This window comes from Halichoerus grypus, chromosome X (assembly GCF_964656455.1).
Source record: "Halichoerus grypus chromosome X, mHalGry1.hap1.1, whole genome shotgun sequence".
In the NCBI taxonomy this organism is placed as follows: Eukaryota; Metazoa; Chordata; class Mammalia; order Carnivora; family Phocidae; genus Halichoerus; species Halichoerus grypus.
Window position 1 is genome coordinate 11,263,614 of NC_135727.1, and position 144,179 is coordinate 11,407,792.

The 144,179-nt window shown below is 38.0% G+C and overlaps 1 protein-coding gene across 1 annotated transcript; it reads left to right on the forward strand.

Annotated features, from left to right (window-relative positions):
* The first annotated feature begins 35,259 nt into the window (after nt 1-35,259).
* Nucleotides 35,260-115,800, forward strand: LOC118552291 (melanoma-associated antigen 10-like). Its single transcript, XM_036118617.2, is given in 2 exon segments — nt 35,260-35,457; nt 114,655-115,800. Coding segments are annotated over 2 exon segments (1,344 nt in total).
* The last annotated feature ends 28,379 nt before the right edge of the window (nt 115,801-144,179 follow it).

The window sequence follows — 144,179 nt, forward strand, 5'->3', positions numbered from 1 at the left end:
CCTGTGTGTTCACAATGGATCTCAGGTCAGATCTATTAATTTGCGGTTTTTCTATTTGAAAGTTAAAATGAGGAAAGAAAAATGCAAGACCTAAACTGATCAGAATCTTTCTCTATTCAGGAGAGGTGCCAGGTCCTAGTCTTTATTAAATTACTTGTCATTTGATGAATTAAATATAATTATAATGAACTCACTTGGGATTTGATTATAATCTGTGGAGTTTTTCTTTCCAATTATATAGCTTCATATTAACTCTTAAATGTAAATGTGTAACCTTTCTCTAAAAGACTAGAAAGTCACATTCCTCCGAGCATTTTACAGAATTGTTATTTGAAAGGATCTTGAAGACTGCACAAAGACTCTCATTAAATCTGACAACAGCACTCAGAAGCAGGTAAGTGGCCCCAATTATTATTCTTTTTGCATAGTTTGGCAGTTCCAAATCCAGACCCATCCTAAAAGACTCAAGGGACCGCCAGGCGGTCTCTTGGCTTTTATCTTTTCCTCATGCTCCTATTGGTCAAGTGAAAGCCCGTATTCACTTTCCACTCACTAGAAGCTTGTTCTTAGCCATTAAATGAAAAAAGTGGCCAATGAAGGCTGTGGGAAGAGCCTGGCTCTGTCATCTTATGAAATGATTTGTTAATCTTGGGTCTCATGTAATATGAAAACAAAAACAGCTGAATAAGCTTCTGAATGGCTGAATGGATACATGAAGAAAGAGTTTATATCAATCCTTCAATGTTACAAGGTATTTAGGGGAGACTTGGTTTATGTGTTTCTTCATTCATTAATTTATTCATTCATTTTAATTTTGGCTTATCACATCAAATGTTTGTATAGTATATCTATCATACAATCTGTGAAAACATTCTGTAATGTTATTTTCAGCAAGCTTATAAATTGCATTTTATTTTCTTGAAACTTCTTTTTAGAATCTAGGTCCATTAGAGGTCAAACTTTCTTCACTGTCTGAATTTGAACTGAAGATTCACTCTGTGCATTTAGTCATGCCACAACAATATGTCAAGCCTTGTGCTAGGCAGTATGAAGAATACAAAGGGTGTAAGTCCTCAGTAGCTGTCTCAGAAAGCTCAATGTACTGTGGGAAACAGACCAGTTTTTAAACACATAATCATATAGTAGGATAAAAAAAATCTCAGTAAAGTATGTACAAATTGCCATGGGAACTCAAAGGATAGAGTATTCCTATGTAAGTAGGCTAAGCAAGGCCACCTCTCTGGAGGTATAATTCATATTGTTTTCTATGTGTTGTGGAGCACGACAGAGTGGCAATATTTAAAGGAAATACCTAGAAAGGCTTTCATGAGAAGGTAGCACATAAGTGGATCCTCAAAAGAACAGTAGCAATTTGTCACCCAGAGAATTAGACAATTAGAATTTGTCACCTGGCAAAGAATATAGTGTGTTCAAAGACTGGGATGTGTGAAAGAACACGGCCCATGTGTTGAATGGCAACTCAGGTGTTTGGAAATATCCCCAGAGATGAAAATGATGATGTTCTAGGAAGAAGGAATAGCACAGTGGCAACATGATGAGAGAGAATGCGGCATAACAGAAAGTGGCAAAAAGTTTGTGTGGCTATAAAATTATATGTGTGAGGTGTGACATAGCAGTCTTTCCATCCTCAAAGCTTTAATGAGCGGAGGAAGGGCCTTGTGTGCTACATTAAGAACTTGGCTTTAAAATGCATCTGTTGGCAAAGGGGGAACCATTCAAGGAATTTTTAGGAAGGAAAATGATTTGGTCAAATTTGTATATGAAATCATCCTATCTGTCATGTGGAGAATGAATAGATGGGCAAAAAAGAGAAATGACTGGAGGACCATGTGGAGATCAGGGGCATAAATGAGTATTAGAGTCAAACTGACCTACACCAAAATCTCAGCCTCTCCCCATGTGTGACCTCCTGCAAACTATTAATTTTGAAACCTCAGTTTCCTCGTGTATAAAATGGAGGTTATATCAATAATTATTTTGCATGGCTAATGTGATAATTAAGTGAAATAACATTATCACCAAGAATGAAGGAAAATGGACAGACTGAATGGATAGTTATCAATTAGGAGGATGTGTGTGTGTGTGTGTGTGTGTGAGTGTGTATAATGAATTTAATAACGTTTGATAGCAACAGTGAGAAATGTCTATGCAAAGTAATCTAATCATGGGGCATTAAGGAGAAAATATATTACTCTAATGTAAGTACAGATATTGTCCCTGAAAATATTCTGGAAATTGACAGTTATATCAACTTTTGGTCTATTTAAGTGAATTCTTACTAGATAATGTTTTAATAACATTTTAGCTACTGCTCTTCTAATAATATTAAGATAGATATCCATAAAACATTACTATCCAAAAGAGAAATTATTGCAACAATGAACGATGCATCTTGGTTAAACCATGGCCCAGGGGTTGATGAAGTGACCCTCAAGCTAAATAAGGGAGTAATGCCTTTTCACACTTTTCACACACTCAACCACTTAATATTCATTTGTCTACGCTTTACTACTCCTGGGGCTCAGCACAGTATGTATTAGGTGCCCAATCAATATCTGTTAAATAGAAGAAAGTATATGCCTCCTTCTTTAGGTAAATCTTTCATATATACTCTAAAATTGTACTCCTAATACTATAAATACTACTACTTCCTGGGTTAGTCACATGGACCAGCCAATCTTTGATTTTTGCCTCTGACAAAGATAGTAAGACATATTGTAGAAAGGCCCATGGCTTCCGTTAACTTGTTTAGACACATTGAAACTCTTCATATTTTTAGATAATGTTCCCTCCTGGGTCAAACTTTGTAAAGCTGTGCTTCCTGCTGTGTAAAAGAGAACTTCAGTATGAGTTTATTTCACTGATGCTAACACTACTTGCTTTAATGTTCTGGCCACTGTCAGTTCCACAGCTTAATCAACACACATTGTTTTTTTCAAACAACCAGTGCCATTAATGTAGCTATGGAAAAAAATCCACTTAAAGATGCAAAACTCGACTCTTCAGTGAGTAACCCCCATGTTCACTGACACCAAAGGGGATCTTGGATTTTGCAAAGTACTGAGTAACAGCTTGAATCAAATCAAAATAGAGGTCATAAAGAAATCCCTTTCAACCCTCATTACTCTAGGACGGGCTAATGAAAATAGCTGCTATTAATATTTGCTCTCATTTAAAAGAGATGAAACTGAACATAAAAGAGACCTGTGTCTACAATATGGGAAGTGCTTACATAATTGGAAATACCCAGCTGTTTGGTATCATTAGACAAAACTTCTATATACTAGAAGTCCATGATTCTTATGTACATAGATGTTTGGCACAGTGCGGACATAGAAAATACACATCTGTTTTTCATGGAAAAGCAAAACTGTAAAATGTTAGAATAGTGATGGACCTTCTATCAGTTGACCTGGAGCATATTTGAACATCATTGTCACTTGCAGAAGCACTTGAGTGACTCTAAATAGTAGCAGCTCATTAGCCCTAGCAGCCAGGTTGATTAACATTCTCTAGCTGCAATGTTTAATGAAAGTTAGCCCAGGTGTGAGAAAATAAAACACAGTCAAGCTCTGGACACTCTGCCCAGACATTATAAAATAATTATACTATCTAAATAGGTAAGAAATGATTTATTTTCTGTATATAAAAGTGACAAAGGCGGTGATTACCAATAGAAATTCTATGTGAAAAGCAGATTATGATGTCAGCTTTCAAAATATCTCAACTGTTGAATCTCAGATCTGTACCTCTGAAACAAATAATGCAATATATGTTAAGAAAAAAAAAGAAGATAGCAGGAGGGGAAGAATGAAGGGGGGGGAATCGGAGGGGGAGACGAACCATGAGAGACAATGGACTCTGAAAAACAAACTGAGGGTTCTAGAGGGGAGGGGGGTGGGAGGATGGGTTAGCCTGGTGATGGGTATTAAAGAGGGCATGTTCTGCATGGAGCACTGGGTGTTATGCACAAACAATGAATCATGGATCACTACATCTAAAACTAATGATGTAATGTGTGGTGATTAACATAACAATAAAAAATTAAAAAAACCCTAAAAACAAAAAACAAAATATCTCAGAAATTATCTGAAGAGATGTCAATACTGGCAGAAACCAACACATATCTCTTTTATGACCCTTCGTAAGAGTCTTTTGGAGTGGTTTTGAAAGAATGTTATTTGGACTTTTTGTTTCCTTTGATAAAGGAAACCTTCATAGTTAAGGATAAAGACTTGGAAATGGGTACAAATTAAAATGTGTCTTTTGAATTTCTGTGTCTGAAGGAGTTCATGGTAAAGTCACACTTTAACCTTCAAAAATATTTTAAAATCATAATTCAAGAGTCAAAATTTTATCTGTTGCATAATATATAAGTACTTAGAATAAATGATGCTCCTGCACCAGGAAAGGACCATGAAGATCATTTCAAAGGAAAGTACCGGGTGTTAAAAATCCCCCACCTTTACTGCCTGGCACTTTCTAGATACTCATTGTAAAGATGCATTACTATGTCACTAGACAATGATTCTGATGATCTGGTAGAATTCTTCATACAACAGATCATCTATACTTTGAATGATGAGTGCATGAAGAAGCTTAAAATTCATGTCAGAGGCTGGATGCCTCAGTGCCATTAGGAATTTGTGGAAGTCATTTGCCTAGGCTCTGAAGCCTGACTCATGCCATCAGCAGAGCTTGTATCTCGTACAAAGGCTCTTATACTAAATGTTGGTAGTGCAGTGACCACTCTGTGAAAAACCTAAGCCATATTGTTCTTTCTCATCCAATGAATCTGATCAAAGAGGATGATACAATAGAAACAAAAAAAATTTTTTTTTTGTTCCGTTGCAAGATTTTTCATCTTTTTCTTAGGGTCATTACTCAGTATGAACCGTGCCCAAGGAAAAGAAGCCAATTCCCACAAACCTCCAAATATTCTTCCTTACTTTTGAATTCTTTTTCTCCCTTTTGGTATGTCTCTTTGATGTTCCAGAGCCTAAATAGCTGCTGGGGGTGGAAATGGGGGGGTGCTAATTTTGACTCACAGAAATATAAAATATCACAAATGGAAATTCTATTAATGATTACACATGTTTATGTTTGCTTGGGAGTGGGGGCTGGGGTGGAATGCTTCCTGCATTGGAAAATACCCTACTTAAGAACTGAAAATTTTAAAACACCATTATCCCATTCAGCGTGTTAAGTGATACAGAACTTAATAAACCTAGAAGCATTCCACTCCATCTGAAGAGAGTACTGCCTAGTGCAAAGTATTACTTATGTTGAGAAGCTATTTTTTCTATATAAAAATGAGCATAACACACTTGTTAAGTTCTGAGCAGTAAAAAGTAGAAGAGGATACTTACTGCTTTGTTTTTTTTTACAAGATTTTTTATTTATTCATTTGAGAGAGACAGAGCAAGTGAGAGCACAAGCAGACGGGAGGGTCAGAGGGAGAGGGAGAAGCAGACTCCCCGCTGAGCAGGGTGCCCGATGTGGGGCTCGATCCCAGGACCCTGGGATCATGACCTGAGCTGAAGGCAGACGTTTAACCAACTGAGCCATGCAGGTGCCCCACTTACTGTCTTGTTTTTAAAAAAAGTTGTCTATAAATAAATCTGAAGAGTCTAACATCATGTTGTTGAATCAACATGTATAATTCCTCCACTACTCCCTTTGCCTATCCAATATTCTAGCTAAACTGATTTAGTCTCTATCCTCTTTGCACAATCCACCATGTTCGCCGCATCCCGCCCCCCAGTATGCCTTCTCCTCATTCTTCACATAATCCAACAAATGTTTATTAAATACTTATTATGCGCAAGGCACTTTTCAAGGTGTTGGGGATTCAGTACAAAACAAAAACTGTTGCCCTCATCCAACTCATTCTAGTTGGGGAGAGACAGATAAAAATAGTCCTGGCACAAGCCTTTTCCTCAGTTCCTCAGCGTGAAAATTGATAACAGGCTTGGAGATTATAAAGGAAACTATAACATAGAACCCTTAAAACAGGAAATTTTCTAACTGCCTGCACACTCCTTAGAGCCCCTGGACATGTCCCTGAGTCCTTGTCTGCTACAGGGTTGCAGATACCTCTTTATTGCCTCTCAACAGTAGTAAAAATAACTTAATACCATTATACAATACATAAGCCATGGCTGAACTACATATAGTTCAAGGTGCTTTCTATAGAGTAACTAATCTAATCTCCACTGTGACCTTATGTGGTAAGTAGAAAAGTCATTATTTCCATTTTCAGATGCGGAAGGCGCAGACACATTTAGTATCCACAAGATCACTCGACAAGGAAGTGGCAGAACCCATAATCTTAATTGCATATGATATGCTGCATCCAGCGGTGTGCTGGTAAATATTCAAAACCTGGCTTTCATGGGCAGGGTAGGGAGGTGACTGATTTATAGCATTTGTCAATTTCCATGGTGTTTTCAATCTGCCAACCGATGTTAACTGGCTCAAAAAATTCCTGAAAATGGAGCAATTGACTATCACAGGTAGGAGCAGACCCCATTACAATCATGTCTGCCCGCAGAAGTAAGCTTCTTGAGGGATATATCTTCCCTAGCCAAAATCTCATCCTTCGGTCTTCCAAGGCCCAGCATGAAGTTTTTCAAAGGAAACTTAACCTACACGGGTATAATTTTGTCCACATTGATGACCACTCTTTACACATTCCAGTATAATTACACTACAAAATAGCATTTTGTGTTATGTTTTCAAATCCAATACTGATCGATGTATTTCTCAAAAAATAACAAAAAGAAATAGTATCTGCCTTCTAGGAAAGAAGAGTCTCTTCAATAAATGGTGCTGGGAAAACTGGACAGCCACATGCAAAAGAATGAAACTGGACCCCTATCTTATACCATACTCAAAAATCAACTTGAAATTAATTATAGCATAAAACCCCTCAAAGAAAACATAGGGGGTAAGCTCCTTGAAATTGGTCTTCAAAATGACTGTTTGGATTTGCCACCAAAAGCAAAGGCAACAAAAGCAAAAATAAACAAATGGGACTACATCAAACTAAAAAGCCTCTCCCAGGGAATGGGAGAAAATATTTGAAGTTCATACCTTTGATAAGGGGTTAATATCCAATATATATATTTTAAAAAGTCATATAATTCAATAGTAAAAAACCAATCCAATTAAAAAATGGGCAAAGGAACTGCATAGATATTTATTCCAAAGAAGACATACAAATGGCCAACAGGTACATGACAAGGTGCTTAACATCACTGATCATAAGGGAAATGAAAATTAAAACCACAATGAGATACCACCTCACACTTGTACGAATGACTATCATCAAAAAAGACAAGAGGTAACAAGGGTTGGCAAGGCTGTGGAGAAAAGGGACCACTCAGGCACTCTTGATGGGAATGTAAATGGGTTCAACCACTATGGAAAACAGCATGGAGTTTCCTCAAAAAATTAAAAATAAAACTATCATTTGATCCAGCAATCCCACTGCTGGTTATACATCCACAGGAAATGAAAACAAGATCTGTAAGAGCTATCTGCACTCTCATGTTCACTACAGCATTATTCACAATAACCAAGATATGGAAACAAGTGTCTGTCAACAGATGAATGGATAAAGAAGATGTGGTAGGCATATACAACAGAATATTATTTGGCCATGAGAAGGAAGAAAATCCTGCTGTTTATGAAAACATGGATGGACCTCGAGGGCATTATGCTAAGTGAAGTAAGTCAGACAGCAAAAGACAAATACCGTATGATCTCACTTGTATGTGGAATCTAAAAAAGCTGAACTCATAGAAACAGAGATTAGAATGGTAGTTACCAGGAGCTTTGGGGAGGGGGAGTAAGGAGGGATTGGTCAAAGAGTACAAACTTCCAGTTATAAGATGAATAAGTTCTAGGCATCTAATGTACAGCATGGTGATTATAATTAATAACATTATATTATAACCTTGAAAGCTGTGAAGAGAGTTAAATGTTCATACCACAAAAAGAAATGGTAATTATGTGATGTGATGGAGGTGTTAGCTAATGCTATGGTGGTAATCATCTTGCTATATATAACTATATCAAATCAACATGTTGTACACCTTATACACAAGTTTTATGGCAATTATATCTTAGTAAGCTTGGAAAAAATGTTATCTGCCTTTTAATGAAAATGTAACCCTCTTTCATAATGATAAAGTAAAACTCTCTTGATATTTAAAATGATAGCCCCAACTTCCTCCACCCTCTCCTGCTATAAAGTTTCCAGGATACCTTATCAATCTCAGTCTGGACACACGGTTACCAATTCCAGTGGGCTGTTGGGAAGTCTATGAAAAATCCAAAAGCAGGATGATAGACCTTTACATCAGATGATACAAGGATTGTATGTTCATTGGGCTCCATTACCTAATACAATATCGGGAACAGTCTAGGTACTCAGCAAGTGTTAGCTATGAGGAAACCAAACAGGTTGATTCATTCCATCATTCCAATCATCCCACAAAAATGTAGATTAAAATGCATTCCTAAGAAACAGGAAATAGCATCTCTTGTCATGAAGCTGGAAATCAATTATAACATGTAATTAAATGGGCCACAGTTCGTAAAGAAACATATATATTCATAGAATATATGTGTGTTTATACACATGTGTATGAGTGTATCTTGAAGGGAAATTCTGATAGGTGTCCAACATTGATTAAATTATTAGTTTAGCAGAGGGAAGCCACTTGATGAAGCTAATTGGTTGCTATACTATTGTCATTAAAATTAATTGACAGGACTTTTAAACGGATGTTCTCAGCATCCTGTTTTGGCAGCTGTACGCACTGATTCTGCCTCCTGGATATAGCTGTGGCCACATTTGATCTTCACAAACCATAAGGCTTTCACAGTATCAGATGCTTGCTGCCTAGACTCATTCTGTCATAGCAGGACAGTTCATATTTCACACTATCATGCTAGCTGTACTTCAAGGACAACCCATCTGAGCAAAGGGTACTGCAAATCTTCATAGGATATGACACATGGGAAGTGGTCCAGTATGTGGGAGTGACCACTGCAGATTTAAGATACTCTTCTTAGCCATTTCTTCATGATTTACATAACTTTTCACTAGTCCCCTAATTCCTGGCCCTTTAGATGGCATTTAATGATGTAATTGTATAGCCAAATCTTGTACTTGTGTGACAAGAACCTACGTATATACATTCTTCAGGATTTTTTTAGACTAATGGTATGCTGTTCTCCTACTAAAAGTGCTTCACATTACAGGGGAAATGAACCATTCAGATATATGTTGCCAAAAAAAAAGTAATTTTCCATTTTCCAGAGATACCAGTCACTTGCTATAGCTACCCCCTTGTCAATAATTTCAATAGTTTTCATTAAAAATTGAATTTGAAGAAAAGAAAAAAACAGATTATGAATCAGATTAGAGAGTGAAGATGTGAATTCTTATTTTATCTCCTTTTATTTCTTCTCTAGAGCTTATGCAGTAGCTTCCTATTCAGTTGTCCAAACTCCAATCTTGACACCCCAACTGATAAAACACACCACCAGATTTACCTTTATAAGTGTAATTATGCTCATATTAGTTCTCCTCAAAAGTCAGTGGTTCCCAACTAACTACAGAAGGCCACTAAGACATCTTAATTTGGAAGTCAAGGCCACAACCAGCATAGTCAATGGCCACAAACAGCATAGTCACAACCTATACTTCTTACCCTACACTATACACTGGCCAGTCATCCAACTTATGCTAAAAGACAAAATCCCAGTGAATATGTTGAATGTGCTGTTGTCTTTACCTGCCTTGCTCAGGTGTGTTTCCCTACCTGGAGGGAAGCACAGCACAGTGAAGGAAGTAAATTAGTTAAAGTGCCTGAGTCTTAATTTTGAAAGCTCTAAAATGGAGATATCAATTCAGTCCTTGTAGGGTTATTGTAAAATCAGCTACAATACATATAAATCATCGCATATAGTCAATCTTCAATTAAGTTAGAATTTATACTTCCACGTTCAGAGTGTCAGCTCTGAGGGCACATGAACCTGGGTTAACACAGTGACTATGTCACTTCTCACCTGCGTACCGGTGGGAGAGTCAATTAACTTCTCTGAGTCTCATTTTTTTTCTCATCTGTAAAACAGAAATGTAGCAGTACTTCTCATAGGAGTGCTGCAGGAAATAACTCCTCTGAAGCATTCTACACTGTATAAAAGCTGTCATACACTGAATCCTCACTAGCCTCTTCTTCCAATTCTTATTCAAATGTTCTTCTCCAGGATGCCATTCCTTGTCTAACCATCCAAAAGTAGCTTCTTTCTGCTTTGCAATCTTGGAAAACCTTTCTTATCCCTTTACACAACAGATAGTCTGTAGACTGGCGCCATGAAGTCCAACATAGCTGTTTTCCCCACAGTATGCTACACATCTACACATCTACCAGAATGGCCAAAATTTATTGAAAGGAAGGAAGGAAGGAAGAAGAAAAAGAAAGAAAGAAAGAAAGAAAGAAAGAAAGAAAGAAAGAAAGAAAGAAAGAAAGAAAGAAAGAAAGAAAGGAAGAAAGAAAGAAGAGAAAGAAAGGAAGAAAGAAAGAATAGAAAGAAAGGAAGAAAGAAAGAATAGAAAGAAAAAAGGAAGAAAGAAAGAAAAGGAAAGAAAAAAAGAAAAAACTGACAATAAAGAGCACTGGTAAAAATGTAGAGCAACAGTAATTCTCATGTATTTCCAGTGGGAATACACACTTTGAAAATCATTTTGACCTTGTCCACTATAGTGGAACATAGGGATACTACATGATCTAGCAAACTGACACTCAGCAGACATGTGAACAGATGTTCATCAGAAGATATGTAAGATAATACTTATAACAACATCATTCATAACAATCCCCAGCTGAAAATACCCCAATGTCCAACAATAATAGTACCAGCCAGTAAATTGTGGTACGCTCTTAGAATAGAGGACTGTATAGGAATTAGAAGGATGAATTTCACTAATATAATATTAAGCAAGAAAATTCAGACACAAAATATATACTGTATTACTCCATCTATGTAAAGTTCAAAAGCGGAAAAAAATCTATAGTTTTCATGCATACTTTCATGGGGAAAACATTTTAAAAATCGATTTGCAATAAAATGCAGAATATTGCTTTACTTTGGTGGGGGAAGGGGAGCTGTGGGTGTGAAAGAGTACATGGGTCCTTCTGTGTTGCCAGCAATATCATATTTCTTAAACTGAGCAGTGGTCAAATGAGTGCTTTCTTTATAACAATTTATGAAGCTGTACATGTATGCGTTTATAGACTTTTATATTTCAAAACTAAAATTCACAGAATGAAGACAGACACAAATTTTCAGATTGATAAACCCTAGCATGTATTTAGCTAGAGCCAAATGAATAATAGTAATTTTATTTTATAAGATTTTATTTATTTATTTGAGAGAGAGAGAGCAAGCGTGAGTGCGTGCATGCACACGAGTGAGGAGAGGGGGGAAGGGAGAGGGAGAAAGAGAATCCTAAGCAGACTTCCAACTGAGTGTGAGCGTGATGCCGGGTCATCTCATGACCCTAAGATCATTTCCTGAACCAAAATCAAAAGACAAACAATCAACTGAACCACCCAGGCGCCCCTGAATAATAGTAATTTTAAAAACAAGACCAACATCTAAAAACATTCTGCACACTTTCAAAATGCTAAAGATAAAAACGTATCCAAAGTTAAAGAAAAAAAAATATCTGTAGGTTACTTACAAACAATGAACATCAAAATGACCTCAGACTTCTCAGTTATGGCACCAAATGCTTGAAGGTAATGGAATAATGTCTTCGAAATTCAGAAGGTAAATTATTAGGAACTTTGGCTTCTAAAATGAGGGCAAAGATTTCAACTGAGTGAGCAAAAATAAATGCATTTTTGATGCATTTATCATTTACATATTCTGTATGTATATGAGCATTTGTGTGTGCTACTTTAGGAGTTAATCCAAAATAATGTAAAAGACATACAAGAAAACAGTTTTGAGAAATGGCCACCTAAGTGTGATCTGGAGCTCAGTGACATAAAGATCCTTCTTTATGGATTCTGTCAACACTTGATTCTGCAGTAAATACATTACATAATCATAATAATGTTAATGCTGTTTTATAATTTTAACTTTTAAAGAATAACCTAGAAACAAAGGACAGTCATTACAGTCACTGAATAAATTGTAGATAATACCAACCTCAATAGAAATAGAATAATTAATGTAACAATGTTGAGAGGAAGAGAGAAGGTTGGAAGCAGCAACACAGTAAAACCTTCCTCTTTTTGACATTAGAAAGTCAACACTTTTTTTTTTTTTTACCAATTTGGCATTATGTAATCAACATGTTCCTAAACCAAGAAATAACAGTATAAGAAAATTATTTAAAGTTATAATGATAACCACGCAAAAAACGAAAAGACAGAAAGTGGCAAAAATGCTTGACGTTTGTTGAATGGGACTAAGAAAAAAAGGGGGAAAATTATTCATTTTAATTTTAGACCCTTCTCTGTAGTTTCACTTTTTTTATATACACATGTATTTAATTTTAAGAAGTTTGGGTCTTAGAAAATGAATGGCACTCTCATCAGTAAATAAATTGTACTAAATTCAAGGAGTTGGCAAGGCACAATCCATAGGCCAAATCATCTGTTGACCCATTGTATGTGGCTGCTTTTATACTACAATACCAGAATATGTTTCTGGTTTCTTGGACTGCAAAGCCTAAAATATTTACTACCTGACCCTTTTCAGAAAAAATTTGGCAATCTTAGGTAGAGCCTTACAGTGAAATGTCACTGGCAGAATAAGGTAGATCAATATGGACACTGGCATAGAAACATGTCCAAGATGTAACGTTGACTTAAAATTTCAGAGGATTATTACTAGCATGATCATAATTAATATAAGAAGTGTGCTTATCTGTAATTGCATTCATATATTAACTAAAAGAGCCCGGGAAAACACACACCAAACTTTTGGTATTGGAGCATGGACTCAAGAGAATTCTTTTACTTTTTTCCCCCTAAATTTCTGCATTGTCTAATTTTCTTTAATGAGCATATACTACTTTAGTAATTTTTAAAAGCAAATATGATTATATCATCTCTGAGCTTAATGCCCTTCAGCGGTTTCTCATTGCACTTAGGGTAAAATTCAATCTTTATTATGACCTACAGGGCCTCCTTTGACTGGGCTGAGGCCTGCCTTTCCTGCTTCAGCTGTTACTCGAACACTTTCTCCCTGCTCACAGCCGCAAAATCTTATTTCATTTCAAGTGTGTCAAGTTCTCTCTTGCCTCAGAGCCTTGGCACATACTGGTAACTTCCTCTATCAACTCTTCACCAGGTTGATTCCTACTCATTCTTTAGATCATGACTTCAATCTCACTTCTTCAGGAAAACTTCCCTGACCCATCATTTAGAAACCCATTTTACTCTGTCCTCATAATTCAAAGTTTCTTTTAGTGCATTTATCACTGTTTTTTTATTATTATCTAATTTATGTGATTATTTGTTTAATATCTGTCTCCTTCTCTCTTAACGATAGAGAACAAACTGAGGGTTGATGGAGGGAGGTGGGTGGGGGAGGAGCTAGATGGGGGATGGGCATTAAGGAGGGCACTTGTGATGATGAGCACTGGGTGTTGTATGTAAGTGATGAATCACGGAATTCTATTCCTGAAACCAATATTGCACTCTATGTTCACTAACTAGAATTTAAATAAAAATTTTAAAAAAGAAAGAAAATATCTGACTCCCTCTTTGAATCTTGCCCACTAGCAGACTAATACAATCCTTTGGATCTGATTTTTATTTTTGAGGTTTTTTTTTGTAAGCAGTTTTAACCATTTGTAATGATTGATATTTCATGACTTCAATTCATTCTAAGAGGTCTTCCAAAGAATAAAAGGAAACCTTACTTTTTTAAAGAAATAAAACTCATTCTACCTTGCAGTTTACCTTGTAGATCATTGGACACTTTAATGAATCTAAGACAGTATCAGTGGATCTTAGTTAACTTATTTTTTTTATTTTTTTTTAGTTAACTTATTTTTTAATGAGTTTTATATTTCATCATCCCAGCAATTATTTCATCATTACTCATGATTTTCATCAATAATTCCAAACCATGTTTAAAAAAAGACAAATAATATGAAAATAGAATAATGATGGAAGTGCCAAGAAAATGACACCATAGTGAAATAAATTGTCAATCTTGAGTTTTCTTTAAAGATTTATTTATTTTAGAGAGAGAGCATGAGTGGGAGGGGCAGAGGTAGAGAGAGAAGGAATCTCAAGCAGATTCTGCACTGACCGCAGAGCCCCACACAGGGCTCGGCGGGGGTGGAGGGGTGGGGGCAGGGGTCTCAGTCTCACGACTGACCCCGACATCATGACCTGAGCCAAAACCAAAAGTCCAGTGCTTAACTGACTGTGCCACCCAGGCATCCCAACATTTAGTTTTCTTAATGTATTGTCCAAAGTACTGAATTGTCTTTTGGTAAAGTATACCAGAAGATCAGATGCAATATCTTTATAGTCTGTTTTTACCATTCATTGATCACAACCAGGAATTCAGATTTTTTTCCATCTACAAAGGCAAAGAGAAGAAAACTGACAGAGGACAGCATCTCACAGTTATACAAATTGGAAGATGAATGCAAAGGAACAGAAAGCAGCACTCTAGACTCTAATGATGATGGTGAAATTGATCACACAGGAAGAGAAGTTTCAGATTTCAAAAACCTTCATACAGCATTATCCAAGTTGAATTTTCTCAGATTCAAGAATTCATAAGTAAACAATATATTTCTAAAGACAAAAAGGAAATATGATATTATCTTCCAGTCCTTCAAAAAGGAAGAACTTCATCACTCACTATTTTTATACAAGTACCTGCCCATAACATTTTGCTAAAAAGATATAGGACAGTATTCTTTTAGGTTTTGACATGTTTGTGGGCCAAAATTTACTTGGTACAAAGAGATTTACTATATTTTAATTACTTTTAAAGTTTCTAATGAACTTGGTTTTCACTACCCCTTGGTTCTTACTCCTATAAATTATCCGTAAAACACCTTTACAATAAACAAACATCAAATAAAAAGGGTCCATTGGACACAGTAAATGTCAAGGACCAGTTTCCCTAATTTACTGCAGGCCAAATTAAGCCTTGTAAGGACATAGACCCTGTTTGGTTTTGTTTATTGCTGAATCCCCAGCACTTAATAGCCAACATCTATTACTATTCTAAATTCTCTGCATGCATTAAATTACTTAATCCTCAAAACAGCCTGATCAATATGTCCTATAATTGCTCCATTTTACAGAAATAGAAACTGAGGTATGACAAGGGTAAGTAACTTGCCCAAGCTTACAACAGTATGTGGGAAGGCAGAATTCCCACCAAGGTTATCAGACTGCGGGGCTTAGTCTTACCCAACATAATGCCTCTTTCACATAGTACCTGGAAGGTAGCATGTGTCCAACAAATATTTGTTGAATGAAAATGAGCGTTGCACACTTGCCAGAGCAATATGCAATAGCTCTGAGATGAGATGAGCACTACTGAAGAATAAACAGTTAAAACTGATTTAGTTGAAACATTAATGGATGGGGTTGAGCTTTGGATAGTTCCAGTAATATCAAAGTTCTGGAATAACATTTGCACTTAAGTCTGTACTATCATTGGACATTTTCTGGCCACTTGGATTTCACAGTTTGCTCCATTTAAATAGTGCTTCTGACAATTCATTTGATTTTGTTTTATTATTTATCCATTGAATGAATATTTATATAGTGCCTACTCTATGTCTAATAAACATTGTGTTAAATGTTGAGGATACTGCAGTGAGAAAGAAAAGAATCTTTAGAGGCGCTGTTAGTCTGGAAGATTTTCTATGAAAAGTATAGATATAAATTTTGTAATATTGTATCCAATCTTTCATATTAAATATTAGTTGAATATCATTTTTCTGCCTAAATAGGGTAACTTGCACATCTTAATTGCCACGACCTATTTTTTTAAAAAATTTTTATTTATTTGTTTGACAGAGAGAGTCACAGCGAGAGAGGGAACACAGCAGAGAGAGTGGGAGAGGGAGAAGCAGGCTTCCCGCTGAGCAGGGAGCCCGATGCGGGGCTCTATCCCAGGACCCCGGGACCACGACCTTAGCTGAAGGCAGACGCTCAACGACTGAGCCACCCAGGTGCCCCTGCCATGACCTATTTTTGATGAATGAGGAAGGCTTCTTGTCCTCTGCAAACAAGGTTTTCCTATTCTAAAATCTGAGAGCAGCACTGATCAATACATAGCCATTAGCTGCATGTGGCTATTAAAATTTATATTCAAATTACTTCAAATTAAATAGCATTAAAAACTCAGTCCCTTAGTCACACTAGCCACACTTCAAGTGCTTAGTAGCCATTTGTGCCTAGTGGCTAATGTATTGGGCAGTGCAGATACAGAAAATTTCCATCATTGAAAATGTTCTGTTGGATAGTGCTGATTTAGAGAATATTAATTTGTGCAATTCGCCCCCCAGTATCACAAATGGTTTGGAAATAGTCGTCCTGTTTTTCAGGTTATAAAAAACGAAGTGTTGCTTCTATTTTTATTTTATTCTTTTTTAAAGATTTTATTTATTTATTTGACAGAGAGAGACACAGCGAGAGAGGGAACACAAGCAGGGGGAGTGGGTGAGGGAGAAGCAGGCTTCCCGTGGAGCAGGGAGCCTGATGTGGGGCTCAATCCCGGGACCCTGGGATCATGACCTGAGCCGAAGGCAGACGCTTAACGACTGAGCCACCCAGGCGCCCCGTTGCTTCTATTTTTAAAGGCAAAGAAACTATCTAAAAAGTCCACTATGAGCCTCTGTATAAAGAATTCCTGTAACATATAACATATGATTTAAAAAAATAGAATTTCAAATTTGAGAACCAGTGTTAGGAAACCACTTAATTCACAGACCACCCATACAGTGAAAGTAGTTGTTGACGGAAGATCTAAGAGTCCACTAACCTCAGGAACTCCTTTATCACAGATAATAATTCACAATAATGTAAAGTTTATCAGGTTATTCAATTATATAGCTTCCTAGTATTACAACTTCTTTCTGCTTAGATCTGTTTGAAATGTTGCTAATATTTTCACACACCCATATACAGCACATACAAATAAATGACAGTACTGAGAGAGATTCTGAATTCTTTCCTCGCAAAAACACTACCACAGCTAAATCCAAACAGAACGTCCGTGACAATGTGTTTATAATGCTTCTGGGTTTTCCTCTTTAAACTTTGTTACAATTCGGTTGCATTTTCTACTTAAGTTAACTGTGTGATCATAGGCCTGACCATACATTTTATTCAAATCAGTTTTGATTTTCTAGGGCTCAATTTTTATAACCTTGAATAAATACGTCCCCGTTGTCTCTTCAACACTGATGAAACTCAAGACACCCGTTGACATTCTTTGTGGCTGCCTCGTCCAAATTGACTGTTGTTCTTTCACTGTGCTCTTTTTTTATCACATATTATCAGATATGCCAAGAAAACATTAATTTCATTCAAAAGGCCTACAAAATTTCCGTTTTTATTATTCCAATAATTGAATTTTGAATTTGTACACATCTCCAGGAATCAACTTCTGAGCTCCCCAGGGATTTTATTTTATTTTTTACTCATTTTAACTTTCACTTTGATTTCTAGAAATGCGAAATACTTCCTCTTATACATGGAGGAAGTAAGCGATCTTGAGAATAAACACCGATTCCAATAAGGAAGCATAATAAATCTGAATATCAAGAAAACATCTTCAAAGCGCCATACATATCAAGACATTGCTACCATTTTGCTGTGAAGATATTCAGTGGCTGCTCTCTGGAAAAAGATCACCCCCCTGGGGCACCTGGGTGGCTCAGTCGTTAAGCGTCCGCCTTCGGCTCAGGTCATGATCCCAGGGTCCTGGGATCGAGCCCCGCATCGGGCTCCCTGCTCCGCGGGAAGCCTGCTTCTCCCTCTCCCACTCTCCCTGCTTGTGTTCCCTCTCTCGCTGTCTCTCTCTCTGTCAAATAAATAAATAAAATCTTTAAAAAAAAAAAAAAGAAAAAGATCACCCCAGTTCAAACACAGGAACAGGCATATAATAGCTGCCTATCTAGGACAATTACTTAACCTTTCCTAAACCTCAGTTTCTTCATCTGAAAATGGAGGCAGCCATAGTAACCTCTCATATTGAAATAATCTAGAATATTAGTGTCAAATAAGGAGCACTGTTGGCCTGAGGGAAGATTCAGGTTTGAATCATCATAGTCTGCCTTGATACCTGTGGGTGTCCAAGCATACTTTCCCACCAGATGTGGGAGTTCCCTGTTTCTCCTGATGGCTCTGGTTGCCTAGGAAACTTTGATATTTCTCCTGTCCCAGCACCTGAGAGTTTCCTTAGATAATATCCTGTCTCCAGAAAGCCATGCTTTAAATCTGGAGCTTGGGGTCAAGCATAAGAATCAGCTAGGATGATCAACTCATCTTCCTTTACCTGGAATTTTCCCAATTGTGTCACTGATCATCCTAGGCAAACCAAGATAGTTGGTCACCCTAGAATCAGACTTTCTCCTTTTCCTCTTCCCCCAATCCCCTCAACTGAAGGGATCGGAATTACAGAGGACAGATCTCTGCTTCTCTCTAGCACTAGCACTTACAATCAAAACCATTTCCAATTCGAGCCTTAATTTTGTTTTTTACTGGACACCATTCTGGAAGCAAATGCCACTACCACTCAGAATAAATGAATGAGAATACAGGGCCAGATCTACCCAGTTCTTCCACATTTTGTTAATTAATTACTCAGATAATTACTGCATGATCTATACCTTTTGCTTATGATTGTTGACTCCAAATTTCTAGTGGTCTGTTGTGAAGAACAGTGATTGCCCAGGTTGGGGATTGGGTGTGTGTGCACATGTGTGTGCATGTTTGTTCTAATTCGCCTGTCACTCTGTTCTCATCTACTTTCTTTTAATCTTTCCATGCAGATCTTTATTTTTGTCATGACTAACCTAATAATAACATGCTTACTTTTAAAAATTAAAATATACAGATTACGAGGAAGAGAACAAAAATCTAGAATCCCACCATACAAGATAACAAGATGTTAACATTTGCAGAACCAGCATCTATCTCATGCATCTCTTCAGTCATACTCACAAGCATAAACACACACACACACACACACACACGCACAGACAACACCCCCATATTAACATAACTGGAATTATATACATGCTGCCTTGTCATGGACACATTTTCATTTGATCTTTTTTTACCTCTTCCTTTTTCCTTTACCCCTCACCCAGTACACTCCCCACCACACACAGAAGCCTGCAAACAATGATCACTAATTGATGTACTTCCCTCTGCATTTTCTCCCTACTTCTGTAGACATCTTGATTTCAATTCAAATGGCTTGATTCTGACACCACTTGGAGCCATTTGCTTCTGTCTTCCAAGATACAAGAACCCTTTCTTGTTTATAGATCTGACGTAGGCTTGCCTCTGTGAATGTATATGTACACTTCCAGTAATTTCTATGGAGCATTGAGTGAGGAGGTTAAGTGTCCCCAGTTGTTTACATTTAGACTTCCAGCCCATACTACTCCTTCTAGAATTGGTTTTGTAAGATTCATATTCCAAATTATTTATAAAGAATATGAATATAAGCATTTGTCACTGGATAGAAAACAAATTGTTAAGAGTAATGATCAAATATTTAAAACACGAGAAGTGATACAAACATGAAAGTGAAAAGTAGGCCTGTGAAAACAAAAATCAATTTAAAAACAGCAGGCAACTTCAAGTACCATTCTGGGATATTGTCAATTCTGAAAATACTGTATACTAAATTACCATGTTAATCTCAAGTTTGCCACTGCACTCTTACCCCACTGGCCTTTTCATATTTTTTAAAACCTTTTTAAAAAAGATTTTATTTACTTATTTGAGAGAGAGCGAGCACAAGCAGGGTGAAGGGCAGAGGGAGAAGCAGACTCCCCGCTGAGCTGGGAGCCCGACATGGGGCTCAATCCCAGCACCCTGGGATCATGACCAGAGCCGAAGGCAGACACTTAACTGACTGAGCCACCCAGGCGCCCTGGCTTTTTCATATTTTAAGAGAGAAACTGTAAAGCCTTGGATTTGAAATGAAATCGATCTCTCTGTCTCTCTCAGTCTTTCTCTCTCTCTGTCTCTCTCAGCACACACACCACCACAAACACATACAAAGTCATGAATATTTCCTTTATCTAACACATATTTTCCCTTGTCCTAATTTATTTGGAAAACAAGAAAACTCCATACATTTTTCCCTGAGGACAAAACATTCTCTTACCATTCATATGGCTAATTTTTCACTATTCAGATTTTGGTGTACATCAGAAAAAAAAAAAAGATTGCAAACATGAAAAATGTAACTATAAGTAAAAACATGAAATATAAAACAAGAAATTGGCCCCAAATGGAAAAATACATAATTGCTCATGAATAAATAAATAAATGACCCTAAAGGTTGGTTGGCATCTGACAAGTTCAATTTATCAAAACATATCAATGTTTACATAAAGTAATGGTACATGTCTCAAGTATATTACAATAAATATCTCTGTTAAAAATTTTGTTAATTGAGATATTCTTAAAGAACCTTGAACTTTATGGGCATATTTGCAACATTAAATCAATTTTCAAGTCTTAGGCTTAAATTTTCAAATGGTTCAAAATCCTAGAAACTACTGTCAGGCTCATCCACCTCAATTACTGGTTCCATCAAGGCATTACATTATTCAATAACTTCCAATGCCCACTGAACTCAGGTCAAATTCTTCTGCTTGACTTTCAAGGCCATCAATCTCAGTACCTTGCTGAATCTTTATTACACAATGTGCTTTTCAAGTTTGACTCAAAATACAGCCTCTTATTTTGGCAACCCAATTTTTTTCTTATCTCCCAAACATAGAAGACTGCTTTCTTTCTTGAGTCTTGACACACATGTCATAGTGTAAACAACAACTTTCTTAGGTTTTGCTTATGCAATCAATTCCCCCAAATTTGAGCAATGACAGCAGCTACACCAGTAAATCGTGCTGTGACCTTGGAAACCTCTCCCATCTTCCAATTTCTTCTTTGCAAAATAGGGATAATCACACCTAAGTGTCAGAACTGTGTAAGGATTAATTGAAGCAATATTTATAAAATACCTAGCAAAATGTCCTATAAATATTAAGTGGTAAATAAATGTTCACTTAAATATAAACTCCAAAGATAACTACTTTGAAGGGTCAACTTACACTTATCTACCTAAGTTCCAGTGTATTTGTGGTAATATTAGTTATAATTTGGACATGGATAAAATAGATGATGAAGGGATGGTTGTTATACTTTTGTTTTCATCCACAGAATTTCATAGAATTTACAGATGAAACTTTAATGGATAAAATAATTCCTATATCTAATAATACATTTGTATAGCACCTTACCACTTCCAATTATCTTTCCCATACATTCTCTTATTTGAATCTAGGTGGAAAATAAGGATGTATTATTGTTACCATTTTATAGATGTAAACACTGAGGCTTAAAGAAATTAAGTGAGTGACTAACCTAGATAAAGAAGATATGATTCAAACCAGGTCACAAATCAATTGCTTTAAGAACTCTTCTCTAAGGGGCACCTGGCTGGCTCAATTTTGATCTGAAACTCTTGATCTCTGGGTTGTGATTTCAAGCCCCGTGTTGGGTGTAGAGATTACTTAAAAAAAAAAAAAAAAAAAAGAATCCCTCTCTAAGAATTACATTCAAAGGATATGTCACAGAGGTTTCTGTGTTTAAGGTATGCGTGCTGGGGGGGGGGGCAGTGATGTGATCATTTTTGTTGCAAATACTGTGCACTGGTTATGTAAATGAGCGTTTATGCAGCTTAATTGGAGTTCAATTATTAGAGCAATTATTATGTCATTTTGTGCAATGTCTAACATCTGATGGTTTTATTTTATCTTGAAAGATAGTTTGGAGATTTGACGTGTCATCACCTGTTACCTTGGGATGATGTGCTATGAATAGCAATGGATAAAATACCTCTAAGTAAACCTGTGTTTTTCTCTGGTCTATTATTTCATGAAATCATGGTGCACAGTTTGATTATCATTCATTCTACTTTGCTGCTCATTAAAAGTGGATTAAGTCACACTATGTCATCACTGTCAGGAAGGGTCTAAGTCATTGATAAAGAATAATGGTGCCTGGATTTTTGTGTATTGCCTCTTTGTCTGCTTGTCTCTACTCTATGTAATTTGCCTTTTACCCTTAAATCTATCAAGTTTTGCTTCTCAAGAAGATTATCTGGAAAAATTCCACAGGAAAAGGAAAGGAGTGAAGAAATACTATCGTAAACAAAAATTGATAGAAAAAATAATGGGATAAAATCTGAAAGGATTTGTGTAAATGTTGAGACGGCAACACTTTGCTTATTGCAGCATAAATGAGCAATATAAAATGTAGATATCATGAAAATCTTGAAAATGTGTCATTTTAATTTTCCTCAATGTGTATAAGCTCAAGATGAAACTTATTTAACATCTTTCCTAATTAATGCTTATTAAAGCACATGAACAATCTTTCCACCAGTAGAAATTTGCAACTTTTTATTAAATAAGAAAAAAAAAAAGCTCTTTGTTCATATTCTGAGCCAAGATATTTACCAAGCCCCACGAGGAAGAATGTAAACTGGGAATGATGTGGTTAAAATGTAGCCCAGCACGGTGGCCAGAGGAAGGCAGGTATCACTGTGCTTCTCATCTTGGATTTTTTTACTGTTCTAAAATTGGCAGTCTGACCCTTCATTGTTTTTAAATGTTTTTCATCTTGCTCTTGCAGCCAACTCACAATCCCTTAAAAAGCAACTGATTTTGCTTAGCAATTAAAATCTAACCTCCTATGTTTCTAACCCTTCCTCTTGTTGTCTGTATCTGGCCATTCACTGGCAAGTTGACCTTGATTATTCATTGCTCCTTTGTCTTGATAGAGTTCATCCAATGTTCCATACCCTGGTCTATATCCAAGCTCTGATTAACCTTATTATAGGCTCTGCTGAAAAAGTGCCCTAATATTTTCATCTGACAAAAAAAAAAAAAAATAATAATCAGGAAAACGTGATCATCTGTATAAGAGACCTATACTCAAAATGGATCTTGAAAGTTCTAGCATGAATGCCATGAAAAGATAGAAGGTTTTCTGATACATTTTCAAACTAAATGCTGTTTAGTTTGCTGCAGAACTAACTCTTCATTTCTTCAGTTATTCATATCATCTAGGCAAGGTTCTAATATAATATCCATGTTGTGTTTAGATTCTAATTCGATCAACTTTTATTAGGCATTTCAAAGTAAGCCAGTGTTCAAGATAGTTTTTCTATACATTATCTTTTAAAAAAGACCCATAAGCCTGCAGGATGGACAAGGCTAGTTTTATATTACAATGGATACGAAAACAGAGATTCAGAGGTTAGTTAAGTTGCTCAAGGTCATATAAGCTAGTAAGTAGCAGAACCATGATGAAAGCTCTCTTCCAGGTCCGGAAGCCAAGGCTAGTTCTACTTTACCACAACAGCCTATATAGGTATGCGTCGAGAAGTAAATAACAATAAAATGCATCCTTTCTGCATATGTAATTGTCCCATTTGTAGTGTGACAAAGTTATAAAGTTAACCACATTCAGCCTCAAAAATCTGGATGATTTCTTTTTTAACAGGAACAAATTTCTGTAGCCTATAGGAAAGCAAAGACTAAAATAGCATAATGGGAATATAATAATATATTAGATTTTGGCCCTAGGTTGGAAGTAATGAGAATTGTTATCTCTACAGGGGAAGTACAGAGCTCTCTTTTAAGCATAATATATCTACCTGAAAATCACTCTCAGGTGCTATACTTTTATCCTAGTCAGCTCAGCTTTAGATCCATGAGGAAATACAGTTGAAATTATGCCAGAATGAAATGAAGTTAGAGACATAACTGGAATAAAAAAGAGGCATGACACCGAGAACTCCTCACACCCATGCATTTGCTTCTGTTCCTATTGAGGTGATATTTATTGAGATCCTACTATATGTTATACGCTGTGCTAGACATTTAAAGTAGGTATCTGAATCTAATTTTCATAATTTTGAAAGATAGCTATTTACATCACTATCATCATCCTCTTTGTCATCATCATCATCATCATCATCCCTGTGATTGTTAGTTTTGTGTGTCAATTTAGCTGGGTAGTAGCACCTAGTTATTCAAATACTAATCGAGGTGTTGCTATGAAAGTATTTTTTAGATGCGGTTATCATATACAATCATTTGACTTTAAGGAGAGTACCTTGATAATGTGGATGGGCCTCACCCAATCAGTTGAAAGGCCTTAAGAGCAAAAACTGAGGACTTCTGAGGGAGAAATTCTGCCTTAAGATTGCAGCATCGGTTCCTGCCCAAGAGTTTCCAGACTGAGGGCCTGCTTTATGGATTTTAGACTTATCAACCCCACAACTGCATAAGCCAATTCCTTGAAATAAATCTCTTAGGATGTGTGTGTGTGTGTGTGTGTGTGTGTGTGTGTGTGTGTGTGTCTATCTATGTTACTACTTTTGTTTCTCTGGAGAACCCTGACTGACGCAATCTCCATCTTAAAAATGAGAAAACTAAGCTTCAGATAACCCACTAATGTGGAAGCCCAGAAAGGAACCGACATCTTCTGACTCTTAAGTTCTGTCCATTTTCTGCATGTCTTTCTTAATTTTTTCCTTACTCTTTCTACTTTCTCCAGCTTTAAAGTTGCTTGGTAACTCTAGAATGGTGAGCACACACATACGTGTGAGAGCTATTGAGGGAAGGTGAAGGTCTTATTCACCTCATCACGGAACCTGATTTGTTGACACATGGTGCATATCCAAGCAAATGACTCCCAGATACAGTTTGCTTACAGGGAAGCCCTTGCCTAAAGAGGACACTCAATGAGTGGTTATAAGACAGTCCAACAGATAGGGAGCTCATGTAGGGATTCCCAAAGTACTACCAACGTTTATTAATGCTTGCTTGTGATAGGTATTGTGCTAAGAACTAACAGCAGCATGATTTAGAAAGAGGGCATGGTTAGACGCTACGTTCTGGGAGCAAACTAGCTCCATCTCTAGGGGGTGGCTTTAAAGACAGGAGATAGGGAATTAGGTCACACCACTAGCTAAATTTCATTGAGGAAATCACTCCATCTTGATGATATTCCATTTATTTATCTGTGATTTGGGGGTTATCACACCACCTACCTCATGAGACTGTTGTAAAGATAAAATAGATATAAAAGGGTCTGTTTGCTAAGGCATCATACAGACTAGAATCATAATTATCAAGTTGAGCATATCTTCCCTCCTGTTGCATTCACAGCACTGGACTATAAGTTGTAGGTAATGCAAAGAAAACGTGATAGTTATCTTCTGACCCTGGAAAGCATTCTCTTTTCATGAATGAGGGATAAATGTGTGAAATGCTGAGAACTACAAGCCAGATGTATATTTGTGTCTATGTTTTCTGCTATCGAGAATGATACAGAAAAGAGGGAAATACAACGTAGGAAAACGGTGAGAATTGCTGGAGCTGATATATTTGAGATGACAGGGGATGGGATCCCTCAAACAAGTGGACAGGCTGACCTCAGGAACACAATTTATCCATCGAAATCACATGTAATGGGTACTAGTAATAGGATGTGGATGAATAGGTGTGGTGGAGGAAATACGTAGAGGAAAACTAATGCAAGTTAGTTTGAACTTGAGTCATGTAACCTCTCCGTGGTGCTTGATTTTCTGCGTCAACTTGGCTAGGCTGGTAAAACACACTCTCTGAGTGAGTCTCTGAGAGTGTTTCTCAAAGAGATGAGCATTTGAGTAAGTAGACTGAGGAAAGATTACTCTCATGTAATCTCTAACTCTCATGGGCATCATCCAATCCACGGAAGGCCTGAATAGAACAGAATGGAGGAAAGGACAACTCACTCTCTTTGTTTGGGCCATGGTAGCCATTTTTCCAGCCCTCAGATATTAGTGTTCCTGGTTTTGGGGCTTTTGACTCCTACCTGGACTTAGACCATCAGTCCTCTGATTCTCAGGCCTTTGGAATCAAACTGAGTCCCAGCACTGGCTTTTCTGAGTCCCCAGCTTACTGAGACCAGAGAGTCTCTCTCTATACACATATATACATGTATATTCCATTTCTCTACGGAACCCTAATACACTCTCTGTGCCAAATTTTCCTCCTCTATAAAACGGAGGGAATAGTGGTATGTGCCGATTAAAATTTGTGTTATGACTGAATAAATAAACTACTGCATGTAAAATATTTAGTATGCTGCCTGGCATGTAGTAAGCACTCTCTAAATGTTAGTTATTGATTTTTAATAGCATAGTTCTTGGAATCAGATAGCCTGGGATCAGATACTGTTGGGTGCATTACCTGACCTCTCGGCCTTATTTTATTCATCTGTCAGATAGGAATCATAACAACTCTTTCCTGATGAGAACAATGAGAAAACGCATCTAATACCTGTGTCGGCATTACTGAAAGTCTCCCTTTACGACTAGAACAACAAAATGCATGCTCTAGCAATGATGGTCTAGAGAGAGGAAAGGAAAGACATGGAGTAGGGGGCACACAATTTTCCTCTTACAAGACGAGGTTCCTCTTACCTGTTTTTTTATTGTAATTTTTAGAATCCCCCTAGATAATATAGTGAAACACAAGACTCAACCAAATGCAGTATCGTAACCTGAGTGTTAGCTGAATGTGTGGAGATGGTGAAGTTAAAGCTCATGTACAATATCTCAGGATACTGAAATCATATAAACATAATCCGTTTGTAAGAGGATGGGGGAAAGTGACTAGGTTAAGAAATTCTGGCTGAGGAAGGAACTCCATGGCTCATCCACTCACAGCATGTTGTGAGTGATAAATATCATGTAAACCCCTCCCCCCCAAATATTGTAAACTATCAATGCTGGCGATTTCAATCAGATCCAGGCATTCAGTTGGGTAGCTATTCTGTGCTGGGTCCTATTTTAGGTTCTAGAATACAGACTACCACGTAAGGGAGATTGAAAAAAAATCAAATTGTAAATCAGAATAAGAAGTGTGATAATAAAGGCATGAACAAAGCAAGGGGAGAGAGAAGACAGGCAGCAAGCTCAAGTATATTCATTTTTCTACAGTTCTATTTCTGAGAACAATATTGTTTCTTGAGTGAACTCTTGATCCTACAATTGGAGATCTTTGGGAGTTGTTACTTTTTGTTCTTTGTCTGTCTAGTGCTTGGCACAGAATAGATTCTCAGGGTCTATTTCATGGAAGGAGGAAGGGACAGAGGGAAGGAGGGAAGAAGGGAGGAAAAGTTGATTGTGGATAAAAGGTGTGGGACCGTTGAGAGATAAATCAAAGAGACTGCATATTTTCGCAGTTTATTCTCCGTAAGAGGCCACATATGGGCTATTTTTGGAACTGCTTTGCGAATCATGGGCTGTGTTTTTACAAAATGGCTTCGTTTTGCTGAACAACTGTGGCTTCTGTACATATGCAAATAGCAACAAATATGAACAGGAACTTTTTATTGTAATAACAATTCAAAGTGACACACCAGCATCTGGATGGAAGTTTCTCCAGCTGCACAGCTCACTCTTTATTATAAGCAAAATAATCATCTCAGCCATAGAACTGGGCCTGAGGAGTGGCTGGAGATTATGTGGTGAAACACCATCAGCTCATGATCATCCTTCTGAATCTGGGAGCAGGGGCGAGAAAATTCTTATGTGGGGGCAGTAGGCTTCAAAAGGAAGATACTCAAACGGGATGGACTATAAGTTATATGAAGGTAAAACTGTTTGTTTCACTACGATATCACAACACAGTACAGCAAATTGATAAATAACAAGTTGAATGACCGATACGGTTAAAACTTGCTGTGTTAGCGGCATGCCACCATGTTGACAATAACTATTTCCACTACGATATAGAAGCTAATTCTCTTTGCAAGGTAACATTGCACCGTGGCTCAGGTCCCTGCCTTCAGAGGTGTACTGCTAGTGTCTGAACTACCGAGAATTTTATCTTGGCTCTGGCATTTACTAGTAGAGTGACCTTGAGCAGTGTACTTATCTCTCTATTCCCTCAGTTTTTTTCATCTCTTCAGTTTAAATATATGAACTTGTTCTCTTCTGTAAGTCCAAAATAGTCAACTGTTTGCAATTTCATGTGATTCAGCTTAATACAAAATAGGGATAATTATAATATTTTCCTCATAAAGTTGTGAAGATTAAAGGAGCTGATATATATATATATATATAAAGTATTGAGAAACATGCCCAGCACCTAGAAAAAATAGATCTGCATTTCATATTTTTGCTATCATCATCATTATTGTTTTGACAAAAACTGAGTAACACCCGACTCATCCCCTCAGCCTGGGCCCCCAACTTAGCCATTCCTGGCCACAAGCAGTCTCCTCAGTTTACCCCCAGTGTTAACATTCCTTCTAAATATCATTTTCTGAATATGGCATGAGGTGAAAAGGTTGGAAACCTCTACTTGGGAGCATAAGCCTTGGAGTCTGAAAGATCTGGTTGTGAATCAGCTGTCTGCCCAGCGCAGGATACATAATTTGTGGGACCCACTGCAAAGTGAAAGTGAAGGGAATCCAGGAAAAAAGTATCATTAAAGGTGCTCAAATGTAAAGCTTTTTCCTTCTCTCTGTAATCTGTTCTTGATTTGTCAAGGTATTTTTTATGTGCTGTCCAATATCATTCTAAATAAAGAAAAATTAAAAATTTGAATTATTAGCATGAATTTTACTGTTTATCTTTATATTGCATGATGCCCATTTTAAGTAAAAATATAAGAACATTTAACTTGTGTGTGGAGTCATCAAAAACACACAATTCATATTTCGTAGCCTATATACGCATATGTATTGTTCTTGCCAGAACAGTGGGAACAGTTCACAAAGCTAACTTAACATTATTTTTTTTTAAGTAGGCTCCACGTGGGGCTTGAACTCACGATCCTGAGATCAAGACCTGAGCTGAGATCTAGAGTCAGATACTTAGGGGTGCCTGGGTGGCTCAGTCGTTAAGCGTCTGCCATTAAGTGTCTGCCTTCAGCTCAGGTCATGATCCCGGGGTCCTGGGATCAAGCCCCACATCGGGCTCCCTGCTCGGTGGGAAGCCTGCTTGTCCCTCTCCCACTCCCCCTGCTTGTGTTCCTTTTCTCGCTTTGTCTCTCTCTGTCAAATAAATAAATAAAATCTTCAAAAAAAAAAAAAAGAAGAAACGATCTTTAAAAAAAAAGAGTCAGGTGCTTAACTGACTGACCCCCCTCCAACAACTTTTATTTAAATTCTTAATACACACATGTCATACCAACACTGGCTTACTGATGGGCAAAGAATGACTGAAAGGAAAAGGACCTATGGATTGCCTTAACTTTCCCTTTCCTTCCATGTCATCATTTTCAGTGTAAATTGTTGGCTGGTACTGGGAACTAGGGGTAAGGAAGAATATGATAGGGTTGATTAGTTGTTATTTCTTAGACTGCTATTGCCTTCTTCCTGTATTGAGAACAAGGAAAGGAAAGTGCGGCCTCTCGGGGATTTCAGTACATGGCTTACTCAATGACATAACATGCTTATCTTGTACTCACTTTGAGTTTTATTCAATTCCCATGCATCATGGGTCAACCAGAATTCTGAACTCGAGGGGCATCACAAACACTATATGCAAGCAAGGAGGCAAGGACTAGCCATGGATAAACATATTGTGAAATACCGTGTGTATTTCCTCTGGTCACATACATGCTCTGTCACCCTTTCAGCCTCCATTTATGAAACACAAATTCACAGATAAAATTATTAAGGATTTCAAGATGGCGACAGCAGAGCATTAAACCAAGCATGGGTCCTGAGAACTAGGTCAGCTGTTATGGAAGATGCATGGTGGACACTGGAAATGCTAAATGTAAAGGTGAAAACAAGGAAGAGCAGCAGATCCACATAGTGTATATCTCCTCTGCTCACATTCATGCTCCATTGCCCAGTTAAGATCTACTTGTAAAACACGAGTTCAAAGATAAAGTTACAAATTTCAGGATGTTGGGACGCCTGGGCGGCTCAGTTGGTTAAGCATCTGCCTCCGGCTCAGGTCATGATCCCAGGGTCCTGGGATCGAGTCCTGCATCAGGCTCCTTGCTCAGCGGGGAGACTGCTTCTCCCTCTGCCTGCCACTTCCCCTGCTTATGCTCTCTCTCTCTAAGAAATAAATAAATAAATAAAATAAAAAAGTAAAAAAAAAAAAAACAACGAATTTCAGGATATTGACAGTTGGGCATTAAATCTAGTGTCAGACCTTTCTGAGTGCTGGGCTCTTTGTGAATGCACTGATCCCATGGCCAGGAAGCCAGCTCGAGCTTGGCCCTGAGATAACCATAGGATCTTGGGAAGACAACTTTGCTAGGCTGTGCCTTGGTTTCCAATTCTAAATACAGGGGTAACTTCTACCACCTCATAGTCTTCTTGTGAAGATTAAAAAAGATAGCATACTTGACACAGTGTCTGCTACATAATAACAATGTGGAGATAATAATTATGTTTACCGAATGCTTATTATGTTTTCTTTATTCTGAATGTTACTGGAAAGCTTTTATGAGGAGGTCAAACCCAAACTACATTGGGAACAATGTTACCAACTTTGAAGGAAATACCAGGTTCGATGTTGGCATTCTCTTTGCCTTTTTACCCCATCTTCAACGCCAAATGGTAAAAATTATGTGAAAACCAGACAGAAAGTGGAGGACAAATGAATAGGTGGAACACAGGGAATTTTTAGGGCTGTGAAACTATTCTGTTTGACACGGTAATGGTAGCTACGTGACATTTCCCACAACCTGTAGACTGAGCCCCAAATGAACTCTGGATTTTAGTTAACAGTAGTGTATCAATATTGGTTCATTAAGTTTGACAAATGTACCATACCAATGCAAGATGTTAATATTAGGGGGCACTGTGGGCAGGGGAAGACAGGGTCTATGGGAACTCTGTACTTCCTGCTCAATATTTCTGTAAACCTAAGATGGCTCTAAAAATAAAATCTATTAACAAAACCCCAGAAATACAACAAATAAATTCTGACTGTAAATTATTCCTGGGGAGGCAGCAAGGTGCCCCGCCCCAATGCTGAAAATAAGCTTGCCCTCCGAGAATTATGTAAAGGCCAGAATGGGTCTTGACTGACGTCATGAACAATCTGGTCTGAACGCTGGGCTACATCTAGTCCTGAAGTGGTATTTTGAACAATGATCTCTACAAGCGTTTTTAGAAATAAAGGATTAGAATCTAGGATTATTCTCCCTGTTTTTGTTCATTTAGTTTTGTTTTTATTCCATGCTCTAATTAATGCAGCATGAATATAATTATTCTCTAAGATGGTAAACCCTGAGGGGGCATAGATTATGTCTACTCTTGGCTTTTAAAATTTTACATACAACATGGTCGTAATGATAGCTTTCGTGTGTATAGCTTCCTAGAGTTTAGGCTGCACGTTCATGTACATTTATCTGCTCGGTCACTAGTTCTACACTCAGAAACTAAAGCCCCAAGTCGCTTTTTTTTTTAATACAAAAATGCCATGTAATAAGTAAGACAGTATGCCAGAAACTGCTAGTTACCTAGCCAACATCCTTTTTCCACTTCTTTCTTAGGAACAGAATCCCAATTTTATTCAGGGCACCAAATAACATATTTGCAGTTTCTTTCTCTTATAGCTACAGTGACCATGTGATGAATAGTTTTCAAATGAGATAGAAGCAAAAGTTGTTGGGGACACAATTAGGAAGAATCCTTAAAAGGGGAACTGTTGGCCAAGACCCATACTTTTGCCTTCGTCCCATTCCTGTTTGGGACACAGATGTGATGGCTGGTGCTCCAGCAGCTATGAAATATATTTTTGAAACATTAAAAAAAATCTTTGAGTTTATTCTTGGAGATGTAGTGAGGTTACACTTAATGGTAATCAGTTTATTTTTCTCATTCTCTTATGAAAAATGTATTCCTTAGTGTGAGCTTGTCCATTTATTTTGTAATTCTTTAGCTAGAGAAGAAATTATCAATGTGATTCTGATTAGAATGCCTCAGTAAATATTTCAGGGAAAACAAGTGGTATTCATTATTTTTCAAACATTTTTTTTAAAAAATAGGCTCCATGCCCAGTGTGGACCACACTTGGGTGAGTATCTCATGACCCTGAGATCAAGATCTGAGCTGAGATCAAGAGTTGGAGTCTTAACCGATTGAACCACCAAGGTGCCCCTATTTTTCAAATATTTTTGCTGTAACAGATTTCTGAAGACAAATGCATTTGTTCTCTAAGCATTTCTAGTCACAACCATTGCTTACTCTCTTGAGTTCAAATTATTCCATGTGGTGGTAATTTACTCTTTTAAAGGGTTATCCACAACACATGCACACACAGTGGGTACAAGAATTCATACTCTACTCTTGGAAGTCTATGACTAATCACCCCTGCTCAAAAGCTCTCCTGCCCAGAAAGGATGTAGGTAATAGGGAAAGAACTGTGCTCCCTCACTGAGGCACATGGAAATGTATAGTCCTCCTGGACACCAAAAGCAGGCCACGGTGACACGGGACTGCTGACTCACATTCATCTATCCAACCATCTCTCTCTGCTAATGCTATGTTATGATCCCATGTACTCCATGTTGGACACGGCATAGAACGAAATCTGGATTTCCCAGGGACTTAAGCGTCCGCCAGCAAGCTAACTTTGGTATTCTCAAGTTCTATCATTCCCATCTGGGTATTTCTACAGTGATGCCCAATCCACCCCACTTGGAACTTCCATATTGTGAAGAGGACATAAGAACACATGCTTTCAACAGCTTTACACTACCTGATCATTTCTTCTATTTCCTTTACTCTACCAAAACCAGAAGGAAAGGGATGTCTTGAGTTTTCACTAAGCTCGGCTTACAGTGTCGACCTTGATGTTCAAATCAGCCAGCTTTGGCACTTGTTCTGGGAGTTAGAGGTAGTGAGAAATCAAAATCAGAAATTACTAAAGATGCAAAAAAAAAAAAAAAAAACCCAGAAATTACTAAAGATGCAAATATAGCTTCATATACCAATCTTATCTTCCTTAAATTAATGTATTTAAAAATCAACCAAGATCTCATATATACATATCATCTCCTAGAGCCTGTTAAAGTTTTAAAATCTTCAGATAATTACAATCACAGGAATAATATTTTGTCAAGCCATTTTAAGGGAGGGGCACAGGGCAGAAGGAACCAAGTCAGACGGGTGGCAGAAGATAGCCAGTGCACGATGGTATAGAAAAGAGACAAGGCAAGAGAGTTGGAGTTCAAGCCAGCTACAGAAGCAGAAAAGAATTGGAATAAAAATAAGAAAAGCAAGTAATGCATGTAGTTTTCAGAATATATAAGATATCACATTTGGGTTCAAATGTCCTGCTATTAACAGTACTGAATGAAAACGTTCAGAGATATAGTCTGTAATTCCTGAACTGTGTAATTAAAAATGTTTAAGGACATGTGCTTCCAATGGGGAAAAGATGTTATACCATGGTTCAAATGCATGGCGTGCATTTCAGAAATCAGAATGGATTTAATTTGACAGTACCTAATTACTCATTTAATTTGCTGATATGGCATTTGCTTTGAGAGAAAATTAACATTATTACTTCAATTTTACAGAATTGCTAATATGTTGGTATAACATGAATGGTATATTGGTTGGTTGGCCTGCTTCCAAAATTAAGTTTAACTTTTCAAATAAATGATATCTCAGACCACAAAATATTTCTGCGCTCCAGCGTTATTCAACTGAATATTAGCATGGGCAGTCTTTCTTAAAAACAGATGTTCCTAGTTCTTAATAGCACATTAATATATCTTCCTCATTTTCTCATAAAAAAAGGCATTCTTATTATGTACAATTTCAGACACTATATAGTTACACCATTACAGTTGTAAATGACACAGCTGCCGGATTCATCAGGTGCTTTTAGCGTTGAATAAATTTGAACTATCTACCGTAATACTTCACTTAACTCGGAGTCAGCACTCCAGCAATCTCAACTACTGAGAAAACAACAAAAAAAAACAAACAAAAAAAGCCTCTTCGAAAATCAAGATGTCATCACAATACTTTGGTAATGAGAGCAATTTGATAAGCATAGGTTAATGTTCTCAGTGGCAGTGTATCGAGTGCTGGGAGATAGAACAGCATGTGAGAGTAGAATGAAAGACAAATGTAAACAAAAAATAGACAAGTGCTTCACTATATATAATTTGGGAAAATATTCCTCTACATACATTTTTGTAGAAATCTCTGTTTCCTAAGAATGAAATTGATTTTTTAAAATATTTTATTTATTTATTTTAGAGAGAGAGAGCAAGTATGGGGGCAGGGGGAGAGGGAGAGGTAGGGAGAGAATCGCAAGCAGACCCCCACTCCGCCAGTGTGGAGACCTGCTAGGCACTGGATGCCACGACCCCGGGACCACCTGAGCCGAAACCAAGGTTCCAATGCTTAACTGACTGAGCCACCCAGGTGCCCAAAGAATGAAATTGTTTTAAAAAACACATGAATGGGGCGCCTGGGTGGCTCAGTCCATTAAGCTTTTGATGCTTGATTTCAGCTCTGATCTCGGGTAGTCAGATCGAGCCCCAGGAGGAGCTCAGCACTTGTTGGGGAGTCTACTTGGGATTCTCTCTCCCTCTCCCTCTGCTCCTCCCCCCACTTGCATAGGCGTGTGCGCGCTCTCTCTTAAATAAATAAAATCTTTAAAAAAAATGCATGAATGATTTTAAAGAATTTGATACATGTTGTAGGACTGTACCAATCCACTGCAACTTGGTGCTCCTCAGCAGTGAGAGCTGTGGGGGAGGTCTGCAGTTGCTGCAAGGGCTGTTGAGGTCCTCAGCAGTGACTCTGGGTCCAGTGTCAAATGCACCTGGGTAGGCAAGGGCCATGGCAAGTGGCAGTGTGGCTGGGGCTGGCTGTCCCCGACGTGTATGTGGCATCGGGGAATAGGGCTGTCAACATGGGTCCAGGCCGGGCCCCCATGTGCATGCACTCAGCCGTGCTAGTGGTCTTCCCATGCGTGCTCTGCAGCAGGGGCAGTGGCGGGGTCTGGGGCCAGCAGCAGGCTGGCACATGCGTGGAGGTTGCAGTGAGTGCCAGTCTGGCAGTGACCATGTTGGATCCTGGGACTGTGGCGCCCACAGCAGCGCTGGCTGGGGTGAGTCCAGTGCATGGGGGAGTGACAGGGCTGGCGGCTCAGGCTGCTGGGGTCCGTGGAGGAGCAAACTGCGGGGCCACTGGGGATCACGTTGGCTCCTGCTGCAGGGCTGGTGCTGACTGCCCCACCCTTCTTAGTTCGTAGCTATCTGCAGATGTGTCAGCTCTGCCCATCTCCCTAGCGATCTGTGTAGGGTGAAACCCAAGTGGGTCCTTCCAGCAGTGCCCTGAAAGGCGGGGGAAGCTGGTCACTCACCCTGATCTCCTTTTTCCTGGTGAGAAGAGCTTGCAGGCTGAGGAGATCCCTCTGGGCACTGAGCTGTGCTGGCCTGAGGCATGGGATGACGCAGACTAAAGAAAACTCTTCTTCCTACCCTTTATGGGTGGTTACTCTTTGGGTTTTTTGCTCCACTGTGTTGCTGCAGCTTCTTAACTGGACTCCAGAGCTCTCCCAGAGCTGTTTTGGTTCATGGAGAGCTGTCCAATTGGTATATTTTCCAGCAGGATGAAGGCTGGAATCCCCTACTCTGCCATCTTCCTGACATCACTCCTGTACCCCTATTTTCTTGTATATTCTTCCTTCTCCACTTAAGGAACACCTACTTAGGACCCTTGCATTGAATCTCATTTCTTCGTCCTCCATACCTATGATACATCTCTTTTTATTTCCATTTCTTTGTACTTTTTCCATAACATTTGGGAGAGGTTCCTCACGCTTTATTTTGCTGTCACAGATTTTATTCCCTAGCTTGATCCTTCTCTTCTTGAGCTTCTGAAGGACATTCAGATGTCACTGGAAAGAACTAAGCTTTTCCAGTACCTAAGACTTCTACTAAGCTCATCTTTTAGAAGGTTTTGACATTTGTTAGAGTGGAAGACGACAGGCTCCAAGCAAATAGATCTAATAATTTCTGTGACACTATTATAGTTGCCCTAAAAATATATCCACTGGTGATTAAGTGAATGTTTCTATTAATACTGAATGAAAATACTGTTTGCTTATGAAGGGGAGTGTTTTATAGTTAAGATAACTTTATATATATGTCTATTTTATAATGGCCAAACGTTCCTTTCAAATGCTCAAAAAAAGAATTTGCCTTTGGATATTGCATAAAAACCAGTATCTCTCAAAATGTGGCCTCTACAGCATGTACCAGATTACCATTTGTGCTTATTAAAAATGCATATTCCTGGGTCCTACCCTATGTCTACATACTCTGATTTTCTGGGAGTGACACCCAGGTATCCATCTGCATTTTATTTTTTTATTTTTATTTATTTTTAGTTTCAAGTTTTTATTTAAATTCTAGTTAGTTAACATATAGTGGAATCTATCTGCATTTTAAATAAGCTTTTAAGTTGCTTTCAATGCACAATCAAGGACGATAACCCCTCTAGACCCTCTAACTCTTTGTCTAGGTCTGTGCTCCTATAGCCTCTTTCTCCGCACAGCTTGAGCCATTTGACGCTCTGTCCATGCTTGGTCCTATCTCTGACTCTGGGACGAATCTTGTTCTTACTTTTGGGGAATTTAAAGAGTATTCATTCCATATTCAGGTGACAAAGTATCAAGACACCTTGTTCTGACCTTGAGTAATTACCTAAGCAACTCATGATAGAGGCTTCATTCCCTAGCTCAGTGGAAGCCTTGCTTGCTGCTGCAGCAGAGCATAAAATCTCAGTGGTGTATTTGTTTAAAATCAACCAGCTTGGGGCACCTGGGTGGCTCAGTCGTTAAGCGTCTGCCTTCAGCTCGGTCATGATCCCAGGGTCCTGGGATCGAGCCCCGCATCGGGCTCCCTGCTCCGCGGGAAGCCTGCTTCTCCCTCTCCCACTCCCCCTGCTTGTGTTCCCTCTCTCGCTGTGTCTCTCTTTGTCAAATAAATAAAATCTTAAAAAAAAAAAAGATTAAAATCAACCAGCTTTTGGGAGACAAAGGAAAACAAAATCAGGGGGATTTAATTATGCATTTGTTGTCAGGTACAAAGTAAAATCAGAAAAGCAAGAAGAAGAAAGAGCAAGAGATTGACCTCTCCTCTTCACAGGAGAAGACAAGAACACACATTTGAGATATTGGACTGAGCTGCTCCTGACAAGCTAGCAGGGCTCTGGGAGCCCAGAGAAATAGTGACCTCAATTATGCCACCATCAATTCTTTCTTAGTCACCAAAGCAGAATTTACCAATGAAGGAATGGAAGGAGAATACTTACTATGATTCTTGTTCTGTAGTGACATTAGCACCCAGAAAACTCTAGCCTCACAACTCAAAGTGGGGTCTACAGAGCAGCAGCATGAACATCGCTTGAGACCTTGTTAGAAATGTGAAATCTCAGGCTCTGTTCCAGACCTCCTGAATCAGAATTTCAGTTTTAGCAAGATGCCCAAGGGATTTACGTGCTTTTTAAATTTGAGGAGCACAGCTCTAGAAAACTGCCTCTCTAGAAAAGCCAGGATTTCCAATATGTATTCCATGGTCTGGCAGGTCTTTAAGGTAGAGAAGATTAAGGTATTAGAGCTTTACTACCCACCCAGAAGTCTCTCCACCTGGGCTATGAGACAGATTAGTAAGGTGGTAATGATTGTCTCACTGCAGAGTTGTACTGCAGTGTTGAAAAAGCAATTAGAATTGACTCAAGGCCAGGTTCTGTCATTTATTGGCTTTGCGATGTTCAGAGGGCCATTTAACCTCTATGAATCTGTTTCTTCACCTACAAAATAAGACTTTTACAGAATGTCAAATGAGATAACATACATGTTAGTGCATTATAAATCCTTGTATAAAATTTTGGTATTATGTGGATGGTTCCCAAAGCCGTTTTCCTGATCCGAACTCTTTTCTCAAGATCAAATCTTAAATTTACACTACAATGGTAGACTTAATGGGAGTCAATTTAGAGGGTCTGTGGAAGAAGACCAATCAAGCTGTCAAAACAAGGGAGGAACTGAGAACCAGGTTCAGATTAACACACTGGAATCAGAAAGAACTGGAGAAAGGGGACAGGAACACAGGAGTTCAGAGTTGTATTTCCATAGAAGAGTAAACAGAAGTTGTTAAATCAAAATTAAGAACAACAAAGTTAATCACACTCAAAAGAGACCTGAACTATGCCAGGTTCAACAGTGTTCAGTAGTTGATATACAATAAATGGAATGTATGGATCCACATATGAAAGAGTACCACTCCTACAGCTGATAGATTTCAACAAGGTTGAATCAGAGATGCAAATCATTAACTATGTGTTCGGGAGACCATGAATGTCTTACTACACTTGATGAAATAGCTCTTCCATAAATTTAGTTAACCATAGGCCTGGTTAACAGGTTAATCTAAGGGTAATAAGTGTTGTCTAAGCATAAAAATCATCTGCCAAGCTTTGGAAACTACAGATGCATTTATCATTTCAATGAAGAAAAATGGGCACAGGAGGGCAGGATCCACAAAAAAACAATCACTAGAGAAGAGAAGAGAGAGGCTTTCTTGACAACAGGTGCCAGACTGACCAATGTTTGAATGAAAGACATTAATATTTAAAGAGGAAATGCAAGGATGATGTTAGGTTCTGTAGACAGATAATTTCCAACAATCTGCATGCAAGCCGAAGTGAATAAGAAGCCAAAGTTGACTCAAGTAATTTCCCACTGTAACATAATGAATGTGATAGCAAGCAATTTAAAAAAGCTCTGCTTGATACTCATGGCCGCTACAGGATGTACTGAAATTGACAACTATGACAGGGATTTCAGGCAATAGGGTAAAGTATACAATTAACTAAACAAAAATAAGAAATGGTAAACTATAAAATGTGATGTTTTCCTTCACAAATCTCAATTTATTTGAAATGTGACTACATTGGTATTTAAGTTTTCTTCCAAATAGTCAAGAAATCACTCCCATGCGATAGCATGATTTCAAGTACTGGCACCAGAAACGTCCATCATTTTTTTTAACAATAAAAACTGAATTCATGCCAAGATCATGAGTTAACCTCTTGTCTTTCTAGGGACTCTCATTTCTTTTGAAACAGCAGAAGTTCCAAGGGCAAGAAGTTTCTAGAGAGGAGCAAGATTGACACACATGGTCACTGGTTAAAGAGAATTTAAAAAATTATATTTATATGCCTGCTGTCATGTACTCTCAGGAGTAGGAATCGAAATTGTTTTATAACTAGTGAAAACCATTTTTTTTTTTTTTTAGTGTAAACCATTTCTGACATATTTATGTGAATAGGCTATCAGGAAGCAGAAGGTGTTGAAAACTTGAACTCATATTCTCTACTTGAATCCTGATAACAAGTCACCTCAAGTCATCCCTGCTCTCAGACTAACCATCGGAACTCATAAAAGGTATTACCAGCCCACTTAGCTTCTTCCTAGAGCAAACTGGAGAACCTTCAGAATAAATAAATGACTCCAACTCTTGAATAATAATCTATTCACTGAATACAGAATCATTCAGACCTTGATTTCACAAAGCTAGCAAACTATATTGCATTATTTAGTTCCAGGGGTCCTCTCCTCCATGTAATTTATCCATCACAGCATGAAATGAAATGCGATATAAAGGTTATAACATGACATAAATTAGTATAAAAGATTTCAGGATAAATAATAAAACCAAGGATAAGAGGCACTAACACTATGTTCCAGAGGTCATCTAAATCTTGTATGAGCTCACTCTAGGTCAGTAAGTCTCTCCTGGTTAACTTCAGACCAAATGAGACTCTCTTTTGAATGCTCAGAACTAATTCATGACCATGGCCTCCCCATATCCCAAGAACGGGCCCCAGTTTTGAGATTTCATGACCATTGAACCCCTTTGGCCTAACGATGCAAAGACAGAATCCACAGAGGTCACCATTATCCTGGATTCAGCAAGGCATCCGACAAAGCCTATCATGAGCTCTCTGAGGGCAAGATGAAAACATATGAACTAAGAGCTAGAAGAATTCAGTAAGGCAGTACCTGTATGAACAAGTGTACTTAAGGTACACAATTTAATCACAGATATCCATCTGGAGAAAAGTCTACGGTGCCATGATGCAAGGCTCTATTGGAAAACTTATCTTATTCAATGTTTTTTTTCCTTAATTAGTTAAATGAAAATGTGGCAGACATATTTAACAGACCTGTGGATGATTTGAAAATAGAAAAATATTGACTACTAGGATACTTAAAAAAATAATAGAATGGAACAATGAACTGAATTTAATATGATGGAATCTATGAGTCTAATGCCATGGGGCCTAGGTGTATTGGATATGAGGAGGCTTGGTACTTGGAATCAAAAATCCCAACTTCATAACTGAAGAATGAAGAAGAAATTAAGTAGTAGCAACATCTATTGAAAAAACTCTCAGGAATTATGTAAACAGAGAGCTCAGCAGAACCCAATAATGTAATGTAGCAAATCTCCCTCACAAAACAAAACAAAACAAAACAACCCCCACAAAAACAAAACTAAAAAACAACCCTAATGTATTAACTGAAATACAGTGTCTGGTAAAAGATGAATCCTCTCATTATATAACATCAAACAATTCTATGAATGTAACAATAACCTATTTGAGAAAGAGAGACAGAGAGAGAGGGAGAAAGAGAGACAGAGACAGAAAGAGAAAGACTACCACAGAATGTTACAGAAGTCACACAGGAAGCCTACCCTTTTGCAAGTTTCACTCATGGGAAAACTTTGCAATGAGATTAGACAAGAGGATGTAGGGCATTATCAAGTCCAGTGTATGAGCAGGACATGGCCCAGGGCTGTCCTGCTCCAAGTAACTAAAACGTTTAACCACGGTACCCCTTGAGTAAAACTTTAGCCACTCAACCACCATGCACCTAGCTCCAGAGCCAGCTTCCCAACCCTCTGCCCTCAGTGCCTTAAAGGCTGTTGTTACTCAAGAAGCACACCTTCCTTTTGGTTTGGGTTGAATCCCTCATTGGGCAGCTGGAGCCCAGGACCCTCTGCAGAACTCCAGGCTCAGGACAGAGCCCCAGCGGCTGTGGGACTGCAGAGGAGCTGGGGCCCCTAAAGACACACTCCGCTCAGACACGGAGCACTGGATTCTCCGACATCCTCCACCCCATCTTCCAAGATATCCATTTTGGGTCGACAAGTCGGGGTTCTGCAGCAGAGATAAAAACAGCTGGTGGCAGACATTGGACTAGACAACCTTTGAGAGGCCTTTTTAAAATGGAAATTCTGTCACTTTCTGCATTGATTGTCATGACACAAAAGAATTGAGTACGAAGAATCATTGCTTTGGGGTCAGACGGATTTGTATTCGAGTCCTATTGCTACCTTTTATGAGCTCTGTGAGTGTGGACAAGTTATTTAACTTCTCTGAGCCTTACTTTCCGCAACTAAAAAACAAACAAACAAACAAACAAACAAAAACTGGGGAGGGGGTTAGGAAGCAGTAAAATAAGTTGTCAGTACTGTGTGAATCTGCCAGAAGGAGGAGGGAGAAAGTACCTCTGTACTTTGCTACAACACATAATAGAGACCGTGTCACAACTTCATGCTTAACACAAATTACACTTGAGCATGCATAGATTTTTTACTTCAAAAGAAACAAGTTCACACAAGAAATCAGATCATTAAACCCCTCTACGTGTATCTTTAACTATACCACCTGGGTTTTAGATTGGGTGTCCCACTGTGCTACTGTCTCCCCAAGATCATGTAGTTCCAAGGTGAATTTTCAGAAACAGAATTAAAAGCCAGTATTCTGTTAAATTATATTGTGCCTATCAAAAACTCTTCTGTTGCTAATCCCTCCGGTGCTCTATCCTTTGCAGTTTCTCTGTGAAAATACTGTTTTCTCTTATTGATGTGGCTTAATACCACTTGTATTTATGTGTTTGCATAAAACAATATAATCTCAGGGTGTGTGTGTGTGTGTGTGTGTGATGTGTGTACAGACACACATTTTCAGGCTGCTTAATAAATCCTTCAGAGTGAATTGAACCAGATAGCCAAGCATATTAGTACAGCATTACTGTATCTCTGAAAATAAGGTCTGAATTCCATTTCGTTTGACAGGAAGGAATTTTTTCTGTAAGTCTTTTGGCTAATCTTTCGTTTGCTCAGAGAGGTCAGAACGATGGAATGCTTCCATCTCCTCTCTATCTTATCACACTCGCCTTGTAACTCAGAGCTCACAAGTCAAACCTTGTGTTAATGCTTCCCACCCCTCTACCCTACAGCACGGTGCTTCCCAGAGCAAATTAAATCCAGGTGACATTACAATCCTTGCAAGTTCTTGAGGTAATATGTTTTAGAGTTCTTTGGCAACTTAGCAGTAACAAGGATTAAAAACTTTGGCGGCCACCTTCTTTCGATGAAGTGCTTTTAGGCATTAGACATTCCTCAAAAATGACTGTAAAATCTCATCTACAGTTGACATTTAAGCAAAATTCATTTCTTGATGGTTTTGTAATGACGTTTTATGCTTCAAAGATGAGGAGCTTGACATAAGTATTTTTTTCATCATTATCTATTCATCGAGAAAGCTGGCTTTGCCTTGGATGAGCTATCGTGCTTCATATTAGTATACACGTAGAGAAAGCATACCTGCGTAAGACATCCAGAATAGCACCATTATCACAAATTGAAGGAACATCAGCAATGCAAATTTATGGAAATATTTGAAATGATGATGAATTCATACAAAGCAATCCTAAAATGATTCAGAGGCAGGTAGGTTTCAAAGAAAATATTAGGGACTCTGCTTCCACCACAATAACCCAAGACACACACTGATGCAGATGGCTGTATTTTTTGGCATATAATTGTTTCATACTCACCAGAGGTGGTTACAGTGTTTATCACATCAGCCAAATGGGCAGAGATGATGCAAATTAGAGGCATCAGAGTAGAGGCAGTTTGAATGTGGGCCTTAGAATTAGGAATAGAGCTTTGGTCAATATTTTACTGCCATATGTAGTAACCACTAGTTTTAGCTCCCTGCCCTACAAGAGACACAGGTCTTTGTAAAGTGACTTGGGGATAGGTATTCAGGGTTCTTGGCTGATAACAAACCAATTGGTATTAACTGGGGTGCAGATACCTCCATGACTTTTTAGTTAGTGGAAAATCACAAGTATCCTTGCTGAAGTCTACCCAAGAAGCATCTACTCGTAGGACTCCACTTTCTACCCCTGAAGTTTAGGAATTTCCTGAAGGCAGAGAGAAGGTTTCATCTAGTACACTCTGATTCTGGTTACGAGATGTAGAATGAGTTACAACATCATAAAAATACAATCGGGGGGGGGCGCCTGGGTGGCTCAGTCGTTAGGCGTCTGCCTTCGGCTTGGGTCGTGATCCTGGGGTCCTGGGATGGAGCCCCACATCGGGCTCCCTGCTCCGCGGGAAGCCAGCTTCTCCCTCTCCCACTCCCCCTGCTTGTGTTCCCTCTCTCACTGTCTCTCGCTGTCAAATAAATAAAAAATCTAAAAAAAAAAAATACAATCAGGGGCCAAATTTATCCAAATTCAAAGGAGACTGTGTGCACAAAGTGGCTTAGATGCTCGCTGACAAATGAGGATGGCGAGGAGGCAAGGCTGGGTTGGTAATTCTGAGTCATTAACCTGCCTTTCTATGGCTTAGTGTTGACAATATTCAATTAAGATAATGTAAGAAATACATTATAAACGTTCATAAATTCACCGATATGGATGGTGGCTAGCGTTCTTTGTATTTTCTATATTGTTAGTGATTTTGTCTATTTCTATCAATTACTGACAGAGGTGTCAAAGTCTCCAGTTAGAATTGTGACTATCTGTTGGTGTGTGTAGTCCTATCAATTTTTGATTTATGAAGTTTGGTGTTCTGTTATTAAGTATATACATATTTAGGACTTTTTTGACTTCTTGATAAACTGCCCATTTTGTCATTATGAGCTGTTTCTTTTCATCTCTTATGATACTGTCTTGAAGTTTAATTTGTTTGATATTAATAGAAACTCTCCAGCTTTCTTACTCTTACTGTATACATAGTATGTATTTTCCTTCCCTCTTACTTGCAACCGATTTGTGTCTTTAAAGTCTCCTGTGTTTCCTATAAACAATTCCTACTTAGGTTTTGATTCTTTTCATCTAATCTGACAATCTCTGTCTAATTGATGTGCTTATTTCTCTCTAATGCAATTGTTGAAATGGTTGGGTTTAACTCTGATTATAGAGTGTGTTTCCACTTGCCTCTTATCTTTTTATGTTCTTTCATTGCTCCTTTCTTCTCATCTTTTGGTTGAATTGCATATTTTTTATTTTTTTTTAATTTTTTTTGCATATTTTTTAATATTCCATTTTATTTTCTACATTGGCTTCTTAGATATACTTCCTTTAATTATTTTTGAACGGTTGTATCAGGGTGAATGATATGTTACCCTGTCAAAAGCTAATGCATACTGTAACATCTCACTTCACACACTGCCTTCACATTTCCTACTTCTCATTTTTTGGTTTAATCACAGAGATTTCACATTTCCCCCTTTCAAACTTCCTACTTCACACAGCCAAGTGGTCATCGAGCACTCAGGCACAGACGTTAGGGACCTCCCTCCTCTCTTATTCCCTCACCTGCAGAGTGAGCAGCTCCAGCTGCCCCAAAGTCCGAGCCTTGTGTCCTCAGCCCAGTGGGGATTCTCGCGCTTTCTTACACACCACAGCTCACTGCACTGTGTTTCAAAAACTGCCCCAGTCCAGGAACTGAGATGTTGTGGAGCTCACTTAGGAGTTCTTCTCCTCCTCTGGGTCTGTTTCTCTAGATGCCAGTGCCTGAAAAGCATTTATTTCTTCCTATAATTGGACCAGTTTGTTTGGTTTGGGTTTTGGTTGGTTTTATCGTTGTTGTTGTTGCTGTTGTTGTTGTTCATGTAGGGAGAGCTAGTCTGGCTAAAGAAGAGCCAAAGAGTTTTGAAGACCTTTCCTTTTAGAAACGTGTCCTTTGTCTACCCCTTTTCTGCAAGAGACCTGACAAAAAGAAGACTCTGAAACTCAGTCGCAGGGGAAAAATAGAATTTTGTTTCTTCAGCCCATGGGATTTGCTATTTATTGAAAAAAAAGTAAAATATATTTAGGTTGCTTCACAGTTAAGAAATCTTGATGTTGCCCTCTTATGCTTGCTCCATACTCTGGCTGATGCTCAGATTTTTCTATACTTTTTCTGGCTAGGAGTTATAAAAACTGAGATCTCTTCCAGGTAATGTTTAGGATTAAGCAAAAATAACTTCTAAAATTGTCCTCAGAGAGATAATATAAAGGATATGTTTTACGTAGTTACCAAGCTCTCCTATTCATATTAGAGATATATATTCATTTCTGGGCTTAAAGACACTGTTAAAAATGAAATTGTTCTCATCTTATATCCAATCATAAAGTTCCTTAGTGCATGTCTCCACCACGCAGTTTTGCAAGTCGACCATATAATACTTAACTACCACAGAGACCAACTAGAAATTCAGATGCTGATCAGTACAGCTTAACTTCCAAAATGCACACGAGGAGTGAGAAAAGGCTTATTAACTTCATTTCTTCCTTTGTCAGATATCGAATTTCAGTGACAACAGTTGAAGCCAATCTCACAACATATAAAATTGGAAAGAACCAGAGAACCAACTTCGGATGTAGCATTAATAATAGTATTCTGTGTCATGACTGAGTTTTACAAACACTGATTTGGCCAGAAAAGATCACCTCTTCATTATGATGTTAGCAAAAGCTTTGCCTGTGCTCCACCATGCCAGGGTCAGGCCGGTGGTTCTCCACGTTGGCATTCTACTTCATTTTCATAGCACATGGCGTAGTCGTGTTCCCTATGTTGCGATATATTAAATTAGAAACATGCTGTGCATTCTGAATGGTACTTCAGAGCGTGATACAGCCAAATGATATGAAGAGAAGTGGTAGTGTAAAACTTGGTCAATTTCTCTTGACAACTGGGAAATGATTGCATCTTGGTAACAGTTTGCACATTGGTATTTCTCTGCACTGACATTATTTGATGCTCTGATTATGAGTAATAATAATAATAATAGAATTGTCACTGAGAGCTAATCTAATTACCTTGCATTTTGTTATGTTATTTGCATTCATTTATTCTTTAATCACAGCCACCATCTTGGAAAGTATGTAGCACTCAGTGCTCGTAGAGGAAATTGAGGCTCAACAAGTTCATATGACTTGACAAAATTCATGCAAATTATAAGAAGGAGATAAAACAAAACCCCCAAGCTGTCTGACTCCAAATACTGCACTTCCAACAATTTCATTATACCACATCACTTATTTTTATAGTAGTATTCAGTCATTTCCATAAGATTTTCACACATTTTGCCTTATAGTCCCCTTTAAATTTTTATATCAAATCACTGAGGCTCACAGCAGAGCCAGAAAATCAACCCAGGTTTATCAAATGACAGGCCACGTGCTTTTTCCAGGCCTCTTCCTCTTCCCCATAAACTCTTATCATAGCTCATCCTAACATATTTGCCCTAAAGCAAATCAAGTGAATTGAGCTCCCAGGGTTCAGGGTTAAGGAGGTGTACTCTTCACAATATGCTTGACATAATTTTAACTTAAATATAGAATTGTTGATACCCACAATGAAATGTAAAACCAACCCTTAAGACATTTTGCCCTCATCCATCAAGTGTTTGAGTAATTCATATATTCTTTCAGGTAGACTTTCATTCAGCATATACCTTCTGATCACCCACTCTGTCCCTAATATCCTGGTAGGTACTAGAGCAAAGTTGGTCTGGTTGCAGAGACCAAGAAGAAAGCAGGAAGTTATAGGACGCAACCTGAGATATAATGAAAGTATACACAAAGTGCATGAGGAGTATAAAGGGAGTGGTGATTAAATCTGCTGGTGGATAAGAACGTAAAGAATCAAAGAAGGTTTCACAAAAGAGGTAATATTTGAATTTGACTTAAGTTGAAGAACATACTTTACAGATAAAGAAAATAGAATTCTCAAAGACTTAAAGATGTGAAAATCCATAGTATATGAGAGGCAGGGAGACCAACTAGCAGACTATTTCAGGTATCCAAATGGGAGATAATGAAAGCTGAACTCATCAATGTGTTAGTAAAAGATCTGAGAGAGGCCAAAACAGTGAAATCAGCAGTAATCATGATAGACTGAATGAGGGAAATGAAAGAGGATTCTATGGTGATTGGCGGTTTTCTAGTTTTGGTGATTCGGCAGGTTTAGTTCTTCTAGTCAATGAAGGGATCAGCGTCAACTATGGCTTGTGACCCATTCAAGAAATGAGGATACACCTGCTATATTTTGTTTGAGGAGAGTTGGGAGTTCTGAAGTTTTACAAGTTGGGCACCTGACCATGAGGAATTGCCTCTGAATCTGATGGAGCAAAATTTGTAGCATCGAAAGATTCTAGAATTGGAATGAGTACAATGACCAATGAGCCTTTTTGTCTTCCGTGGTTGAAGAGAGGACGTGAGGGTTGTTTACACGAAAGGTATTTGCTTCATACTGGGTAGAGGGGTAAAGATGTTGCATCTAAGTGAGCATGAACGTCGAATGGCAAAAGTACGGTGCCCATCCTGGGCCTGTTTGACTTCATATCTATTCCTCACCATTCGCCTGCCCCATTCTGTATGGTGAGGTGGAGGGCCATGCCCTCTGCAGTTTGTTTCCCAGTCTCCATTGAGAGCTGACTTCCAGCTGGGTTCAGCCAGTTCGAGGCACTGACAGAAGATTGAAGGGCAAGACGAGGGGGGAAACCAGAGTATTTATTCCTCTTGCTTTGCCTCAGATAGCATCTTAAGTAGCAATTGCCCCCACTCTGTGGCTTCGGGTTCCCCCTATAACTCTAGTTTTAGCCAGGTAACCTCATCTCCTGGGCTTTGGGAATCCTGCCTCTTCCCTTTGTCCTCCAGCCTGGGGCTGTTGTGGTTTCTGATACTGCTAATCTTGGGGGACCTCACTGTCCACTTTGACTTCTCATGTCTTCTGTCACCCATGGAAACAGTTCCTTGCATTCAAGTGTTCACTTTAAATATTCACGTGTTTTCTGTTTTTCTGGGTCAGAATCATACTAATACAAATGGTCAGGAATGGCAAATGCCACAAGTGATTAGAGAGAAAACTAATTGAGAAGAAGTCAATGAGTTTTACAATTAGGTCTTGGGTGACCTTTGGGAAAGCAGTTTGAGGGAAAAGGCAGCTTGCTTTGAGATGAGAAACTGATAGGGGAGGAACTAAAAGTAGCAAATACGAACAGCTCTTCCAAGAAGGTTTGCAGTAAAGAAAGCATTGTTGTGGTAACTCACAGAAATATTGTACATTGTGTTATGTTATGTTTTGTGTTATTTAGAAAGTCAATTAAATATTTGGGACGTTACATTGCTCATTTAGGATTGCTCAGCCTCTGAGAATCACACATCCATTGGGCTCAAGACAGCCATGTATGATCATTTGCTCTAGTGAATTCCCTGCAGGCAGAACCAGACTTCAGAATATCCCCCAGGAAAATCCAGGTTCTAAAAATCCCTCAGGATTTGTGTCAAAAGTAGAATGTGCCTGTTAAGAAAGCAATACAATTTTAGGATGTATTAATAGAAATATATTTTCTACATCAAGGAAGGTCATAATAAGGACATGGTACTCTGTAGAGATGGGATAATATTTGATTGTGTGTTCCATTCAGAGTAGCCCATCTCCTAAGGAAGGTATTAGTATATTTGAGAATATCTTAAGATGCCTTACCACATGAACAAGAGTTAAGGTATCTAACTAAATGAAGGGGTTTAGGCTGAAGTGAAGATTTAAGTTGCTTAGCAGAGAGAGGATATGAAATGATGTCTTTTCGTAATGAAGGTTTGTTACATGGAAAAAGTGAAGGGAATGAGTAATGAGTACCTACTAGATGCTCAGTACTTTGCTAAGCATTTCAGTTCTCACAGAAACTCCTTTTTTAAAAACATGTATTGTCACAGGAACTCCTTGAGGTAATAGCTATCTCCCCTCTGCAGATGAGAACATTTAAAACTCGGGGTGATTGGGCGCCTGGGTGGCTCAGTCGTTAAGCGTCTGCCTTCGGCCCAGGTCATGATCCCAGGGTCCTGGGATCGAGTCCCACATCAGGTTCCCTGCTCAGCGGGAAGCCTGCTTCTCCCTCTCCCACTCCCCCTGCTTGTGTTCCTGCTCTCGCTATCTCTATCTCAGTGTCAAATAAATAAATAAAAAATCTTAAAAAAAAAATAAAATAAAACTCGGGGTGATTAAGAAATCGAATGAATGTCTCACAGCTGTGGAGACCAGATACAAACTCAGAAGAACACATATTCCTTCTATAGCATAATACAGATTAAGGAGAGGAGTCAAACGTACAGGGAATGAATTGGGTTGGTATCAACTCTTAGGACCTCTCTTTTAGAGCTAAATCCTTTCTCAATCCAACAGCTGTCAAAAAGTATCTGAGAAAACAATTGGGCCAAACCTCATTCCATCCCTGAGAGGAAGAAACTTGTAGCAGGAGAAGTAAAGATCATGGTTTGAAATTAAATTGGACTAGGACTAGAGGTGTCTTGTATCCCTGTCTTTCTTGATTGCTTTGCATCCCTCCCACTGATGGGACTGGCTGGTGTGGTATGAGCTTCCCTGTCACTGCTCATGACTCAGTCTCGTCTAGCCACCTCCCAAAGCCTATCTGTACCTCCTCTGCCAGGCCCACACTTTCCCCCTCTCTTTCCCCCTCTACTATATTACCAATGCCTGCATATCAAAGTTAACTGGTCTTATGGCATGCCACTTTAGGGTTCTGCTTCTGCTTCCTGGTTTCTGATTTTCTAACTCACTAGTTATATAAGCCAAATTATACTCCTTTTCCTTCTAAGTCAATAGGTGAATTGCAACAGTGGTTTTCCATAGAAAATATCTAAGCCTATGGTACCTTGCATACAGTGAGCTCTCAGGAAATGTATATGGAATTGACATTAATGGATCGAATGCTTGGAATCCCAGGCACACTGTCAGAGTGCAGGGTCCGATGAAGCCCGGACTGGCATCCTATCTCAATGTGTAACAAGACTCTTTGTCAGGAAATTCTTCCTAGTATTTTGCCTAAATCCCTCATGATGCAATTTACACTCCATTCTCCTTGTTCTGTCCTAAGAGAAGATTGAGACCAGCTGGTGAGCATTCTCTGTGTAATAGCTCTTGATACACTTAAAGACCATTATTAAATCCCCTCTTGGTCTTCTATTTTCCAAGCTGAACAGTCCCTGTTCCATTAACCTTTCTTTATAGCCCTTATTTTCCAATGATTTAATCATCTTGGTAACAGTCCTCTGAACCCTCTCCATGTTCCACAAAACTTGTCACCCATGGGGCTCGAAAGTGCACAAATTTTTACAAAGGATCAAGAAAATTCTAAGTGTCAAAACAAAATTCTTTCAAAATCTTGGGTCATATAGATACTTGTCATTCAGGGATTTTCCAATATTTAGCTCTTCATGAGCAACCCTGAGCAATTTGCTACTTTACTGAGTCAATAGTTTAAAATCACTGGTCCTGCAAAGCTTCTTGTCTGTAGGATCCCAGGCAGTGAATGAATCCATCTGGTCCCATAGCAGCTGCAGCTCAAATTAGGCTAGGTTGTTCTTCACTTATTTCTGTATACGCAGTGATTCTGGTACGGTGTCAAAACATTTTTGGTAGAAAATTCCCGTCAAAACTTTATGCTATAATAATATTAATAAGATTCATGATTTGAGAATATTATAACTTTGACTTAGATATCTAGTATTCATCTGATAATACAAATATATGACTGATTCATGGCTTGTTTTGTGATTTACTATTAGTTCTACACCACAATGTAATTAATCTATTCAGTCCTTTAATAAATGCATCCACAGTCTGGTCTCTTCTCACCACCTTCACTGCCACCATTTTGGCCTAAGCCATATTGTCTGTCACCTGGATTATTGCCATTGCCTCCCGCCCACCTGCCTGACTCCACCCTTGCCCTTCTGGAGTATCTCCACAGCAAAGCAGCCAGAGTGATCCCATCAAAATGTAAGTCCGATCAGAGCATGCATCTGTTCAAACCTCCCCACTGGAGCCCCATTTTTATCATGCCATATCCAACAATAAAGGCAACAATAGCCTATCGATCTGTTCTTCCATGGCCTCTTTCATCTCATAGCTGACGATCTCAATTTCTTCTTCCCTTGCTTCACTGTAGCCACACTAATCTCCTTGCAGTTATTAAAACCTGCTAGACACCTCTCGGCCTCAGAGCTTTTGCCCCTTCTCCTTCTACCTGGGATACACTTCTCCCAGTTATCCACACAGTTCACTCCCTCATCTCACTTACGTCTTTATTCACATGACACCTTTTTAGTGACCCAGGCTCTGATCACTCTTTTTAAGACTGCAAACTCCTGCCAGCAGTTCGAATCCCTCTTATTGTTTTATCCACACTACTTTTCACCTTATGACAATTTTTCATAAGCCATTTTTCATGTTTATTGCCCATTTCCCTTCCACTAGAACTGAAGCTCTGCCATTGTATCACTGGTGTCTAGAAATGTATCTAGCACTTGTTACGTTTTTTTTGAATAAATAAATGAGCCAGTGAACAAATACTTATTTGCCAGATGTTGACCAATGGCTTCACAAACACACACACACACACACACACACACACTTTTTTTTTTAAACCCAGGAGGTGATATGAGTTATAAGAGTATAAATTTAATTATAAACTATGCATTGCATGCTTACTACCTAAAGCCATGTGCTAGCTGTTTTTGCAGGTACAGGAAAGTCTGAGACCTGTCTTCTGGTAATCTAGGTCTACAAAATATCATACAGGAAACAAATCTATAATGGCAGGTGACAGTCTTGAGGATTACTTAACAGACACTCAAATTTCTGAAGTTGATGCCACAAAGGATAAGTTTATCTATCAAACATTTGGCCTTGGATATGCCTGGCAGAAACATAATAGTCAACTGGATGACCCATCCGCAGGATTCGACATGTCTTGCTGTGCTGCTTTCCCTACAAATAGGAACAATTTCTACCTCTAACAGTGTATCAGTGTACCATTTTCAATGCAACTTCACTCCTCATGGATCTTAGCTTTCTTTGTATTTGTTATAGCTCACTTGATAGGTGAAAATAATACTATGTGGTTGTTTTCAACTCCCTGTGTTTTTTTATTTGCAAGGATGGAATTTCTCTTTATTTGTTCATTATTTGTATTTTCTCCTACAGCAATTCTAAGAGACTTAAGCCATACTACCACACTGAGGAATCTCTTGCCTAATATAAACAAGGCCTGAGGGCAATTCTAACTTCCTGTGTATCCTAAGAAACCTGGTCTAAAAATCAGTCAGAGGTCAGTAGTTCAGACATGCAAACCTCCAAATTAACAAGTCCTGGCTATTTTCCTTTTTAATGATTTCACTCACATTAGTTCTTCGATCATATTTACAATTCACATTGCAAATCAAGCTTGCTTGATTTAGGGGATGCCCACGCAAAGCAACCAGTCCCTCTCCTTGAGGACACTGCAAGCAGCACTTTGGTAGCACTTCTACCCTCTGCTGCCACGGAAAGCAACACTCATATCAGGATGCTGGAGGTGAATGCTTTTGGCCTTGCAGGTCAACAATCATTGAAAATTAAGGCTGAATAGTATATCAATTCGCCTCTTCCAGAGGCTTGAACAGCGATGAAATCATGCTAGGAGGAACCAGGTTGTTGGCACTTTATGACCAACTATTTCTAAGCCCACAAGAAAATGTTTGCCATCAACCGTGTTCCTAAAATAATTCAAATAAAGAATAAAATAATTTACTCGACTAAATCATTTAGATCGTTTGTAATGTGGCACATTTTCAAGCATACTCTCTACTGAAATACTTCTGCATTTTTGAATAAATGTTTTTCATTCATCATGGTGTAATCAACAGTTCCACGATCCTCTTGTACCAACTCTTATCTATGGCTGTGTGTAGATCAAGACCTAGCTAGAGAGAAGAGATTTGCCTTTTTAGCCACCACAGCTGAGCAGTACTAGAATCTCCATCTGCTGAGGCTGAGGCCATTTTGTTAGCCAACACTTTCTAACGAAAGGCTGAAAGTGGTCAGGGACACAAGAATGGAGGGTGTGCATGTGTGCATGTGTACATATTTACCAACTCACCTTAGCTAGCTTGTCTTAGCTCTTTGAGGGCCACAACTTTACCACTTCCACCTCCTCCCATCCCACTGTCACTCAGCAAAAATAGTGAATGAACAATCACATGCCCACGACACTAAATTCCATCGCACAGACTTAGAGTTTGCCTCTTCTTTCCCCTTTGAACTAAAGTTGTACTTACTCTTGTCCCTGCTTCCACCTTTGAAAGGCATTTGGTTACGTACAACGCATTTGCCACAACCAATTCAATGCCTGACTCATTTTTCTGTCACTCTGACATAATCCTACATATTATTAGGATGTTTGGTCTCACTCTCTCATCTCTTTTCCCATGTGTGGGCTCCAGGTATTCTGCCAACCGGGGCCAAGACTTTCTTCTCTTGGTGTTACCTCCTGGCATGATTACTGCCCAGACTTGCTCACACCATACTGGGGGAGGTCATCAAAAAAATGTGACCACCAGTTGACCTGCAAGCCAGACTCCAGCACTCAGAGGATCCTCATCCCCGCCCCTGTCCTTGAAATGTGGGTCCCATTTGCCTTTCCTGCTCCCAGAGGCTGCTCCAAAGACAAGGCCTTGAGGTAGGGATGTGGTATTGCAAACACCTATATGCTATACATGCCTGAACCCAGTTAAAGCCTCTTTATAATCTTTTAAGATTTGGTGGCAGGTGCATGCATCCACTCATCTTGCTGCTACCCAAGGCAAGCCGCATATGTTAAGTTCTCTTGGCTTATTAAAACTGCCACTTGCTAACCTGGGGTGAGGTGCCTCTTTCTTTGCTCTCTCCCGGCCCTCTGCCCACAGGAGCCATTTCAGATCATGCTAGGGAAGCCCTTGAGAGGTTGGGAACCAACATGCCATGCTTCTCCCTTCCCCTCAAACAACCTCTGATAAAATAGTGCTGCCCCTCTGACTCTGTGTGCCTCCCAAGGTATAATATATAATCATAGTAACTGACTGTGTGAATACAAGATACCCCGAAAGATGCATATTTTGACAAGTGCTTTTGAGAAGATGGCAGTGTTTCTCATACTTCATCCACTCCTGTTTCCTTCAAAGGATTAAGTCTACTGATGACACTTCCAGGTCATGCAGAGCCGGAGGGGCAGCACCAGGGACAGATGTCGTGGGGAGCAGAGTGTGCTGAAAAACAAGGTGCGTACAGCGCAGCAACTCCTCTTCATTTTACCTAGGATCAAATCAAGTACCTAATGCCTCGCTAAGTGTATTTGTCTTTTAGTCTTGAAATGTGATAGTCATTCCCCTTCCAGTGCCCCAGTTTAAGCCTGTAGTTGTGAGGCTGTGTTGTACATGGCATTAATCTGCGATCTACCTGATGGTTTCTTTCTGCGGAATTCAGGATCTCTGTTCAGCCCACTTAGAAATAGGTTTGGGCAGCTCTCCAAGCTATTCGCTATTCAAAGCAGGTGCTCGGTGCTCAGCTGTGCTCACGAGGGAGGAGTAGAATGCCAGGGGAGGCTCTCCTAGACAATTGGCCTTCCAGTTCTGCTTGGGTGTGGGAGCCCTGTCAGGGACCCCATGGCTGGGGTAAGGACGGTCAACCAGCAGGAACCAAGCTCCCAAGGCAAAGCAATGCATGGGGTCGGGGGGTGGGGGCTGGGAGAATAACAGGATGTCAATGAAAACAGTCTCCATCCCAAATGGTTGTTTGGGAGGCATTTAACAACTTATACTCTCTGCAATGTACACTTTACTGGGACTTGGGAACAGAATATGAGTCAGGGCACAGAAATATTCAGGGTTCACTCCTTATGGCTAACATTTTGGTTACGGGAAGGATGCCCCATAACATGTAATTAGGGCCTGGATTCTGAATATATAACATGAAACCCTTTCTTGAAAGTTGCTCCACGCTGGGCAGGTAAGAGTTTTTTTTGGGGGGCGGGATATGTATGTGTGAAAGAGAGACAGGGACAGAACACAAAGAAAAGATTGGGCTTTTTTTTTTTCACTTTCTTTTCTGAACCCTCAGAAAGTTTTTTTGAAAGTGGGACTAAGTATCTTTATTCTATATTGAATACTTACTCATTCTAGAAAAGAAGTAGAGAAATTGGATGACATTATCAAATGCTGAGAATACTTACTCAGAATCGAGAAAACAGAGAGATCCAGAACCATGGCCAAACATGCCACCAAGTCTCCCTCCCATTAAATTTATGCTCTAGGGCAATGTGGACCAGAGCAAACTTTTAGAACTTTTGAATGGTTGGGGTCTTGAGGGATGGGGGGAGTTAGGCTCGTACAGACATATTAAATAGAAAAAACAGGATGTAAAAGCATAGAGTTAGAATTCGAGATATATTACGCTATGTCTTTGACAAGAGGCTCCAGAAGTAGGGGAATGCAAAAAAAAAAAAAAAAAATGCTAACAGAGTTGAAGGTAAAATCCTAAGGTATACATTTTTTCCTTTTCTCAAAAATCCAAATTCTCTAAGACACACTGGAGCTATAGAAATACCAAATGTAAGAGGAGAAAAAAAGGCGAGTGAGCAGGGCTGGGCAGGTAGCACGAGAAAAAAAAAAAAAAGCTGGCAGCTTTCTGGTCTCTGTGTCTCGATAAAACCTAGCACAGAAATTTAGGGACTCAAGCAGTTTGACCCCCTCCTCAAGTCCCCCTGCACTTGCTGATCCCATAGCTTAAGAGGAAGAGAGGCAGTATGTAGTGGAGGACTGAGTCCTATGTACACAGTTAAACTTCTTTCCTAACATCTAGCTTATTTGAAAATAGCCCTTCTATACCATCTGAGAAACACTGGGGGGCTTGCGTTTACAATAGGAGCTGTTAATTCAGCAAGGCACATCAGCAGTCTAACGATGAGGTTTTCTGGCGTGCTGCTATAATGTATACAGCCAATGGATGCACCTCTGTTTAGAAGAAAGGTTAAGAGCCTTGTTTTTTAAAGCGATGTTTACTCTAGGTCAATGATCCTTTTCATGAGTCTCAATATTCTTTTTTTGGTATTGCCTTTGAACTCTGGTGTGCATTAGACAAACAGCCCTCCATATTTCCCCCCCTAAACTGATGAAGAGAAATTTCTTATTTATTGCAATTTCCCTAATCCTTAAACGCTACATCCTTCTATTTGAAGGAGAAAGATTATTTCAGTTCCTGGAGTCAGGGACGTGATTGGACTCCAAGGAGGGCAATGACTCTGGACTTCATTTTCCCTTTCTCTCATCATGGCTAGGGATAATGAAGGAGGAAGGTATACCCCCTAGTGCCAGAGGCAGAACAGCTGCAGCTGATCCAATAGATTTAAAAGATCTAGCTGGTTTGGAAAACTAATGAAATGAGAGCTGCAAATTAAGTTTGAGCACTAAATCAATCTTTTGATTACTGAATTCAAGTTAAAGGTCATGAGGAAAAGCTTTATAATCTTCTCGGCATGGCTGGCTGTTTCTAGTCAGGCATGCTGACTGCAGCATAATGCCACACTTCCTTTTATTAAAATGTCAAATTCTATTCAGCTGGAAATTTTCTTAACCGCCGGAGAAGGTTTATACTGAACACACCTGACTGACTCTTGGGTTTATATCAATTAAATGAAATTTTGGCAGGTTGGATCACACTTCCTCTGAAAGAAACATGGTTCCCCTTTATATTCTCCTATGTTGTACCTGCAAGACATAAAACACAAACAAACGAACACAACCCCCCCAAAAAAACAAAAAAAAACACCCCAGCATTTGTTCTGACCAGAACTCTACTTAATGTTAAGACTTCTGATTAAAATAAGGTGATTTAGGTAAAAGCAGTGAACACTGAGTAAATGAAAGAAGCCATCACCTAATAGTAGCCTTGTCTACCAGAGAAGAGAGTTTTTGTTTTTAAGATTTATTTATTTATTTGTGGGGGGAGGGGCAGAGGGAGAGGGAGAAAGAAACTCAAGCCGACTCCGTGCTGAGCACAGAGCCCCACGTGGGGCACCATCTCACGACCCTGAGATCATGACCTGAGCCAAAATCAAAGAGTCAGATGCTAAACCGACTGAGCCACCCAGGCGGCCCTAGAGAAGAGAGTTTAAGGGATCAGAATCATTTGCAAAATGTGCAACTGATGATGATGGCCAACATTGCAGAACAAGTTGCTTTGTTTGTTTGTTTATTTTTACGAGAGAAAACAGTTCCAGAGAAGAACCAGCAATGACCTGTCTCAAATTTTAACAAATGTGAGCCTTTGTTACTTCCAGATCTGCATCTTAATCAGACACCAGTACATTAAACAAGAAGAAATATACATGGTCTTACACAGAAGCAGCAAGAACATGGACAGCCAGTTCCCATGAAGCTTATCTATCAGTTTTTCAGAGAAGAAATTAAGAACAAGTGATTAATTTGTTAGAAGTTAATCTAAACCAGACTACCCCTCTGAATCTCTAATAATTCTCTTTATGATTATGTATAGTTACTGGAATTATCCAGGGATCAGCAACTATACCACTCATACTTAGTTTCACTAAAAAAATAAACATTCTGATGTTCTTATTCATCTCTTTTTTTTTGAGTCTGTAATAGATTTACAATTGCATTCATAGTAATTTTTTATTCACTTTTATTTAATAATAGCTTCACTGAGATACAATTCAAAAATCATAAAATTCACCTTTTTAGGGCGTGCAATCCAGTGAGTGTTAGTATATTCACAAAGTTATGCAACCATCACCACTACATAATTCCAGGATACGTTCATCACCCAAAGAGAAACCCTATACTCATTAGCAGCCACACCCTATTTCCTTCTCCCACAGTCCCTGACAACCACTAATCAACTTTCTGACTCAATACATTTATCTATTCTGGATATTTAATATAAATTAAATCATATAATACATGTAATTTTTAGTTGTTTTTTGGGGGGGTCTGGTTTCTTTCAATTAGCATAAGATTTTTACTGTTAGTCCATGTTGTATTATTTATCAGTACTTCATTTTTATGAGTAAATAATACTCCATTTTATGGAGATGTACAAACATATGGTTCTCCCTTGATCAACTGATAGACATTTGGGTTGTTTCCATTGTGGTGCCAGTATGAATAATGCTTCTGTGAATATTTGTGTACATTTTTTCCTGTGCACACATGTTTTTACTTATCATGGGTATATATTTAATTATGGAATTGCTGGATTATATGAGAATTCTCCGGTTAACTTTTTTGGGAAATGTTTGCCATAGTATTTACATCATTTTACATTTGCACTAGCAATCTATGATGGTTCTAGTTTCTCCAAATCCTCACTAACACTTGTTATTGTCTCTCTCTTTTTTTAATTTTAGCCATCCTCGTGGGTCTGAAGTGGTATCTCATTGTGGTTTTGAATTGAATTTCAGTAATGGCTTATGATTTGAGCATCTTTTCATGTGTTTATTGGTCATTTTTGGTTATAAAAAGACTGCAAACCTTCAGGTTATAAAAAGACTCCATCTTGGAAAATCTTTCTCACTCTCTTTTATTACCTACCTTGAGGGAAGCCAGCTGCTATGCCATGAGGCAATCTTTTGAGGAGGCTTACATTCAAGAGACCAAGGCCTGCCAAAAACGGCATGAGTGAGGTTGGAAGTAAATTCTTCCTCTTCCAACAAGCCTTCATATAAGACTGTATCCCAGATAACAACTTGATTGCAACCTCATGACAGACTTTGAACCAGAGGCACTGAAATAAGCCACTCCTAGATTCCTAATTCGCAGGAAGTAGGATATGAAAGCTTGTTGTTCTAAGCCAATAAATTTTGAAGTAACTTGTTTCACAAATACAGATAGCACACAATGACTGTTGCAGATAAAGTCTCTTTCTGATTTTCTATGACAACAAGAGGATTATTTTTCATGAAAGCATCGAATAAAAAGCTAGGCAACAAATAATTTATAAAATCACTTTCTGTTAATTAAAAGTAAGAAAGAAAAATAAGTCCATATTTTCTATATCCATTGTCTGCCGTATTTTAATGCTCTTTTGGACACAACTTCAGTTTAATCCATGAAATAAAATCAAGAAGGTACAGAAGTCTAATTTGGGTCCCTGGTGGATGAACACTGCATACTACACAAATTGGATTTGTTCTCCTGACCAGGAGATATTTTGCTTAGGAATTGCTTGGAGTGAATTGTGTCCCGCCCACCCGCACCCCCCCCACCCCATATTCATATATTGAAGCCTTGGGAGATAATTAGGTTTAGACAAAGTCATGAAGGTGCTCTCATGATGGGATTAGCACCTCAAGAGAACAGGAAAGACATCAGAAGCAAGATGTATCCATCTGTAAGCCAGGAACCTTTGGTACTCTGAGAAATAAATGATGTTTAAGCCACCTAGTTCATGGTGTTTTGTTGCAGCAGTCTGAGTGGAACAAGACAGGAACCTTTAGTAAATGGAATGGAGTAGTCAATTTCAGCTAATTTTTGACTTGCTTCTGTTACAGCCATATATGGAGTAATCCATGGTTTCTTTCTACATAGGAGAGCCCAAGTTTTGCTATATGAAAAAGTCTAGGGAAAGATGCCTGACTCAATACCTTCCTCAGGAGATGGAGATATGAAATCCAAGAAGTGCTGAACAACAACAAAATAGGCAAATGGGACTACATCAAACTGAAAAGTTTCTGCACCACAAAGGAAGCAATTGATGAACAGAATGAAAATGCAACTCACAGAATGGGAGAAAATATTTGCAAACCATATATGTGATAAGGGACCAATATCCAAAAAATATAAGGAATTCATACAACTCAATAGCAAAAAAACAAAAACAAAAACAAAAAAAAACCCTAAACACCAAATAGCCCAATTTAAAAATGGGCGAAGGAACTGAATAGACATTTCTCCAAGCAGACAGAAAAATGGCCAACAAGGACCTGAGAAGGTGCTCAACATCACTAATCATCAGGAAAATGCAGATCAAAACCACAATAAGCTATTACCTCACACCTGCTAACATGTGTTGGTGAGGCCATGAAGAGGGAACCCTTGTACTATTGTTGGTGGTTGTGTAAAATGGTGTGGCTGCCATGTAAAACAATAAGGAGTTTCCTTAAAAATGAAAAACAGAACTACTATATGATCCAGCAATCCTACTCCTTGGTATATGTCCAAAAGAATTGAAATCAGTATCTCAAAGAGATATCTGCACTCCTATGTTCATTGCAGCATTACCTACAATGGCCAAGATATGGAAACAATGTAATTATCATCTACAGATGAATGGTTACCACATCATTCAGTCCTAAAAAAGAAGGCTGCCATGTGCAACATGGGTGAACCTGGAGGACATTATGCTGAGAATTAAGCAAGTCACAGAGGGACAACCACTGCATGATTTCACTTATATGAGATATCTAAAATAGTCAAACTCATAGAAGCAGAGAGTAGAATAGTTATTGCCAGGAGCTGGAGGGAGTGGGAAATGGAGAGTTGCCGTTCAATGTGTATAAAGTTTTAGTTATGCAAGAAGAATAAATTCTAGAGATCTGCTGGACAATGCAATGTCTATAGTTAATACTGTATTATACATTTCCAAACTGTTAAGAGGATAGATCTTATATTAAATGTTCTTACTACAATAAAAAATATATATATATTTGGGCAATTTGAATTGAGTAACTAGAAATCTATTCAATAAGCATGATTAAACACTTGAGGAAATGTAGTCATATCAATACTCCTGTCAATAAACCTAAAAAACAGATTAAATATTTAAATATAAAAATCAATAAAGCATACTGAATATTTTTCTTATATTTTTATTTCCATAGCAGGAAGAATTCAAAAAATTAGAAATCATTAGTCTGCACTGAAAAATACATGTATTATTATACTGCCTAAAATAAGATATTAAATGATTTTCTCTATTTAATTTACTGTCCAACATTACTGAACTGATGGTAAAAGCAAAATACCATTTTAAAGAAAATTTGCTGTACTCTATAGAGAATATCCATCATATGCTCATAATATCACTACTTGGCTAATCATGATTGCCTTTTCCATTTAGTTAAAAAGAAAACAGCAAAACACACAGTATAATAACCCTTCTAAAAAACAAAATGTCATTTTTAATCCCCGTATTTAATCATTCTGACTTTCACTAGAACAAGCGACTCTGGCACTCACACGTGCCAATAAGCTCCTCTGGAAGGATTCCGAGCAGAATCTTCCAGGTGCTTCTGCTTCCTTCATCAGCATGCAGCATTACCGCTAAGCTAATGGCAGGGAAAGATCCAGGGAGGGAAGGCCACGTGAAGAGGGACATCAGCAGCCCCCTGTCCCAGATCCCTCTTTCTGATCTCTACTCTTCCCTCCCATTGTTCTCTCTGGGCCCTGCTCCCCAGATTTCCACCTAAAGATCTCATGAGCTCGAAACTGCAAAGATACCTGGTAAAATCTAATACTCTACAGAAAGGCAAGAAGATGGTACTTTTGTATTTCTTTGATTCTAAGGATGTATCTTTTTTATACTTTAATGTTTCTGAATTGAGATGTGCTATAAACTTAAAGGGGATATGTACTGTGGCATGGTTTCTATTTTTGCCCCCAAATCTTTGACTAAATTAGCATTACTCCTCATGACTTACAGCATTTTGCAATCAAAGGAATAAATGTCATTCCTTATACTGCCCTTCAGGGAGGTATCACAAAGATCGGAAAAATGCTAACAAACCCTAGGATTATAGTTTCCAATATGCAGTGAAAGATTAGAGTCAGACGCCCTTTAAGAGAATGTATTGTCCCAGCTGTAGGACTAGTCTTAAACGATGAGAAGGCAAATTTATTAGAACACCTGAGCAATTTATATCTTACTACCATATTCCAGTGTGTACAGAGGGCATAAATCAGATAGGACTGGATCTCAGAGGTGCACAGATCCAATTTCATTTTATAGATCAGTTTTTCTTTTTCATAGGCAGTGAAAGAAGGGCCAATATGTGCTCTCTGTTAGAAACAGAGAGGTCTTATAATATTTTTATTGGCTGGCAAGTTCTTATCTATATCCAAGACATCCCCAAGCTCTGGTGGTTTCGTCTGCCTCATCAGTACCACCAAACCGACTTTAGTGGAAGTTGTGAAGAGATGTAATGGCACCTTGAGTTCCCAGCCTTTCTGGGGAGTAAGAGACAAATCTCTTGCAACCAGCAACTACATGACGCTAATTTGCAAGGGATACTTCACCACAGATCCTTGAGTCAACTCTGTTCCAGGTCACTGACGAATGCAGCTATTTCTATTTGCTGGATGGTGAAAAGACTTCAGATAACACAAATCTCTGGAGAAACAGTTCTGGTATCCAAACACATGCATCCATTTACTCCCCCATTCAGGACTATGGCACCAAGGCACTCTTCCTGCTGAGCCCTCTTGCATTCTAATGAGCCTTCACAACTCAGCTCTGCAAACAGCCACTGCGGTGAAACTTACTTAGAATCCCTGGGTTAGACCTACTTTTTTTGCACCTAGGACCAAACCAGATGAATCACCAGAAATCATTGCTACATGTTCAAGATCAACTCTCCTGCTACAGATGTCTGCTGTTACGGCTAGCTCATCTACCACATGGCACCTAATTGATATATATGTAATGATAAAATACATCTTGTATGTAAAATGTATGAGAGAGTATGTGAAAATGCATGCAAGGTATGAAAAGTGCTCAATGTTAGTAAATATTCTCAAGAAGCAACGGTTGTAATCATTTCCAATGAAGGACAAGTCGAACTTGCCATTGGCCCACTGTCAATTCTAGCTTCTATATCTGTGCTTTTTGACCTGGCTACACATTTCAATATTCTGAGGAACTTTCAAAAAATACTGATGTCTGGGCCCCACCCCAGGCCAAGTGAAATCTAATCTTTGGGTCATGGGACTGAAGCATCTGTATTTTTCAGAGACTTCCATGTTATTCTGATGCACCGCTTAAAGCAATAAAACAATCAAGGAACAGTTGGAATTATAAAAAAAAAGATCAAACCGTTTTGGCTGACTTATCAAACATTAATTATTCCACTATTACTTTTTTAATAGTGGAGAAATAAATGTCTAAATATATGGTTGGCACCAGGGCTGAAAGTAAATATTTTAGATCTCTTAACGAGCACAAAGTCACCAATTTGTTTATGTTCCATCTGGACGGGGGAAGGGTAGGAATGAGAGTTACTATTTTTTTTTTTTTTTACTATGAATCCAGCAGCACAGATAAACACAACAAAGATAAACAAAACGCATTTCCTGACATTGGGACTAGTGGGGAAAGAAAGACACATAAACAGATAAACTGCACTACCACTGAGATCTGGTGAATGCAATAAGCAGATTAATTAACACTGTCATGGGGGGAGGGACATGTTCGCAAAGACTTGAATAACATGCAGAGTCTTGCAGAATGCATTTTGCATGGCAGAGGAGGTGGGCGATTTTAGCCCACGAAATAGCAAGTTGAAAGGAAGGAATTAAGAGCCGGGCACAACAAGGTGACACTGCTGAGATAGCTCAGAAGCTAGCGTATAGAGGATAGAGTAGGGGAGCAGGTGAGGGTGCATTTGGAGAGGAAGTCAGACTGGGAAAAATCTTGTTTGCCAAGAGGAAAATGTACCAAATCTTGTAAGCGATTGAGTAGCAAGAAAGAGCAAACAGAGGTTTGTAAGCTGGAGGGTAAACTGATCAGATTCCATTAGGATGATCACTTCAGTGGAACTCTATCAAATGTGACAAGAGATGAAGCGTCAGCCTCCATGGGTCTCTGCTGCAAGGGGTATTTCTATGGTAGAGCAAAAACCAAAGGGTTTTCTGCCTGTGATGGGGAAAGAATGTGAATATAAATGTTAAAATCAATAACATTTCTACTTTATGCTTTTATCACAAAAGTAAAAACTAATGATTGGAAGGCAGGTCCACTTGGTTTCTCACATTTGCAGGATTGCTAACTGCTTTCAGGGTTTTACGGAGAGGCTATTTCCAGTCTCTGTGGCGCTTCCTGGCACTGGCCCATCTCTGCTACATATTCTCAGCTCCCTCTCCCAACTTTTTTTTTCCTCCATGGATTGGCAAGAAGCCTATTGAACCAGGAGGTTCTGTTCCAGGATGGTGCATTCTGAGGGGCTAACTCTGTGGTTCTGTATGAAACAGTTCCATCTGCCCCCTGGTCCATCAGGTGGTAATGGTGCTTTGTTGCTTTCCACGTCAAGGAGAAGACTTTGCAACGCTGCTCGACAACTGTGCACAACATCAACGAGTCGAATGATGGGTTTCAGAACACACACACTTTGCTGCATTTGCGGGAAGTAACTTGGATCATTAGGACAATTATGTAACTAAGTATGTCATCTAAAAAGTACACTAATTTTCTAATCGTCAAGCCAACCACTGAAGACTTAAAGAACGAAACCATTTCCAATTACCTTTATACCATGATGGCAGGAATGACGTTCTGAGAGGGAAAGCTATCTCATAGTGCCATGCCTCACGGTGACGGTATAAACAATTACACAGGATAATTAGGATCTATGCGAAGCCTTGTTTTTGTTTAAGGAACACAAATTCCTATTCTGGGCACTGTCTTTTTATATATGGAACTTTTTTGTAATATATGCTGAAGCAGTTATGAATAAAAAGTAGTGTCTCAATGCTTCACAGTCAAAGCATGACCTAGGATATATAAGCTAAGGTAGTATTTTACTCATCTGTTGTCTTCTGAGGAAAAAGACAAAAAAGACGGCAATGGATTGGTTAAGCGGAGAGAACAAGAGCCTAAACTCTACAAATCAAGGGCAAGATGTGAGACTTTTGGAAGTTTCTCCCCCTCTCTGTTTAGGTGTATCCTCCTCTATTAAAAGTGCAGGAGCTGGACTAGGTAACCTAGAAGGCAGGGTCTAACCTTACCCCCCCACACACACACCCATTTTGCAAATGAGAAAGAGTAAAACTGAATTCGGGTGGCCCCAAGCACCCCTGGATATAGTGGATGCGGTTTTGTGAGCATATGCATTTTCACGCAGAGAAAGCTTTTCTCTGACACTCAGAGAGATCCTTAACCTCAAAAAGATAAGGAACCACTGATCCAAGGCTCCTTTCGGCTGTAAATGTCTTTGGTCTAAGATCTGGAAAATCTAAAAAAAAAAAAAAATCTGCAGGCAGCTCCATGTGGAAAGTTCACTGTGAGCTGGTTGTATCATTACACATATACTTATCAAGAAATACAGCCATCAAACAGACACACACCTTTTAAATTCATCAACCATCTTCCAGTCCGCAACATGAAGAATGGCCGCCTTATAACGAATTCCTTCTGAGTAAATCCCCAAGGAGCTCTAACACAAGCCCGTTTTATACTAAAGTTGAAAAGAGAAGGAGCCTTGGAAATGCTGGCCTGAGTTCTAGCCTCCATTCTGTTACTATGTGGCTGTGTGACCTTGAGGAATGCACTTGACATCTCCTGGCCCCAGGTTCCTTTTCAGTAAAAGGAGAACTATAGGACAATGGCAGAAAGTTCCAGGTCTATTCTTGCCTCACAGTTGTATGGTGCAAAGATCCTCCAGGAACCCAGAACTAGAAATGTTAACGTAGCTGGCAACCTAGTCGCTATGCGCCTACATTTCTCTACAATCTTCATTGTACACCCAGGCGAGATTATAGCTAAAATATCAAATAAATATCACGGGTCAAAACTGAGAAATTTTGACACCTTGCGTAAGGAAGTGGAGTTAACAGATTTCTGGACTCAAATGCTAACATCTTCAAAAACAGGCAGTTTCCAGGATAATTGTTTCACTGTGGTCATCAGACACCTGAAGACAAGAGGGCATCGGATTCATTTATAAAAAATACACGAAAGACAAATTGATGTTCAAATGCTGTGTCAATGAAGTTGTCCATGAATCGAGGCACTGCATAGCAATGATTTTTTAAGATGGTCAACATACCACTAAGATATATCGGGAAGAATGCATACCAGTAGCCTCTTTTCACCTAGGGAAAAACATACCATGCTCATGAACAGGTGTTTGCACTTGCAGGTAGCCGTGTTAATTGTGCATTAGACAAGTCTGGGGCAATGCAAGCTTTGATAGGAGGTGATTAGTAATGCAAACTCTGTTGACCCTTGAGTTGATAAGGACTATTTCCCTTCCCAGACAATTTGGAGATCTGGCTATTTAAAGACAGCTTTGGCACACTAAAAATGGACTGATCTTTACATGCACTGTAACACAGATATTCTTTACCCTGTCACCTTTGATATTGCCATGCAGATGTCTGAGTTGGCATTTTAGAACAGGTGTACCTCCCCTCTGCACACACGGAGCAATGTGATCTTCTGAAAAAATGATTTTTTGACACTCTTGGTAAATATCTCCTTCCATGGGGGCATCTACAGTATTTCCTTCCCAAGTACTCAGAATGTGTTTGTGAAATCAATGAATGAAGAAATCATTTTCTATAAACTATTTTAATTACTTATTAGATCGTATACTTCTTAGGAGTGGGATAGTGTTTTATTCATATCTTCAATACCTCACAAAGTGAAATCATTTGATATCAGTATAAAGCTTATGAGTTCATTCTCAGAGACATTGTAGAGAAAGAGGAAAATCTCAATCTTTTTGCCCAAAATTCATTTGCTAAAGAGAATAAGAATCAAGATCCTGAAGCAATTAGGCCCACAACAGAGTTGGGCTAGACAGTCCCAAGAGTCTGAGCCCTAAAGTCAGTCCTCTTTCTCGGACCAGTGTGCCATAGTGTTGGGTATTGGGGGGCACAGGAAGATACGCTGGAGCCTAGAGCAACAAAGCAATCAGGAGCCTACCTCTGGAGGCCCTGATCCCACCTTCAGGGGGATTTATGCTCACTCAGCCCTATCCCACCGAACCGCAGTGAGAAGGCTGCTGGTCCACATCAGTCACATGGACACAGAGACCGGGTTTAGACTAAACTGACAGGTGGGAGGGTTACTGTTATCCAACCATGAAGAGCTAATGAAGGCAGGAATGTGGTCCCTAGCACAGCACCTTGTGATAAAACCCTTTTTATTTGCATAGTGCCTTACCCTTTATAAGGTGTCTTCATAATCTGACCCAAGTAGTGAGCAAAGTAAATGTTAAATAACGATTTCTGGAATTGAACTGAATTGTATGTTTTGATAAATAAAAATGTTGCATATTTTTTAAATCATCCCATGCCAGTTGACTCAGGGGCCTATTATTTGACTGGGAACCATGTGTGAACCACACTGGAGGCAGAGAAGAGGCAGTTTATAGATATCTTGCAAACAGCCTTCATTTCACATAAACAACCTTTACTGAGTTCCTAATGTTTGTAAGGGACTGTGATTGGGGGGATTCAGAGAGGAAAACAGCCTGCTCTTGCCCTCAGATAGCTTATGGACCAGTGAGGGAAGCAATTTGTTTTAAAAATACTATTATGTAACATAATTAGTAAACTAAAAACTAGCTCAATAGTTTCCGAAATCACTGAAGCTCATAGAGCCAGGGCCTGCAAGTTGTTTACCTCGGCATAGTACACTATCATTAATGCAAAGTTCTGTGAAGGTCGTCGGTACTATTCATTCAATTTTGTTCCATGTCCCCATAATACTTATACACATGCTGAATATAGTGGGTATTTGAAAAACCATGGTAACTACATGGCCTTTCCAGAGTTCTTTATTAACTACAATGTCATGTTAAATGGTACTTATGCTATAATGATGATAGAGCATAATGATGAAGAATGCAGGCTGTGGTGTCAAATTCCCTGATTAAACTCTTACTCTGCCACTCCCTAGTGCTAGCACCTTGGGCAGGATCCTTACCGGCCTTGGGCCTCACGTACCTCATCTGTAAAATGGGGTAGGAACAGTACTTACTTATACCACAGGGGTATTATGAAGATTAAATGAGTCAAAACATGGAAAGTAGACACAATAAAGACCCTATAAATGTCACTATTATTATTAAATGTATAACATTCTATATGTATGCTTACAAGAACCAAAAAGGGGTTTGGACCAATGTCGAATTGGGGCTTACTGGGGAGGTAGAACCATGCATGAATTTATTCTTTGTTTGATTTCAAATCAATTAATAGTGCTGTTTAAGTAATTTTTAAATAAATGTCTTAAAATAATGTTTAAATGTTTAAATAAGGTTTAAATAATTTTAAAATTGTTTTTGAAAACTTGTACAACACTTAGAACACTTTAGACTATGTATCTTACCTGTTCCATTAGAAATAACAAAGAAAACCCCATCAAACCCATACACACACACACACACACACACACCCATTCAATTCCTGTTCTAACCCCAACAGATAACTCTTCCAATGCCAATACTCAGGGTCACTCAAACTCCGGCTCTCTACTCTTTCAACTCTCAAATGCATATATAAAATTGATGCAGCGCATAGAAAGGTGACCACAGGAATATATAAATTAAGTTGCTGCCTATATAGGATGTTTTTAATAATGATGTATTTTGGAAATGTTTTGGGAGTGCTGATTAAAAAAGATTGAAAATCACCTTAAAAATATACACCTTTGCATCTTACCTTTGATATGCTAATGTGTGGGCCTCAGTTTAAAAAAAAAGTTATTTTCTCTGGATTACACAAAATACTAATTTGAATTCTGACACTGCAGGCTGGGAAATGAGGTTTCTCCCAGGGCAAGTATGTTTCCTTAGAGCCCAATTTTCTATCTACAGAGAATGACACCTGATCTGGACCACAGTCCTTTGCAAATAAGCATGTTCCTAGTACTGTGCTGAAGCTTCATTGGCTCAAACTTTCAATTTTGTAGAGTAATATTTTGTGCAATATACAATATTTTGTAAGCTTAATAGAATTTAGGAAATCTACCCCTTAAGGGAAAAAAAGAAACACCAAAAGAAAAAAGGACCCACACAATAAAAACAAAAATTAACTGTCCGACAAACTTCCAGTTATAAAATAAATAAGTTGCAGAGATAATAATGTACAGCATGGTAACTATAGTTAATAATACTGTCTTGTATATCTGAAAGTTGCTAAGAGAATAAGTCTTGAAAGTTTTCATCACAAGAAGAACAATTGTAACTATGTATGGTGATGGATGTTAACCAGACTTATTGTGGTGATCCTTTCACAATGTATACAAATCTCAAATTATGTTGTAACCTGAAACTAATATAATGTTATATGTTAATTATATCTCGATTAAAAATTGGCAAAAATTATTTTTAAAAAATTAGCTGTCTGTACATGATGCAGATACATATAAGGGTCAAAATGGGATCCATAAAATAATTAATTCTTTCTTTGGAATGATTATCACAGTTTATTTATATACAATCCATTGCTCTGTAATCTCTATTTCCAGTTTCTTCTTCTATAAGAGACTATGACTTTCTGTCCCAAGCTTAGTAACTCCTGGCATGATCCCGAACTCTGATTTTGGGACCTGAAATCCAGTTAGCTGTTACCAATCAGCAAACAAAAAATAAGAAATCTTGGTGATCTCCAGTCATTGTCACCTGATACTTGAAAAGCCCTGCACCAAGCATCTCAGGACAATTAGTTTCTTTTTCTTTTTCTTTTTCTTTAAGATTTTATTTATTTATTTGACAGAGAGAGACACAGTGAGAGAGAGAACACAAGCAGGGGGAGTGGGAGAGGGAGAAGCAGGTTTCCTGCTGAGCAGGGAGCCTGATGCGGGGCCCAATCCTAGGACCCTGGGACCATAACCTAAGCCGAAGGCAGTCGCTTAACGACTGAGCCACCCAGGTGCCCCAGGACAATTAGTTTCTATGAGAAGAGACCGTTTAGCTCCATTTGTCCCTTACTCTCGCAGCAGGAGAGCAGGCTGCTAACTTAACGCGGGTAGTCACAGATATTTCTGCTGCCAACAGTAAGAAAAGTGATTGCAGATACATTGGCTTCATTTCTGAGCTGGCAAGCACTGCTGAAGTTTAACTATTCAAGAGTGTTTGGAAGTGGACACTGCGATAAACAGCCATGAGGCTTGGGGCTAGGAAAAGAACTGTGCTGGGAAGAGCAGTGTCTGCTGCAGCAGGCAATCTTATCAAAAGAGCTTATGATGTTAATGAAAGATATCATTTGTATTTAGGAGACTCTGTATGTCACAATTTCATCTTCAGATGAAACCAAGTATAAGTACTGCCTTAGTATTCAAATTCAACTGCATCATTTGTGGTATTTTCTGAGCTTTATTTACAAAATGCTCACGTTCCCTATAGCAACATGAGATTTTACTTATGTGAACATAAAATGTAATGAGTTTCTAACATGTGTTTCAGAACATGGTCCAACACATACACGCATGTGCACATACACACACGCACGTGTGCGTGCACAGACACACACACACAGATGGAGACAGAGAGACAGAGAAAAAAGTCCAACAAACTAATTCTTTTGCTGGAAAGATAAAACTGAAATCCAACAAGGATAATTTCTCATCTCTTGGCATAAGGGAATAAATGTCCCATTTCATCTCTGAATTTTGTGTGTGGATAAGCATTAAATTTCAGTCGTGTAAGGAAATTGCTTGGGGAAGTTTTGTAATCCAGCTTTACAAGATGCCAATATATTTCCTATAGGAGATATAGGGGAAAAAAGAAAAAAAAGAAAATTCAGACGGCATTATGTATGCTATATTTGATGCCAGGACATTTTAATGTTATCTTTAAGGGAAATAACATTAATAATATTTAATAGGCAGCGGATAATGTCCTTAGAAAATATGAATGCCATCAGATTTCATTGTAACTTAAACAATCCACCATGACAGAGAGCAGAAGCTTCTTACGGTAGGAACTTGGCAAAGGGTATGGAAGAGAATTCCCAATTTTCATTATTATCAACCTTCATTTTAATTATTAGAATGATGCTTTTAAAAGAAAATACCTTCCTGGTGACTTGAATGCATTCTTGTACAGCTAATAACACATTGTGACTATCACATTTCCTCCTCTGTAAGTGCTCAATGACCACCTCCTTGTCCAAAAGAAAAATGTTACATTTGTTTCACAGTCATTCTTCTAAAATAAAAAGAAACCATCCTTACTTGGAAAGGTTTCAAAGTTGAATAGCAGTGCAAAAATTACAACCTTCTCATCTGGGCTCTGCTAGAATAAAGTCTTCTAGGCAACTGAGTTAAGTCTAATAATGTTCTAATCATAAAAGCAGGAACCACTTATTGATCCTCTGATTCCTTTTACTTAGGTAAAAGTTAAATGGGAATGGTTATAATAATGGTGGTAATTTATTTAATGTGGGGAAACGTATAGTTCTGTAGCTAAATTTGCTACATATGTGCTTCTAAATCATCTGGTTGGAAGTGTGACCAGTCTAATTTTCCATATACTTCATGTAGATTTACTGCTGTGAAAACAGTAGAAGCTTGTTCATATTTAAGTGTCCCAGATGTATAAAGGATCATTTTTCATCTCTACATTTCCACACTGAGAAGGTCAAATTGCTTAAGGCTCTTCTGAAACCCAACAATGTACAAATGTCATGCACCAAGTGCTTTTATTTTTTAACGTCTTCTCTGTAATGGAAATGAAACAAATTTAAGTCACTGAAAACCAGGGTTATTTGTCACAAACTTCTAATAAGAGGCTAGTATAGGACTCTAGAATGTGACAATATTATGTTATCATAAATGTCCTCAACATGTGATCAAATGTTACGTTGAAGTGTGTTATGAAAAGCACTCTACTTCATCGTGCCTCGAGGACTTCTTTAAAAGACTGTTTTAGAGGGTAGACATCAAATTAAACTGCTTTAGTTGGAAATTAATGGCTCAAAATTGACTGCATTGTAAATTTAGTCGCAAGTCATGGGAACATAAAATCTTCTAAAATTTAAGTTAATTTCAATACTGTGTCTCTAGACATTAATTCTACTTGAATTTGGAAGTTACCAAGATCCTAAGACTGGCCCCACATATTTCGTTCAGTCTGTCACATTTCAAGAGAGAGAGATTAAACTTGAGTAATAAGCCATATTAATATATTTTGCGTATTTCTTACTTTACTCCATCCCTAAAACCTGATTTCAACAAACAAACCAAAGACAATAATTTGAGGAGGGATTTATATAAGAATGTGTGAGAGCACAGGATTTGGAGCAAAGGATTCTGGGTTCAAAACATAATTCTGGCTCTGATATTTATAGATTGTAAAACCATGAGTGATTAACTTCTGAGTCCTTCCCAGCAGTGTTAATTGGAATAAAAATAATTACTTTGTAGGGATGCTTTTAATATCAAAATGATACAGAAGTACTATAACATCTGACACAGATAATACATTACCATTTTCATGTTACTTTCACATTTGTGACTTTCTTTTGAGCCAGGTAATAATATGCAAGTCCGGGGGAGAACTAGAATTATAACCATTTACAGAAGAAGACACTGAGGCTCAGAACGTTTAAATGATTTATAGATACATCTAATGAATGCTGCTGGAACTTGAACTGAAATTCTGGCCCTGAACCCAGTGTTTCTTTGACTATATCAGATCAATGATTTAATGCAAGGTCAATGGGATTTCAGGTATTCCTGATCCCATTACATGGCATCATCATTTTAATATGACTTTGCAATTAGTATGAACCAAATGGCATAGTTGAGTTTAATTCAGCCATACCTATATGGACATAACCACAGATCTAAAAGACTAGCTTGAGTCTTTAGTAGCACCTTTCTCCAAACTTTGGTCAAACATCTCTATCTTCCATGTCTACCAAGAGTTATCTATTTTTTGTTTTTTTACTGTAATCCTTTCCAAAACTGAAAAGTTCTTTGCAACATTTACCCTAAGTCTCATTCATTGCAACTGAATCCTATTCATTTTTGCTGAGACAAAACTGGAAAAAAAAATCTACCTCCAGTATTTTAGCTGAAGAGAAATTTGAAAAGTAAGACCAGAAGCTTACAGAGGAGGAGTCACCTGAGGGGGTGCACATTGATGAGGAAAAAGAAAATTCAGGAGAAGATGCATTCCTTCAGGTTCTTGGTCAGAAACTTAAATTTAGAAATGTTGATTTACTGTTTGAATCACATTTTGCCCAACTAATGACTTTTACATTACATTTGGACATAGGGAATCAGTAGACAAATAGCAATAGAATTCTGACCTTACTGACATAAAAAAGTAATCAATAATAAAAGCACATTCATACGGCTATTAAAGTTTTTCTAACATTTGAATGTTTAACTTTTATTTCCAGAGATTTATAAAATATTTTTCTGAGCTGCATACCAAAATCTCAAGACAGCTTCATTCAAGAATGCTTCATTGGCAAAAAAAAGAAAAAAGAAAAAAAGACACTCTACTCTTCTTTATTTTCTTTTCCTCTTCCTTATCAAATTATGATTTGTAACTAACTGGTTCCCTTCTTGAAAGACTTCCACTTTTCACAACAAATTTTGGAGATCAGTTTGCTAGCAGTGTTTTAATCAGTTTAGGATATTTGTTGAAGTTCATTCAGCAAATATTTCAAATGGGTAGCACAGATACGGTTATTCCCTAGGTCTGTCCATGGTCATAGGATCTGCAAGCGGGTATGTACATATTAGTTATGTTTTGCTGGTGTAATAAATCACTGCAGTGGTTTATAAGAGTACAAATTTATTATCTTACAATTCTGAAGGTTAGCCTGGGTCTCACTGGACTAAAAATGTTGGCAGAATATCTAGAGGCTGTCCACATTCCTTAGCTCAAGGAGCCGTTCGTCTATCATCAAAACCAGCAACACTACACTTCCCTGAGCATAATTCTGTAGTCACATCTCCCTCTGACTACAGACAGAAAAGGTTCTCTACTTTTAAGGATTCGTGTAACTAGACTAGGCCCACTGGAAAAGCCAGGATACTCTCCCCAACTCAAGTTCCTTAACTTAATCCCATATGCAAAGTCTTTTGTTCCCCAAGTTAGGCAATATATTCACATGTTCTGGGGGTTGGGATGTAGGCAAATTGGGGGACCTTTCATTATGCCTATCACAGTGAAAAAGATGAAATTAGAAGTTAGAATGTTTGATGTTAATCAGAGTGCTTGTGTCATAGGAGACATTCAATAAATAGGAGATAAATAAATGCAATCAGTGAATTAAAGAAAAGTTGTCCAAGTGGGCATGATAGGGTTAGGGTGGATGTAACACAGCGATTGGCTTCAAGGTGGGCATGATTTTTAATGATTTTATATTTAATTATCCTTCAGCTTTTTAAGATGTTCACTTGATTTTTCTTTCCTTGAGATCAAATAAGAATATTCAATGTGTGACCTAAGCATAGGCAATTAACAGAAATTTAAGCCCAAAGCAATGTGTATTTCACCTGAAAGACAAACCACTTTATTACAATGGAACCATTTCTCCTTTCCAAGGAAACAAGGTCAGAGAGGCAAACACAACAGCAGTGATTAATTTTTTAAATCTGATCAACAAAATTAAGGAGAATTTAGAAGAAAACTTTTAAAAGTTTTGGGTAAATTGCTACATTTTCTTAAGTTTTTGTTTATTTTTCTTCACCAACATGCTGATTAGAATGGTATTTTAAAAGGTTCCTGAGAATCATTCTGTGTAAGGGGTGCTAATTACATTCCTTGTTGACTTTTTTTTAACAGCCTTATTGAAAATTCATTGACATACAATAAAATGAACATACTTAAAATGTGCAATTTGATAAGTTTTGCTATAGGCACACACCTGTGAAACCATTGCCACAATCAAGATAGTGAACATATCCATCATGACTAAAATTTCCTCATGCCTCTTTCTAACTCCTCCCTCCCATCTTTCCCAAACCTCTGCTCTAGGCAACCACTGAGCTATTTTTAGACATGATATATTAGTTTGCACTTTCTCAAATTTTATATAAATGGAGTCATATAGTATTCACTCTTTATTATCTGACCTCTTTCTATCCACATAATTATTTTGAGATGCATCCATGTTGCTTCTATCAACAGAAATGGAAAACTAAGGGGGAGCTAAACAGACATTGGGTAAAGGAGGTAGAATGGGAAAGTTACCAGGTAGTATTCATGAAGTGAAAGTTGCATAAGGGAATTTGTTGAAGGGAAGTGGGATGATTCATATCTTTACTGAAAACTAAATATGACCATATTAGCTTGAAGGATATCCGAATACTAGATAATGGTGAACAGTGAGAGGTAACAGAATGAACTACTGAATGGGATGGCCACAGGGTATGGCGTGGAGGAAACACCCTCCTCTTGCTGTGTATACCACTAGAATCGAATCTGGGGAAATGAGAAGAGGTGGCCAGTCAGGGGGGAAAGGTTTTTAGGTGATGTTAAATAAAAGGCCCCTTCTCCAACCAGAGAATCTTGGCTTCCCAGCACCAGCCCCTCCCCTGATGTTGTCAGAAATAGTGCTTTCCCATGTCAGAGCCCCCTCAGGGCTATCACTGGCTAGGATAGAACCATGCTGACCAAACAAAGATGAGGAGTGCTCTCTCTCTCTCTCTCTCTCTCTCTCTCTCCAACAAAGCTAAGGTGATCAGGAAACCACCAGAGCCTATAACGATTGAGGCACAACTCCTACCTGTCCTTCCCTGGCACAGATCCTCTCCTCAGCTAGCACTCCTCATGGGACCCCACCCCTTCCCACTCAGTCCCCATCCTCTTCTCCAAACCAATGCCCTTCTGGGCTTACCCTGTTTCCCTACCAGGTACAGAAGAAGATAATGATGCTATGAAGACCCCTTCAAGGGACTTCAAGAAAAAATTATACTCAAACAATTAACACCTCTTCAAGAAAACCTAAGTGAGCAATAAGGCCAATCATATTTATCTGTTGGATGGCTGAATAAGACATGGAACTGAAGACATGGAAATAAAAATTGGCAGACCAGGTACAAGGGACACTGGAGAATTAATTCCACCATTCAAAGTATCTGTTGTGTCTACAGAGGCTGTGGAGAAATGGTCAAGTGCATAGGGAACAAATCTTGCACTAACAGGGTACATCTGTGTTGATGATTAAAATAAAAATCAATGAAATGTGAAGAGGAGAGGTGTGTGTTTGTGAGCATAAACATCTGCAAGTTCTCCAGTGGTGGGGAGGGAGAGAAGGAAGGGAAAAGGCAGGGATATAAGAAAGGGGGGTTGTGGGGCAAGAGAGGATGCAGAGTTAGGGGCAAGACTTGCAGGTTTACAGATGAGCAGACATCAGGGATAAGGGTTGGGTGAGGACTGAGAACTGAAGACGAGTTCCCTGCTTAACACTCTAACCCACAGGAAAGAAGGGAAAGGACTTGATATTTCCACATGTGTGGAGGAGTGGACCCAGACGTTGAGAGGTGTGATGTGAATAGGCTGACAGTGTCATCTACAAAAAATCAGAAAAAGAAATTGCCCCCAGGCCCCGTACCTCATAGTAGTGTTTGTTGCCCGCCATCTTATGTTGTAAGCAAATGAAGCCTTCGGAAGGTTCCCGAATCTCTCCCGCTGCTGAAGTTACTGACAGTATGCCCGAATACTGAAATGTTGGTGCTTGGAAACCACAAACCCAACACTAATTAGATCATCCTCTTACTAGCTTGTACTCACTTGATTAGATCTAAGAAACCTGGGGGTGGAGCAGCGGCCCACCAAGGCTTGGGCAGTGGGCGTGGCCTGTTCCAGGTGCAGGCCATAAACGGGAGCACTGTTTATAGAGAATTTTAATGAAAGAATAAACCTGAGTGGTAACTGATCTTATTTTTACTATCGCCCCCCTACTCCGCATTTCTTAATAATTCCAGTGATTAAATGCTCTCCCCTACCCCCAAAAAAATCTTTAATTTTTTTCATAGTTGTTTTTGTCTTGTCTGCATAAAATATCATTTAAAAAATCACTTTAAAAATATTGAGGTAACATTGACATACCATAAATTGCACAGTGTAAAATATGTTTAGTGTTGACATATGTATACACCCGTGAAGCCATCGCTACAATCAAAAAGTGAACATACTCATTACCCACAGAAGTTTTTTCCTACCCCTTTATAATCTCTCCTTCATGCCCCTTCAAGCAGCCCGATTGCCAAGCAACTACCGATCTGCTTTTGGTCATTGTACATTAGTTTACATTTTTGAAACTCTTATAATAAGTGGAATCAGATAGTGTGTACCCTTCTTTGCATGATTTTTTTTTAGTCAGTGTAATGATTTGATGATTAATTCATGTACTGTGTGTATCAAAAGTTCATTATTTTTTATGAAAATAGTATTCCATTGTATGGATAAAACCAGGTATTTATCCATACACCTTTTGATGGAAATTTGAGTTGTTTCCAGTTTTTGGCATTTGTGTATAATTCTTTGCATGGATGTATGATTTATGTCCTTTTGGAAAAATACCTGGGTGTAGGATGGCTGATTCACAATGAAGTTGTATGTTTAACTTTTTAAAAAGAAACTGCCAAATTGTTTTCCAAAATTGTTGTGAGATTTTGCACTCTCACCAGCAATGTGTGAAATTTCCGTTCCACATCCTTGACAACGTTTGGTATGATCAGTCATCAGTTTTAGGCACTTCAATAGGTGTATAGTGGTATCTCATTGTGGCTTTGATTTGCATTTCCCTAATGACTAATAATGTTGAGAATCTATTTGTGTGATTATTTCCCATCTGGATGTCTTTTGTGGGGAAGTGTCTGTTCAAATCTTTTCCCATTTTTATTAGGTTGCTTGGTTACTTATTATTTGAAAGTTATTTTTGTACAAAGATTTTTACATATAAAGATGCAAATGCTTTATCACATATGTAATTTGGAAATATTTTGTCCCAGTCTGTAGCTTATCTTTACTCTCAAGTGTCCTTCCAAGAGAAGATCTCAATTGAATGAAGTCCAATTTAGCGTTTTCTTCATTAATGAATTGTACTTTTTATTGTAGCTAAGAATGTGTTGAACAATCCCAGGTAGCAAAGATTTTCTCCTATATTTTCTTCCAGAAAATTTACAGTTTCAGGTTTTCCATTGAGGCCAATTATCCATTTTTAATTATTTCTTTATGTATGGCGTGAGCTATGTATCAAAGTTCCCGTTTGATTTCTTCTTTGATCCCTGCATTAATTAGAAATGTGTTACTATTTTATTTTATATTATTTATTTTAGAGAGGGGGGAGGGACCGAGGGAGAGAGAGTCACAAGCAGACTCCCTGCTGAGCCCAGAGCCGGATGCAGGGCTCGATCTCACCACCCTGAGATCATGACCTGAGCCAAAACCAAGAATCCGATGCTCAACCGGCTGTGCCACCCAGGCATCCCTAAGTTTGTTCTTTTGTAGGTAACATGTGTTTCCTTTTTTCTGCCAGCTTTTAAAATTTTGGTTTTACGACCAGATTTAAGCAATTTTATTGTCATTTGTGGTGGTATAGTTTTCTTCTTTTTGGTGTGCTCGGTGTTCATTAAGTTTCTTTGATCTGTGGGTTTAATGTTTTCTTCAACTTTGGAAAATTTTCAGCAGTTATTCCTTCAGATACTTTTTCTGCTGCCACTCCCCTCCCCAGTCCTTCAGGAACTTCAATTATACATAGATTAGGCTGCTTAGACATGTTCCACTGTTCACTGCTTCTCTGGTCAGTGTCTGCATCTTTCTACCTCTTGTATCATTTTGAATAGTTTCTCTTGCTATGAGTTCAAGTCCATTAATCTTTTCTTCTGCAATATCTAATCATATATTAATCCTATCCAGTGTATTTTCATCTCACACATTGTGATTTTTATCTGTGGAAGTTTGATTTGAGTATATTTTTAATCATCCATGTCTCTATTTAACTTTTGGAACATATGGAATCCAGAGATAATAAGTGTCTTATTGTCCATATCTGTGAATTCTAACATCTGTATCCATCCTAAGTTGATCTTAAGTGATAAACTTTTCCCTCATAATGGTTCATATTATCCTGCCTCTTTGCATGTCTGGTAATTTTATACTGGATGTCAGATGTTGTGAATTTTATCCTGTTGGGTGATGATATTTTTATATTCCTCTAAATATTAAGCTTTGCTCTGGGATGCAGTCAAGTTCCTTGGAAACAGCCTAATCCTTTCATGTCTTGCTTTTAAGATTTGCTAGGTGGGACTAACAGTGTTTAGTTTAGGACTGATTATTCCCCACTACCGAGGCAAAGTCCTTTTGTGTAACCAATAAAAAGTGCCATGAATTTTGAGGTTGTTCAGTTTGGCTGATTGGAATGGGCACAATTTCTGACCTCATGTTACTATCAGGTAATGATTCCTCCTATTTTTTCTCATGGTTGTGTTTAGTCCTCTGAGCCTAGGTTAGTTTCCTCACATGCATGCTCTGATTAATAATCTCCTGAATACTCGAGGGAGGTTGTCTGCAGATCTCTTGACTGCTTTCTCTGTACAGCTCTCTCCTTTCTGGTATTTCGTTCTGTGAGCACTACCTGCCTTGATTCTGCCAGACTCTCAGTTCAATCTACTCAACTTTGCGATTAAAGTCTGGCTCCACCTGAGCTTTCCCTCCCTGCACTGCAGGCTGGGAATTTTTACAAAGCAGGCAGGTGAGATAACTGTAGGGCTCACCTTGTTTATTTCTCATCTCTCAGGGATCCTTGTCTTTCATTACCCGATGTCCAATGTCTTGAAAAACATGGTTTCAAAAATGACTCTAGCTTTTTGGTTCCAAAAAATTCCAAAGTAAATCCAGTCCCTGATACTCATTCTTATTTGTAAGCAGAAATCTCAAGTCACAATAATTACATTTCTTAGTGTGGTTAATGCTAATTTTTATCTACAAATACTATAAATGATAGAGGTTATAATATATCAGGCATTCCACATACATGATCTCACTGAATCCTCATACCAAGTCCATATAGTATGCATCATTGTTATTCCCACCGTTCAGATGAAGTTAATATAATTCACTGAGGTCAAGTAGCTTGGTCAAAGGCACCCACCCAGTAAGCAGAAGAAGTTGACCTAAGACTTAATTCAGACCTGTCTGAAACCAGAGGCTCTAGTTATTAGTGCAAAAACAATCATGATCATTCTTAAGGCATTTAGAAGTACTGTTAATTTTTCTCTAGTGCAGACTTTAAAAGTGCTTATTAAGCCAATAATAATTATCATACCAGAGATATTGTAGGCACTGGGTTTAGAAATCTAAATGTCATCTTGACAAGCCCAAATACCAACAATTGTGTGTGCACCTTCCAACAACACAACCTTTGAAAACTTGTTCTTCTTTAATTGCAGAAGATACAAGATCTGTGGGAGTAACAGAATGCTTAACTTTGAGTGGTGCCAAATGCAGGTAAAACAGCTTGGGCAAAACAAGTACCATTTGAAAGCTGCACCTAGGGCTTCTCAGGAGTGTCATTTTCTTCACAAGTTACCCAGGGTCACTATACAACTCTATTCCCCCAAGTAATGTGCTTTGGATGGAGCTTACAACTGTCACTAAACACACCAATTCCAACATTCCAGCGGTGTGAATAGAATGGCAGATAGGGCCAGGGATTTGGAAGAGTAGGTTGCCCAAGGGCTCCGCAGAGACTGGAGAGTTAGCACGGGTAAAGCAAGATCTAGCAGGCAGGTCTGAAGGTTTGGGCCCAATGCCCTGATGAACCTATCCTTTGTGTCTGAACAGCCCGCTAACCATAGGAATGAAAACAAACCTCTCAGGTGCACCTAGTTTCATCATTTTGTGGCTGAAAGTAAGAAGAACGGGGAAGAGGGATTAAATCTTTCACCTTCTGGGTTATCCTCAACACTTCTGCCAGCATGATCTTTCTAAAACATGAGTCTGACCATGTAGTTTCCCTGACTAAAAACCATCACCACTCCTGTAACATGTCGCACAAGGGCTTCTACCGTCTGGCATCTGTTCCTGTTTCACCTCTTATCATAAACCCATGTCTCAGACACATGAAACTCCTGCTGTTCTCCAAATGTGCCATGCAATTCGATGCTAACACCCTCCACTTCTTTGCTCTATTCTGCTTGGAATGGCCCATCCTGACTGACCTACTTCGGAAAATTCTTCTTTATCCTTCAAGTGACAGTTTAAAAGTCTCCTAATTGGTGCAAATGTCTTTGACTTGCCCAGGTAGATGCCATAACTTTCTCCTTATTCTAATACTGCACTTAGCCCTTACCTCATGCCCATCTCATCTACTGTACTGTTGGCTCCTGGTGGCAAAGTGTACATCCCCACCATATTGGGCAGGACTAATGAGAGATAAGTAGGTAAGCTGCTAAGAAGGAAAAATGGAAGGAATATAGGAAGAATGGACACACTAGAAAAGGGTATTCTTGAAAAATTTAAAGATAAGTTGTGATAGATATTATAACAATATATGTTTAAAAACAAAGGGGTACTAAGTTAACCAACAAGGAAAAAATGCTAGAATTTATCCAGAGATTAAGAAGACACATCTGTACTATTAGGAAAGACTGCAAAAATTGTTTTAACTTACTCTTCGTTGAGTCTGATAATTTTTTTTAAAACAGGTGAAAATCAAATTTAATAGCATACTTGGGGGAATCTACACAGACATGGAAATTCCAAAGACAGTCAGGCAACATGATGCTTATATGAGCTAAGGAGATTTTGATCATTTCAATTCGTTTTTTCTTTGTTGGTTAACCACAATTTTCCCTGTATTGGCAGCATGGAGAAAATTTAACTAAGAAATAGCATATCACTCTCAAATAAGGCCCAAATATGTTTGTATTCTAATATAATATAGTCAATAAGAAACTTCTGATTTGATGTATCATTTGGTAAAGTTTTTATGAAGTTGAGATCATTGTTGTCTTAACTTCCAAGAAGACACAATAAATTGTTATTGTGAGTGCCAGTGACTGTGTATTTACTAACATTCAATACTAAGAAAAACATGGTAGTGTAAGTGCTGTGATTCTAGGACAGGTGTAAAGTCAAGAAATAAAAATGGATATGTGGAAGAGCCCTTAAAAAGCAACTGGTTACCAGCCAAACTTTTCACTTAATAGATGGGAAAACTATATCCCAGGGATGTTAACTGACATGCCCCAAATCATACAGTGAATTCGCAGGGAAATGGAAACAAGAATTCAAGCCTCCTGATTGCTAGTCAGGGTCATCTTTTACCATACACAGGATGGTATCCTGGGTATACATAAAAATACTTTTTACATCACACTGTTTCTATAGTCAAATACCTATAAGTACCTTGCAGTTAATGTAGATGAATGAATTGAGCCAGATGCAGAGAAATGAGGAGTGGTTGGCATGGGAGTCAAGTGGAGAGTAAATGCCCCATAAAAAGGGGCAGCCATCAACTGATGGTTTCCATATGGGAATATGGGCCCAGAGATCCCTGATCCTCTAATTATTCACAAAGAGCCAGAAATCCAGATACTTATGCGATCTCTCTTGATGACAACTAATCATTTTTTCTTCATTTAAATAATGAGCAAACCTACACTGTCAGTGAGCCTGTGCATAAATATAATACCAGAGGAACATGGTTGACAAGGAGTAATGGTAACATATAAAAATTTTCATCCTTTAGAAACCCCAAAAGTGCAAGTTACTAAAGTGACCACTGTATTTATGTGATATGTTACTATGTCATATATATAACATGATGATATAAATTATTTCTCTATGCAAAATAGTTCACTTTGGTTTGCCCTATGAGCTCCTCTAGTGCATTCAAACTAGGATTCTATTTTATGAAACAATTGATACGCACACAGCTTTTTAAGTAGCACATCTACCATCTAAATAGACACATATCTGCACTTTTCAATAACAATTTAAATTTGCCATTAGATTTATACAGCAAATCCTAAGTTTGTTTTCCTTCTCTTCTTATCAATACTAAAGGATCTGTATTTTAGCTTTTGTGTTTAACTATAAAACATCTGATATCCTTGACATTTATATTATCCTAATATACCTTTCTTCAGATGTTAGCTGGAAGTGCAAACTGTATAAAAATATGTGGAAATTTAATTTTAGCATAAACATAATGGAACGCTGGAGATCAGTGGTTCTCAAAGTGGGAGTTTCCATGATTCTTTTCAGGAGCCCATGAGGTCAAAACTATCTTCATAATTATGTAAAGATATTATATTCCATTTTCACCGAGTTGACATTTTTTAAACAGAATTTTTTTTAAGATTTTATTTATTTATTTGAGAGGGAGAGAGAGAGTACGCAGGAGCAGGGGGGGAAGAGTAGAGGGAGAAGCAGACTCCCCACTGAGCAGGGAGCCCAATGCGGGACTTGATCCCAGGACCCTGGGATCATGACCTGAGCTGAAGGCAGACGTTTAACCGACTGAGCCACCCAGGCTCCCGACATTTTTAATAATGATTAAAAGCAAAGGTGGGGAAAACTTCTGGATCCTTAACATAAACCAAGACAGTGTCATCAAATTGTATTTGCATTCTTTGCATTCGTCACCGCCACATTCATGGAAGAAAAAGAAAACTGCCAGTTTCACTTAAGAATGTCCTGATGAAGCACTAAAGATGATTACTTTTATTAAATTTTAACCCTTGAGTGCAACCTTTTTAACGTTCTGTATCACAACATGGGAAGTATGCATAAAGCACTTCTGCTGAATAATGAAGTATGATTGTTGGCTCAGGAAAAATACTTGTCTGACTATCTGCATTTTTGTATGGAACACCATTTTTGCTGGACAACTGGGTGACAAACTATTGTTATTTAGACATTTTTTTCAAAAGTGAAAAAATAAGCCTATCACTTCAAGCAAACAATTGATAGTATTTGCTACTAATGATAAAATTTGAGCTTTCGAGCAATAAGTAGAATTTTGGATGATTTGTAACTGCCCCTCTAAGTTTGACAGCTTCCTAATTCTTAAATACACTTCTAATATGATTGGTGGTGATATTAAGAAATGTGATTTTTTGATATTGTATAATGAAATTTATTAACATACAAGTCTGTGTAACACGGTAAACCAGATTTCCCAAATGATCAACTTATGATGTTATAAAATCATGCATGATTAAAAGACCCATTTAAATTGCAAGGTAAAGCAATAGATTTTAATACAACAGAATATAAAAAGTTTATTGATAGGGATTCAGACTTCACATTCACTAACTTATAGGAAACTACTCCTTGTTGAGTTTGTATATTTCAATATCCAAGAAGAATGTCCACAATTATATTAAAAAGCTATTAAAATACTCTTCACTTTTCCAACTCCATGTCTGCATGGTGCCAGATTATCGTCATATACTTCAATCAAAACAGTATATTGCAAATAATTGAATGCACTTGCTTCAGTGAGAATTTCACTTTTCTCAATACTTTTTGTTTTGCAAAATAGTTGTTTTTCATAAAATATGTTTTTATATTAACATGTAGTGGACTTTTTTTAAATGAACCATTAAATAAAGATTTATAAAAACCTCAGTTTTAACTTCAAATATGATAAATTTTGATAGAGATAACCCACATTACCAAAAGCTCTGTGAAGTCTCAACAATTTTTAAAAATATAAAAGGGTCCTGAGACTAAAAAATTTGAGAACCACTGCTATATATTAACTCATTCAGAAGTCATTGAAAGCCTAATACTTCAGTCAAAGCGAGGGGATAACATGGTGAGCAAGACAGACATGGTCCACACAGTCATGGAAATGATGAGTTTGGTGGGAAAATGGACAATAAACAAGTGACACATTCGACAATAAATTAATCACAAGCTTCAAAAAAAAAATGCTATTCAAGAAATAGGGTTCAGTGTTAGTACCTACAAGGTCTTCTCCTATCATGCCCTACTTTCACTCCCCCATACTCTCACATCTCATTCCACAACAATGACCTTGTGGTTTTACAGCTATGGCATTTGCCTGCCAAGACCTCCTTTCCTTTTCTACTGGTAATATCACACTAATTGCTTTTTTGAGGAGCTACCTTTCCAGAAGTGGACATATGACTCAGTCCTAACAAGAGAAGTACATCCTCTTCCTGTCCAGAGTGCTCAGGGAGGACTATATGACACAAAGTTGAACTAGGGATTTCTGGTGAAATTAGATTTGCTGAGCACTGTTCTAGGTACTGGGGAGCCAGCAGTAAACAAAACAGACAAAAATCATCTCGGCCCTTGTGGAGCTTATATTCTTGTGTAGGAGCTATTTAAATATGCCATATGCAAATGGTATCAGTTATTATATTTTAAATGTCTTTTCCAAGTCACTGGCTTGTATTTAACTTCTGATACAGAGAAGTTTTAAATGTTTATGTAGTCGTAATTGTCAGTATTGTCATTTATGATTTGTGCTCTCTAGGTTTTATTTAAGGAATTCATTCCTTAATTCTTACCCCCAAATTTTAAGGTTTTTGAATATATTCCTTGTAATGTTTTTATTTTTAAAAATTTTGACATGTAATTTAGTCCATTGGGGATTTATTTATGTGATATGATGTAGATTAAGGCTTTAATTGCATTTTTTTGGGTGCATAAACAATTGTTTCAATACTGTTTGAATAATTAATCCCATCACCACAGATTTGCAATGTCACTTCTGTAATATATCAAGTTTCTACATATAGATAAATGGGCATTTTTTCTGGGTCCTTCATTCTGTTGTCATACCAGGTAGCATTCAAAATTGTTATACGCAAACAATGAATCATGGGACACTACATCAAAAACTAATGATGTAATGTATGGTGATTAACATAACATAATAAAATTTAAAAAAATGTAAAAAAATGTAAAAAAAAACCCCAAATTGTTAAACCCAAATAAATAATAAATGATCATTCTTTTAATCTTAAAAAATATTTAGAGGTGCATAAAGGGGTATAGGTCCTTGGATGTTTGTCATTATTTTTAATAATAGAAAAATAAAACTTTTACATAATCAATACTCCAAACAATGAAAGATTGATTAAAACAGACACTATATTCAGACCATGAAATAATGTGCCCTCTTTGACCTGGCAGACATAAACTTGCTGACATGGAGATATGTTCACAACTTATTGGGGAAAAATTATTCAGTTACAACAATAAGATCACATTTTATTTATTTATTTATTTAAAGATTTTATTTATTTATTGGGGGGGAGAGCACAGAAAGAGAGTGAGAGGGAGAAGTAGATTCCCTGCTGAGCAGAGAGCCTGATGTGGGACTTGATCCCAGGACCCTGAGATCATGACCTGAGCCGAAGGCAGACGCTTCACCAACTGAGCCACCCAGGCGCCCTGATCACATTCTATTGAAAAATATCATATTATAATATACACAGAGAAAAACATCTGAAGTGATAGGCACTAAATTGATAAAAGGTGGTTATTTCAATGAAGTGGGATATTTATTTTCTTTCCCCCCATTTGTATTTTTTTCATTACTCAAAATATTTTCCTAGGCAACTGTTGCAATAATGCTGTTCATCTCAGCTTGTAGTAAAAAGAGCGTTTGCTTTGAGGCCATACTGAACCCTAGTTGAAAGTTTGTTCCCAGTATTTTCTGGTCATGTGCTCATGTACTGTCTCTGAGCCTTAGGTTTTGCATCTACAAAATTGGAATGAGTCATGAAACTGCTATGTGGAATACATTAGTGTATGTGAAGCAGATAGCACAGTGCCTGGCACATTAGAAAGTAGTGAAACATGGTAGTTATTGGTAGTAATGATCTACAGTACTCAAATAATACTGCACAATGCCCTGGGAGAACACAATGCTATGAAAGACAATGCATCTCACAGAAAAGACACAGCAACGTAGCATAGAAGTCTCATGTCGGAATTGGGTATGATAGAGAGACTGTCTTAAATCATTTTTCCAACAAATCATTCCTACAGACAGTGAAGTAGAATGACAGTTTTGTCAGAGATTTTCTTCTTGGGAGTCTGTCCCCAGAACATGTGTTGTGCAATTATACACACCTCTGTGTGTGTGTGTGTGCACGCACATGTGTGTGCTTGTATTCAATTTGGCTTGTGGTTGTATTGCTCCATAATAAAATAACAGTGCTCAATATATTTTGATTTGAAGAGAATGGTGACAATTTATGATATTGAATCACTGTGTGAAGTCAAATAACTTTGGGCTAGGTTTCAGGAAATAGGACACTTAAAAGGTCATGTTTTATAGCTAAAATTTACTCTGCTATAATTTTGAATAATAAATCATCGTGGAACTTACCAAAAGTTCAAAGCCAGATTTTTCTATGGTTACCATAGTGAACATAGTGAATAGCAAAGAACTTGAAGATTAATTGTAATCCATTTTAAAATAAAGCTATGTTATAAATTGTATAATTATTACTATACACATTTTGAATTTTTATCAATATCCAAGAAATGTAGTTCATTAATGCATATACATATGTACATAAATAAAAGATGACAACCAAATTCCCCTTGTGTGAGTATTAATATAAAGAGCCTGCAAAGTTATAAAAAAAAAAAGAACCAGAAACAGAATTTACCTGGCTGTGAATTATATTCAGGAAGCAGTGGGAAAAATGTATGACTTTCAAAGCACTGAAAGCATTTATTTAACAAGAAGTTGTGTTTCAGCTCTAAAGAAATGGAACTAGCATTGCTCTTGTCTATAGAAGACCTCAGTAGAATCTTGACCTTGCCACACATACCCTCATTCTGTGGTTTACAATTACTCTACATCCTCAACTTCTTGTTTAGACATCCTTTCTTTACTAATACCTGATATTTATCAGTTGTATTAAAGCCCTTTCAAAATAGATGCACATGTTTTCCATTCTCCAACTACTTCAAGGTCAAGAAGTGGTATCCTCATCCTACTTCTAGATCATTACTCCATTATGTTCATGTAAATTTCTTTGCTTTTTGGAGGCTTATGGCATTCAACTATACCACCTTCTAAATTCCCTCATTATTCTACCTACTAACTTATTGGCTAATCCCCTAATTCAGGGGTCAGCAAACTCTAGCTCATGGGCCAAATTTATTCTGCTTTAGTTTGGAAATAAAGTTTTATTGGAACACAGTCATGCTTAATTTAATGTAGCATCTACAACTGCCTTTGCACTACAATAGAGTTTATTTATTTTTTAAGATTTTATTTATTTATTTGACAGAGAGAGAGAGAGAGACAGCGAGAGAGGGAACACAAGCGGGGGGAGTGGGAGAGGGAGAAGCAGGCTCCCTGCTGAGCAAGGAGCCCGATGTGGGGCTCGATCCCAGGACCCTGGGATCATGACCTGAGCCAAAGGCAGACGCTTAATGACTGAGCCACCCAGGTGCCCCAACAATAGAGTTTAGGAATTGCAAAAGAGACCATATGACCTGCAAAGGCTAAAATATTTACCCGTTTCCTTATTGAAGAAGTTTGCTGACATGGAAGTACTTGGCACATTCTTACAATTCTCTCCTTCTCAAGACCTGTCATCTTCTTTCATGGCTTTAGAATGACCCAAACAGCACTTCCCAGCGCCTTGACTTCTTCATTGTCAAAATCCATCATTTCTACCTTCCTCCAGTGACTGTCTCCCGTGATCATCTCCCACATCTTCTCAACACCTGAAACTGCTTCATTTCTCTAATCTTAAACTACCACATCATACTCTCTGTCCACAACTAGTTCTTTGTTATGGAAAACACTATAAAAATGGATGTGAGGGATATCCACATAAAAGCTATACTTGTTGGCATGTGATAAGGAAGTACATGCCAATAGGGAATAAGGAGGAGAAAGCAAGGAACTCTGGGGAGGAGAATGCAAAAAACTTTGGGGAATGTTCAGGTTTTGAGAACTAGAGAAGTCATGAATGGATCCTGAGAAGGAACTGTCAGAGAGGTAGGAGGAGGGCTAGAATGCAGTATTGTGAAATCCATGGGAAGGTAGTTGACAAGGAAAAGATGGTCAATAATGTCAAATGCTACAGAGAAGTCAAAATGTATAAGGATTGAAGCAAAGTAGTGCATGTGTCACATAGCACTGGAAAAAATGTTGCCTGAATACAAGGATCTCAGCTCATGTCTTTCTTCTCAAAAGACCCTCACTGATCAATGACTTTCATTAAATAATGCAAACCTATTTTTCAGGGGCTATATATTCCTGAGAATAATAACATTACAATTTAAAATTTAGCAATAGTTCTGAAATCACACATTTAAATAAATATATTTTATGATAAAATATTAGTAACACTGAAACAAAGGCACAGATGTGAATGCCAAGCACTAAGAGTTATCTTTATATTTGGCTGCCTTGTTACCAGAACTAAATGCAAAATAGTAATGGTAAAATAAAACAGAACTGGGTGGACTGAAACATCCTTTGTGATCCCTCCCTTCCATCCCTCCCTTAACTCAAGCTCTTTCCCCAAGGATCTACAGCAATAAAATTGTTGACTCTCAGATCACTTCTCAGCATATTTATGGGGTTCCTTAGTTTTTTTAATGTGCAGGGTCCTTTGGAATAAAGAGAGGAAGTCAGAGATATAGACCAGAGCCATGGAAGAAGCAGCATTCATTCCTTTGATAGGGTATTTGTTGAGGGCCTACAATAGTCCCAGTCACTATGCTTTGGCGGGGAGGGAGACAAGCACCTCAATGCAAAGTGCAAATTAGAGAAAACAGAATATGCAAGTTTTGGGAAATGCCAGGTGAACCTAAGTTTTGGCTTCTTACACCTGCTATAAGGATAATTTGCTCCCAATGTTTACTATAAACTGAGAATTATTTATGAAAATAATAAGAAAAGAAAGTATTCATAAGGATTATGAAATATTCAGCCACTTGTGAATAGTCAAACTTCACCTCTGAATGTCCTGGTCTTTCAAAAATAGAAAGATAGAGAGAGTTGCAGGGAGTGCCTCAAAGAGGTTAGACTTATATAAACCGAAAGCAAAATATCATAAATCCATCTCAAATCTGTTCCTAACTTAATGCTACAATAGAGGGTGGACAAAGAACTACAACTCTGTTATGAGATGGATCGTAAGTAAATGGCTGTGCTTTGGCAAATAGAAAGCACCTTTGGAAGGTCTGAAAGTAAAGATCTTGCTTTCAGTAAAAGATCAGGTAAAGGAAATCTAGAAAGAGGCAAGGCCAAGATGGGGTCAGAGGAAGGTGTTGATAACTTGGAAAAATTTTTCCAACTCTTTATCTACACAACCAATACAATAAAGCTGGGCTTAAGGAAGAGCTGGCTAGAATAAGTAAATGTTTGTGTGAGGATTGTGGGTGCGTGTACAAAGCAGAGACAAGCAGTTGTCATTAGTGTCAAACTCCATACAGGTATATAATCTATCTGAATCTTCTCAAGAGCATGTCAAGGAATCAAATAAACGGCAATATACAGATTGTTCAAGGGCTCAGCCATCATTTATTGACTGACACTCGGTTTGGCAGAATGGACCAAAGGGTTGACTATTTCATTTAGCCATCATGGAGGTAAGGCTGATTTAAGTTAATTATATGTTTCTTTTTTCTCTTGTTAATTGACTTTCTTTTTTTAATGTTTTATTAAAATATAATTTATGTACCGAAAAGCTTGCATACAATAAGTGGATACCTCACTTATTTTTCACGAAATAAATCTACCCATATGACCAACAAACAGATCAGAACACAGAATATTACCAGCTCCCCAGAAGCCCTCTCACTGCCTTCCCAAGTGTTAATTAAACTGCTTTAACTGTGTTTGACTACCTGTCTTCTATTTCAGAAGTTCACCAGAACTCTGAGAAGGAAAGAAGGACATGTCGACACACCAATATTGCAGGAGCAGAATCACCTGGGGGGAACCTCTGTGTCATTCATTTCCAAATGCTGAAACAGAAACCAAATATATTTGGGGGATTTACAGTAAAGTGGGCTCAGATCCTTGTATTGCAAATGGCAAATGGTAGTCTTGAAAATATTCCTATCTAAGCGCTATGTCACAAGCACTCTATGAAGGCACAAACACGAGTTGTGTCTTTCCACAATGTCGGCTTTATTAAATCATAAAGCAGAGTTAACATAATCATAAAGCAGGTTCAGGATTCCAAACTCAATGACATTTCACTGTGCATTTAAACTTGTCTTCATATATGTCATACAAAGCAAAGCATAACACAAAGTCACACAACAAATACAGCAAGGTGTTAAGAAGTTAATGAACCAAATGCCAAGTCGGTCTGTGAGTGTGTAGTTGCGATGAGGCCTCAGTCTGGCCCAGGTCAGCTCTCAGGGTGTGTTGCTTATCATGTTCAAGCAGGGAAGGCTCTTTGTTCTATTCAGAGATCAACTGGGCAGAGCCTTTGGCTACAGGGCCTTTCTGGTATGGTCAGATGTGAAAGGGTAGCATCTGGGGAGTCTGACTTGCTACAAAAGTACTCCCTTTTAAAAGAAGTTTAAGCAGTCTTGGGCCTTTGCTAGCCTCTTCTGGTTCTGCTGGTTATCAATTCTGGATGTCGTCAGCCAGTGCTGGTTTCAGCAATATCTGGTTTTAGCTGTAATGTTTGGCTGCTTATGTCATAGCTTGGCATGAGTCACTGCTTGACATGAGTCACTCCATCTTTTCTTTTTTTAAAAGACTTTATTTATTTATTTGAGAGAGAGAGAGAGAGAGAGAGAGAGAGTGCACAGGGGGAGAAGCAGACTCCTCACTGAGCAGAGAGCCCAACGCGGGGCTCGATTCCAGGACCCTGAGATCATGCCCTGAGTCGAAGGCAGACGCTTAACCGACTGAGCCACCCAGGGGCCCCATAAGTCACTCCATCTTCTTCTCTACAGCCTACTCAAAATTTCTACAGAAACCTATGAGGGGGTTAAGGGGCAATTTCCAACCTTGACTTACTAGAAAAAAATGACTCCAAAGAGAAAGAAATATGTTTAGAGCACTTCAAACTGATGAACCTTGCTAGAAAGACATAAAATGTTGCTTACCCCTAATTACAATGCCCTCTCTTTCATAAAGGTTTTCCTCTGTCCCTGTGGGAATGTTGAGCTCTTTTCTGTCAGGACCACACATTGTGCCCTACACTTTTATCCTGATGTGCACCACATTCTGCCACTTGTAGTATTATCATTTCTCTATTTGTCTCACCTTCTGCACAAGAGGGTAAGGGATTTGAAGGCAAGCACAGTGTCTCAATTACATTTGTTTCTGGTCCCTTTGGTGCCTAGCTCAGTGGCCCTTCTCCACTACCCCACATATATGTACAAAAGTATGTATACACGGGTACATACTACAAGTAGCTTGGATCTCAGTAGTAATTATTAGCTTCGTTAAACTCATACCATTTTGGTTTGGCAAATGCATTTCATGACACCTATTCTGTTAGCATCCACATTTATTATTTGTTTCCCCTTCCCCAACCAATTTCTTAGAATTTAAAATCTTTTGTATAAATTTCAGTTGGGACACAACTTCCAGAGCCATATAAACTATGAATCTACACAAGCAATACAATAAAGCTGGGCATAAGGAAGAATCTCCTTAAAAAAAAAAATCATACTAGCTTTCGATCTGTTGTTTTAGAGTCAGAAAGTCCCATTTCAAGTTTCAGAATGAATTAAGTATAAAAGACGAGATGTTTTTAAACTGCGCACCGTTCAATATGACACAGCTAAGAGAGATCGAATATATTTCCTGTACTCAGGATGTCTTAATATTATCTCCTATTCATAATCTTTTCCAGATTTTTAAGACACTTCATCAATAGGTAAACCATTGAAGTTTTAACTAATTCTGACATTTAAGATTTAACTGTTAATAAAGAATGTTTGAAAGATATCAACAAATTTAAAATTATGAATAATTCAATAGCTATTAAAATTAAAGTAAAGGGGTTATAGCTATTTTGGTTTTCCTCCCATTTCCATTACTTTTAAATTTGGAATCTCTTTTCTCTCTCTCTGACTCATCAACATAAAAACCAGTTTACTGGGCGCCTGGGTGGCTCAGTCGTTAAGCGTCTGCCTTCGGCTCAGGTCATGATTCCAGGGTCCTGGGATCGAGTCCCACATCTGGGCTCCCTGCTCAGTGGGGAGCCTGCTTCTCCCTCTCCCACTCCCCCTGCTTGTGTTCCTGCTCTCGCTGTCTCTCTCTCTGTCAAATAAATAAATAAAATCTTTAAAAAAAAAAAACCAGTTTACTTTTGTTTCAAGTTAGACTATTGGTTATGCTTTTTTATATATGTTTTATATATTTCCACTGCACTTGTAGGGGCCGAGGGCAGGCTGAACTAGCTATGGAGAGGGATGGAGTTCTGAGGATACAAAGGGAGGAAGACCATTAGCAGAAAGAAGAGAGGCAATGTTTGGAAAACAAAGGTTGCCCTGTTATGCAGATAAGTTTCTTAGGTAAAAAGAAATCTCTGTTAATAGCTTAGGTAAAAAGAAATCTCTGTTAATAGCTAACAACATGGGCCACTTTAACATGAAGATTATTTTGAGTTAAAAACAATCCCAACCCAGCAGATGCAGGACAAACTTTACCTCCTGCTCAACTGTCTGCCAATATCAGAAAAAGAGCTATTAACAGAGATTTCTTTTTACCTAAGAAACTTATCTGCATAACAGGGCAACCTTTGTTTTCCAAACATTGCCTCTCTTCTTTCTGCTAATGGTCTTCCTCCCTTTGTATCCTCAGAACTCCATCCCTCTCCATAGCTAGTTCAGGATATCTCATAAGCCTCATGTTGCCTGACTATATTTAGAATTTCATGTCTAAAACTAAATTTGATTTTCTCCTATTAATTTATCTCATCAATTTGATTCTGAGTCCAGCTAAAAGGGTCTTGAGGGGTAGAGTAAATTTCTTCCTTCTCAACAATGTGCGTCAAACTTCAACACTTTTGAGTTTTGCAATTTTTAAAATAATGACAAGAAGGAACAGAAATTGCCAATCAGATATATATTTTAATTGTCCTTTATTTCTAAGAGCCAGATGAGGTATATTTTATCAATAGCATGTCAAAGTCATAGTCATATCTTTCATAAATCCATTCCTTAAGTTGGTCAATTAATGAAGGAGTAACTCAACAATCATTTACTGAGTTCATATCTTATGCCAAACATTGTCATTGGCAACTATGATCAAATACAACCACAGCCCTAGAGAATTTTACAATGTTGTAGGGAACACTTAAAAGGAAACAGATAATTTAAAAATGGTAGTAAGAGGTACAGAGTATAACCAGGTACAATGCAAGCATGGCTTAGAAAGGTGACAGTGAGCAAAATCTTGGGAGATTAGGAGAGTTTTCCCGAGAAAGTAACTACAACTTGTTCAAACTCTAGGAGCACGTCTGCTCCCACCCCCGACATAAACAAAAGTATCCCAAGAGCTACAAAAGGAAGTAAGAATATTTTGAATCTGTCACGGGCTTAGTCTTAGAGCTCACAGAACAAAGACCTTCAAATTGAGGAGAAAAAGTTCTTAAAGAGCTGTGAAAGGTGGTTAATCTGCTAATTACCATTTCAAAGGAGAGTGATAGAGGGGATAGCACACTCAAGATCTTTGAATGCCAGAGCTCAAATACTGCTTAGCTGGGTCTTCGTCCATTCTTCTTGTGGCTGCTCAGAGGTCCAACTTCCCTCCTCTATCTTACTTTCTATCCATTCTTTAATTTTTGTCCTTGCTGCTTTTCTTTTTATACAGGCCCTAAGAGATAATTTACATTTATTTTTAGTTATTGGTTGAATTTTCTAATTGTTAGCTATGCTGAAAAAAAATCAATTGAGTTGATGAGAACCTTCCTTGAGAGGGAACTGACCACAAGAGACTCTGGAGTAGGGATTGAAATTGAATGTTGTTAAGAAAAATAATATTCATGACACTTGTTATGTAAAGTAAGCTTTATTCAGGACTATCGCCATAAGTGTAGGGACTACTCCAATGGGGTTTTGTAGTAAGGGAGAGTGATTGGACTCAATTTCAAATAAACAAAGAAAAGTGGGAATTACAGACAAGGAGCAGGTGGGGGTGGGGAGAGATATCATACGATGGAAAATTATTAAGAGGAAACATTAGGGGAAAGGGTAGGGGGAGGTTCTGGCTAAACTGATGTAACAGGATTCTTGCTGAAGGCAGGCCAGGGTGATCAGATATCACCTGGGGGATGATGGCTAAACTAATTCAGGCAGGATTCTTGCTAAAATTGGGCTCTCAAAGACATGACCAAGGATGGGGCCTAGTTGAAAAATAGCTCAGAAGAACCTGACTGGAGTTGGGTCAAGAACAGAATCTTTGTCAGTCTATCCTCTGGTTCAAGGAAAGAAGAGACATTCTTCTTTTCTTTGAACACTATAAGTCCATTTCTCATTTGAGTGGCTTTTTGTTCATTAAGTACTAGCTGAACCATCTGTTGGGATTTGGTAGTAGAGGATATTTGCTGGATGGTGCTAGCAGTCAGTCATTTAAAGAGGAGAATCTTTATGAAAATAAAGAAAAACAAAGATTAATAGTTGGAAACCCAGTTCCTGAGTCCAGAGGGCAGCCAGTCAAGATTTCTAAATGTTGGGTTCAAAGATAGCAGTGGTAATATGATGAATTTTCTGGTTTGCAATTTGAATTGTCTTGGTGATGATGGCATCTGGTGTCCTAGTGAACTTTCTGAGTGGCTCACACAGCAGCAGGTTTGAAGATTGTTCATACATGATCTGTTGTGACTATTTCTTTGAAGTTTATATTAAGTTCAGTTCTAGCTTGCAGTGCTTCAGGAAAAGGGCAATATTAATTCTCAGTGATGACCAGACAAGACTGGGAGAAAAATTGGAAATGTCCATTTGGACAGCTATAGCCAGATACTGGAGGAAATGAGAACTGAGACTCCACAGGATATACTATAGTTTTTTACTCTAACATAAATTTCTAAAATCACCCTCATGTTGATTCTTGTTTACAAAACAAGTCTGGTCTTATTAGATTTGGTCTTATTATTTACATAAGTGAAGCAGGAATGATAATTGACCATGTAGGCCTTTTTGAGTTTGATTTGCTGGAATCTGACAATAAGGAATCTCAGATTAGACTTTTAAAAGCCTCCTGAGGCTAAGGGGGCACGTGGGTGGCTCAGTCAGTTAAGCATCTGACTCTTCATTTCAGCTCAGGTCATGATCTCTGGATAGGGAGATCCGAGCCTGGAGTTGGGCTCTGTGCTCAGCAGGAAGTCTGCTTGAGATTCTCTCTCTCTCTCCCTCCCCTTCTCTCTCTCTCTAAAATAAATAAATAAATCTTAAAAAAAAAAAAAAAAGCCTCCTGAGGCTAGGAAACCAAGCCAAGCACTTGTCATCAGACCTCACTAGTAGCACCTATAGATTTGGTTGAATTCCTTGCTTCTTCAGATACCCAAGATATCTCAGGTGTCCTGGGTCTGCCAGGAAGTGATCTTTCTTACTCACCTATAAGGCTGGGAACTTTGTAATCCAGATACCACGCTGGTTTTCCCAGAAGGGCTTGGTAGGCATTGGCTCCATGAAGTCAACCTTAGTTCCTTAAACCAGATTCTATGTACATCATTTTCAAATATGACATATAAATATAACATTACATAACCAAGTATATGCAGGTTCCAACCAGTATGAGCTATTACAAGGAGAATAGATTCTTTTTGAACTTATGCAAATAATTATATTGTCATGAAAGTTAGAATATTCAATAAGACTTTTTGAATTCTGGAGGTATTAAGCAGGAAGAAAAAAGAAATGTTTCATATCTGTTTACAAAATATAATCTGTTAAATAGATAGCTAAAGAAAAAAGAAAAAGGGTTCCTTAAATCTGGAAAATAAAACATTAAAGAACTAGCAATGTTCCAAACAAAAACTATAATCATCTTTTATCAGGTCATTCAGTCCCATGTAACTAACTCTTGTTCTGATTGATCTTGGGCTAGCAGTCTCAGGAACCCATAAGCTTCTCCACTAGAGTTCTGTAAATCCCTAAGCCAGCGGTATAAAGTTATTAAAGCAATGCCATCATGAGGCATTCTGGCCTGCAGCTGATTGCAAATGTTTTCAGAGAAAAAACAGTAAAACAACAACTGTGAATGACAAAAGACAAAATGGTCATGGTTAAAGATTTGATGAGAGTTCATTTAACAAGGGAATTCGGTTATTTCTGCGGCATGCAGCATTTAAAATGGTAATTAGAATTATGACTAACAATGTTGAACCAAGACATATCCTGAGCAGCAAGAATATTGACAAATATCTATGAACTTATACGATTTCTGCAATATTTATGTTAATAACATTTACTCATACAAATGTAACCTGGGGAAGATTACACATCCCTTTTTATTTGGCAACAGCTTTTTAGGCAATTCAACATATCAAGTAAAATGAAATTTTTTTCAAACAAAAGTTCTCACATATTTATTACTGAACCAACCAGCTAGTGCAGAAGCATAGCAACAGAAAAATAATTTTCCCAATAAAATATGTCTGATTGTTCAGGTAGTAGTGATGTTTACATAGTGATACGAATATGTGTGCCATCTCCTACGTGATTCCTATAGACCCAGCTTGGTTCTTGTTCAGTGTCTCCTCTTGGAATTGTATCTGATTTTATTACCAGTTTTCATCTGAATCCACTGGGGAATGGGAGGATTCTGCTTTAGTTTCTTCTCCAGGAATTACTTGATCCTGAAAGTCTTGTGAGAGGACATGGTGAGGAACAATGAACTGCACACACCACAATGGTGGAGAAAAGGATAGAGCTAAAATTATTTTTAACGTTTTTCTTTACAAGTTGAAAGAACAAATCCTTTGAGATTTTTCAGGACCCTCTGAGAAATCTCAAGGTCAGTTATAGAACAGAAAGATTTCATTTAAGATTTAATTTGGGGGATATAAAATTGACAAAAATGTCAAAAAACATTAGCTCATTTAAAAGTGAGAAGTCTTGGTTCATTTACATAATCAAGGATATGATGAAGATTTACATAAAGCACAAGAAATTATTCAAATAAGATACAAAAGCTTTGTTTCCTAGAGAGGTTACTTAAAAGGTAAAGAAAAACCTTTTAGAATGTCTTATTAAGAACAGACCAATGGGGTGCCTGGGTGGCTCAGTCGTTAAGCATCTGCCTTCGGCTCAGGTCACGATCCCAGGGTCCCGGGATAGCGCCCCGCATCGGGCTCCCTGCTCAGCGGGAAGCCTGCTTCTCCCTCTCCCACTCCCCCTGCTTGTGTTCCCTCTCAAGCTGTGTCTCTCTCTGTCAAATAAATAAATAAAATCTTAAAAAAAAAAAAGAACAGACCAATAATCTAAGAAAATTTTGTAGTTTTAACTAATAGATAATTGAATTCTAGATTTGTACCAGAGTACTTTTGATATTAAGACTTATTTTTTAAATCCTTATAAATAAATCCATTCAATCTTACCAGCTTGACCACACATCAAATTCCTTTTATACAAAATTTCTACAACTTCCTATATCCATTCAGATTTGTCCTATATTTTTCATCTTTCTCAATCTGAAACAACCAGACAACTTACTTTAGGCTAAAGTTGTTCTCTTTTTTTCTCTTAATAAAAACACATCCTTTATACCCTGGATGCTTTTCCTGGTCAAAAACACATCCTACTTTCCTTACATACTTTCATACGAAGTTGTTTTTCATCATCCTTATTTTTAGCAGTTTTAATTATATCTATCCATTATGAATTTAACCATTAGTAACCTTTCTTCTACAGAGAAAACTAGAAAGTAAACAATTGTGAACTGTCTCACACGCCAGCAATCTGTAGCGACCTAGCAAATTTTGTGAATATAATATCTCACAATTTTTACAGGTACAGTTGACCCTTGAATAACATGGGTTTGAACTCTGTGGTCCACTTAAATGCATATTTTTCCTGATAAATACATTACAGTACTGTAAATGTATTTTCTCTTCCTTTCGATTTTCTTAACATCTTCTTTTGATTACTTTAGTGTAAGAATACAACATATAATACACATAACATGCCAAATATGTGTTAATCGACTATCTATGTTATCAGTAAGGCTTTCAGTAATAGTAGGCTATTAGTAAGGTTTTGAGGGGGGGTCAAAAGTTATATGCAGATTTTTGACTGTGTGGGGGTTGGCACCCCTTAACCCCTATGTTGTTCAAGGGTCAACTCTATATTCTTCCTCATGGTACAAATTCTCAATGTGGCAAAGAGAACATATTTCTTAATAGACCCAAATATATTTAGCTTCCATATACCATATAAAAATAAGATGCCAGAAGTATATAAACTTAAACTTATGCTTAATGTTTCAGTACTTTGTCTTACTTAGAAAGAATCTAGATATTTAATGAATATCTGTTCCTTGTTTTAGCATAGCTCTAAGGTTTCAAGTTACCAGAAAGATTTTGGGAACAATTTTCAGGCAGACATACTATCACACTAAACAAGGCTAGCTATCATCTCAAGCTACCTCCTTATTGACTACTTTTAGAGTACATGCATGTTAGTCAAGTAGCACAAGAACAAAAACTTAAACAAAGTTAAATGCATTTTTTTGTTTGTTTTACTGCTGTTTTTGTTATGCATGAAGTAATGGGTATCGAGCAATTCATTTTTTTTCAAGCAATTGATTTTTACTGCATTTTACATGTACATTTTTTCCTTGGGTTGAATTTGCAATTTCATAATCTTAAACATACGGTAAATGTAATAAGAGCTTATTTGGCTCGTAAGCTCAAATAGGATAAAAATGTATGTTCATATGATACTTAATGTTGATGACTCAGAAGCCATAGCTTTAAAAAAATTAAACCCACAAGTCTTCATTGCCAAAGATTTACCCAAGTCATGTGAATTTGAGAAGTATTTGGGTTAATTTCTCTATTTCTGGGAGTTTCTGGAACATGTAACTTATATAAGCACTCATTTATCTCTAAACCAATTTGAATAGAACTCCTTTAAGGGATTTTATGTATTAATTCACTAATACTGTCTAGAGGTAAGAAAATATCACATATGCATAACACACAGAGAGATACATAATCACATGAACAGACACAGAGAGTATAACTTTCTACCCTAAAGTTTTAGTACACTTTTGCTTCATATTTTTAATTTAAGGGAAGATTGAAGGTGGTAAAAGGATAAACGAAGAACAGAGGTGATGATGGGAAAGGGGAGACTTTAGCGGAGCCAGATTGGAGAGATCTTCATTTTCCCAAAGAGTTCATTGAAGTTCCAAGCATTTTCCTTGGTAAAATCATACCAACGAGAAGGACAAAATTTGTGGGTTGTATAGCCAGTTCAGGAAAGGGGTTTCAGTCAACTGAAAAGTTCTCATGGGAGTAGCAGGATCAAATAGAACAGTGAGGTCTCATAAAGAGCCAGGAAAAATTTTCCAGTCCAGAAATTGGAAAGTGAAACCACATGCAAGATAAAGAACCAGGAAAAATCACCAAGTCCAGGAAGTTAAGGGGTAACCCCCACTCAAGATAGAGAGTCAGGAAGAAAAGAATTCCAACCGAGCAGACACTTTTCAAAAAAGAAGCCTGAGCCTCCGACCCAGGTTCTGCTTGTCTGGAGTTTTATTCAATAACCTTAACCATAAAATATTTTGAAAAATTGAAATTCATCCTCAAAGTACATATATTTTATCTTATTAGAAATTTTTGTGAAGGTGGTGCAAAATTTGAAGGGAATTCCAAATATGGAATTCCAAATAGAACTCTAAATCCTATCTTTGTAATACAAGATCTTTTTATAATATATATCTCTCTAGTTCACTTCCCCTGTCAAGGGTCTCTGGGGTCTTCCTATCACAATTGCAATATAAATGCAAACTCCTTCCACATTCTACAAGTGACTGTGCTTGCCTCCTGAATCCTCTCCTCCCACTCTCTCCCTATCGCTTTCTCCTCCAGTCATATAAGAGTTCTTAGAGCTCCTTGAACTTGTCAAGCTTGTTCCTGCCTCGGGGTTTTTATCCTTCTTCTCTGAGCCTAAAATGCTCTTTCCCCAGACTTCAGATGGCTCTTTTCCCCATTATTCAAGTCTCTGCTCTATGTTGCCCTCAGGCCCCACCCTCACCCTCTATTTACTTACCTTGGTTTTCTTCATAATACTTAAACTCTGAACTTATCTGGCTTGTGAATTAATTGTATCACTCTCCATTATAATGTATAGTCGAAAAGTGTTGGGAGATTTTTCACTACTGTGTCCTGAGCACTTAGAACAGAATCTGGCACATAGCACGTTCTTAGCATATATATTTTGAAAAGAAATACATGGTTAATGAATGATTATACACTTAGTGACTACTGCATTAAGTTAGAAGAATTAATTCTAGTGAGAGGATTAATTATCCATTTTGAGTGATAGTGATACTTCATGCATTCAAATACTTAAGCTTTCTCAGGGAAGCATATATGCTAGCCTGGATATTTTCTGGTAATATTACTTAATAGAGAAAAAGAAACAATAGCATTTAAGTCCATTGTCATCAGAAAATATCAAAATATATGAAGCTTTTTTTTTCTGTAAGATTAAAGAATTCACATTTACAACTGAGATGGATTATTTGATGTTTCTTAAGTAAAGGAAGGCTCAAGTTTGTCTAAGGTTGAAAAAGATTAGTTTATATCATTCTAGAGAACAACTATTTGCTCAAATTCACACAGGATTATAATTAAAGGTCACAGGAAAGCTCATGTTGTTTTACTTCTGATTGAAATGAGGGAAATGTCTTAAATTAGGTGCTCTTCTCATATAATTAACAATCTCTAAAACCTCATTCTTACAAGCAATCCATTTCATAAATTCCTTTTTTATATTTTGTATTTTTATTGTATTTACATATACAAATGTATTTTTTACATAAATGTATTATCTGAGGTCATACTCACATGTACTGTATTGTCATTTTCTTCTTTATATTGTTTAGCTTCTCCTTCCCCCCACTCAAACAGCTCCTGCTTTGCAACTCATGTTAGCAAATGTGGCTGTGTATGTATTTATATATTTATGTTACACATATATACACATGCACACACACACACATACACAACCCTGTGCATATCATATTCAAATAGCAGAAAAACAAAGACAAGGTGAAAAAAGAGCCTGAAGAAAAGAAACTTTACCTATAAGTAAATAAGGATAACATTTATAGTGAATTTTTTGTCAGTGACCATACAAGCAAAAAAAAAAAAAAAAAAAAAACCAGTAGAATGAAATATTTAAAGCGTTGAGAAGAATAAAAAACCCACCATCCTAGAATCCAGCAAAATTCTCCTTTAAAAATAAAGCAGAAATAAAAACTTTCTCAAATAAACAGAATTCCTGGAAGAAATAAGCCAGTATAGCATGGCCCCAGGATACCAGGTTAATCTACAAAAAAGTCAATTGCTTTCTTACATACCAGCAATAAACATTGGGATTTAAACTAAAACAAAACAAAACACCTTGGAAACAGCACTAAAAGTGAAATAAATCTACAGGATTAGTATGTGTGAAACTACAAAACTTCTTTATAGAAGAATTTTAAAGAAGATTTAAATAAACAAATGGAGACATATTCCATGTTCATGGATTGGATGACCCAATATTGTTAGTATGTCATTTCTTCCAAATCTATCTATAAATTCAACACAATTCTAATCAAAATCCTGGCAAGCTATTTCCTAGATATCAACAAACTGATTCTGGAGTTTACATGGAAAGGCAAACAATTAGAATAGTCAACATAATATTGAAGGAAAAGAACACAGTTAGAAGGTCACGTTATCCAATTTTAAGACTTACTACAAAGCTGCCATAGTAAAGACAACTTGGTATTGATGAAAGAAAAGACACATAGATCCACAGAACAAAATAGAGCCAAGAAATATATCACAAAAATATGACCAAATGATTTTCAACAAAGATGCAATGGAGAAAGTATAGTCTTTTCAACAAATGGTAACTGAGCAATTAGACATCCATATCCAAAAAGCTGAACTTAGAACCTTACACCATTTGCAAAAATTAACTCAAAATGAATTATAGCACCTAATGTAAAATGCAAGACTAAAAATTTCTAGAAGGAAACATTGGAGGAAATCTACATTACCTTGTGTTTGGCATTGAATTTTTAGATGCAATATGAAAAGCACAAGCCATGAGAAAAATTTTGATGTTGGACTTTATTAAATATAAAAACCACTTCTTTGTGAAAGATAATGTTAGGAGAAGGAGAAGACAAGTCACTAACTTGGAGAAAATACTGATAAAACACAGCTGATCAAGGATTTTTATCTAAAATATACACAGAACTCCTAAATTCAACAAAAAGAAAACAACATAATTAAAAATGTTGGGGTGCCTGGGTGGCTCAGTCGGTTAAGCGTCTGACTTTGGCTCAGGTCTTGATCCCAGAGCATCAGGTTCCCTGCTCAGCAGGGAGTATGCTTCTCCCTCTCCCTCTGCCCCTTACCACCCACCCCCCGCTTGTGCTCTCTCTTAAATAAATAAATAAAATTTAAGAAAAAATGTGTAGAAGATTTGAATGGACACCACAACAAAGAAGATATATAGATAAAAAATAAGTGTATGAAAAGGTGGCTCAATACCATTATCATTAGGGAATTTTAAATTAATATAATGATGAGACACCACTATATACCTATTAGAATGGCTAAAATTCAAAACACTGACAAAACCAATTGCTTGCAAGGATTCAGAGTAACTAGAACTTTCATTCCTTGCTTGTGGGAATGCAAGATGGTACAGCCATTTTGAAAGACAGTTTGTGTTTCTTACAAAGCTGAACATAGTCTTATCACACAATCAAGCCTTCATGTTCCTAGGTATTTACCCAGTTGACTTGAAAATTTATGCCCACAAAAATCCTGCACATGAATATTTATAGCAGCTCTATTCATAGTCACCAAAAACTAGATGGGACCCAGATGCCCTTCAATAGGTGAATGGTTAAACAAACTGTTGTCCATTCATGCAATGGAATACTATTCATCAATAAAAAGGAATGAGATATTAATTTAGGCAAAGACATGCATAAATCCTAAATGCCTATTACAAAGTAAAGAAGCCAGTCTGATTAGGTTAGATATGATATGATTCCATTTATATAATATTTTTGAAAAGAGAAAACTATAGAGACAGTAAAGTGACAAATGATTGCTAGGTGCTTGTGGAGGAAGGTTGAATACATCAAATATAGGGCATTTACTGGGGTGGTGAAACTATTATGTATGAAATTATAATGGTGGATACATGACACCTTACACTGTTGTCAAAAGCCATCGACCTTGAGAGCATAAAGAATGAAAAATTAATGCTTACAAATAAAAAGATAAATAGGAGGTTGGGGGATGTCAGGACAGAATGAAAATTATGAAAACAACAACCCATATGTATTGCAAATGTGTGAAACAACTTAACTCAAGGGTATGGGGTTGAAAGGTGTTGACCTAAGTATATCTGAATAGGAGTCGGGTTTGTAAGACCAAAGCCAAAGGACCTATATAAAAAGCATTGCATTCTAGTTGTTACTAAAGTTGTTTCCCATATGTATTTATGAATAATTTATTTATTACATGTGCTTATTAGCAATTCTGAAACCATTATACATGTATACTGTAATTGAAAAATTAATTAAAGGTATGGTGAATGGTGAGAGCCAGGTTTCTCACTGTTGGAATAAAATGTTACAGACAAAAAAGGTTGAGAGGCTAGAATGATTCTTATGGCCACGGATTCAAGTTGCAGAAATCAATATGAACTCATATTTAGCTTAATAGAGACACATACAATTACATATATAAATATTTATAGATATATGTATATACACAGGTTGACATACACACATATATTTTTTTGCTCTACCAGCTGAGAGGGCCTAGAAGAAATGGCTCTCTGGTAGTGATGGGCATACCTAATGACCAGATTTAGGTTTCTTTTTTTTTTTTTTAAAGATTTCTTTTTTTATTTGAGAGAGAGAGTGAACGAGAGAGACAGAGAGAGCAGGAGAAATGGAGGGGCAGAGGGACAGGGAGAAGCAGACTCCCCTTCTGATCAGGGAGCCAGGCACGGGGTTTGATCCCAGGATTCTGGGATCATGACCCAAGCTGAAGGCAGATGCTTAACTGACTGAGCCACCCAGGTACCCCCAGATTTAGGTTTCTGAGATCAAACTCCAAAAAAAAAAAAAGGAACCTGCGCTCTGTGAGGAAATGGGTGACTCGAAGACTGGGTCAAGAAATATACAAGATGAGCTTGGAGTATCTTGTAGTGGCAGAAAGTAAGGGAGTTCTCAATTCTTCATTCTATAATAATCTATTATAATCTAATATCACTTTATTTAATTCAGCTTTGGCTGAAACAATTTGAGCAATTAAATAAAGTGATATTAGATTATAACCCAACACATAAAATACATATCCATGGGTCCATCCTGAGATAAATAAATAACTGAATAAATATGTAATGGGAGAGAATAGAGACATCTGTGCAGAAGAATTCCAAATTCCATATATATATATATATATATATATATATATATATATATACACACACACACATATATCTCCTCAAGGAGGTGGAGCATAACTCCCTACTTAAGTATGGGCTGTGCATAGAGAGTTCTTTCCAAAGAATACAGCATTAAAGTGTGGAAAAAAGAGTAACTTTACAATGGAGAAACTTAACAAATGCTGTCTCAGGTCATCATTATCAACATCAATAGTGATAAGTTATGTTGACAGAGTTATTTTAAAAAGCCACTTTTGATCAAGTCCCAAAAGTTCATTTATGCTTTTGTTTCACTAGCCTTTGGAGATGTATCTTGAAAAGTTGCTGTGGCCGATGTCAAAGAGGTTCCTGCCTATGTTCTCCTCTAGGATTTTGATGGATTCCTGTCTCACATTGAAGTCTTTCACCCATTTTGAGTTTATCTTTGTGTATGGTGTTAGAGAATGGTCGAGTTTCATTCTTCTGTATATAGCTGTCCAATTTTCCCAGCACCATTTATTAAAGAGACTGTCTTTTTTCCATTGCATATTTTTTCCTGCTTTGTCGAAGATTATTTGACCATAGAGTTGAGGGTCCATATCTGGGCTCTCTATTCTGTTCCATTGGTCTATATGTCTGTTTTTGTGCCAGTACCATGCTGTCTTGGTGATCACTGCTTGTAATATAGCTTGAAATCAGGCAACGTGATGCCCCCAGCTTTGTTTTTCTTTTTCAACATTTCCTTGGCAATGCGGGGTCTTTTCTGATTCCATACAAATTTTAGGATTGTTTGTTCCAGCACTTTGAAAAATGTCATTGGAATTTTGATCGGGATGGTGTTGAAGGTATAGATTTCTCTGGGTAGCACAGACATTTTAACAATGTTTATTCTTCCGATCCATGAGCAGGGAATGTTTTTCCATCTTTTTGTGTCTTCTTCAACTTCTTTCATGAGGGTTCTGTAGTTCCTAGAGTATAGATCCAAAGGGCTGGTATCCAAGATCTATAAAGAACTTCTCAAACTCAACACCCAAAAAACAAATAAGTCAAAAAATGGGCAGAAGACATGAACAGACACTTCTCCAAAGAAGGCATACAAATGGCTAACAGACACATGAAAAAATGTTCATCATCATTAGCCATCAGGGAAATCCAAATCAAAACCACACTGAGATACCACCTTACACCAGTTAGAATGGCAAAAATTGACAAGGCAAGAAACAACAAATGTTGGAGAGGTTGTGGAGAAAGGGGAACCCTCTTACACTGTTGGTGGGAATGCAAGTTGGTACAGCCACTTTGGAAAACAGTGTGGAGGTGCCTCAAAAAGTTAAAAATAGAGCTACCCTATGACCCAGCAATTGCACTCCTGGGTATTTATCCCAAAGACACAGATGTAGTGAAAAGAAGGGCCATATGCACCCCAATGTTCATAGCAGCAATGTCCGCAATAGCCAAACTGTGGAAAGAGCCGAGACGCCCTTCAACAGATGAATGGATAAAGAAGATGTGGTCCATATATACAATGGAATATTACTCAGCCATCTGAAAGGATGAATACCCAGCTTTTACATCAACATGGCTGGGACTGGAGGAGATTATGCTAAGTGAAATAAGTCAAGCAGAGAAAGTCAATTATCATATGGTTTCACTTATTTGTGGAACATAAGGAATAGCATGGAGGACATTAGGAGAAGGAAGGGAAAAATGAAGGGGGGGGAATCAGAGGGAGAGACGAACCATGAGAGACTATGGACTCCAGGAAACAAACTGAGGGTTTCAGAGGGGAGGGGGTGGGGGGGTTGGATTACCCCGGTGATGAGTATTAAGGAGGGCATGTATTACAATGAGCACTGGGTGTTATATGCAAATAATGAATCATGGAACACTACATCAAAAACTAATGATGTAATGTATGGTGACTAACATAACATAATAAAATAAAATAAAATAAAATAAAATAAAATAAAATAAATAAAATAAAAATAAAAAAGGCACTTTTATAAAAATAGAAAAAATATAATCTACAGATTGAGAGAAAATATTTGTAAATCTCCTACATAGTAAAGGATTCATCTCACATAAATATAACACTCTGAAAATAATACCTCTTCTGGAATCTCAGGGTTCCTGAATTTTGCTGAGGGTCCTGTCGAGCCTAAGAACATCTGGAAGGACGTACACAGAGCAGAATTGGGGACAGTTCTTGTATAAGCAACTACCCATGTGTTGGTGACATGACCAAGATGGCACACTTCCTCCTGTGGGGCACCTCAGCTTGACCATGTGGCCCCCTTTTATGAGTGACATCTATTCTCATTCAAGAACCAACTGTCAGATTGACACCTTTCCAAGTATGAGTCTTAAATTCCATTTTGATGCTGGAAAGACTTTATTAAGGCAATTCTAGGACAGATATGTGGTTGTTCATGTGCTGGAAGAGACCTTCCCACTCTAATCACTGGAAGTTCCTCACCTACTGTGGAATTAGCTCAGCTTTCTGTCCTCTCACCACTCAGAGCACCCTTGACCTCAGCAAGGTGAAAGTCCTTTCCCTTGCTCCACAAAATGCCCTAAGCCCTAGTACAAGGGGGTCCACAGGAGGGTCTTTTTGATAAACAACAGGATCTGACAGACACCATCACTTGAGCAAGTGGGGGAGAGGCCAAGATACCCAAGGTCCTCCCTCCCCCAGAAGCTTACATCCATGTGAGGAGAGAGGGAGGCCTTTGCTCCCATCACATGTGGACAACATGGCACTGGCGCTAAGTCAGTGAAGTCTTCCTGGGTTGATTCATGGTGTCTGTAGTCAACCCAACATCAGCTGGTCATAATTTTCTGGAATAGTTCTGTCCAGATTATATTTCTTGGATATGAGTACTCCAGAAGTTAGTGGGGAATCTGATCGCAGTAGGAGGTGGAATGAAGTAATCATTGGCCCCAGGAACGTTCTCCTAAGCCACCACTAATTTCCAGATCTTGCTCTTTGAAAGTGAGGGCCCATGAAAGTAGCAAGGTCATCTATGGCTGACATAAGAGGGCAGAAGGAGCTGCCATTTCCTTTCCTTCTCCCTTTCCTTCTGTTACTGACTTTACCTCATCCCCAGTCTCCTTCAGTCCTTACCCTTAAGCCTTACCTTTGCCCTAATGGACCCACACTGCTGTCTCTAAACAATAGATTATACAAAGGTTCAATTTGTTCTCCTGTATACTCTTACATACGTTTGAAAGTGTTCATAATAAGCTTTAAGGCAGGTCTTTAATCTTTGTGTCACTGCTTTTTGTGTCTAGTGTGAAGGAGGATTCCAGTTGCATTTGGTTTTCTATATGGACACTCAGTTATTTCAATGCAATTTATTAAAATTAAAAATCTATTAAAAGACTATCCTCCTGCTCTGTGGTTGCAACTTTTTTATAAATTAAGGGTATGTGTGTGTGTGTGTGTGTGTGTGTGTGTGTGTGTGTGTGTGTTTTCCAGGACTTACGATTCAGTTTCATTGGTCTCCTTGTTGGTGTCTGCACCCAAACCATAAGCTTTGTTACTGGAGCTTGCTTGTACTTCTTAGCAGCTAGCAGAGTAATTGCTCTTATCTTCTAGTTTTCTCAAGAATATCTTGACTTGTTTGGCCATTTATTTGTACGCCTTTATATTTTAGAATCATCCATGGTATCATGTACACACATATTCACATATGAAGCCCTTTCCTGTTTTTAAATATGGGGTTGCAGTTAATCTGCATTTTCTTTTTTTTGTGAGAAGCAAAATGTTTACAGTATTAAACCCTTACATCTGTGAATGCATTTTATTTAATATATAGAAGGATTTATGAATATATCTAAACAACATTTTTATATTTTTAAATACTTTTTTCTGTAAAGCTCTTAATTTTTTAAGTTAAATATAGTCTAAGATACTTGGTGTTTTGGTATTATAGATTACAAGTTATATTTTGTTTACTTTCATTTTCACACATTTGTTCCTGGCAGAAAACAAAGTTCATTTTTTGGTATATTGATCTTACACTTAGCAAACTTATATACATGTTTATGGGTTGAATAGCTTAGCTTTCTTTTTTTTTCATTTTGGATTTTCCTCATACACAGTCTAATCATCTGTTTATCATGAAAGCTTTATTTCTTACTTTCTGATCCCTTTCCCTTTTCTTTTTTTTTTTTTATTTTTTTTTAAAGATTTTATTTATTTATTTGACAGAGAGACAGCGAGAGAGGGAACACAAGCAGGGGGAGTGGGAGAGGGAGAAGCAGGCTTCCCGCGGAGCAGGGAGCCCGATGCGGGGCTCGATCCCAGGACCTGGAATCATGACCTGAGCCGAAGGCAGACGCTTAACGACTGAGCCACCCAGGCGCCCCGCTTTCCCTTTTCTTACTTCTGCTTCGCATCATTGCATTGCTGCTACCTTCATTACAGTATTGAATAGAAATGGTGATAGTGGGAACCCTAGTTTAGTTCCCAAGTTCAAAGTAAAAGCTTTCAAATCTCCCTCAAAAAGTATGATGTTGGCTATAGGTTTTTCATACATATACTTTATCTAGTTTGCTAACATATTTTTAAGTTTTTAAAGGTTCATTTTAGAATAGTTTTAGATTTACAGGAAAATTGCAACAATAGTGAAGAAATTTCACATATGTCCCAATCTCAGTTCTTCATATTATTGACATCTTGCATTAGTATAGTACATTTGTTACAACTGATGAACCAATATTGATACGTAATTATTTACAAAAGTCCACACTTTATTCAGATTTCCTTATGTTTCATCACTTTTCTTTTTTTCTGTTCAGCATCCCCTCCAGGACACCCTCTTACTTTCACTGACCATATCTCTTTAGACTCCTCTTGGCTGTGCCAATTTCTGAGAGTTCCTTGTTTTTGATAACCTTGACAGTTTTTAGGAATATGGGTCAGGTATTTTGTAGAATGTCCCTCAATTAGGATTTGTCTGATAGTTTCCTCAACATTAGACATGGATTATGGTTTTTGGGAGGAAGATGAGAGAGGTGAAGGGCCATTCTTGTCACATCATATCCATGGTGCACACCATCAACATGATTTATCAGTAATGGTGTTAGCTTGATGAGGGAGCGTTTGTCAGGTTTTCCCATAGTAAATTAATCCCTTTTTACCTGCATCACACCGTAATCTTTGGAAGAATAGGGGTTCCCCATGATGTGCCAGTCATCAAGATTAGGACTCTGAAGGGTGACTGCAGAAAACCCCACCCCACATAGAGGAGGCCCCACACAATCCAGCTCTCCACACCTTCAGCCATGGTGATGAATGATAGGTCTTCTCCCAGTTGGGGGATCAAAGAGGGATGAGGGACTTGTTCAGAGGTGCCTGGCTTGAGGTTGGGAAAGTGAGGAACCTAGGCCCTGCTAGAAGTCACCAAGAAGACTCTGTGCAAGGACTGAGTGGACTTCCCACTTCAGATAGAGGAGGACCCACAAGCACCTGCTCATGCTGTCAGCCCTGGGAGGCCCTGGGCAAGGCTGATAGACAGAAGTTCCTGACTCCTTCACTTCCTCTTTGGGAGTCTCAGGAAAGAGGCAACTTTGGCCTGAGGGAGACATCTTCATGCCAGCAGAGAGAGAAGGTTCAGGCCCTGTCTGGAGTAAACATAAAAACCTTGAGGGTAACTCAGAATATTTACCAACCTAGAACACAGAGGGGCCCACAGAATCCACACCTGCATTTACTGTCAGCTCTAGGATGCTTGGGTAGAGGTAACTAGCTCTAGTGTATCTTGGCTTCCATCTCGGTTTCTGACCTTCATCTTAGGAGTCTGAGAGAAGCACAGCTTCATTTTGGGAGTGGGGTTGCTGAGTCAGGTCAGCAAAGGTAAGGATTCTGAGGAATGGGTAAAGGGACCTCTTGCCACATAGAGGGTAACACAGTCCTTTCTTCCTCCTGCAGTCAGTCTTGGAAGTCCTAGGGAGGGTCCCTGAATACATTTCTTGTCTTCCACTTTGGGAGTCTGAGAGATGTGAGGCATTCTTTGAATGGTGCCTCATCAGATTAAGCAGAGTAAGGAGTTGCAGTTGCACATAGATGGCTATGTGAAGACCTAAAGGAAGGACAGAGGAAATCGTTCACCTCACAGAAACTTGCTCTAGGGTCATCTCTGAGAAGACTTGTGCATGGATTTCAGGCAGAAGACGCCTCTTTCATAATTCTGAAACCAATTTCTTGTGAAAGCAGGGACAGAGAAGGTGTGGATCCCCTCCATATGGGATAGAAGTTCCCCTAAATCTTCCCTTATAGCTCTCACCTTGACAAAGGAGATGAGTGGCTTGGCCTGAGGGACACATCCTTACCTCAGCAGAGGGAGGAATGCAGACCTTGCCAGGAGGAAATATGGTGACCTTGAGGATGTGTAATGGGACTTCCCATTGCAAACAGAGGGACCCCACAGAAACCTTGCCCTGCACCTGCTGTCAGCCATGTTAGGACCTATGGTGGCCAGATGTGGTGTTCTCTCACTTCTATCAGTGGTGAGTAGTATCTTAGAGAGCTAAGGCTTTGACTGAAAGGGCAACATTAAAGTCAGTAGAGAGTGGTGTGGCTGAGGCCTTGCCAGGTTTGGATATTAGTATCTTTTTTTTTTTTTAATTTTTTAAAAAATTTTTTATTTATTTTTGAGAGAGAGAGAATGACAGAGAGAGAGAGAATGAGAGGGGTGAGGGTCAGAGGGAGAAGCAGACTCCCCGCCGAGCAGGGAGCCTGATGCGGGACTCGACCCCGGGACTCCAGGATCACGACCCGAGCCGAAGGCAGTCGCCCAACCACCTGAGCCACCCAGGCGCCCCTGGATATTAGTATCTTGAGGGAGGATGGGTACTCTACTGTAGAACAAAGGAAGGCCTCACACAATCCAGTCCTGCCTCCCAGTGTTAGCTCTAATAGGCCCTGGGACATGGTAGCCATAAGCAGCAGCATCTGATTTCCCCTAGGGCATCCAGGAGAGGCGAGGGCCTTGGTCTGAGGGGGCAGAATCAGGTCAGTAGAGGGAAGAGGCATAAGCTCAACCAGGAGTCAAGGTACAGACTCTGAGTAAGGACTGATAGAACCCACCACCCAGGAGTGATGGGCCTCAGCCTCACCATGCCCATGTTGACAGCTCTCAGAGACCCTGAGACAATGTATAAGCATGTGGTGGACCCTCACTGCTGCCAGATTGTCTCTAGGAAGTGAATACCTTGGTCTGAGGAGGCCACTCTTGGGTAAGCAGGGAAAGGGGGCCCAGACAGTGCCAGTATTCAAGGTGAGGACTCTTGAGAGAAGACTCAGGGGAATGCTCAACACAGAAGGCTGCCAGGCACTGCCATGCCCCTGCTGTTAGCCTGGAGATGGTCTAGGCAGGAATATCAGGCAGATTCACTCCTTACCTCTTCATGCATCACATGGACATGGAAATCTTGGCCTGAGACTACTTCCATTAAAGAGAGAGCTCAGGCCCAGATGGGGCAAATATGTACACCTTGAAGGGGACTAAGGGCACCTGCCATCCTAGAACACAACGGGCCCCGTGAAATCTAACTTGCTCTCAGCCTGGGAAGTTAAGGCAGACTTAGCCATGTGTTATGGGGGTGAATTTTCCACTCTTCCATCTGATTGAAGGGGTTGTCAGAGAAGTGAGGATCTTATTCTGAAGGGGCCCAGCTCAGTACACAAGAGAAGAGTCCCAGGCCCTGCCAGGCATCAAGCTGATGACTAAGAGGGAAGATTTAAGGGACATTCTACCCCATATAGAGGGAGACCCAGGACTGCTTTGTCCCTTTCAGCCTTGTGAGGCCCCAGGCAGGGAGGCTGGATGTGGTGTATCTGGACTTCCATCTTGGGAGGCTGAGAGTGGTGAGGTTCTCTCAGAGGGGTGTGACCTCAGGTTAGCAGAGGGAGGAGTTTCAGGCCCAATCAGGCATCAAGAAGAGGACTCTGAGGGAGGGCAGAGGGGATCTCCCACCCTAAAGTGTATTCTCAGAAACCCATTCTGACTTTCAGTCCTAGGAATCCCCAGGCAGGGCCTTCAGGCAGATAATCCCACTTCATTACATCCTCTTTGGGGTCTCAGGGAAATGGGGATCTTGGCTTGAGGGTACCTCCCATACTAGAACACAGGAGGCTCTGCTTGTCATCTATATCCTGAGGTGCCCCCTCAATTCCTCTTACAAGGGCTCCAGGAACTGGGTGATGAGGGCCTTGTTCTAAAGCATGTGTCCTCAGGTCAGCAGAACAGAAGGGGCCCACTCAGTGCCAGGATTCAGTGCCACATTCAGTGTCTACTAAGGTATCTACCCATGCCAGAACAGAGGGAAGCCTACAGTGCCTGACCCCATCTGCCTACAGTCAACCCAAGAATCCTAGGCTTTCTTGGTTGGTTACAGCCTGGGAAACTCTCTCACATCTTCTGATATGATCTTAAGGGACAAAGTGACTCAAAGTCCAGAAGGCCTTTGGGGTCCTAGAGCACCCCCTAAAGAGGAAACCTGTAAGTCAGTCTTTGTCCAGAGCTGCCAAAGTGCATTTCTCCGCTGAGGCTGCTGACCCTCTCCCTCTCTCCTCCAGACCTGTGGTACCCCATCTCCAACCATCCTGCTCACACTTCTACTTGCTGCTGCCAATAAGAGTCATCATGCCTCACTCTCCAAAGTGTCTACGCCAGACTTTCAGACCCAAAGTGAGATACAGGGCCTGGCAGTAGTATATGTGTTCACAGCTGAAGCCAATGAGGAGACTTCCTCTATTTCCACTTGCTCTTTCAACTTCTCTTACCCCTCCACCTCCACCTCCCCACCTTCCTCGCCTGTGATCCCAGTCTCCCTAGAGGAGGAGGAGGAAGAGGAACCTGCTGCAACACTCAGTCCTCCCTAGGGTCCTCAGAGCTGCTCCTTCTCTGCATCATGGAGCACATCAGAAGGAGTCTCCAACAGCCAAGAAGAAGAGGATATAAGTTCCCCACAGACATCAGCAGACACCGAATCTTTGCCCAGAGACCCACTAGATGAGAAGGTGGCTGATTTGGTGCATTTCATGGTCCTCAAGTATCGATTGAAGGAGCCCATCACAAAGGCAGAAATGCTGAAGGTTGTCATCAAAAGGTACAAGAAACAACTCCCTGTGATCTTCAAGAAAGTGTCTAAGTGTTTGGAGGTGATCTCTGGCATTGATGTGAAGGAAGTGGACCCCACCACCCACTCCTATGTCCTTGTCAACTCCCTGGACCTCACCCATGATGAGCTGCTTAGCGACAACCAGAGCATGCCTAAAAATGGTCTCCTGATAATCATCCTGGGTGTGATCTTCATAGAGGGCAATTGTGCCCCTGATGAAGACATCTGGGATTTCCTGAATATGATGGGAGTGTATGCTGGGAGGGAGCATTTCATTTATGGGGAGCCCAGGAAGCTCATCACCAGAGATTGGGTGCAGGAGAATTATCAGGAGTACCGGCAGGTGCCTAACAGTGATCCTCCACACTATGAATTTCTGTGGGGCCCCAGGGCTCATGCTAAAACCAGCAAGATGAAAGTTCTGGAATTTTTGGCCAAGGTTAAAGGGACTGACCCTACTTCCTTCTCATGCTGGTATGAGGAGGCTTTAAGAGATGAGGAAAGGAGGGCCCAGGCCAGAAATGGCTCCATGGATAATACTACTGCCATGTTCCTTGCACAACATTGGTCAGCAGCTTTTCCTGTCCTGACTGAAGAGTGAGGCTGAATCATCACTCTGTGTTTGAGGAGGGCAGTCTTGGCTCTGAGTAGAGGAGAGTCAGGGTCAGGCTGGAGAGAACACAGCGTACAACTTTGTGTTCCCATTCCATATGGGTGACTTGGAAGTTTATCTTTTTTTTTCTTTTGGTATTTTTCAAATGTCCCTTTTAATGGAAGGTTTAATTCCCTAAAGGCTCTAAGTTTAGAATGACATTGGTAATGTATTTATTGCTCTTTTTCCGGTTTAAAAATAAGAGTTTCAATATTTTGCAAAAATTTGGGAAACCTCCCATCTTTTGGGGGACCTGGTACAAGATAACATTGGAATAGAAATTTCTTTGGAATTGTGAAAGAGCCAAGCAGTAAAGTATAGGGTTCAATAAACAGAGGGGAAAATGTAAAGGATGGCTTATTCTTGGGTTTGTTTATACCTTCCAGTCCACCATTCTGGAAAATGAAAAAGATATACTTGGATTTGCTTGGTCTACTGAAGAAAGTAGATGAAATCTTAATAGATGAAAGTCCCTGCTCACTGATTCTTTCATTCACCAAACATCTCTTCAGTACTTGCTTTTTGGAAGGCCCTGCTTTAGTAGTGGGGATGGTAGGATCAGCAGGACAGACCCCTACCCAAAGAATGGTAGAGGCTAGGAGCAGCAATCATATCAGGAAGATGGTGAGAAATCCTCTAAGAGCTACAGAACAAGAAAAAAGAGTGAGGAAGTGAGACTCCAGATAGGAGAAGTTAAGTAAAAAGGCCCTGAGCCAAGGCACTTTGGGGCTCTGAGAAACTGTAATTCTTTCTGTCAGAGTTGGTTAGGAATCTGGGTGTTAAGTGGGGAGTGAATGTTGTACAGGAAATCTTTCACGAATAAATTTGGGAGATCTCAGAATCATCATTACCAGCTGGAAGTCTTAGTGTGGTCTGAGTAAACAGGTCAACTGGAGGAGTGGCCCTGCAGCATGCCAGATACCAGCCCCTACCTTAGGACCATGCTAAGTTCTGTCAGGAAGAGCACAGCTGCTCGCTGCATCATCTGGCTGAGCAACAGTCTTGAATACTCTTGAGTACAAGGGTCCACTGCACCCTTGCCGGTGTCCCAGGGCTGAGAGATGCCTTGGTGCCTGCTGGAGGCTGGGATGTGTCTCCTCTGTGCACAGTGGACCCCTCTGTAGAGGCTGGGGCTATGTGAGTGAGTGGGGGTGGTGACTGATGTCTGACAGTTGAGACAGACCAGAAACACTAGTGAGTAGTGGAAGGGAGTGTACACCTGCAAGGAGGGAGTGGAGCAATGCCCTGGGACTAATCACTTCAGTGACTCTGCAGGTAAAGGGCTGGGTGTGGACATGCCTTGAAATAGGTCTGGGTTTTGTCCCTGGCTCAGGCTGCCTCCCCCAGATTCTGAGCTGTTGGCACACTAGAGGGCAGATGTCCTATGGCTATGACTATTGGTCTATGTTGCTACCAGATAGAAGATTTGTCCAAGGTGCAGACATTTGCAGGGTGGATGGAAACCCATGGAGATGGCACCCTTCCTTGTTAAACTGATGGACTATGTAGAGTCCAAAGTAAGAAGTATCATGTATCATGATATTGATATCATGTATCATGATATTGAGAACATCCCCAAGTCCAAGACAGTGCTTGGGCCTGGGTATGAGAAGTCCATAATGACAAACTCAGTAATAATTTCCTAGGGGAATTCTGGAGCCATTTGTAGCATTTTCAATTTCTTCCATGGAGTTCAAAGGCCCAGGTAGGGCTCACATTCCACATTTTGAATCAAAACATGTGATCCTTCATTCATTCATTCACTTATTCATTCACTCAGTCAATCATTCTCTCATTCATCCTTTCAGTCAGGAAGCATTTACTGAACATATGCTGGGGAGAAACACCAAGGAAATAAACCAAAGGAATGATAACACATGTAATTTAAGCTGTGGATGTGAGGAAAAGAGGAGGAGACAGATTCTAGAAAATATTAGGAAATTAGCAACTGTGAAATGACAGGATAATATATAATGATTCTGAGGTCTTATATTTGCTGACTAGGCAGAAATCATTCCTCCCAGATGAGATTGAGGATAAGGGAGAAAGAACTGGTGGCAATTTGAATTATGGTTGACATGAAGAAGAGTGTGGCAGATGATATCACTGTGGGTCACGTAGACAGTGAAGTTGAGTGGGATGTCTAGGTGAATAGATTTGGTAAGCCGTAGGAACCAGGGGTCTGACTTTCAGGAGAGGATACTAGGCTAGACTAAGACTAGACTAGACTAAACCTCAGTAGAGTGTTGTATAGAAATCTACATGTTCCAGAATGTCATCCCTTTCCTGTGAACACACTTGGCAGCCAAAATTTAAAAAGGCATAATACATCTAGGTAATACTTTAAAGGGAAAAAGAATTCCTATAGTAGTAAACAAGAAGAGAAAGTTTTCCTGCATTTTCTTAAATTTAGATATATGTATATACCTGCCTATGTCCATGCCTGTGTATTTGTGGCTCATATTATATATACAGTGATCATGACATTTCAATCTCACATCGACTATCTCAGATCACTTTTAAAGCTCTGCTCTTGGCATCCTTTGTTCAGGTCTCAGCTTATACCTATTAATACCCAGACACTTACTCCTTCCTCTAATTTAGTGTCTCTGTTTTAGGAAGCTGGCAGCTGTGCAGTAACTAAAGTTTTTCATAGCAAACAGAGCAAGACTGAGGCCAACTTGGGCCAGAGTACCCGGAGGCCAGTTCTCCATAATTCTTACAATATCTAACTGGTGGACATTGTCAAAATTTTAGAAGTGGGACCTCTCTCATTCCAATGGAAGCCTTCAAAAAGAATCTGATCCATGAACTTGAGGAAGGCAAAATAGTCTGATTAAAATGAGGACTGTTAAGCCCAGAGTCCCTACCAACTCAGCATGCTTTCTTTCTTTGACCCCCAGGGTGGTGGGTTCTCACACCCAACCACAGAACTCTAGGCTTTCCCTGAGCACAGCGGATGGAAGACCCTTTCTCAGACAGGGATTTCATCATGCTCCTACACAGGCATCTATCTGTGTGGACCCTAATATACCCAATACACTGAATCCCAGTTTTGCTGCCTGGTTTTCTGGCACTGCCAAGAGCTTGATTATATGACATGTTCTTATCATTTTTGCACTTTCTGAAAGCAATTCCATGATATGTCCCTTTCTCTATATATAGTTCCCTATACTTTTAGCTATGTCCTACACCATTGCTTCTCAACCTCTTTTAATTTTAATTTCTCAGAACAACAGGAGATATTTTAGCTTCTCTGATCTTTTCAAAGAACCAGTTTGTTTCCATTGACAGGCATTGTTTTTCTAAATTCAATTTCACTGATTTCTGCTCTTATCTATATTATTCCTATTCTTCTGCATTACGTGGGTTGAATTTATTTTTCTTTTTATACTTTAGGTGGAATATTAGAATATTGATTTGGGTCTTTTTTAAGCTGCATAAAAGCATTTAATGACATAAATTTACCTTTAAGCACAGCGTTAGTTGAATCCCTTAAATTCGGATGTGTCTTGTTTTCGTTTTCATTTAGTTGGAAATATTTCTTAACTTCCCTCAATAATTTCTTTCAAGTAGGAATGGTAAAAATGTGTTGTTTAGTTTCCAAAAATTTGGTGACTTTTTACATATCTCTTTAGTTCTATTCTTTGCTTTAATTCTATTATGGGTAGAGAAATACATAATTTCCATTTTAAAAAAAATTTGTCAAGTGTTGTTTTATGGTCTGTGTGAATGTTCTGAGTGCACTTGAAAAGAATGTACATTTTGCTGTTGGAGTGTTTTGTAAATGCCAAGTAAATCAATTTGGTTAATATTCTTTTTCAGGTTTCATTTTTTAATTATTTGATTATTTATACAGAGAGGAATGATGATGTCTCCGAATATAATTGTAGCTTCAATTATTTCTCATTTCCCAATCTCTTGTTTTATTTAGTTAATGTGTTTTGAAGCTCTGCTTTTAAGTTTGTACATATTAAGGACTGCTATGTCATCTTGATAATTTGACTCTTTTAACATTATGTAATATCTGTTATTTATTCTTATGAAATTATTTTTTTCTGACATTATTATAATTATCTAGCTATCTTATTTTTCCATTTCCATTTTATTTTTTAAAATAGCAAACAATAATACTTCTTTGGTGTACAGTGCCATGATTTTTACCCCTGTCTAGATTTGTGTAATGACAACCATAATCAGGATACTGAATGGTTCCATAACTATCCCCTACAAAAAAATAAAAAAACCCTCCCATGTGCTATTTGCATTTATATACTCTTCCCACACCTAACCCTGACAACCACCCATCTGTTTTCCACACTCACAGTTACATATCTCAAAGAGTATCATATAATTGAAGTAACAGAGTATATAACTTATTGATACTGGCTTTGCTTACATAGTAAACAGTCTTTGAGATTCTTCTAAATCGCTCTGTGTGTCAATGGTCTATCCCTTTTGCTGCTTAGTAGCATTCCATTATGTGGATGCACCTCAGTTCATTAATTCGTTCACCCTTGTGAGGACATTAGATTGCTCAAAGCTTTTGTCATATATGAGTAGAGCTATCATAGACAATCATGTATATATTTTTGTGTGAACATAATTTTTTTCTCCTAGGCATGAGATTGTTGAGTCAAATGATAAGTGTATATGTATATAAGAAATTACAAAGTCATTCCCCACAGTGACTGTTCAACTTTATATTCACTGGGGCAATGCATGAGAGTTCAAGTTGTTCTACATCTTTGCTGGTGCTTAGTAATTTCAATGTTATCTTTTTAATCTATTCTCAAAAGTTGCATCTTACTGTGCTTTAATTTGCTTTTCTCTAATGGCTAATAATGTAGAAAAATTTTTCATGGGTTTGTTTAACATGCATACATTAATTTTAGTGAAGTATATTCTGCCCATTTAAAAACTGTTTTCCCTTTCATTCATATATATATATATATATATGTATATATGTATATATATATATATATGAATCTATCTATCTATCTATCTAAGCTTCAATGTAGTCATTTTTTCCCTATTCAATACTACCTTTATATATATACCAGTTTTAATTTCCCTGTAACTCTGGGAAGTAGTGTTCTCTAACAAAGAAAATAAAATACACCCAGGAAGAACTGAAACACCCTACCTTGACAATTTGAGAGATTATAGACCCCCCTCCCCTCATCTGCTCCTCCCCCTTTTTTTTAATTTTATAAATCTTATTCTTGGGTTTCATTTTGGCTGTGTTTTTTTGGTGGTGGTTTCTGACTGCTCTGAACTTTCCCAAGGTGCATCTTGCCTGGACTGTGGTTGATATTTTGGACTCTGTACATCCCCTCAACCACCCCTCAACAGAATGACTAGGAGGAGGAACTCCCAACAAAGAAAAGAACCAGACACAATGGCCTCTCCTGCAGATCTAATGGATACGGATATAAGCAAGATGTCAGAAATAGATTTCAGGGTAGCAATTATGAAGACAATAGCTAGGCTTGAGAAAACCATTAGCAGCAACATAGAATCTCTAAGGGCAGAAATAAGAGCCAATCAGGCCGAACTTAAAAATGCTATGAATGAGATGCAGTCTAAACTGGATACTCTAACAGCTAGGGTAAATGAGGCAGAAGAATGAATTAGTGATCTAGAAGATAAACTGATAGAAAGGAAGGAACAGGAGGAGGCCTGGGATAAACAGCTTAAAATCCATGAGAACAGACTTAGAGAGATTAACCATGCCATGAAACATTCCAATGTCAGAATTATTGGGATCCCTGAGGGCGTGGAGAGAGAGAGAGGATTAGAAGATATATTTGGGCAAATCATAGCTGAGAACTTCCTTAATCTGGGGAACGAAGCAAGTATTCATGTCCTAGAGGCAGAGAGGACCCCCCGCCCCAACCAAGATCAAGGAGAACAGACCAATACTCTGGTATGTAACAGTAAAACTCACAAATCTTAGAACCAAGGAAGCCATCCTGAAAACAGCAAGGGGGAAGAGATTACTTATGTACAGAGGGAAGAACATCAGACCTGTCCACAGAGACCTGGCAAGCCAGAAAGGGCTGGCAAGACATATTCAGAGTACTAAATGAGAAGAACATGCAGCCAAGAATACTTTATCCAGCAAAGCTGTTATTCAGAACAGATGGAGAGATAAAGAGCTTCCAGGACCTGCAGAAACTGAAAGAATATATGACCACCAAGCCAGCCCTGCAAGAAACACTAAGGGGGATTCTATAAAAGAAGAAAGACCCCAAGAGTAATATAGACCAGAAATTTACAGAGACAATCCATAGAAACAGGGACTGTACAGACAATAGGATGGCAATAAATACATATCTTTCAGTAGTAACTCTCAATGTGAATGGACTAAATACTCCCATGAAATGGCACAGGGTTGCAGATTGGATACAAAGACAGGACCCATCCATATGCTGCTATAAGAGACTCATTTTGAACCTAAAGGCACCTCCAGACTGAAAGTGAGGGGATGGAAAACCATTTATCATGCCAACAGACCTCGAAGGAAAGCTGGGGTAGCAATTCTTATATCAGACAAATTAGAATTTAAACCAAAGACTCTAATAAGAGATCCACAGGGACACTATATCATTCTTAAAGGGTCTATCCCACAAGAAAATCTAACAATTGTAAATATGCCCCCAACATGGGAACAGCCAACTACATAAGCCAGCTGTTAACCAAAATAAAGAATCAGATTGACAATAATACATTAATAGTAGGAGATTTTAACACTCCACTCAGCATTGGACAGATCATCTAAACAGAAGATCAACAAAGAAACAAGAGCGTTGAATGACACATTGGACCAGATGGACTTTGTAGATATATACAGAACATTCCACCTTAAAACAACAGAATACTCATTCTTCTTGAATGCACATGGAACTTTCTCCAAAATAGACCACATACTGGGTCACAAATCAGGTCTCAGCCAATACCAAAAGATTGAGATTATTCTCTGCATTTTATCAGACCACAATGCCTTGAAACTGGAACTCAATCACAAGAAAAAATTTAGAAGGAATTCAAACACTTGGAAGTTAAAGAGCATCCTGCTAAAGAATGAATGGGTCAACCAGGAAATTAAAGAAGAACTTAAACAATTCATGGAAACTAATGAGAATGAAAACACTTCAGTCCAAAACCTATGGGATACTGCAAAGGCGTTCCTAAGAGGGAAATACATAGCCATCCAAGCCTCTCTCAGAAAATTAGAAAAATCCCAAATGCACAAGCTAACCTTATACCTAAAGGAGCTGGAGAAAGAACAGCAAATAAAACCTAAACCAAGCAGGAGATGAGAAATAATAAAGATCAGCAGAGATCAATGAAATAGAAACCAGAAAAGCAGAACAGATCAATGAAACTAGAAGCTGGTTCTTTGAAAGAATTAATAAGATTGATAAACTACTGGCCAAACATCCAAAAGAAAAGAGAAAGGACCCAAATTAATAAAATCATGATGAAAGGGGAGAGTTCACAACTAACACCAAGGAAATAGAAACAATTATTAGAAATTATTACCAGCAACTATATGCCAACAAATTAAGCAACCTGGAAGAAATGGATGCCTTCCTGGAAACTTACAAACTACCAAGACTGAAACAGGAAGAAATAGACAATCTGAATAGACCAATAACCAGTAATGAAATTGAAGCAGTAATCAAAACCCTCCCAAAAAACAAAAGTCCAGGGCCAGATGGCTTACCAGGGGAATTCTAGCAAACATTTAAAGAAGAAATAATACCTATTCTACTGAAGCTGCTCCAAAAAATAGAAACAGAAGGAAAACTTCCAAACCCCTTCTATGAGGCCAGTATTACCCTGACCCCAAAACCAGGCAAAGACCCCATCAAAAAGGAGAATTACAGATCAATATCTCTGATGAACATGGATGCCAAAATACTCAACAAGATCCTAGCTTATAGGATCCAACAGTACATTAAAAAGGTTATTCCCCTCCTGCTATCTTCTTTTTTTTTTTCTTAACATATATTGCATTATTTGTTTCAGAGGTACAGATCTGTGATTCCACAGTCTTGCACAATTCACAGCGCTCACCATAGCACATACCCTCCCCAGTGTCTATCACCCAGCCATCCATCCCTCCCACCCCACCCCCCACTCCAGCAACCCTCAGTTTGTTTCCTGAGATTAAGAATTCCTCATATCAGTGAGGTCATATGATACATGTCTTTCTCTGATTGACTTATTTCGCTCAGCATAACACCCTCCAGTTCCATCCATGTCATTGCAAATGGCAAGATCTCATTCCTTTTGATGGCTGCATAATATTCCATTGTGTGTGTGTGTGTGTGTGTGTGTGTGTGTGTATATATATATATATATATATATATATATATATATATACCACAAGGGGGGGAATTGGAGGGGGAGATGAACCATGAGAGACGATGGACTCTGAAAAACAAACTGAGGGTTCTAGAGGGGAGGGGGGTGGGAGGATGGGTTAGCCTGGTGATGGGTATTAAAGAGGGCACGTTCTGCATGGAGCACTGGGTGTTATACGCAAACAATGAATCATGGAACACTACATCAAAAACTAATGATGTAATATATGGTGATTAACATAATAAAAAATAAATAAATAAATAAATAAAAATAAAAGGATTATTCACCACGACCAAGTGGGTTTTATGCCTGGGATGCAAGGGTGGTTCAACATTCACAAATCAATCAACATGATAGAGCACATCAATAAAAGAAGAGACAAGAACCATATGATCCTCTCAATTGATGCAGAAAAAGCATTTGACAAAATACAACATCCGTTCCCAATTAAAATTCTTCAGAGTATAGGGATAGAGGGAACATTCCTCAGTACTATAAAAAGCATCTATGGAAAGCCCACAGCAAATATCATTATCAATGGGGAAAAGCTGAGAGCTTTTCCCTTAAGATCAGGAACATGACAGGGATGCCCACTCTCACCTCTTTTGTTCAACATAGTGCTAGAAGTCCTAGCCTCAGCAATCAATCAGAAAACAAAAAGAAATAAAAATTGGCAAATTTTTCAAACTCTCCCTCTTGGCAGATGACATGATACTTTATGTGGAAAACCCAAAAGACTCCACCCCCAAATTACTAGAACTCATACAGCAATGTGGCAGGATACAAAATCAATGCCACAGAAATCAGTTGCTTTTCTATACGCTAACAATGTAACTGTAGAAAGAGAAATTAAGGAATTGATTCCATTCACAATAGCATCAAAAACCATAAGATACCTAGGAATAAACCTAACCAAAGAGGTAAAGGATCTATACTCTAGACACTATAGAACACTTATGAAAGAAATTGAGGAAGACACAAAGAGATGGAAAAACATTCCATGCTCATGGATTGGAAGAATAAACATTGTTAAAATGTATATCCTGCCCAGAGCAATTTACACTTTCAACGCCATCCCTATTAAAATACCATTGGCATTTTTCAAAGATCTGGAACAAACAATCCTAGAATTTGTATGGAACCAGAAAAGACCCCAAATCACCAAGGGAATGATGAAAAAGAAAAACAGAGCCAGGGGCATCACGTTGCCTGACTTTAAGCTATATTACAAAGCTGTGCTTACCAAGACAGCATGGTATTGGCACAAAAACAGACACATAAACCAATGGACCCTCAACTCTATGGTCAACTAATCTTTGACAAATCAGGAAAAAATATCCAATGGAAAAAAGACAGTCTCTTCAATAAGTGGTGCTGGTAAAATTGGACAGCTACATATAGAAGAATGAAACTAGACCATTCCCTTACACCATACACAAAGATAAACTCAAAATGGATGAAAGACCTCAATGTGAGACAGGAATCCATCAAAATCGTAGAGGAGAACAAAGGCCACAGTAACTTCTTTCAAGACACGTATCCAAAGGCAAGTGAAACAAAAGCAAAAATGAACTTTTGGGACTTCATCAAGATAAACAGCTTCTGCACAGCAAAGGAAACAGTCAACAAAACAAAGAGGCAACCCACAGAATGGGAGAAGATATTTGCAAATGACATTACAGATAAAAGGCTGGTATCCAAGATCTATAAAGAACTTCTCAAACTAAACACTCAAAACACAAATAACCTAGTCAAAAGATGAGCAGAAGACATGAACAGACACTTCTCCAAAGAAGACATACAAATGGCTAACAGACACATGAAAAAATGCTCAACATCACTAGCCATCAGGAAAATACAAATCAAAACCACAATAAGATATCACCTTACACCAGTTAGAATGGCAAAAATTAACAAAACAAGAAACAACAAATGTTGGCAAGGATGTGGAGAAAGGGGAACCCTCTTACACTGTTGGTGGGAATGTAAGCTGGTGCAGCCACTCTGGAAACCAGTATGGAGGTTCCTCAAGATGTTAAAAATAGAGTACCCTACCACCCAGCAATTGCACTACTAGGTATTTACCCCAAGGATACAGATGTAGTGAAAAGAAGGGGCACATGCACCCCAATATTCTTAGCAGCAATGTCCACAATAGTCAAACTGTGGAAGGAGCCAAGATGCCCTTCAACGGATGAATGGATAAAGATGTGGTCCATATATACAATGAAATATTATTCAGCCATCAGAAAGGATGAATACCCACCATTTGCATCAACATGGTTGGAACTGGAGGGGATTATGCTAAGTGAAGTAAGTCAAGCAGACAAAGACAATTATCATACGGTTTCATTCATATGTGGAACATAAGTAATAGCATGGAGGACCATAGGGGAAGGGAGGGAAATCTGAAGGGGGAGTAATCAGAGAGGGAGACGAACCATGAGAAACTATGAACCCCAGGAAACAAACTGAGGTTTTCATAGGGGAGGGGAGTGGGGGGAGGGGATAACAGGGTGATAGGTATTAAGGACAGCATGTGTTGTGATGAGCACTAGGTGTTATACATAACTAATGAATCATTGAACACTACATCAAAAACTAATGAAGTACTATACAGTGGCTAACTGAACATAATGAAAAAAAAACTATTTCTGCAGTAAAAAAAAAAAAAATTGTTTTCCCTGTGTTTTTTTTCAATTTTGAGGGCCCTTTATGTATTCTGGATAGAGATCCTAAGTTGATTTGCAAATACTGTTTTCCAGTCTGTAGCTTGACTTTATCTGCTCTTAAGCATTTCTTTCTCAGAGAGATAAAATTTTTAAATATTGGTGATGTTCAATTTATTATTTTTCTTTTTGAATCATTTTTTGGTGTCATTCTTTAGAGCTCTTTGCCTAATTCCAGCTCATTAGATTTTCTTGTATTTTTTTGTATGTGAGATATAGACTTTTTAGTTTGCCATTTTTTCTCTGATCCCAGCAAGTCCTCAAAGGGAGGACATTAAGGAAGGACTGAGGGGACCTTCAACCTCAGATGAAGGAGCCCCAATCCTGTCTGAGCCAGAGAAATTCCAGGCAGGGTCCCCAGATGTGGTGTTTCCTGACCCCATCAATGGAGTCTGAGGGAAGCCTGGAATCATCTGAGGGGGCCTGACTCAGGACAAGAGAGGCAGGAGTCCCAGGTCCTCCCAGGTTTCCAGGTGGGGCTTCTAAGGAAGAGCAGAAGGGATTTCCCACCATAGATATAGGGAAACTCAGTCCCACCCTGCCCCTGATGTCAGCCTCTAAAAGCCCAAGACAGGCTCTCTGAGATGTTATCATTTCCAAACTTCCATCTTGGGAGCTTGAGGGACTGGGTGTGAGGCTTCCTCTGCAGGGTGGGGCTTCAGATCAGCAGATAAGATTTATCACCAGGCCAGGCTTCAAGTTAAAGCCTCTGAGGAAGGACTGAGTGGATTTTTCACTGCTGATAGAGGGGGCTCCAGCCTCGCCTTGCCCTTGCCATCTGCCCTCAGAAGACCCAAGCATTTCCCTGCTTTCCCTCCATTTTTCAATGGACTTCCATCTTGGGAGGCTGAGGGAGATGAAACTTTTTCTGAAGGGTACAACCTTGGTTCAGGAATCCTAGGCTTTGTCATGAATCAAGGTGAGGACCCAGAGGGAGGGCAGAGGGGACCTCTCATCACAGATAGATAGAATCTCACAGAAATCCACCCCCATTGTCAGTCTTGAGAGGCTTCATGCATGGACGTCGGGTAAAGACAACTCTGCATCTCCTTGACTTCTTTTTCTGGCCTTTCAGGAGATGGTGGCCTTGACCTGAGGAACCATCCTCAGGTCAGCAGATGGAGAGGGCATGCAGGCCCTGTCAGGAGTAAATATGATGGTCTTGAGGAGGACTGAGGAGACCTACTACCCTAGTACACACAGGACCTCACAGAATTCAGCCTTACTCTGTTTTCAGCCCTGGGAAATATTTTTAAATATTGAGGAAGTCCAATATATCATTTTTTTCCATTTGAATCATGAATTTAATTTGCATTTCTGTAGTGGCTAATGATGCAGAGAAATTTTTCATGTGCTTATTTAACATCCATATGTCAACTATACTGAAGTATGGATTGATGCATATTGCTCATTTAAAAAGTTGTTTTCTAATTTTTCAATTCTGAGGATTCTTTTTGAATCTAGAATCTTGAATCTTTTATATCTAGACCTATATATTCTAGATACAGGTCTTTTGTTGGATATTTGATTTGCCAATATTTTCTTCCATTATGTGCTTTGGTACATATTTGTGAACATGCTGAACATGTCATTAAGGAACTGCGAATTAAAACAATGTTGAGGTACCACTACTAACCTATTCAAATGTCTAAAGTCCAAAACACCAAAAATACCAAATACTGATGAGGATATAAAGCAAAAGGAACTCTTGGTAATTTCTGGTGGGAAGGCAAATTAGTATAGCTATTTCGGAAGACAATTTAGCAGTTTTTTACAAAACTAAGGATAATCAAAAATTGGTTTGTGATGTTATTAATAATTATAAAAAATAGAATACGTGTAACTTTACCAATGAGATAAGAATCTTTAAACTAAACAATAGCTTGAATACATAAATGTCCATTATCTGTACATTGTATGTTAATTTGGGTGCAAAAAATAAAAAAGGAGTGTAAGGCTTATTTTAAAGGTTGTGTGGAAATAAGATTTCACTTAAGTTTTATGGCTCCTAAGTCACTCCTCAGAATATTAAGAATGCTGTTGCTTGGGCGCCTGGGTGGCTCAGTCGTTAAGCGTCTGCCTTCGGCTCAGGTCATGATCCCAGGGTCTTGGGATCGAGTCCCACATCGGGCTCCCTGCTTGGCGGGAAGCCTGCTTCTCCCTCTCCCACTCCCCCTGCTTGTGTTCCTGCTCTCGCTATCTCTCACTCTGTCAAATAAGTAAATAAAATCTTTAAAAAAAAAAAAAAAAGAATGCTGTTGCTTATCTGACTTTCATATGATATAGAAAAAACAGCTGATGATTTACATGGGTTTTTTCAAACCAGTAAAGTCATAACAAAAACCTCAAAGCCCCTGGCAGCCATTCTTATGAGCAACACCTCTCTGAATAAACAAAACATACATTACACTAGGCCTATAGGTGTGTTTTGGGTGAATACAATGTTCAAAAGAAGTAAAGAAGTTCCTGAATTTCAGCACTGAGGATTCAAGAAAGGCAAGAACTAAGATTTTCAATGAACTGCAGGTTCAGCAAAAATAAACTTGATAAAAAGATGCATTGCCATTTCTACAGCGGAAATAACTAATAAGGTTGAGACTGCACAGAAATGCAATGTTCATCTTACATTAAACATTTTTCAAGTGAAAATACATGCAAATCAGTTTTGTGTAGTTTAAAACTATGATTAAATGTATAATTTAAATGCTTAATTGAACTTTTTATTGGATTTTTCACAATAATTCTGTCCAATGTATATGTATAATTAACTTATTGAAACCATCTTTCCAAAATAAATTTATATATTTTATAAAGATTGTTCATGTTGCTAACAGTATACTGCATATAGTGATAGTCAAATGATGTTTAGTTAGGCTTTTTAAATGGAAGTTTCACAAGAGTTGAGTCTTCTAGTATTTTCATTTAAAAATGTGTATCTTTTTTCCCCTAATATTGCAGCTGTATTTAAAAAAATGTGTATCTTTAGGTCTGCTTCTGATAATGGCAGAGTAGTTTGTTTCAGAATAATCCTCCCCACAGATACTTATAAACTGGGTACAAATTTTTAAAAATATAACTATTTGAAGGCATGGGAGACTGAAATCAGATAGAAACCAGAGGGGATTCAGTCTTTGAAAAAAGAAGAGTGCACTGGGTAAAATTCATGATTATAAGACTTTTCCCCTAAGGCACTCCTCAGTTTTCATAAAAGGGATGCAAGCACTTCAACAGAAAATCACCATTCTATTGGCTTAAAAGTGTCAAAAAAAGGGAGCCTGTAATTGCCAGAATCATTAGAAATTGAAGAGGGATATCCTAGAAAGGAGCAATGCAAAGTGAGAGTTGCCCCAAAATATGGGTATGAACTTTCTTCAAGTGTTTGGTTGAATCATGAACTGTGTTTGTATAGGGAAAAGTCCAAAGAACAAAGAGCCAATGGAAAACTACAATTGGAAGGTTGAAAAACATAAGCAGAGATTTCAGTGGTTTTTTGCTGCAAGGGTGACAGAGTTTAGAGTTCAAGTTGAAAAAGCTAAGAATGGCTTGGTAAAACCTTTGATTTTCACTGACCAACCCTAAGAAAATGTAAAAATGAAGTTAGGGTGAAGGTGATCAGTCAGGAATTTAACTGCCCGAAAGAACAAATTTCAACAATCTTCAAAAGAAGACAACAGAATTCAGAGTGTCTATATTGTGTAAACCACAATGCCTAATGTATAATAACCACTAATAGGCATGCAGGGAAGCATAAATATGTGACCCATGGTGATGCTGCAGATCATTTAATTAGTGCACACATTGTTTTGAGGTATAGATAAAATGTTCACACAGATAGACTATATAAGTCCATAAAATAAGTATTAAAAATTCCAAAAGATAGAATTCTTATAGAGTATACTTTCTAACCAAAGTATAATTATATTTAAAAAATAAAAAGAAATCATGAAAAAATTAGAGAAAAAAATTGAACTGCATGAAAATAAAAAAATATAGCATGCCAAAGTGAGGGGATGGGGGTATATACAGATTAAGTAATTTGTAAAGAAAACTTCTACATTTAAATTCTTATATTACAACAAAGGAAAGTTCACAAATCAATAATCTACATTCTTACCTCAAGAAACTAGAAAAACAAGCAAGATAAACCCAAATTAAACGGAAGGAAGGAAATAATGAAGATAAGAGCAAATATCAATGAAATAGAACACAAACAATGGAGAAAATTAACAAAAATAAACAGTAGGTTCTTTGAAAATATTAACACACTTGATGTAACTAGGAAGACAATAAGAGATAGAAGTAGAGATAGAGATAGAGATGATAGAAAGAGAGAGAGAGAATGCATATGAGTGAGCAAACAAATGCCAATATCAGAAATGAAAGCAGGCTATCATTACAGATCCTGCAGTTGTTAAAAATAGAGTAAGGAAACATTATGAAGACTATATCAATAAATTTAACACCTTAGATAACACTGAAAATTATTTGGAAAAGATAACTTACAATTGCCTCAAAAAATAGAAAAATAAAGTAATATGTATCTATTAAGGAAATGAAGTTTATTACCAAAACCCTTCACCTCATCATCACACAAAAAAACCTGGGGCCAGATAATTTAACTGGTGATTTTTATCAAACATATAATGAAGAAGAGATAATGTTATATCACACAATCTTTCAGAAAACTGAAGAGAGAAAAATTCCCAATTAATTTTGTAAAGCAAGTATAAACTTATGTCAAATGTTGACGAATATTTTATAAGAAAAAAACTGACCAGTATTTCTGATAAATGCAGAGATATAAAACTTTAATGAAATATTAGCAAATCAAAGCTAGCAATATGTAAAAAGGATAAAACATCACAATCAACAGGGAATGCAAGAATGCCAGGTTGGTTTAAAATTCAAAAATCTTTTAATATAATTCACCACATTAATTGAAAAATGGATAAAATCATTTCAATAAATGCATTAAAATATTTGACACATACCATTATACATTTATGGTTTAAAAAATATTCTCAGTAAATGGACTAAGGGCTCCAATAAAGAGACATAGGGTGTAAATATTTATGCACCCAACATGGGAGCACCCAAATATATAAAATAATTAATAACAAACATAAAGGAAATCATTGATAATAATACAATAATAGTAGGGGACTTTAATACCCCACTAACAGCAATGGACAAATCATCTAAGCAGAAAATCAACAGGAAACAATGGCTTTGAATGACACACTGGACCAGATGGACTTAAACAGATATATTCAGAATATTTCATCCTAAAGCAGCAGAATACACATTCTTTTCAAGTGCACATGGGACATTCTCCAGAACAGATCACATATTAGGTCACAAATCAGGACGGACTGAATAATTTACAAAAAGATTGAGATCATACCATGCACCTTTTCTGACCACAATGCTATGGAACTAGAAGTCAATCACAAGAAAAAATACATGGAGGTTAAACAACATGCTACTAAACAATGAATGGGTCTATCAGGAAATCAAAGAAAAAATTTTAAAAATGCATGGAAACAAATGAAAATGAAAACACAGTAGTCCAAAATCTCTGGGATGCAGCAAAAGTGGTCCTAAGAGGAAAATATTCAGCTATAGAGGCCTACCTCAAGAAGCAAGAAAAATCTCAAATAAATAGCCTAACCTTACACCTAAAGGAGCTAGAAAAAGAACAACAAATGAAACCTAAAGCCAGCAGAAGGAAGGAAATACTAAGATTAGAGCAGAAATAAATGATACAGAAACTAAAAAAGCCCCAATAGAACAGATCAATGAAACCAAGAGTTAGTTCTTTGAAAAAATTATAAAATTGATAACTCTAGCCAGACTTACTAAAAAGAAAAAAGAAAGGACACAAATAAATAAAATCACAAAGAAGACAGGAGAAATAACAACTAACACCACAGAAACACAAACAATTATTAGAGAATATTATGAAAAAAATATGGCAACAAAGTTGACAACCTGGAAGAAATGCATAAATTCCTAGAAACAAATAAACTACCAAAACTGAAACAGGAAGAAATAGAAAACTTGAATAGACCAAAAACCAGCAAAGAAATTGATTCAGTAATCAAAAAACTCCCAACAAACAAAAGTCCAGGGCCAGATGGCTTCACAGGGGAATTCTACCAAACACTTAAAGAAGAGTTAGTACCTATTCTTCTCAAACTATTCCAAAAGAGAAAAGGAAGGAAAACTTCCAGATTCATTCTATGAGGCCAGCATTACCCTGATACCAAAACCAGATAAAGACACCACTAAAAGAGAACTACAGGCCAATATCCCTGATGAACATGGATGCAAAAATTCTCAATAAAATACTAGCAAACTGAATCCAACAATATATTACAAGAATCATTCACCACAACCAAGTAGGATTTATTCCTGGGTCACATAGGTCATTCAATATTTGCAAATCAATCAACATGATACACCACATTAATAAAAGAAAAGAACCATATGATCATTTCAATAGATACAGAAAGAGCATTTGACAAAGTATAATATCCATTCATGATAAAAATCCTCAACAAGGGGCACCTGGGTGGTTCAGTTGCTTAAGCGGCTGCCTTCAGCTCAGGTCATAATCCTAGGGTCCTGGGATTGAGCCCCACATTGGGCTCCCTGCTTAGCAGAGAGCCTGCTTCTCCCTCTCCCTCTGCCTGCTGCTCTGCCTACTTGTGTTCTCTCTCTATCTCTCTGTCAGATAAATAAATAAAATCTTAAAAAAAAATCCCTCAACAAAGTAGGTTTAGAGGGAACATACTGAACACAATAAAGTCCATTTATGAAAAGCACACAGCTAATATCATCATAAATGGGGAACAACTGAGAGTTTTTCCTCTTCTGTTAGGAACAACACAAGCATGTCCACTCTCACCACTTTTTAACATAGTCCTGGAAGTCCTAGCCACAGAAATCAGACAACAAAAAGAAAAAAAAAAAGATATCCAAATCATCAGGAAAGAAGTAAAACTTCCACTATTTGCAGATGATGTGATACTATATACAGAAAACCTGAAAGACTCCACCAAAAAATTGCTAGAACTGATAAGCGAATTTAGTAAAGTTGCAGGATACAAAATCAATGTACAGAATATGTTGCATTTCTATACACCAATAATGAAGCAGCAGAATGAGAAATTAAGGAATCAATACCATTTACAATTGCAGCAAAAAAAAAAAAAAAGATACCTGGGAACACACCTAACCAAAGAGGTGAAAGACCTGTAGTCTGAAAACTATAATACACTGATGAAAGAAATTGAAGATTACACAAAGAAATGGAAAGACATTCCATGCTCATGGATTGGAAGAACAAATATAGTAAAAATGTCTATCCTACCCAAAGCAATCTACACATTTAAAGCGATACCTATCAGAATACCAACAGCATTTTTCACAGAGGTAGAACAAACAATCCTAAAATTTGTATGGAACCGCAAAAGATCCTGAGTAGCCAAAGCAGCCTTGGGGGGTGGGGGGAAGCAAAGATGGAGGCATCACAATTCCAGACTTCAAGTCGTATTACATAGCTGTAGTGATCAAAACAGTATGGTACTGGAACAAAAATAGACACAGAGATCAATAGAACTGAATAGAAAACCCAGAAATGAATCACAGCCACATAGTCAATTAATCTTTGACAAAATAGGAAAGAATATCCGAAAGGAAAAAGAATGTTTCTTCAACAAATGGTGTTGGGAAAACTGGACAGCAACATGCAAAAGAATGGAACTGGATCACTTTCTTACACCATACATAAAAATAAATTCAAAATGGATTAAAGACTTAAATGTGAGACCTGAAACCATAAAAATCCTATAGGAAAACATAGGCAGTAACTGCTTTGACATCAGCTGTAGCAACTTCTTTCTAGATATGTTTTCTGAGGCAAGGCAAACGAAAGCAAAAATAGACTATTGGGCCCAGATGTCCATCAACAGATGAATAGATAAAGAAGATGTGGTATATATATATAATGGAATATTACTTAGCCATCAAAAGAATGAAATCTTACCATTTGCAATGACGTGGATGGAACTAGAGGGTATTATGTTAAGTGAAATAAGTCAGTTAGAGAAAGACAAATACCATATGATTTCACTCATATGTGGAATTTAAGAAACAAAACAGTTGAACATAGGGGAAGGGAAGGAAAAATAAAATAAGATGAAGACAGAGATGGAGGCAAACCATAAGAGACTCTAAACTCTAGGAAAAAAAACTGAGGGTTGCTGTAGGGGAGGTGGATGGGGGGGGATGGGATAATTGGGTGATGGGCATTAAGGAGGGTATTTGATGTAAAGAGCACTGGGTGTTATAAGCAACTGATGAATCACTAAATTCTACCCCTGAAACTAATAATACACTATATGGTAACTAAATTGAATTTAAATAAAAATTTTTAAAAAGTAGACTATTGGGACTACATCAACATAAAAAGCTTCTGCACAGCAAAGGAAACAATCAACAAAACTAAAAGGCAACCTATGGAATGGGAGAAGATATTGGCAAATGACATATCTGACAAAGGTTAGTATCCAAAGTATATAAAGAACTTATACAAGTCAACACTCAAAAACTAAATAATCCAATTAAAAAATGGGCAGAAGACATGAACAGACAGTTTTCCAAAGAAGACATCCAGATGGCCAACAGACATATGAAAAGATGCTCAACAACACTCACCATCAGGGAAATGTAAATCAAAACTACAGTGAGATATCACCTCACACCAGTCAGAATGGCTAAAATCAACAACACGAGAAACAATAGGTGTTGGTGAAGATGCGGAGAAAAAGGAACACTTGTGCACTGTTCGCAGGAATGAAAACTGGTGCAGCCATTGTGGAAAATAGTGTGGAGTTTCCTTAAAAAGTTAAAAATGGAACTACCCTATGATCCAGCAATTGCACTATTAGGTATTTACAAAAAGAATACAAAAATACTAATTCAAAGGGATACATGCACCCTGATGTTTATAGCAGCATTATCTACAATAGCCAAATCATGGGAATAGCCGAAGTGTTCACTGATAGATGAATGGATAAAGAAGAGGTGGTATATACATACAATGGAATATTACTCATCCAGAAAAATTAACAAAATCTTGCCATTTTCAATAACATGGATGGAGCAGAAAGTATTATGCTAAGTGAAATAAGTCAGAGAAAGACAAATACTACATGACTTCACTCATATGTGGAATTTAAGAAACAAAACAAATAAACATGGGGGAGAAAAGAAGAAAACCAAAAAACAGACTCTTAACTATAGAGAACAAACTGATGGTTACCTGAGGGGAGGTGGGTGGGGGAAGGTGGGTTAAAGAAGTGATGGGGATTAAGGAGTGCACTTGTGATGAGCACTGGGTGTTGTACGGAAGTGTTGAATCACTATATTGTACCCCTGAAACTAATATTATACTGCATGTTAACTAACTGGGATTTGAATAAAAACTTAAAAAAATACTCTTAGATAAATAGGAATAAAAGCGTATTTTCTCCGTTTGAAAAATGGGCATCTATTTAAAAACCTGTATCTAACATAATCAACTATGTCAACTTTGCCCCTCAGTTCAGAAACAAGGAAATGTACCTACATTCACTTTTAGTCAATAACCAATGGATCAAAGGAGAAATCAGAAGAACAACTAGGAAATAATTTGAGATGAAGAAAATAAAACACAACATACCAAAACATATCAGATACAGCAAAAACCATGATCAAAGAAAAATTTATGGCTGCAAATACCTATATTAAGAAAGAAGAAAGATCTAAGAAGTAACCAAACTGTACATCTTTTTTTTAAGGATTTATTTATTTATTTTGAGAGAGAGCAAATGCATGAGTGGGGGGAGAGGCAGAGGGAGAGGGAGAGAGAGAGAATACCTAGGAGACTCCCTGCTGAGTGCAGACCCCCGACACGGGGCTTATTCTTACGATCTTGAGATCATGACCAGAGATGAAATAGAGAGTTTGTTGCTTAACTGACTGAGCCACCCAGGTGTCCCTCAAACTGTACATCTTAAGGAACTAACAAAAGAAGAGCAAGCTAATCCCAAAAGTAGTAAAAGGAAGGACATAATAAAATTAGACTGCCATAAGTGAAATGGAGAATAGAAAAACAAAGAGAGAATCAGCAAAACCAAAAATTGGTTATTTGAAAAGAATGGCAAGATCTATGAAACTTTAACTAGACCTACCAAGAAAAAAATAGAGTAGGGTCAATAAAATCAGAATTAAAAGTGAGGAACTCACTACATATCTTACAGAAATAAAAGGAATTGTAAGAAGATACTATGAATAGTTGTACATCAACTTATTAGATAATTTAGATGAGATGGAAAAATTCCTAGAAACACATGAACTACTAAAACTAACCAAAGAACAAAAAGGAAAATCTGAACAACCTTAAAACAGTAAAGAGTCGAAATCAGGAATCTAAACCTCTCAAAAAAGATAAGCCCAGGATCATATGGTTTCAATGATGATTTCCACCAAATAATTAAGGAAGAATTAACACAAATCTTCAAATTGTTACAAAACACAGAAGAGGACTGAACTATCATGTCAACATTGCCCTGACCCCAAAGCCAAATGAAGAGCTTATAATAAAACAAAGTTACATTCCTGTTATTTCTTATGAATATAGATGCAAAAAATCTTCAATAAAATCCAAGAAAAAAAATCTGGGAGCATATTAAAAGGATTATACACCATGACCAAATGGGATTTATTCCAGATGTAAAAGTAGTTCAACATAAAATAATGAATGACTGTAGTACATAACATTCATAAAATGAACAATCTACATAACCGTCTCAATTGACTTGTGGCTAAGAACTAAATAAGAAAAAAATTTAACAAAACAAAACTCTCAGAATAAAAGGGAACTTCTTAAACATGATGAAAGGTAGTCTTGGTCACTTTGACTGCTATAACAAACAATGCCACAGACTAGGGAGCTTAAACAATGAACATTTATTTCTCACAGTTCTGGACGGTAAGCAGTCCAAGATCAAGGTGCCGGCAATACAGTGTCTGTGAGAGCCAGCTTCCTTATCCATAGAGAGCCATAGACAGTCTTCTCACTGTGTCTTCAAGTGGTGGAAAGAAGCCTAGAGGGCTCTCTATGGTCTTTTTTATAATGGCACTAATCCCATGCATGAGGGCTCCACCATCATGACATAATTACCTTACAAAGGCCCCACTTCCTAACACTGTAACACTGGAGGTTAGGATTTCAGCATATAAATTTTGGAGGACACAAACATTTAGTTTATAACAAGGTATTAAAAAAAAAAAACATAGGTAATATACTCAACTGTGAAAGACTAAAATTTTTCCTGCTAAAATCAGGAACTAGACAAGGATGCCTGCTATTGCCATTTCTATTCAATACCATACTGGAAGTTCTGGCCAGAGCAATTAGGAAAGAAAAATAAATAGGCATCCAAACTGGAAAGTAAGCATTAAAAGTACGGCTATTCATAGAAGACAATATCTTATATATAGAAAATACACACACAAAAAACACAGCTAATAAACAAATCCAGCAAATTTGAGGTATACAATGTCAACACATAAAAATCAGTTGTCTATACACTAAACATGAGCAATCCCAAAAAGAATTTTAAAAAATAGTTTCATTTTCAATAACATCAAAAAGAATAAAATATCTAGGGATAAATTTACTGAGGGATAAAGATTTGTACACTAATAACTACAAACATCACTTAAAGAAGCTAAAGAAGACGTAAGTGCAAAGACACCCTAAGTTCATGTATTAGAATACTTAATGTTGTTAGTATTGAAATACTCCCAATTAAGGAGGGCACATGATGTGATGAGCACTGGGTGTTATATGCAACTGATGAATTATTGAACTCTATATGTGAAACTAATGATGTACTATATGTTGGCTAATTGAATTTAAATAAAAAAAGAAAGAAATACTCCCTAAAGTGGTCTACAGAATCAATACAATCTTTGTCAAAACTGCAACTGTCAAAGTTCACAGAAATGGAAAAATTCATGTGGAATTGCAAGGAATATCATATAGCCAAAATAATCTTGAGAAAGAAGAACAAAGGTGGAAGACACAATTTCCTATTTCAAAACTGACTACAAAACTACAATAATCAAAACAGTGTGATACTGGCATAAGGTTAGGGATATAGATCAATGGAATAGAGTTAAAAGTCCAAAAAAAATACATTCATAGAGCTTCGGCTAGTTAATTTTTTACCAAGGAGGAAATAGTTTCTTCAAGAAATGGTGCTGGGACAACTGTATATATCTAAATAAAATTAGATGCTTACCTCATACCATATAAAAATTAATTTGAAATGGAGCAAAGGTGTAAATATAAGAGGTAAAACTCTAAGACCCTTAGAAGAAAACAGGAGTATATCTTCATGACTTTGGATTGGCAGTGAACTTTTAGGTCTGACATCAAAATCATGAGCAACAACAAGAACAAAATAGATAAACTGGACTTCAACAAAATTAAGAACTGCTGCATCCAGTGAAAAAAAAGAACTGTGATATGGGTAAAAATATTTGCAAATTGCACATTAGATAAAGTTCTAGTGTCCAGAATACATAATGAGCTCTTACAACTCAACAATAAAAGACAAACAAACTCAAATAAAAAGTGGGCAGAGGATTTAAATAGACATTTTGCCAAGAATGTATATAAATGGCCAATAAGCACATGAAAAGATGTTCAACACCATCAGTCATTAGGGAAATGCAAATCAAAACCACAATGAGACACCACTTCACAATAGACAATAACAAGTGTTAGCAATGATGTGGAGTAATTAGAAGTTTCATTTAATGTTGGTGCGAATATAAAATGGTGCACCTGCTTTGGAAAACAGTCTAGCTTATGCTCAAAAGATTGAACATAGCATTGCCATATAACCTAGCAATTCTCCTAGGTATATACCCAAGAGAAATAAAACATGACCACACTAAAACTTGGACACAGATATTCATGGTGTCATTATTCACAATAGTCAAATAGTGGAAACAACTCACATGTTCATGAACTGATGCAAAGATAAAATGTGGTATACACATGCAATGGAATATTTTTCAGCCATCAAAAGGAATAAAGCACTACTACATTCTACAACATGGATGAACTTTGAAAATTTTGCACTAAGTAAGAAAGCCACACAAAGGACACATATTGTGTGATTCAGTTTATATGGATTATCCAGAACAGGCAAAGCCATAGAGACTGAAAATAGATTACTGGTTGCCAAGGTGGGATGGAGGGCAGGGGAATGGAAATGGTGATTGACAAATAATATTTGAGCATTTCTTTTTAGAGTGTTGAGAATGTTAAAAAATTAACTGTGGTAATGATTGCATAATTCAATGAATATATCAAATACTACTGAACTGTATTCTTTGAGAGTTACATTCTTTAATTGGGTGGGTGAATGTAATGGCCTGTAAAATATATCTCAATAAAGCCATAAAATATTCAGAATCTCTTAAAATTAATACAGAATTAAATTACAATTAAGAAAAAAAGGGGAAATAAGAAAGCTTGTTAGCCATATATGTGTACAAACTTTGTAATTAAAAATCCTCCCACAATAAACATCCCAGAAGAATTTGTTGGTGAATTATATGAAACATTTAAGGAACAATTAATATCACTTGTATATAAACTTATTTGGAAAGCAGAAGAGGAGGGAATACTTCCCAAATTATTTTATAATGATAACTCCAATAAAAAAAGGCAGAAAAAGAGATCATAAGAATAACAAATACAACAACAACAAACTACAGACCAAGGTTTCATTAATATAGGTGTAAAATCTTTAACAAGATATTACCAAATCATTTATTAATATTTTAAAAAAGCATAGCATATCATGAATAATTAGGGTTTATCCAATAAGTACAAGGTGGGTTTAACTTTTGAAAATCAATCAATAGGATCCTTTTCATTAACAAAATTAAGGAAAAGAGAAAAAAAAAAAAGGAGCAAAACGATATGATCATCTCTGTACTTTCAGAAAATATATTTGACAAAATTCAATACCAATGTATGATTATTTTATAATTTTTTAATTAAGTTATGTTAGTCACCATACCGTACATCATTAGTTTTTGATGTAGTGTTCCATGATTCATTGTTTGTGTATAACACCCCATGCTCCATACAATATGTGCCCTCCTTAATACCCATCACTGGGTTCACCCATCCCCCCACCCCTTCCCCTCTAAAACCCTCAGTTTGATTCCTGGATTCCATAGTCTCTCATGGTTCATCTCCCCCTCTGATTTCCGCCCCCCCTTCATTTTTCCCTTCCTTCTCCTAATGTCCTCCATGCTATTCCTTGTGTTCCACATATAAATGAAACCATATGATAATCGTCTTCCTTTGACTTATTTCACTTAGCATAATCTCCTCCAGTTCCATCCATGTTGATGCAAATGTTGGGTATTCATCTTTTCTGATGGCTAATATTCCATTGTATATACGGACCACATCTTCTTTATCCATTTGTCTGTTGAAGGACATCTTGGCTCCTTCCACAGTTTGGCTATTGTGGACATTGCTGCTATGAACATTGGGGTGCATGTGGCCCTTCTTTTCACTACATCTGTATCTTTGGAGTAAATACCCACATAAGCACACTGAACTAACGAAATAGATGAGAGTTACTTCAATTAGCAAAAGAGCATACATGAGCAACTGACAGCTAATATAATCAATGGTGATTCATACATTCCTCCTAAAATCAAGAACAAAGTTGATATGGGCACTCTCATCACTTCTATTTCTTTTTTATTGTTTTTAATTTTAATTCCAGTATAGTTAACATACAGTATTATATTAGTTTCAGGTGTACAATATAGTGATTCAGTAATTCTATACATTACCCAGTGCTCATCATGATAAGTGTACTCTTTAATTCCCATCACCTATTTCACCCATCCGCCCACCCACATCCCCTCTGGTAACTTTTATTTCTTTTTAATTTTTATTAAATTGAAAATCTCATTCGAAAATTCATACTGAAATTCAGAGCACTTAATGTATTTAAAATATATTTTTTAAAGAAAAATAACAATAGAAGGACTGCACTAATGAAATATAAGTCTTACTCTAAATCTATAGTAATCAAAACAATGTGAAATGGCATAAATGCAACACAACTGGATGAAAAGCCTAGAAACAGACCCAATACATATGTGGTCAATTGATTTTTGGCAGAGGTATCAAAGCAATTTGATACAGAAAGGAAAGTATTTTTAGCAAATGGCTCTGAAATAACAGTATATCCATATTAAAGAAAAATGAACCTTGACCCCTATCTCTTACCACACACAAAAATTAATTCTAGATGGTTCATATATCTAAATGCAAAAGCTAAAATTATAAAGGTCTTAGAACAAAGATAGAAGAATAATTTTATGACTTAGGGTTGAGAAAGACTTATTAGACAGGATAAGAAAATCAATAAGCACGGGAAACAAAAAGATTAGTCTTTTCAAACTCAAAAATTTCTTTTCATCAAAAAATAACATTAAGAAAATGAAAGGGCAGACCATATATTGGAATAAAATATTCACAAATCATGTTTGACCAAGGATTTGTATTCAGAATTTATAAAGAAGTGTTACCTCTCAAAAAGCCAAAAAAAAAAAAAAAATTAATAGGAAAATACTTGAAGAGATACTTCACAAAGGATGATATATTAATGTCTAATAAACACATGAAAATGCCCAACATCGTTAATCATTGTGGAAATGCAAATTAAAACTGGTGGACACTATTATTTACTCAGTAAAATGGCATGAACTCAAAAGATGGCAATACCAAATGTTGGCAGGAATGGAGGTCAATTGAAATTCTTTTTCATTGTTAGTGGGAATGTAAAAACACTTTGGGGAAAGTTTTGGCATGTTTTTAATAAAATTAAAACTACACCTGTCCATCAACCCAACAATTTTACTTTATCCAGCAGATGTTAGGATATTCAAGAAAAAAATTTGTAAAAATAATAAAGTTTATGAGTTTTATTAACAATATCCAAAATCTAGAAACAATTTAAATGTGTATTGACATAAAATGGATTTAAAAATTGTAATATATTCATACAATAGAATAATACTTAGCAATAAAGAGGAATGGACTACTCTTTCAATCAACAGGATGGACGGACATCACATTCATAACCCTAAGTGGGAAAAGCTAAATACAAAACCATTATATAATATAAATGAATCTGTACAAAATTCTAGAACATGCATTACTTGTCTAAGGTGAAAAGTTTCAGAACATAGTTTCTCTTGGGTTTGGAAGGATAGACTGGAAAAGAACATGAGACAATTTTGAGAAGACAGACATTTTATATAGGGTGAGAGAGCTGTATATTACAGAAATATATCCATTTGAAACAAATTTCCAGTTAAATTTTGTAAATTTCAATATATGTAAATTTCACATAGAAAAATTACTATGGGTGGCTGGGTGGCTCAGTCAGTTAAGTGTCCAACTCTTGATTTTGGCTCAGGTCATGACCTCAGGTTTTTGAGATTGAGCCCTCAGTCATGCTGGGCATGGAGCCTGCTTAAGATGCTCTCTCTTCCTTTCTCTCTGCTCCTCTCCACCCTCTTTCTCTCTCTCTCTCCCTCTCTTAAAAAAAAAAAAAGAAAAAGAAAAATGACTGTGAAAAATAAGCAAGTAGGGGGTGTGGTGTCCATGGGGTTACAGATAAAACAACAAAGGCAGTATGTAGATAATTATTTAAACTGGGTGATGGGTTTATGGAGTTATGTTTTTTTATGAGGGCTTATTCTGTATACTTTGCAGAAGTTTGAAAATTTGCATAACACTTTATTTATTTATTTTTAATTTTTATTTATTTATTTGACAGAGAGACACACAGCAAGAGAGGGAACACAAGCAGGGGGAGTGGGAGAGGGAGAAGCAGGCTTCCCGTGGAGCAGGGAGCCCGATGTGGGGCTCGATCCCAGGACCCTGGGATCATGACCTGAGCCGAAGGCAGACGCTTAACGACTGAGCCACCCAGGCGCCCTGCATAACACTTTAAAAGATTTTTTGAACAGTAGCATTCTTTTCAAGTACAAGTGAACATTCACCAGCACATTATATCTTGTGTCACAAAAACCCCAACTAATTTAAAAGGGTTA